Consider the following 120900-nt stretch of genomic DNA (forward strand, 5'->3'; position numbering starts at 1 on the left):
GTGCTTTGCTAGTTCTCAAATCGCTCCTGACATGAAAAAAAAATGGCCAGAACTCACAACCTCTAAGGATGCCCGCCATAGGTGTGGGCAAAATGTCAGGAGAGAATGCTTCTGGAACATGGCCATACAGTCCCGAAAACTCACAGCAATCCAACTGTCATCATGATACCATTTTCAATTATGAATATAATCCAAACATCCAGATCTTTCTGAGCTTCAGTTCCCAGCATATTTTTTTCACCGTAGGCAATGCTTGATAGAAATTATGGGACTTTCAGTCCAACATTTGGGTGTCAACATTATTCCCTCTCCTAGTTCAGAAAGAAAGAAAATTTAATGTCTTGAGCATTAAAACAAGTTAATTACAAAACTCATATGTTCTATTCAGAATGTCCACACTCCAGTTTTTATGGAAAACGTGGTCTGAATTGTATTGTCGAAGGCTTTCATGGCCGGAATCACTGGGTTGTTGTGAGTTTTGTGAGCTGTATGGCCATGTTCCAGAAGCATTCTCTCCTGACATTATGCCTGCATCTATGGCAGGCATCCTCAGAGGTTGTGAGGTCTGTTGGAAACTAGGAAAATGGAGTTAATGTCTAGGGTGGGGGAAAAAACTCTTGTTGGTTGGAGGTAGATGTGAATGTTTCCATGGCCACCTTTATTAGCATTATCTGGCTACCAGTATTAAAAACCTCTAAAATCATAACAGTAAATAAAAAGCAACACTCAAAAACAGGGGAATTCCAGACCAAAAACAATCAGGGCCAGCTAATCACCTCCCAACAAAGGATTTTGCCAGGCAGTAAGAAGTCAGATCTTGAAGCTGCAAGGCCATTCAATGCTAATCAAAGTGGTCAATTGAAACATTCACACCTACCTCAAACAGACAAGAGTTCTTTATCCCACCCTGGACATTCCTCAGAAATATAAAACTTCACTTGTCTTTTTTCCAACAAACCTCACAACCTCTGAGGATGCCTGCCATTGATGCAGGCGAAATGTCAGGAGAGAATGCTTCCGGAACATGGCCCTACAGCCCTGAAAACTCACTGCAACCCATTGATCTGAATTCATACATCTGTTACATGTTGATGGAAATGATTTTGTTTTGTTTTCGTAAAAGCATTTTGACTCAATTTCAGCCAAAAGAGTGGATTTTTTCAAATCCTGCTTCTTCGTAAGAGTTTGGGAAGGGATAATAACAGCTTAAAGCTGTTTGCAATTACCTGCTATTTTAAATTTCTTTTTAAAGAAAAGGACTTCCAAAATAATTATGAGAAAATAGAAATAATGTTGGCTATTAAATATTTTCGCTTAATAATAATAATAATGATAATAATTTTTTACCCACCTTTTCTTGCGGCTATATAATATATTAAAATATACCTAAAATAGGAAAGCCTGCAGTATCTCCAACAAAATTCTACCATCGGCTAGCAAAGAAGACAGTCCTTTGGACAGATATGTTGCCACATACAGAAGGTGAACCGTTTCTGTGGCAAACTGCCTCCTGCCGTGTTCAGTTCATTTCGTCTCACGCTCCCAGCCTCACGCCAGCTGCTCAATTTCTATGCAGTGCCACAATAGCTGCTGAAACACCGTTGGAAAACCTCTAAGCATTGCCTTCTTTCATGAGTTTTCTGTTCCTTATCCTTTTTTGGGAACCATTCACTTGCATGGTACTGTGCTATACAGCTGTGTACCATGAAATATAATAGCAGCATTTTGAAGGTGGACTTTGAAGATGAACTAATAGGCATTTTGCTAGGAGGATGGATGACAGACAAATATGACAGACAGATACAGCGCACCATGATGTCTATATATGCCCATGTGTTTCTGGCATCATATCAGCAACAGAAAGCAATATGAGACTTGGTGCACTGCACAAGGATAGGGCATTTGGCAATTTGGGGTATCAGCTGAGACAGGCATGTAGCCGGGGGGAGGGGGGGGCTCGGGGGGCTTCAGCCCCCCCGAAATTCTCATGGTGGTTCGCGAAAAGGCCTTACTGGTGCATTATTTAAACTGTTATGTTTATTCATATCATGATCTGATCACCATACTCAATATATCCCATATGCATGGGGGTATTCGGGTAATGATACAAAAGGTTTGCTAGGCTAGACCCTCTTTCACTCAGACTCACCCCCCCCTTGAAAAAAATTCACCCCCCCCCCCCGAAACGAAATCTTGGCTATGGGCCTGAGCTGAGAACACCTCCTTATAGTTTCCTCCAACATGATTCCTTCCTTTACCTTTTTAAGCATCCCAATGATACATTGGTTCCCAGCTGGTTTAAAAGGATGTGAGAACTCCTTTTCTCTGACAGTTCACAGGATGATAATTCAAAGCCCGTGTCAGGGTGAATTCCTGACATTTAGCCCAACTTCTGCCAACCTAGCAATTCGAAAACAAAAAAAAAAAATCATAGAATAAAAAAATCAAAGAATTGGAAGAGACCTCATGGGCCATCCAGTCCAACCCCCTGCCAAGAAGCAGGAATATTGCATTCAAAGCACTCCTGACAGATGGCCATCCAGCCTCTGTTTAAAAGCTTCCAAAGAAGGAGCCCCCACCACACTCCGGGGCAGAGAGTTCCACTGCTGAACGGCTCTCACAGTCAGGAAGTTCTTCCTCGTGTTCAGATGGAATCTCCTTTCTTGTATTTGAAGCCATTATTCCATGTCCTAGTCTCCAGGGAAGCAGAAAACAACCTTGCTCACTCCTCCCTGTGACTTCCTCTCACATATTTATACATGGCTATCATATCTCCTCTCAGCCTTCTCTTCTTCAGGCTAAATATGCCCAGCTCCTTAAGCCGCTCCTCATAGGGCTTGTTCTCCAAACCCTTGATCATTTTAGTCGCCCTCCTCTGGACACATTCCAGCTTGTCAATATCTCTCTTCAATTGTGATGCCCAGAGTTGGACATAATATTCCAGGTGTGGTCTAACCAAAGCGGAATAGAGGGGTAGCATTACTTCCCTAGATCTAGACACTATGCTCCTATTGATGCAGACCAAAATCCCATTGGCTTTTTTTGGCGCCACATCACATTGTTGGCTCATGTTTAACTTGTTGTCCACAAGGACTCCAAGATCTTTTTCACACGTACTGAAATGTGAGTAGATAAATAGGAACCACATTAAAAAAAAGTGAAGAGGTATTTTAGGCATGGTGTTTCAATCAGAAAAAAGGGAGAAAGTTTGCGAACAAAGAAAGCTCTTCGGCAAGGAGATGGAGCGACAGCACCCTCCTGTGGCCAGAACTGAGCAAAGCCTCCAAAGATACTGAAAGATGGGAAAAGCCTATATATACCTCTATCTGTTGTCTCTCTTTTCATTGTGTAATGGGCATTGAATGTTTGTTGTATATGTGTTCTATGATCCACCCTGATGAGAAGGATGAGAAGTGTGGAATATAAATACTGTAAATAAATAAATAAAGGCAGCCATATGTATTATACTGTCAGGAGATGCTGCTCTCGTTCCAGCATTTTCTGTGTGAAATATCTATGAAATGAATCTGTTAAAAAGTAACGCATTCTTTTTGAATGCCATAGGCAGCACAGTACTCTTTAAACTGTTAAGAGTATGGCTACAGGGCTTTACTAAGAGGTAAAATGTTTTACTTTTCATCACCTGGCTTTTTAATTGCAGCAGAGTCTCGCTTATCCAACATAAACAGGCTGGCAGATATTGGATAAGTGAAAATGTTGGATAATAAGGAGGGATTCAGGAAATGTCAATTTAATATCAAATTATATTATGATTTTACAAATTAAGCACCAAAACATCATGTTTTGCAACAAACTGACAGAAAAAGCAGTTCGGTACATGGTAACGTTATGTAGTAATTATGGATCCAGGCAGGAGTCAGACTGCATTGGATAATACAGAACATTAGATGAGCAAACATTGGATAAGCGAGACTCTACTGTACATTCACCATGAATAGTTCTGGTTCAGGTCACAGTGTCTGTGTCGATGTATCATTCGTCCATGTCTTGGTGAGGCTGCTTCTATCACTTTCTGTGATGCAAAACAAGATTTGGTGCCAGGTGAATGGGGCATGTTACCTTAGTATTGGATCTGATTTGTATAGTATTGGGGGATGAGGATAAATCTTGGTCTTAGTTAATGAGGACAACCTATCTCTCCCTTTGCAGATTTGGTGAATGACTGAAAATGTGATATCTGAATTGGTTAATGTAAGAAATACCAATGCTTTTTACATACAGCTGCCTTTCCAAACCTGGCACACTCCAGACTACTGTTCCCATGATCCCCAGCCACAATGGTCATGGATTAAAAGGTTTGATATTTTATTCCCACACAGCCAGTTACATTTTTGAATGTTGAAGTCGTTTGAGCAGCATATGGATAAAAACATCGAACCAAACGCTAATGATTTTTTAAATTTCTCAAAAAGAGATAACCAGCTGGAGAAACTGTTGGAGACATAAAAAACTGTGAAAGAAAGGTTGGAGGAGGAAAGGGATGTTGCTAAGAAGTTACAGCTGCTATCTTAAGTATACTTACAGACTTGCAATAATGGCTGTTCCAGCTACTTTGATCCAAAGCATTATGAAAAGCCAGAATTCTTATGTTCTTATAAGTGAGCCTTGCACATGGGCCAAATAGCAATGCTGGTAAAGGAAACAGTATGTCTGGTGTACATTTATGAGTGGAAGAAAAAGTGGATACCATTGGAAATTGATAGGTATTTTCTGAAATATATCTCCTACCCGCCATGACCACAGATCACAATATGGTCGTGCACATAGGTCAGGCACTGGCAAACTTTCTAACTTGGGGGATGCATGGCAGGTCAGAGTGGGGTGGGTGGGTTGGGAGAGAGGGGGTTCTCCCAAGGCCCCTCCCTGCTCTTTCCTCCCCTTCCTCTTCTCTGTCAGAGGCAGAGAGTGAAAGAAAGACAGGAAACATTTGGATCCCAAAATGGTTGGCCTTGGTCAGGATGAGATGGTAGACAGGAGAGAAAATGAATCCTAGAAATGGAAGAGACCCCCAAGGGCCATCCAGTCCAACCTCCTGCCATGCAAGAAAATACAATCAAAGCATTCACAACAGACAGCCTCTGCGGAAAAGCCTCCAGAGAAGGGGACCCCACCACACTCCCAGGGAACCTATGCCACTCTGCAACAGCTCTTACTTGCAGGAAGATCTTCCTATCTTTTCAGTTGAATCTCTTTCCCTACCATTTGAAACTATTGCTCTCTTGTGCCCTGGTCTCTAGAACAGCAAAAAGTCAGTTTTCCCCTCCTCCTCAATGGGACCCTTTAAATCTTGAAACATGGTTCTCATGTTCCCTATCTATCTTCTGTCTCTTAGCTGAACACCCCCAGGTGGAAAGGAGGAAGGAAAAAGAGAAGGAAGGAAGGAAGGAAGGAAGGAAGGAAGGAGATAGAGGGAGAGGGAACAAGGGAAGAGAGGAGGGAAGGAAGGGCGAAAGGGTGAAAGGGAAGGAAGAAGGGAGGGAGAAAAAGGAAGAAAAGGAAAAGAGGAAGGAACGAGAGAAAGAAGGAAGGATGTGATGGTGTGAGAGAGAAGGGCCTGAGAAAAGAGCCCAAGGGGTTACATCCGGCCCCTGGGGCCGGGTTTCTCTATACCTGACATAGGTGCTTCTCTCAATCCCACCATCTTCATTGGCATATTTGGTAGAGTGCAGAAGAGGCTGCCCCCAGTTAAAACCACTATACCATGCTGCAGATTCTCAGTTTAAAATTCTATATAGCAATATATAGCCAACTTGATTAATAGCCACCAATGTCATTCACATCCATACTTCTATCTAATCTCTTTTAACACCCTCCGAGTAAGCAACCATAACTACATTTTGTATCCTACACAACCAAGTATAACAGGTGGCACGGATTGTAGGTTGTAGATCTTTTCCTATAACAGCAGAACCACAGACAGCTATTTTGGTAAATAGCTGTCTGTGACAGTCATGGCTCTTATGATCAGGAATACTCCTGGTCACAGTATTTTATACTGTGTTTATTTTATATTCTGACTTTAGGCACCTTGTGCTGTGTGTAAGCTGCCCCGAGTCGCTTTGTGGAGATCATGGTGGGATGAAAGAATAAAGAAGTTGTTGTTGTTGTTGTTGTTTTCCTGTGAATCCATGCTTGTGCATTTTGAAGGAAATTGCTTTTGGCCAAATTGTAATAAACCTCTGTGGCTTGTCTTCATCATGGTGAGTGGGTTTCTCTGTCCTGGCTTATCTGGTTTAGCCTACGCCCAGACTCTCTATCCATGGTCCTAGCTAAATCACTACAATAAAACTTTGGGTCCCAAACAGTGGAGAAAGTCCTCAAGAGCCATTAACCCAAACAATTCCATGTCAAGGGATTAGCAGGGAAGGTTAATCTAAGAAATGCCCTAAAAGCTTCTATAATGCAGATGCACTGGGTGGAGAGGTAGTTTAGCAAAGAACAAAAGGACTGGTTTGAGGTAAAGAGCACTTCAAAAGGATAGAGAATGTGTCAGGATTAACTAGATAGGATCAAACCCTCAGATTTTGAAAATAATCAAAGTGTCTGAGCCTTCTGAGAGGCCCAAAGGTTTTTTTTATATACTTTAACCATTTTGCTTAGTAAAAACTGATATGGAAGGCTAAACTGAGAATTCATTTACACTGTAGAATGAATGCAGTTTGACACCACTTTAATTGCAATGGCTTAATGCTATGAAATTATGGGATTTTTTAATTTGGGTTTTTTTTTTTGTCATGTTAGGAGCGACTTGAGAAACTGCTTCTGGTGTGAGAGAATTGGCCATCTGCAAGGACGTTGCCCAGGGGACGCCCGGATGATTTGATGTTTTTATCATCCTTGTGGGAGGCTTCTCTCATGTCCCCACATGAGGAGCTGGAGCTGATAGAGGGAGCTCATCCACCTCTCCCCAGATTTGAACCTGCAACCTGGTGTCTCATTTGGTGAGGCACCAGCACTATTTGGCAGAGGAAGACTAAAGACTTTTTAAAATTTCATATTCCATGACTCCAAAGCATTGAGCCACAGCAGTTTAAATGGAGTCAACTGCTTTAATTGTACAATGTAGATATATCCTCTGTGACTTGATCGATGTGAAATGGTTATCTTCAGCACTTGGAACCACTGAGCCTACTATCACTACTACCAACAATAATGATAACGTATCACTTACTTATATTACAATATAATGGTATAGTATAATATAGTAATATATAATACTGATATTGTACTATGCTAATAATATAATATATTATATGTATATATGTCTTGTAAGCCGTTCTGAGTCCCCTTTGGGGTGAGAAGGGCAGCATATAAATGTTGTAAATAAATAAATAATAAATAAACTTACTCATCTCTCTTCCTGGATTTAGGAGGTGTTACAAGTACAGAATGAACAATCAATTAAAAAGAGATGACACACAAACCAGTTACAACATCAGTTTAATGGAACATATAAGATCAATGCAGGTCCAACTGGAATCCTCCTGTGATACATACATAAAGATGTCTTGTTGCTTTGGACATAACTGTGTCACTGCAAGCATCGGCTACTACACCTACGATTTCTTTTGCACCTCAGCTGCAAAAAAGTACTGCTTTTCATCTTCGGATCTTGTAGTGACTTTTACCATTACACACACCTTGCCAACTCTAGTTGGGTTTACAGTGGCATCATATCTAAGGAGCAATGCCAAGGTACCTCCATCAGTGTCTCATCAGGTCTGTCTTTCAACAACGGTTCCAGAAGGATTAGGGTCAAACTTCTCCTCAATACCATCCCTTTGGCTTCTTGTACAGCAGAAAAAAGCCCAGAATAAATCCTTTTTGATAGAGGGCAGGAGTAGATTACTCTGGTTATGTGAAATTCCATAGTTCTAACCTCATCACACTAGAGAATGAATCCACTTTAAATCAGGTTGCTGCTTCCTGCAGAATTCTGGGACTTGTCGTTTAGGAAGGATGCTTTAACAGCCTCGCTAAACTACAAATCCCAAAATTCTGCAGGAGGCGGAAACTGGATTTAAAGTGGATTCATTCTCTAGTGTGATGAAGTTTAGGGATGGAATTCATCGTGCAAGGGCCAAGTAGCTCACAGGCCACAAAGCCAAAAGTGGGAGAGGGAGAAGGAGATGGCTATATATGGACTGACTGGTGGCACAGTGGCTTAAACCACTGAGCTGCTGAACTTCCTGACAGAAAGGTTGGTGGTTAGAATCCAGGGAGCGAGGTGAGCTCCTGCTGTTAGGCCCAGCTTCTGCCAACCTAGCAATTCGAAAACATGCAAATGTGAGTAGATCAATAGGTCCCACTTCTGTTGGAGGTAATGGTACTCCATGCAGTCATGCCGGACACATGACCTTGGAGAAGTCTATGGACAATGCCAGCTCTTCGGCTTAGAAATGGAGATGAGCATCAGCCCCAGAGACAGACACGATTAGACTTAATGTTAGGGGAAACCTTTTCCTTTACTTTTATGTGTGTATGTATATATATTTCCATATAGATATAGATATTATACACATTATATAAACACACACACTTGTGAATATTTGCTTCAACAGGGACGATACTTCACACTTACTCCGAGAAAGCGCAAACACTTCTGCAGCTATTTTTACACCAGCACAATGCTCCTTATACTTTGCATTTGAGGCAAAGGAAAATCTAAACTAAGGCAGTCCAAGGTTAAAATGAAAGATGGATCTGGTTCACACACATAAGTGTACACACTGAATTTTTAAATTTCTTCTTCACCCTGGAAAGCCCTCCCCTCTCTTTGTGTGTGTATGTGATAGAGAAAGACAGAGATGGGGAGAGAGATTAATTGATTTTGACAACTGCGTACTTAGCATCGTTATACATTGAGCCTCAGTAATCTCTGCAATAGGAAGATTATACTTTAAAATGCCAAAAGATTGTTATCTGTAAACCAGCCTGGTCACTACCTAATAATATAGTTATGGTTATTGTTGTTGTGTGCCTTCAAGCTGTTTTTGATTTATGGCAAGCTTGTCAAGAGAAGGGGGGGGGGGCAAGATTTGTTCAGAGCAAGTTTTCCATTGCCTTTTTTTTAAATGGAAAGATCATGCAATGAGTTTCCATGACTAGGGGCTTAACCCTGGTTTTCCAGAGTCCTAGGCTGGCTGTATATTGGAGAATCAATGCCATTTGGCACCACTTTAAATGCCATGGCTCAGTGCTATGGAATACTGGGAGTTGTAGTTTGGCGAGGTAACACCAGCACTCTTTGGCAGAGTCTAAAGAAATTGTAACACTAGACATTCCATAATTACACAGCATTGAGCCATAGCAGTTAAAGTGATGTCAAACTGCATTGATTCTATAGTGTAGTTGCACCCCTAGTCCAACATAAAATCACTCTGGCTTTCCATCAGTATATTCACAATTCAAAATTGTGTGCAACTTTTTTTTCCAATGGGAAGCAGTCAAAAGGGTGCCAGGAAATGAACTCTGTCTGATTTGAGAGGAAGAGCCTTCTCTTGAAGTTAAACAAGCCTTTGAAAGCCATCAGGAGGTAACATCTGGAAAAAGATAATCAGGTGGGAGGATGGATGCTGGTTTCCGTTCAAGTAACTTGAACTCATATGGCTTTGCAAATATATATATATTCTTTATTGTTAAAACATTTTCCGTGGCTCTGAAGTTGCCAAATGTCCAACGCTAAGGGTCTGGAATGGACCTAGCAGCAGCGTCACCCTACAAACTCTATCAATCTAACCATTCAATAAATATATAAATTTGAGATTTTATGTGTAACTTGTGTCTTTTATATATTGTAAAATTAATGCAGATTGACACCATTTTGACTGCCATGGTGCAATTCTATGAAATCCTGAGAGTTGTAGTTTCTCTGCCAAATAGTGTTGAGTCAATCTTCTCCCTAGTGGTAAATATATCCACTAGTATTCATGCAAGGCAATTGGGTTTCTCAGCTGTTAAACTGATATACATACCTAGATATTTCTTTGAAGTGTAGGGACAAAGATATACCAATGCACACACACATATATATAGCAGAGTTTCAGAAGTGTTCTTTCAGTTGCCCAAAAATATCTACTCCCCCTTAAAACATCTTGGTTCAATCATGCTCTCAAGGGACGAAATAAGTAGACTTCTTTAAAAATATCATTGGTGGTTTACTCACAAAACTTCATGTATTTAGCATACAGGTACATTGCTTATCAGTCGAGTTACAGATGGAATTTGAAGTCGTTTCTCTGTGCAGATAACACAAGGTATCTTTCTTAGAATCTTAACAGTACAAAGTCCAAAGCATCTCCCTGTTTTGAGAGTCTAATAGAGTCTCTGTCTAGTCTGAAAGTCCTAGTCTGAAAGTCCAAGTCTGAACTGTACTGTTTCTACTGGCGTCTGAAAACATACAATTTTTAAAACGGAGTCTGAGTCCTCAACAAGCCCAGATCTGATCACATGGTCTGCAGCTCCTCCCACAACATAGAGTTAAGGAAAACTGCACACCAATACACATGTATACAATATAGTAAGCAATCTGAATTATATACATAACAAATAACTAATGGAGGCTTGAAGACGGTTGCTATTTCCAACATCCATAACATTGAGTCATTGCAGGCAAAGTGATGTCAAACTGCATTAATTCAATGGTGTATAATAGATGCACTTGTCATTACTTCTAGGGCTGTGCCTACACTGCAATAAATAATGCAGTTTGACATCATTTTAACTGCCATGGCTCACTGCTATCGAATTCTGGGATTTGTAGTTTGGTGGGTTACTGGGGCTCTTTGACAGAGAAGACTTGTAAATTTAAAAGCATTGAGGCAAAGCGGTGTCAAACTGCATTAATTCTACAATGCAGATGCACTTTAAGTCAATGCACACAACATCACTGTTTGAAAATGCAGAGTTTGGTTGGTGAGGATCAGACTATTTTTCCACCTTGCGTCTTAGTGCATTTGAGAATGGCAGCTTTTTATAACAAAATGTCCTAGGTGCCATGTAAATGGAAAACAGAGAGTGTCCTCTGTCTCTCCCTCCAAAGCTCTTGGAATTCAAGCAGTGCATTCCAAAGGCATGCCAACTTGTCTGTGGCAGCCATTTTCACTAAACAAGCCATCCTGTTTCTATGTTATGGTTCTTAATGGGGCAAAACAGTAAGGCAAAAACATGTTTGGGATTCGTGGGCGCCATCTCTCGGCACAAAGCCTGGCTTGCATATAGTATATGAAGTCACAGCTCATTTCCACAGCACGTGAGGTAAAGAAGAAGGTTAATTGCAAAAGCATGCGGTAAGCATAGCAACAGGATGTTGAAATACTTTGTGTGTGATGAAGAAATCCCTTGAGCCTCATCTCCAGCAAATCCCTGACTTGGATGGACTGTCAGCCCTTGCCTCCCTTTCAAAGCAACCAGTGTCCCCTAGTGTTGTGTTGACACAAAGGCAAGGGGAGTGGATCCCTCCCATCTGTTTATTCTTACACTGACACATCAGATCCCAATCTTGGTTAAAGGAGGGTGCATCTACACTGTGGAATTAATGCACTTTAATGCCATGGCTCAATGCTATGGAAACCCGGGAGTTGTAGTGTTACAAGGTCCTTAGTTTTCTCTGCCAAATGATGCTTTTGCTTCACCAAACTGCAAATCCCAGGATTCCATGGCATTAAGCCATAGCAGTCAAAGTAGTGCATTAATTCTATAATGTAGATATACACACAGTTAGAATCAAATTATTGTTTATGTTGTTGCTGCTGCTGCTCTGCAATAATAATAATAATAATAATAGACACAAAAACACAGTATGACACAAAAAACAAGATATATATGCTGGATTTCGTAATACAAAATCACAAGTCGAACACTTCCCAAGCATTTAGGATTATTATTATTATTATTATTATTATTATTATTATTATTTGATACACAAGATTAGTACACAGCAAACAAGATCACTACGCTGGCAGTTGTCTTAGATCACACGTCGGACACTTCCTAAGAGTCTAGGACTGTATGATGCATTGGTGAAAAATGCGTGCAGATCTGAGTAGGGTGGCCTTTTGCACCTGACATATGGTAATTTTTCCAGCACCAATTGTTTTTGAGTTCAGGCCAAGGTCTTTAGGCACTGCACCCAGTGTGCTGATCACCACTGGGACCACCTTTACTGGCTTGTGCCAGAGTCTTTGAAGCTTGATCTTTAAATCCTCATATCGTGTCAGCTTTCCCAGTTGCTTCTCATTAATCCTGCTGTTGCCTGGGATTGCAACATTGATGATCCATACTTTGTTTTTTTCCACAATCATGAGGTCAGGAGTACTGTGCTCCAAAACTCTATCAGTCTGAATTTGGAAGTTCCGGAGTAGTTTGACATGCTCATTTTCTGTAATTTTTTCTGGCTTGTGATCCCACCAGTTCTTTGTCACAGGCAGATGGTATTTGTGGCACAAGTTCCAATGGATCATCAGAGCAACTGTATTATTATTATTATTATTATTATTATTATTATTACATGGGCTTGGCCTCATATAAGCCGTACCAAGTCCGTTAGGGAGATGGTAGCGGGATACAAATAAAGTTTTATATTATTATTATTATTATTATATTATTATTATTATTATTATTATTTACAGCTTCATTTTTCTTTTTCTACAGATTAAAAGGCAATGATATGCCCAACTGTCCTTGGAGTCAACTCCATTGGACTCACTGGGACTTTCTTTGGAGTACATTGTGCAGCACCTTTACTATCATCTGATGCTGTATTTATTACACGTGTTCCCATATTGCTGTGAGGGGAGGGCATTCTGAATACTTTCTAGGACAGCACCTCTCAAGCTAACTGATGCAAAGCACTGGCTTTTCCCCTCCCAATGTACCTGGGCCTGGTTTTGTATTTGTGTCTGTTGGCCACAATTGTTTGTTTTCCCCTTTGGAAATCTGGTAGGGACCTGCAGCTGATGGCTCATGGATGGGCATTAGTCCAGGGATGACCGCTTTGAATTGTAGTGTCCTAGAAGATCAATAGAAATCAACTTTACAATCCAGCACCAGGCTTATTTAATTAGAAGTAATCCCCGTCCGTTTCAAGAGGCCCTAAATAGAAACATACTCATTGGGATGCCATGATATCTGACAGGTGCAGTGCCAATGGGTCAAATGGAGAGAAAGTGCACAATGAAGAGCAAGATCAATGAAACTGTAGGCACCAATCAAGCTTAGGTGCACCACTTTAGAAGTAACATCAAATGAATTAGTCACCAAGAGTTCATCTACACTAAGGATGTAGCATTGATGGAATTGACAGCACTTTCACTGTCGTGGCTCAATGTTATGGAATCCTCAGAATTGTAGTTTGGTGAGGCACTTCGGCAGAACATCTCTCAGGATCATGTAGCATTGAATTATGGCCATTAAAAGTGGTACCAAACTCCATTAATTCTACAGTGTAGATCAGGCATAGGCAAACTTAGGCCCTCCAGGTGTTTTGGACTCCAACCCCCACCGGCTGTTAGGAATTGTGGGAGTTGAAGTCCAAAACACATGGAGGGCTACAATTTGACCATACATGGTGTAGATGCAGGCTAAATTTTGAAATGAGGTCGATTGCTGTTCAACAGTGGAACCCTCTGCCTTGGAGTGTGGTGGAAGCTCGTTACTTGGAGGCTTTTAAACTGAGGCTAGATGGCCATCTGTGGAGCATGCTTTGATTGTGCTTTTCCTGCATGGCAAGAGGTTGGAGTAGTTGACCCATGTGGTCTCTTCAAACTCTATGATTCTATGGTTCTATGACTCTGATTCTAGGTGTACTCTTAAATTAACAGGCATTTTTTGTACTGTTGAAAGCTTTCATGGTCAGAATCACTGGATTGTGGTGAGTTTTCCGGGCTGTATGGCCATGTTACAGAAGCATTCTCTCCTGAAGTTTCACCTGCATCTATGGCAGGCATTCTCAAAGAGTCTGAGGATGCCCGACATAGATACAGGTGAAAAGTCAGGAGATAATGCTTCTGGAATATTGTACAGCCTGGAAAACAAACAACAACCCAACAGGTATTTTTATTTGTTAAGTATTTAATTATTAAGTAAATTACTAATTATGTAACTAGTAATTGAAGTGTTTATAATATAATTAATAAGAACATTGTGAGTGACCAAACATAATTTAATAGGCCTGTTAACCTGTTTTCTCTGCAGGAACGAGTCAAGGCTGGATTTAGACATGCTATGGTCCTAAATTATGCCATGTTTAACAAGCCCCATTGTATTACCTAAAAGGGTGCATTGTGAAGTTTACAACTCAAATCATGTTCAATTACGTGTAGTTTAATCTGTAGTTTTAAAAGTCTTTAGAAGCTTCTGATAAGTAGTTTAATTACTTTTCTGCATAAATCTATTGGAGTCAATGTAAGAGGCTGCAATAAAAGCCAGGGACTGCCATGGTCTGCTTCCACCAAATTCCAGCCTGACTCTGAAGCCTTGACCCTTTGCTGCCTTTTGCTCTGCCAAAATTAGCCCTGACTCTGTTGTTGCGCCTGAGCCGACTAATCGGGGTTTTCATGCCTGTGCTGCCATGTTTTCTTTTATTTATAGGTCATCTTTCACTGCAAGACATCCAGGGCAGCACGTAAGCATATATATGTACACAGAATACATATATCTGAGGCTTGAATATTGTACTCCATAGGTCTGAGAAACTAGATTGTAATGCACTCTAAAACAAACCAACTAGCCTAAAGAGTTCCACAGGTATCCTTTTTTATTCTCCTTTGTAACAGATAAATAAAATAATAGCAAACCATACCAGAGGGGTCAAACTCATTTTAACTGAGGGCCACATCAGCCTTATGGTTCCCTTCAAAGGGCCGTTGAATCTATGGACAGAAAATCAGTGATACAGAGGGCCAGCTATATATATTTTTAACAGAGTGCTCTTTAGTTTTTACCCATTTTGGGTCCTCAGATGTTATTGAACGACAGCTCACATCACTTTTGATTATCCACTCTGTGGACTGGGGATAATGGGAATTGCAGCCCAACAGCACTTGTGGCTCTGAGGTTGTGGAAAGGTTAAAGGATATTTCAAAGTCAGACATCATATCCACAAGCTTTGTATTGTGTTATTGTATGTTATTTTGTTACTGCATTCATGTGGTTTTTTTCTTTTTTGTTAATGTAATTTGATGCTGTTGCTTATGTTTTGGTTTTAGTTTTGCTGTAATATGTTGCCGGGCTTGACCTCATGTAAGCCGCTCCGAGTCCCCATCGGGGAGATGGTGGCAGATTATAAATAAAGATTATTATTATTATTATTATTATTATTATTATTATTATCTAAACTCAAATCTCACTATTCTGACTAAACAGAACAAACTGCAGCCTTCCAGATGTTACTGTATTACAACTCCCATCTGCTCTAGTCATTATGTCTAATGATGAGGAATAGAGGAGTTGTAATCCAGCATCTAGAGCATGCATGGTCAAACTTTGGCCCTCCCAGTGTTTTGGACTTCAACTCCCACAATTTGACCATGCCTGATCTAGAGAGCCACCTAAAACAACATGGCGGGCCGGATTTGGCCCACAGGTCTTGAGTTTGACACCTGTGCTCTATATTGAGATGGTATATTATGCAATATGAAGAGCATGTTTACCTCAAGCTCTGACCAACCAATTTGACTGCCCAGTGTCCAATAATGTTAAAGATCTCAACCAAGCAATCCTTCTGCTTATTTGTAGGCCTACTTGGATATTTAGAAGAGTACAGTTGTTTTCTTCTGTGAATCCCAGTGTAACAGAGAAGGATTTTTTTTTATTATTAGCAGAAGGGATCATATTGATCTAAACCAGGGGTGCACATGTTCCAAACATAGAGTATACCTTTGGGGGAAATGAGGGCATTGCACCCCTAAATATGAATTTCTGATGCCTCAATGAACATGTGTTTCAGTCTCCAAATTTCGAGCACTGCAGAGAGATACTATCCCCACTTAAGACTTTTTTAGAGCCCTTCCACATAGCCATATAACCCAGACTATCAAGGCAGATAATCCACAATAGCTGCTTTGAACTGGGTTATCTGAGTCCATGCTGCCATATAATCCAGTTCAATGTGGATTTTATACAGCTCTGTAGAAGGGGCTTAGGGTACCTAACCAGCATTTGTAAATGGCCAACTAAAGTCATAAGTTATTGCAATGTGAGAAATCTAGAGCAAAATTTCTTGGGGAGGGTAGAATTCATACTGGGGGGCACTCCCGTGTGGTTATATCGCTCACAGACCCCCTAACATGTGTATTACAACTCCCATCTGAAAATATATCAATCCCTTTGAAAATATATCAATCCCCTTCTAGTGTTGTCTGTTGGTCATGGGAGTTGTGTGTGCCAAGTTTGGTTCAATTCCATCATTGATGGAGTTCAGAGTGCTCTTTGATTGTAGGTGAACTATAAATCCCAGCAATGACAATTCCCAAATGATAAAATAAATTTTTTGAGTGGGGGACATAAATTGGACTGTTAGGTGTCTTGTGTCCAAATTTGGTGTCAATTCATCCAGTGGTTTTTGAGTTCTGTTAATCCCACAAACGAATATTAGATTTTTATTTATATAGATTGTTGTTGTTGTTGTTGTTGTTGTTATTATTATTGTATTGTCGAAGGCTTTCATGGCCGGAATCACTGGGTTGTTTTTTCGGGCTATATGGCCATGGTGTAGAGGCATTCTCTCCTGACGTTTCGCCTGCATCTATGGCAAGCATCCTCAGAGGTAGTGATGTCTGTTGGAACTAGGCAAAAGGGTTTATATATCTGTGGAATGACCAGGGTGAGACAAAGGACTCTTGTCTGCTGGAGCTAGGTGTGAATGTTTCAACTGACCACCTTGATTAGCATACAATGGCCTCACTGTGTCTGGGGCAAACTTTTGTTGAGAGGTAATTAGATGTCCCTGCCTGCTTCCTCTCTGTTGTTGTGCTGTTGCAATTTTAGAGTTTTTTAATTATTGTTGTTGTTGTTGTTGTTGTTGATGAAGACAGATAGTTACGTCACCCCTCGTGGCTCCTCCCACTCCTCGCAGGAAAGAGGGCGGGAGCACGAGCTAGCTCCGCGCCTGCGCAGTAGTGCCCTTGTTTTCCCCTCTTCCTAATCTACCTTCTGTTTCACCGCTTCTAACATTGAGAAGAAGCCTCAGAGTTGTCTGACAAAGGAGAGGAGTATTAGTGGAAATGGACGGCTCCTCTTGGCTTTTGTGAACGTGTGGACGACAAAAAAGAGGCAGGACTTCATTTCCCACAATTCGTGACGGTTAACCAAAATGGCGGAGGCTTCTGGGAAATGAAGTCTAAAAGGGGGAGGAGCTTGCCTCGCTGTAACGGTTATGTCACCCGCTTTTGGCCCCGCCCACTCCTCCCAGGCGGGTGGGCGGGGTGTTGTGAAGTTGGGCACGAGCCAGCCCCGCGCCTGCGCAGGAGCGCGCCTCTGTTTTGCCTCGGCTCCGTTCTCCCTCCACATCCCACCCCCTCCTCCTCCTCCTCCTTCGTGAAGCTTTCAGGGCCGAGGCGAGAAGAAGCAGCAGTCAGACAGCCGGGAGTCTGTGAGGAGATGGAAATGGAGGGTTGAGGGCCTCGTTTGTCGCCTTCCCTGGAGGACGGAGCTGCCCTTTGCCTGAGGAAAAGGAGGAGGAGGAGAAGAAGAAAGGCGTCCCTTTGGTGCCAGCAGTGCCGCGTGGCGGTGAGGGGCGCGTGGCTTGCCTGTGAGGGGAATCCTCCTGAGGGGATGTGGATGGCACCACTTGGGCTGAGTCTGCACTGAGGAAAGGGGTGCATTGCTTTGAACTACCGTGGCTCAAGGTAATAGGATCCTGGGAGTTGTAGTTTGGGAGAAGACCTTATAAAACGACAACTCCCACTATGCCATAGCATTGATACCAATCAGAGATGTAGTTTGTACAAGAAGACCTTGTAAAACTACAGCTCTCACTGTGCCATAGCATTGAGGCCAATCAGAGTTGTAGTTTGGGAGAAGACCTTGTAAAACTACAACTCCCACTGTGCCATAGCATTGAGGCCAATCCTCAGAGTTGTGGTTTGGGAGAAGACCTTGTAAAACTACAACTCCCACTATGCCATTGCATTGAGGCCAATCAGAGTTGTAATTTGGGAGAAGACCTTGTAAAACTACAACTCCCACTGTGCCATAGCATTGAGGCCAATCCTCAGAGTTGTGGTTTGGGAGAAGACCTTGTAAAACTACAGCTCCCACTATGCCATAGCATTGAGACCAATCAGAGTTGTAGTTTGGGAGAAGACCTTGTAAAACTACAACTCTCACTGTGCCATTGCATTGAGGCCAATCCTCAGAGTTGTAGTTTGGGAGAAGACCTTGTAAAACTACAGCTCTCACTATGCCATTGCATTGAGGCCAATCCTGAGATTTGTAGTTTGGGAGAAGACCTGGTAAAACTACAGCTCTCACTATGCCATTGCATTGAGGCCAACCCTGAGAGTTGTAGTTTGGGAGAAGACCTGGTAAAACTACAACTCCCACTATGCCACTGCATTGAGGCCAATCCTCAGAGTTGCAGTTTGGGAGAAGACCTTGTAAAACTACAACTCCCACTGTACCATAGCACTGAGGCCATGGTAGTTCAAAGTGGTGTCAAACAGCACTCATTCTACAGTGTATCAACTTGGGGCCCTCCAGATGTTTTGGACTTCAACTCCCACCATTCCTCACAGCCACTTAAGCAGCTGAGGGGGGAAAGGAAAGGGCCTGAGGCTGTGAGGAATGGTGGGAGTTGAAGTCCAAAACACCTGGAAGGTCCAAGTTGGCCCAGGCCTGGTGTACCCACCTGCTGGTGATGCCACAACCAGACATTTGTTGTGTATTGTGATATGTGCTGGTACTATCCTACAAAGCCCTAAACGGTTCCGGCCCAAAATACCTTGCAGACCGCATCTCGGCCTACGAGCCCACGAGGGCCTTAAGATCATCCGGGGAGGCCCTTCTCTCGGTCCCGCCTGCCTCACAGGCACGTCTGGCGGGGACGAGAGAGCGGGCCTTCTCGGTGGTGGCCCCCCGGCTGTGGAACGCCCTCCCTGTTGAAGTTAGACAGGCGCCCTCCTTGTTGGCCTTTCGGAGAGGCCTGAAAACATGGCTCTTCGAGCAGGCCTTCAACTGAGAGTATCTTGAATGACACTGGAATGGACTAGGATTATGAAATTGGCTATGACCCCAGGACTCGACGAAGCGGATTTTTTAGTATAAGTATATGTTACGTTGTATTGTCTGGTTTGTATTGTCTAGATTTATTGTATGCTGTCTTTTTGTTGTTGTTCACCGCCCCGAGTCGCCCTCGGGCTGAGAGGGGCGGTCAATAAATGCAATAAATAAATAAATAAATAAATAAATATTGTTACATGTGGTGTGGACAGATACTAAAACACTTGTCTAGGAGGAAAAGACGTCCCCAGCGCTGCAGTGGGTTAAAGCGCTGAGCTGCTGAACTTGCTGACCGAAAGGTTGCAGGTTCAAATCCAGGGAGTGGCGTGAGCTCCCACTTTAGCCCCAGCTTTTGCCAACCTAGCAGTTTGAAAACATGCAAATATGAGTAGATCAATAGGCACCGCTCCTACAGGAAGTTAACAGCGCTTCATGCAGTCATGACCTTGGAGGTGTCTATGAACAACTCCGGCTCTTTGTTTTAGAAATGGAGATGAGCACCAACCCCCAGAGTTGGACATGACTGGACTTAATGTTAGGGGAAAACCTTTACCTTTACCTGTCTGGGGAGGATGACCAAAATGGAGAAATGTCTACAAACTAACCTCTGTGGAGGAATATTTGAGATAGCTACGCACATTTAGCCTGGAGATTGACAAAGTGTTAGTATCACCATCTTTAAATATCTCAAGGTCTCTCATGCAGAAGATGGAGTGAATATGACATTATTTCATAATTTCAAGATAATTGCTTTTCTTTATTGATTATTTCTTCTTTATTGATGGACTCTGCCATGAACAACTTTAAAATGTGTTGTCGAAGGCTTTCATGGACAGAATCACTGGGTTGCTGTGAGTTTTCCAGGCTGCATGGCCTTGTTCCAGAAGCATTCTCTCCTGACGTTTTGCCCACATCTTTGGCAGGCATCCTCAGAGGTTGTGAAGTCTGTTGGAAACTAGGCAATGGGGTTTATTTTTCTCTGGAAAGTCCAAGGTGGGAGAAAGAACTCTTGTCTGTTTGAGGCAAGTGTGATAGGTGCCATTGGCCACCTTGATTAGCAAGCACCTCTAAGCGGCAAGGCCATTGAATGCTAATCAAGGTGGCAAATTGCACCATTCATACTTGCATCAAACTTGTTTTTATTTTAATTACTTGTATTGTTGTGATTATTGCTTGTATTGTTGTGTTCGGGCTCGGCCTCATGTAAGCCGCACCGAGTCCCTTGGGGAGATGGTAGCGGGGTACAAATAAAGTGTTGTTGTTGTTGTTGTTGTTGTTATTATTACTAAACAGACAAGAGTTCTTTCTCCCACCCTGGACTTTCCATAGATAGGTAACCCCACTTGCCTAGTTTCCAACAGACCTCATAACCTCTGAGGATGCTTGCCATAGATGTGGGCAAAATGTCAGGAGAGAATGCTTCTGGAACATAGCCATACAGCCCGGAAAACTTACAGCAACCCAGCTGGAGTAAACGTTTTTTAATGTTGTTCAAGAGGATAGGACAATGGAATAAAATTACAACAATTTTATTTAGGATTAAGTATTAGGGATAACTTTCTCTATATAAAAGGTATTAATTACTGAAATAGAGTGCTACAGAAAATAGTGAACACATCTTCATTAAAGCTTTGTAAACAGAGGTTGGATGGACACCTCTTGGGATGCTTTAGCTGTGGATTCATTCCTGCAGGGGCTTGTATTAGATGGCTCTTGGGATCCCTTCCAACTCTCAGACTTCGTGAACGTGGCAAAAACTGTTGTGAACACAATCGCTTGCTGCTGTAATACAAGAAACATATAACACAGACTTGTAATTTGTTTTATTATTGTGTCTGGTGTCTTGAGTGGCATGATGTAGGCCTTACTGTGCTTTAATGCGGAACGTGGCAGTAAGTAGTAGTAGGTAGAAGTGAGAAACTTTTGAAAGATATACTGTTGAGTTGAATCCTATGTGCGAAATAGTATTTCATCTACAACACAGCATATATAATTAGTATTATTATTCTGATAATAGAATTATTTTGTTCAAAATACTGATTAAGAGACACTTAAGAAGACTTGAAGGTTAGGAGTTGTTATAGCATATTGGCATCATTGTTCTCACTTCTAATATGCATAGGAATGATGTCCAGGAAATGATTGGTTCTCAATTTTGCATTTGTGCAAAAATCTGCCTGTTTAATGAAGTTGGCACCATACATACATTTCGCCCAAACTGCAAAAGTAGTGTATATTATCTATGTACATTGTGTACACTGGTTTCCCAAGTAATTATTTTAAATTTGAAGTGTTTCCAGCTCCATCATGAAGTAAGTGCATTGAGGTGTTTGGAACATCTATAGCATTAAAATTACAACATAACTGGAGTTTTCTAACACAAAATAATACATATGGAAGACTAGATAGATAGATAGATAGATAGAATATGCCAGTAGACTGACTGGAAGTGAAGTGTGTTGAATGTTTATAAGATGTATATTTGATACTTAGCTTGTTTGAGCATCTTTGGCTCTCTTCTGTATGAAATAAAACAATGCAGATACCAAAGAAGTAAATGGAAGATTTTCTATTTATCCTTTAGTAAGATATTGCCTGTTATATAACTCGAAGGAGCAAATTTTAATCATCAGTCACAGAAATGCCTTAGAATTGCTGCCTACTGAGATGCAGGATAAGAATGGTAACAAAAAAGCCAGAAGGACAACGATGAATAGTTATACAGAACACAGATTTTAAAGACTTGAGCTTGACTAGAGCCCCTTCCTTACCCACCCACCCACTCTAAAATTGGTGTCATGTCCCTCTGATTTGTTCCTGTTCTGTCAGTGATATAGCTTCATCTCTTCTCTCCCAGCAGTACTTGAATTGTAGCTTGATGGTGGAAGATCGGTTTCCTACCAAGATAATTAATCCATCCAGAGCCCCTTGGGTGTCCTTTAAAAATGGATCAGTAACCACTCACAGTAGTAAAGTGAAATAAACAAAGCTTTTAGGGAAAAAAACTCTTAAAATATGAAGAATCTTGAGAACAATCATTTAGAAAATAATTTGCACTATGAATTACTTACTAGGAGGGAACAATAACCTATCTAGAGGCAGCATAATTTGTATTCCGGAGATCTTTGTCAGGAGCATTTGTTTAAATGTACAAAACTATAGTGCAAGTACCTGTAGTGTTGTAGCCCAGCTGAGAGTGTCTCTTTTATTTGGCATGAACCTATAAAATGTACATTGATGACTAGCTTTGTTTTTCAGTGTGAACACTGAAACACCAAGAAGGTAGCAGATTATCTTTTATCTAGGGAGTAAGCACATTAACATTTGAGCATGTTGTGTAGTGTAGTGATCATTTTAATAACCCCAGAGGGATATAATTTACAGGAAGTAAGAGGAGAAGAGAAGAATTAACCAACTCAATTCACCTGCTGCACAGTATGCTCTTTAGAACTATATAGTAATTTTTTTATTGTGATCACCCTTTTAACATCTGCTTTTATTATGTAGAAAACACTTTAAGCATTAGTCTTAACAAAAGCTACAGTGCATGAGATGGCAAAATACATCTGACTGTTAGACTGATAAAGTGTACATCCTAAGTTACACCAGTGTCTGTGTCCTGCAGTGGCCTCATATGTTCTTTTGCTTGCAAAGGAGTTGTTTCCATGGCTTCTTCAGAATTGAACATCTGCCTTATTTGCAGAATGTGCTCATTGGTCCTAACTGGGACTAACAATATGATCACCCATTCACTTAAACCACAGTATAAATGCTTTTAGGAAGCAATCTAGGCCATTGGCTACAGCTCAGACCTGAAATGTGTTATAATCAGTATGATTTATCTCCATCTGACCATTGTTGACCTACAGCATTATTTTATGCAGCTTTTTTACCATTGTAATAGAGCATGTATTTAAGTGTGCATGTGTTAATGGCAATAGCAATACTGCCATATTATGAGAATTCCATCTGTATACAGTTCTCTTGGATGCAATGCACTTAAATAGTAATGATGTTGTTTCATTTACCTAACAGTGTGGTTTTTTTTTTTTTGTCGTGTCAGGAGCGACTTGAGAAACTGCAAGTCGCTTCTGGTGTGAGAGAATTGGCCGTCTGCAAGGACGTTGCCCAGGGGACGCCTGGATGATTTGATGTTTTTATCAGCCTTGTGGGAGGTTCTCTCATGTCCCCGCATGAGGAGCTGGAGCTGTTAGAGGGAGCTCATCCGCCTCTCCCCAGATTCGAACCTGCAACCTGTCGGTCTTCAGTCCTGCCGGCACAGGGTTTACAGTCCCTACTAATATTGGGCTTCTGCTCTTTTTGCTAAATGGGGTTCAGGGGTTTTGCCTCACAGGCTTTCCTTAACGTGAAAAGGACCATGATAATTCAGTGAAAATAGGTTGCAACAGCTTGTTACGCTCCTCTGTTTAGAAGTAAGAGACCACAAAACCAAAGCAAGTCTTTTTTACTGTCCAAAAATGGCTTGATGTTTTCTGGCTCAATCAGTGAGCACCGAATGAGATGGTCTTCAAAAGAGCATCTAATAGGACAGATTTACTATTGCCCCTTCCCTGAGAACTAGGAAGAAACAGAACTCTTTTCGTCAGTTAGACACAGATGAATCTCCATCACTAAAGATGGCATCTGTAATGTAACAAACCAGTCCATCTAACAGTGTTAGGGAGTTTGGTGCTATTCCTATACATATATATAGAACTACAACTCAAATCTTTGATCATTAGCCATGGTAGTTATACTTCATAGGAGTAGTAACTCAAAGCACATGGAAGGCTGTGGGTTGCCTAACCCTCATGTATGCAGTTGAGAATTAATGGAATCCTTTCTTCAAGAAAAGCTTTATTCCTTTACTTTCTATGTTGCTTTGTGTTTGAAAACAAAGCCTTACTTGATTCTCATTTCAGATATCTCCCTTTTAAATCTAGCCTTTTCTCCTTTATCTTCTAGCTTTCAAGGAATCCTGTTTTGTAATCATCGGTCCTTTTTATCTGGTTTGCTGCATGAGGAACAGCAGTTAGGTCATGGATATGGGGCTGATGGTGTGGGTGGACTGATTGTGATACTGATTCTGGAAACAAACACTGCAGCAGCAGTGGTTGATCCTATTTTGAAAGGAAGAGTGGCAAAATGGGACTAGTGCCTCCCTTCCTCTTGTTTCCTGTCTTTCCAAAAAAAGATGGGAGGCGGGAGTGAGGATGACTGGTTGTGGTATGCTGACCTATTATAATGTGGGTCAGTCCACATGCACACAAAAAAGATGGAAAAAGAAACAGCGGAAATTAATAGAGCAGAAAAACTCTTGGAGAAAGATAGTGGTTCATGGTAAAAGGCTTTCATTGTTGCATATCTGATTTAGGGTGGAGGAACGAAGAAAATGGATTAGTTGCCTTAGTATGGAACAATATTTTGGAATCAAGGAAGGAGAATAATAGACTAAAAGAGGAATAAACCCCATAGAAATGAAAGTGCTTTTCTTTGTGAACTAAAGGTAAAGAGATGCGTACCTCCTTGTTTTCAGATAAATTGAAAAGCTTAAACCTGGAAAGTAATGTTCTTGCATGTCTGTATTGTAGGGATTGTGTTATGGTGCAGGTACAGTAATTAAAAGTCTGTAATGACCAAGCTGTTGCAAATATACCAGACAAAGCTGTTACTGATACTCATTTCTTTATAGAATTTAGAGCAGAGAACCTATTGTTTTGCTAAAGCCTATGCAGCATTCTTCTATCTTTTGTTTCACTGAGCACACTGCCAGCTGTTTGGATAAGAAATGATGAATGGACAGAAATCTCATGAGGATTAGGCTATTCATTCCTCCCAATATAACTACAAGAGCTGTGTTTGGATGTTAATTTTGTAGGTAGATGAATTATAGTACAAAAAGACAGACTGGATGGTGTGAGTGGGCAAAATTCGCATACCCATAACAAAAGACATTGTAGAGTGAATTCAGTTGAGATCCTAGAAGATACAGACAAAGCAGAAATATTTTTGTTTTTTGTTTTTTGTTTTTAAACTAACTCCAGGAATCCCTTGGCAAGCATGGCTGGTTTATGGTTGGTTGGGCAATTCTGAGAGATTTAGTCCAAGTAAGTAACTTTCCTAAGCTCTGGATTTAGGACAGGTAGAGAGGACCTATTGACATAAAGGCTTATTATGCTAAGCATTCTTTTGTTCATTAATCATAGTGAATACAGCCTTGCCATCTGCTTGATTGTTTAGATTTTTGTTTCGTGTGCAATGATGTCATGACATATGATAGGATAGTCTTTGAGTCAGAGAAAGCATGTGTGTTGAAGTTTGCTAGGATTTTATCCTTTCTGAGCCATATCCTTAGAAAAACTAAGAGGGAAAGTGTATTGAGTTTTTCCCTTGATTTAGGATAGTCTTCAAATGCAGGATTTACCATTATCCCTGAGGTGAAAATTATCTCTTTTCCCCACTGTATATGCGGGGGAAAGAGTTAAGATAACTTCATATTGTAGAAGGTTTTCATGGCCTGAATCACTTGGTTGCTGTGAGTTTTCCAGGCTGTATGGCTATGTTCCAGAAGCATTCTCTCCTGATGTTTCACCCATATCTATATCAGGCATCCTTAGAGGTTGTGAGGTTTGTTGGAAACTAGAACTCTTTCAGGAAGCAGCCAGGCTTTGAGGCTGCAAGGCTATTCAGTGCTAATCAAGCTGGCCAATTGCAACATTCACACTTGCCTCAAACAGACAAGAGTTCTTTCTCTTATCCTGGACATTCCACAGATATATAAACCCCACTTGCTTAGTTTCCAACAGACCTCACAACCTCTGAGGATGCCCACCATAGATGTGGACAAAATTGCATGAGAGAATGCTTCAGGAACATGACCATACAGCCCGGAAAACGCACAGCAACCTAAGATAACTTCCTTATCTCATTTGCTCTCAAAATGTTTCTAAAAAGCAACATAGCTGTCATGGGGGTCCCAAATGCTAATATGCACAATATATGCACTGAAATTAAATCCAGACAAGACAGAGGTACTCCTGGTCAGTCGCAAGGCCGAACGGGATATAGGGTTACAGCCTGTGTTGGACGGGGTCGCACTCCCCTTGAAGGCGCAGGTTCGCAGCTTGGGTGTGACCCTGGATTCGTCGCTGAGCCTGGAGCCCCAGGTTTCGGCGGTGACCAGGGGAGCATTTGCACAGCTTAGGCTCGTGCGCCAGCTGCGCCCGTATCTCGGGAAGTCTAACTTGGCCACGGTGGTACACGCTCTTGTCACATCCCGCCTGGACTACTGCAACGCTCTCTACGTGGGGCTGCCCTTGAAGACGGCCCGGAAGCTTCAGCTGGTTCAGCGTGCGGCAGCCATGTTACTAACTGGAGCGGGTGGCAGGGAGCACACAACGCCCCTGTTGTCCCAGCTCCACTGGCTGCCGATTTGCTACCGGACCCAATTCAAGGTGCTGGTTTTGGCCTACAAAGCCCTAAATGGTTCCGGCCCAAAATACCTCTCGGACCGCATCTTGGCCTACGAGCCCACGAGGACCTTGAGATCGTCTGGGGAGGCCCTTCTCTCGATCCCGCCTGCCTCGCAGGCACGGCTGGCGGGGACGAGGGAGAGGGCCTTCTCGGTGGTGGCCCCCCGGCTGTGGAGCACCCTCCCTGCACACATCAGACAGGCGCCCTCCCTCATGTCCTTTCGGAAAAGCCTTAAGACATGGCTGTTCGAGAGGGCATTTAATTAAGTGCTTACATTACGGTAATGAAAAAATCGAAACGGAACAAGGAATATGAGATGGGTTATGATTCCACTATGAGACGAAGCGGATTTTTAGTGTAGTTTGTAAGTGTTGTTAGTTTAGATGTTGTTGAAATTGCCTTTTGTAATTGTCTTTTTATGTGTACTGTACACCGCCATGAGTCGCCCTTACGGGCTGAGAATGGCGGTTAATAAGTGCATCAAATAAATAAATAAATAAATAAATATAGTCGCATTTCCAAAAATATATGGTTCAGTGGATTCATCCATCTTACTGGAGCATCTACCAGTAACGTGATAGCTTCTTATGTAGCCGAAGCATCATATCCTTCCTAATTATCTTTCTCAGCTAATGCAAAATGTAGCAGCTATTTTGCTATCAAGAAAACTTAACGAAACCATATAATACCAGTTCTAAAGAAATTGTGCTAGCTGTCAATACATTTCTGATCTGTATTTAAGGTTTTGGTCATGGCACTAAAAGCCCGAAATAGTTTGGACCCATTGGAAAGAGCTAGTTTCTTGGTTAACTCTGATTATATGAGAACTGAGATTTGGATATAATTATGTCTTGAAAAGGGAGCATAACTGGAAGTCAGACCAAAGGGTTGCTGGTCTAAGGAGTTCTTGTAGTAACTGACATAGGAATTGATGCAGATTGTTGCCAACTGATATAGTAAATAGAATAGCATAGATTTGCTTTAATCCTGAATGTTTCATTCCTTGTCTTACAAATATTCCTGTCTGGTTTCCTCTTTCTGCCTTACACAGAGACCTACTTCTGTGCAAAAATATTCAAAGAGGTACGTTGAAACAATGAAAGGATTATTAATTGGGAAAGGCTCTACATGTTCTGAACCTATACTAGATACAGTTATGGGCTAATAAAATGAAGCTATAGCCTGATAAGCCACAAATCTTGTGAATGGGTGGCCCCCAGATCCAGGAATTGGGTTATTTAACTGTTATTAATGTGATAGTATTCTCTTTTAATGACCAGTTACATAGTTTGGTAATGCTTTCAGATTGATCTCACCCTGTGCTTAGGTGGCCTTAGTGGCGTGTCACGTGAGCTTCCATTACCAATTTTGCATTGTGTGTGTGTGCATGTGTAGTAGTTTTGGTCTGTATGCTAGTGTTCTCAGAATTAGATTACTGTTTTTATGCATAGATTACTGTAGTGTGTTGTATGTGAGACCATCCTTGCATTTGGCTTTGGGACACTGCCTAATGAGTAAGATAGCAGGTTTGTTGCTTGGTGTGACACATGCCTATACTCTTACGACAGCTATGTTAGAAAAATTGCACTGGCTGCTTATTAACTACAGAATTATATTCAAGGTCCTCTCGCTGACATAAAAAGACATTAAGAATGCAAGATAACTGACAGATTGCATTCTTTTATATATACTTCCAATCTACTTCTCAGATTGTCAAAGGAGATCTTATTGGTTATTCTGTGACCAGCAAAATGTCATAACATAACGTGTCAGAAATTAGTCTTCTCTGCATGCACCATCTGAAACACATTCACTATTGAATTGTAGAAAACAGACTGGTTAGTTTCAAATCCTGAAAATGTTTTGTTTACATAGGCCTATCTAATTCATAGTAACTCTGACATTGTACTTGTTATTCTTTGGTGTAAAATTTGTTATATTTATTTTGGTCACAAAGTGAAAGAAGGCAGAAGTTTGTAGGCTCCCCAGACATCTCCTGTACAGTACCATACTATTTTTGGTTTTGGGTTTTTTGGATACCAGGTCCATTGTATCCATGATCACCCACTGGGATTACATGGCCCAGGGGGAATTCAAAGCCATAGCCCATTCCGCAAACCACAACACTGTATTGGCTCATATTTTTACACATGCATAAAAGTTGCACTCTTTTGATTGGCTCACTATCTAAATGCAGAGTTGAGATACAGAGAATTACCATATATGAAAAATAATATTTCCAAATAATTCTATTCCATCTGCTTCTCTAAATGGCAGTTTTTCCAATGGCTTTTAAAGCATTTTCAGTATTCTAAGAAAGTAAGAGAGGAGGTGCCAGCTAGCACTGGGGAATGTGCAACCTCCCCTCAACCCTTTGCCTTCTGTGCTGATCAGACTAGTTCTGGTGTGAACTACCAACAGAAGGACAGAGAAGATTCTTTAAAATGCTTTCTTTAAAAAAAAAATACACTAGTTGTCTCTTTCCAAACATAAATTATATCTGGGTTTCATGAAATAAAATCTGAATTTAATTTTTAAATGTTAAATCTGCTACTTTGAAACACATGCATGTTTGTTTATGTATGTATATGCGTGTGTTTGTTTATATGTATTTAGTAAGACTTAAATATGGGGTTGAGGGAACACAAAGCTCATTGCCTTGGCTTGTGTTTAGGAGAAAGCAGCTAAGGTTCAAAGTAACAGCAGGAATCTACCACAGCCCTTCATCTGTTCCCATTATGGAAGAGTGTTTTGCCTGATCTCAGCTTAGAGAAAAGTAGGCTGCAGGGTTAGTGGGAATAAGACAGTTGGCTGATGAAGTACATTTCAGGGATTATGAAGGACATTCAGAAGATACTTGTTTACATTGTTGTTATTGTATTTTGACTACAATGAGGAGGTGGGCTTGTGGATTTTCTTTGTGATTTGTCAAAATAAATTGCTTAGTTTTAGATTCTTTGTGTATTTTATATTGTTGAGGGATACCATTAGCTTTAGGCAGCTAAATGTTTTTGGTTTGGCCCTGGTAACAGGTGAAATGTGAATGTACATTGATGTTGAGGCCTGAGGGATTATGATGGTGCCTCTGAGTTTGAGATTATGTGCCCCTGTTGTGTGTATGTTCCTACTTTGGGGAAGGATATGCATGCCCTGAAGGGCAGCTCCAAACAGAAAACAATTCATTGGATTTTCTATATTAAGTCCTCCTTGTCTATGTTTATGTGCCTTCAAATTATATATAAGCTAGGAATGCTCAGAAATGGATTGTCTTCTTCTGAAATATAGCACAGAGGATGGATTATTCCTTGGATTGTAGTAGTCCCTCATCCAATTACTCATCAGGCCCGATCCTATTTTACTTTTAATATCAGATGGGATGCAGTGCCTTCAAGATATTGAGATGAAGGTGGTTGAGGCCCACCAGTCACAAAATGATAGTGTAGGACCAATTAATAAAATGGTGCCAGACAGGGATAGCTTGGTATAATTAGTAGCAATTATTGCTACATTTTACAAATATACTTTTTTCACTCTGGAAACTGCTAAAGTATCTGCTGCAGTGATTTTCTTTTATTAGGGAGTGCCATAATTCAGCTTCGTCTCAAGTGAATGACAGTCATTAGTTCTGAAGGTTCATGAAGGCTGAGAAGTGTCTTCTCCCCATTTCTCATCGCTGGCGCACTGCTGGCAAGGAGTCTGCAAGAGCCCATCAAATGAGACAGGGCTACTTCTGATGTGGCTCAATTGGGCTCCATGCTAGCATTGTGCCGGAAGCACAGAGACACCAAACCCTGAGAAGTCGGGCGTACACCTGACTCCTCAGAGAAAAAACCAGGGAGAATGCAGGAGGATGCCGGGACAGTGGGGAAATGTCATGGGAAGGGATCCACAAACAACCACAGTAGGGAGATAAAGCGGTGCACGCACCAATATTTCTCCTGCTGTCCCCTGCCTTCTTTGCCTCCATGTGATAAGGTCCGCAGTCTCCTCGGTTCAGACATAATGTGTTTCCTTCAGATACAGTCTCCTTAGAAGGAAAGAGAGCCTTTGATCCCTGGACTTATTACTTCCAATAACTTTTACTTAGCCCCACCTTTGTCCCCTGATCCCCAATCCCTTCTGTGCAGGCATACACAGGCTGTCCATTTCCTGAAACCACTCCCAAATTGTTCTTCTGGGTTGAAGGAGATAAGTATTGTAGAAATCTGTCAGTGCAATAGAATCCCTACATGCTGCTTCTTCTCCGTTCCCTTCCATTCATGCATTTCATACACATGAATTTTAGGTAAAATTCTCTTCGGAGCATTTTACAACACAAAAAGTAAAATATGAGATACAGTTTACTTTTCATTCTCCTTTTCACCATTCTTTCTCCTTCCTCACTCTGGGCCCTTCCACAAAGTCCTATATCCCAGAATATCAAGGCAGGAAATCCCACAATATCTGCTTTGAACTGGGTTATCTGAGTCCACACTCAGATAATGTGGGATTTTTTGCCTTGATATTCTGGGATATAGGGCTGTATGGAAGGGCCCTCTGTTAACTTGTCAATTCCTGATTCTTGTCCTCTTACTTTGCATGCCACCATCTTTCTTTCTAACTCCTGTTGTTATGTGTTCATGCCCAGTATGCACCTAGAGAGCTCAAAGTTTTGTAAGGTTTGAAGCAAAAGGCTATGGTGAAAGGTTAGTGAGGGAAATGATATACTGAACATATTGCAGTACTGGAACCTGAGAGTACACACAGACTATGGGACCCAGCTCACAGTTTAATACTGTCATAAAATATTCCACTGCTTTTCTGAGGTTTACAAAGTGTATGGACCGTGTCAACATTACTGTCCTGTATGAATAAGTGGATCATTTGTTTTGCACACATACACACAGAGTCTGATATTATCTGGCTTCGTAGACCACTGGAAGGACCGTCGTTAATTTTTCAGTGATCTCTGTTCCCAGGAGCTTATGTAAATAGGGAACACTGGGGAAGCAGATGCCTTCAGGATATATTTGATACAGTTTTATATGTTTAGAAATTGATACAGTACACAGTCAGTGCAAGTTACACAATAAATATTATGCTAATACATTTATTAAAGGGTTTAGCTATGATATAGTTCAGGGTATAGTTGCTGCTGGGTCCTTCCAGAGCCTGGAGTGGCTTGGACATTGTGGAACTTTGAAAGATCGGAAAATGGTTAAAAAATAAAGGAAAAGTCATATCTCTTGCTTGAAGTTTTATTAATATTCACAAATAATTAGTGGGTAGGGTGCCGTGGCTTGACAACACTAAACCAGTTAATGATTTTGGAACACACATACCTAGATGCATGACATCGTTAAATATGTAATTTCAAGGAAGTACCAGTAGTAGTGGTTTGTTATCATTTCTCCACTGACATGTATTTCTGTTTCTATAAGAGTTGGATATCAGCATTATTTTAAAAATATTTTAAGCAAACTAAGTATTCTGAATTTGCGTGGAGCAGAGATGAACACTACAATATTCAAATGGATAGATGCTTTATTCCCAATCTACATGCACTAGGGGGCAGTGTATGTTTCTAATATTGGCTCTTGGCCTTTGATATTTGAGTATTTAGATACCTGCTGTCATTTAAGATAGATTTCATCCTGTCTTGTTTCTTTTGGGGCAAGTTTTGTTTTTTCTCTTCTCTGAAATCCTGTTTGATTTTGACCGAAGCATAATAATAGCAAAAATGCACCACTGCATCCTGGTCACAGTATTCAGAGTAATGGAATGTATTGGTCTTCTGGATAGTAATAGTTCTGTGCTTCTGAAGCACGCAAAGCCCCTCATCTCAGTGATCTGCATATGAAACCCACAAGTGTCGCCATCTATGCATTGCAAATCAAAGTGAAGATAAAGTAGTTGCTTTGGGTCTTTTACCCATCTATCTAAGTTTGTGGCAAAAAGAAGATTTAAAATGAAGATTTTGGAGTTTATTTTGTGCATATTTACTCAGAAGTTCCCTATTATATTCAGTTAGATTGTTTTCAAATGAATTACCATAGGATTAGGATTATATCTTTAGCAGCTAAACTTTTTTGTATTTCCCCCACCTCCACATATTATAGACACTATTGTGATTTACCATAATTGCCTTCTTAACAGAAAAGGAATGTATGGTATTTCCTCAAATATTTTTCATTTTGAAAAATTCAGCTTAGTTGGCTTGGCATACATCTATAATAAATTCTTTCTACCCATGTACCTTATAGGCTAAAGAAAACAGAAACAAGGACTCCACTGAGTCATGTGGGATCTTCAAAGTTGTAGAGTACTGTCAGAAGGAAACTATGTACAGTGGTTTCCTACAGATTCAGCAAAGACCTCTGTCCTGAAGAGAGCACAGTCTTCATCCTGTTTGTGGTTTTCCAACCCCACCTTTTTCTGCAGAGAGTTTCTATCTCTGTCTTGATATGTCTCTTTCTTGCGTTTCTCTATACAGTACAAGTTCATCTATCTCCTTCAAGCTGCAGTTTTCACACTATCATCTTATATCTAGAGCATGAGTACAATTCATCATCTTCATGACCTTAGCATTGTTCTTCTAGATTCCTTGTGCAAGGAGCCCCCGGTGGCGCGGTGGCTTAAACCCTTGTGCCGGCAGGACTGAAGACTGACAGGTTGGAAATTTGAATCTGAGAAAGCACGAATGAGCTTCCTCTGTTAGCTCCAGCTCCCCATGCAGGAACATGAGAGAAGCTTCCCATAAGGATGATAAAACATCAAGGCATCCCCTGGGCAATGTCCTTGCAGACGGCCAATTTTCTCACACCAGAAGCAACTCCTGGCATGAAAAAACAAAACAAAAACTTATTGTTCAAATCTTTGGGTTTAATTTTGAATCGTCTTGGTTTTTTTTTTTCCTTTTTTTTTTTTTTGCTTTATTACTAGTAAGTCTCTTGTGCCTTCACCCCATAATTTCTCTACTATCCAGTCATCCTCTTCCCCTTGGCCCTACTTTGTAATTTTACATAACTCAGGGTGGGGTCATCACAGTCAATGCAGATAGAGACCCCATCTGAGATCAGTAGTTGTTGTGTGTGGCTAATTATGTGCAACAAGAGCTAGGTTAGGGCCAATGTGCTTTAAAGTTATTGTGCCAGTTAGGTGTAGACTTTATTATTTCATTATTTGTACATTGTACGAACAAATAACGAAATGGTTTTGTACACTGTAAGTATGCTCAAACCAGTGCAGTAGTTTGAGCATTGGACTTCAACTGTAGAGACTAGATTTGAATCCCCTCTTGGCCATGAAATCCACTTTGTGACCTTGGGCAAGTCACACACTCTCAACCTCATGGGAAGGCAATGCCAAACTTCTTCTGAATGAATCTTGCTAAGAAAGCCCTATGACAAGTTCATCTTAAGGTTGCCATTTATTGGAAATGACTTGAAGGCAAAATAATATCAAAAACAATGTTAGGGATTCTTCCATCACTGCCTCTTTTCCCATTAAAAATATAATTTTACCTAGAAGGTTTTTGAAATGAATTCACTATTGGGCAAAGATTGGGAGAAATGTTATCTAAATGGTATTTTTTTAAGTAATGAAAGTGATTTATTTGAAAAGAGGAAAAAACTGGAATAAGAATTGTTACATAACAAGAATTGTAGCTGCTGGCCCATCTATAAAAACAAAATAGATCTGTTTTGAAAGGAGTCCAGTTACTTCCATCTCTGTGCTTACCTTATTTGCTCTTTTCTTGTAAAGCAAGAAGAATATATATTCAACTCTTTTTATACTTTGATGGTCTAGTGGTAAAAAACATAAATACTGAATGAATATAAAAAAACTCAATTGTTGTAGACATTTATAATTTATGATTAGTACTGCTTCATCATATTAAATGCACAAAGGATAATAATATGAACAAAGTATATTGACACAATGTAGATAAAGTATATTGACATCTGTTCATCTCTGATTTTCTAGAGACAAGAGTTTGCATATGATCTCATTTCAAGACTATGCTGTTCTCAACGGCGGATGTATCTTTTCAATGTTGGTGGGATCCTTACAGTGAACATAGGTAAGAATAAAGAAAATTTCAGTCATACTTTTCTGCCTTGTTTTGTAACTGGATATATGTACTTAGTTTCTGGATATATGTACTAGCTCTGTCAAAACAGAAATTGAAAGGTCACTGGTTTAAAAGAGAGACATACTGTATCTGTCTTAATATTTGTGCTGACCATATACATGTACAGGGGAAAGTAACATTTTTCACCATACTCTGTCTTATCTAATGATTACTATTTGATGTGAGGGAGTGGCAGTATAAACTTGCACTATATCTGTGCCTATAAGATGCCATACTTTGTTTCCTAGAAATTTGCCAGGGACTGGAAATTCGCCATGGACTTAGGGAATGGAAGCCAACAACTCAGGGAGCCGCACCAGTTGAGGGGTCACCACTTTGAGTACCACTGCTCTAAAAGCTTTCATCAGGCAAACATCAGGGGATGAGGGAGAGAAGTCCACATCTTGCAATCATATGATCTGCAAGGTGGAAATTGTAGATTGAATGGATCAAAGAAATTATCCAAGCAACGTATACCTGAAGCATCAAGAGCTTGTTTTTGTTTCTGAAAGCATAACAGTGGCAGCAACTCAGAGATGGACTCACATGGTAGACCTCATGGTTCTAGTAAAAAGCAAAGTATGGTAGATGTAAGTCTACTTAACATCTGCAATGGAGAGTTCTTGTTTTTTTTTTTTTTTGTGGTAACTAAAAAGAATCTATTAATAAATATAGAAACATCCAGTTCCTTCTGCTGTCTTAAGGAAGGCTTCTTTCAATGTTATTCCTTTTTTAAAACAAACAAACAAAAACACCTTTATTATATAAATTTTCAGAAAGAAATATGATTGAATGCATAAATGGGGCATAAATGTAGGACTGCTTTTAGACAGTTTCCCCAAATCCCCTGCAATTTCAATTTAGAACAATATGTTTCCCATTTTGTTCTTTTCCCCATTTTCTGTGAGTAAAGAATAGCCTTGCTATAGGTTATAGAAACATCAGTTGTTTCCCCTAAATATTTTTTTTATTGTAGAAGACATTTAGGAGTTTCTGATAGAAAGTTTAGGATCTAGGTGGAATGAGATATTTCAGTTAGGGTCAGTTAAATTATTGTTGCTGAAACTTATGATCTTGTTGCTTCCCCAACAGGTTTGAAGGATCCAGAACTAGGTGGTGACTATAAGACGACATGATGATCGTGGTAACTGGTGTCATGTCAGCACCTGAGCTGGGCTCCCCAGACAACATCCCTGTTGCAGCCCCCAATTTATCCTGGATGCCTGAGGATGGCAGACCCACTGCTATGGAACAACCAGTATTCCTAATGACCACAGCTGCCCAGGCTATCTCAGGTTTCTTTGTGTGGACAGCTTTGCTTATCACCTGCCATCAGGTAAACAAAACTTTTGATTATGAATGGCACTTCATAAAGGATGGGTACAGCAACTCTTTACAGAACCTGGCAGAATGACATACAATAGAGATTATGGCATTTTGTGGCCTACAATATCTAGACGTACCACAGTGGATATCCCTGCTATAAAAGTGCTTTCTTTGAAGCACTTCTATAGTGAAGTAGAAGCTTTGGTGGAAAGGAGTGCAATCATTCATGTTCTGGTTTCTTCTGGGTTTTTTTGGCATACTTCACATTCATAACTTTAGAAGGAGTCTTTGGATAACCAGTGTTGCAGAAGTCATTTTGTCAATAGCAAACTTGAAGTCTCAGACATCATTGATTAAGTGGCTTCTTTTAACTGTGACCAAGTTGTCTGCACCATATCATGTTTACTATAGACTTGCCTTCAATGCATTTTGGTAACCTTGCACATGGATGGAGCTTATTACAAAAACAGACTTCTGTTACATCAAGCTAAGGTGCAGTTTCCATTTTATGTGAGGTTAATGGCGTGAAATATATGTGAGTAACTTCCAACTCTATTTTCACATTGCATGCCTGTGGGATCACCATGTGGAACAAGTCTCCAAGTAACTGCATTGAAAGTGTGACGGGCATTAAAATTAATTGCAATATAGAAGTTTATTTTACAGGAAATGTGTATAGCACTTGTTTATCATTCTAAGGTGTCTCTTTTCCCACAGAGTATTGAGTGTAGAAGTAATGTAATTAAAATACATCTAGGCTCTTATAAAATCTACTGTGCTGTTCCATCAAACCTGTTCAGATTGTACCAGTGTGTAGATAAAACTATAGCAGCCAGAAAACTTTCTGTAAATCTGTATACAACCATGCTGTCTAGCCTTTAACACCTATGCTTGGAATGACAATGAGTCTAGGCAGTTTTGTGTAAGAAAAAGGAGGAGAAGGAGAACTCTTAACTCTGGAAGAACATGCTTCAGTCCTTTCCATCTGCTAAAACTATGAGGCAGATTGTCACGACAGGCCCAGGGGGCTTTATTCCAGAATCCTAGATAGTAATCAATCTTCCCTCTCCAGAGATATGTAAGTAGTGCACTTCCATCATAGTAATGTGGCTGGCTTTCATATGCTGTACATTTAATTAAGGGCAGTTAGGAGAAACATATGTAGATTATGATGATGAACCATGATTCATGGATTTAATAATCTTTTGGCTGCATCTCCCAGTTTTGAACTTTTATCAATTCTAAGCACATGGAATAAACATCCATTTATCATTTTAAATTTCTACCTGTTGTGTGTGTTATGTTAATAAACTCTCTCAATAAATGACTTCAGCAAACATGGCTGAACTGTGATGAGTAGGGGATATTTTTTCCTCTTGTTTTCTGCTGCCTCCAGCTTTTCTTCCTTAAGGCTTGGCCAGTATATTTCATCAGGGTGCTGGTTACAAGTAGATCCAAGCCAAATTTAGTATCCTTTGTAATTCTAAGGTAATGCTATCTTGATGGTGACTTATATAGATCTTGTAATTTGTCAACATGATCACCATCTGTGAATTAATGAATGATTATTGATTAGAGAGCTAGATTGCTTGTGTTGAAGCAACTGGTTGAATGAGATGTAAACTTGAATGAGTTACTTGTGAATCAGAATAACTCCATACTTGAGATTTAGTCAGGTAACAGGGATGAATACTGTGAATTCTCTTGCATTAGAATTAATTGTCCCTCTCCTACACATGTACTGAGATTGTTCTACTTGCAATTGGTGCAACCTTTGGTCTCTGTTGCCTAAAGCCAGCAATTCCTATTTGATTATCACCTCATTATGAAAGTCACTACAGCAAAATGTTGACATTGCACTGATTTACATTGCTTTAATATAGAGAGAGGTTACTAGAAGATGGATCAATCTATAGGCAGTAGGTATAAATTGATAATTGAAATACTTTGGGTTCACAGAAGATATGCCTTTTGTATATCACATGTATCATACCATAAGATTCCTGCCCTACTTGTAAGCTTCCTAGAGACCTCTTTTGAAAACTATGAAATATTGATTTGATTTTTTTGTTTACACTGGAGCTGTTCCTATACCATATTTATATAGTAAATGGAAACAACCAAATTAAAGACAAGAAGCTGGGTTAATATAAAATATCACTGCACTCAAGTTAAAACATTTGGCCTTCCTTCCCTCCCTCCCTCCCATTCATGTATAACCAAAGGAAAGCTATTGACATTATTTACCCTAGACCTGTAGTCAACTGAACTAAGATGCCCCAATCTTTGCGAGTATTCTGTGTAGCTGTTTTGGATATAACTGCATCATAAGGCTGTGATTGAAAGGATCTGTGAATGCTACCTAGTTACAGTCCCTTACCCTGAAGCTACTTTCACTTGAAATAGTTTTGAGTGGAATCCAGCTCGAGCACTATATGAAACTAAACATTATTGCACAAGTGATTGTGATTTCTCAGAGGTGGCACTTTCAGACATATTCACCTCTCTCATTTTTGGCTTGGTGGGTGGAAGCTGATGAACCATTGAGTCATGAATGAGCTCAACACCTTGGCACCTGTTGCAAAATCAGTTTCTTAACTGTGAAAACCAGCATAACTATATGCTTATGCTGTGCTGCAAGTGTATAGGCTTCTAGTTTCTGTGTTAACTTGGCAACTCTTTGGAAACATCACTGCTGAAACATTAATTCAGACTTACTATATACAGGCAGTCCCCTAGTTACAAACATCCAACTTACAAATGACTCATAATTAAGACCAGGGGGTAAGACAACAGGAAGTGTGAGGAAAAAGTACCCCTAGGAAGGGAAATTCACCCCTGAAAGAGTTATCATGGGGAAAATGTGTCTCTGCTGAAGATTTATCACCAGTCCTTGTTTCCACCACAACTTAATTTTTTTTCAAAATTCAAGTGTACCCATTCTGACTTAACATACAAATTCAACTTAACAAGAAACCTACAGAACTTATCTTGTTCATAACTCGGGGACTGCCTGTGTATAAAACCAACTTTCTGATGCATCTTCCATTCCCTTTTGCAGTCAGTGAATTCGTTTTTTAACTGGGAAGCAAGGCAGGTTACTCTGTAAAGTAGAATATTTGGAAATGTGATTCAGATCAGTTCCAAAACTGTCAGTTAATGTTTTGTGTATGGAAAAGCATGATGGAGTGATAAGAGTTCTTAATTTAGGAATATTTCCTCCGATCTTACTTCATATTCAAATTGCGCTCCAGGCTAATCCTTGCTTTTGACTTCTGTGGATTTAAAACATTACAAATTTTAAATGCAAAGCATATAACCATATAACAGCATATAAGGCTTTATTTCTACATATTATTTGGAATTTTCACACCATGTGGGCATGAATGTGTAGATATACGTGTTTATCTTTTTTTAAAAAAGTCTTGAAACTGAGACATGGTTATAAAGACTGTGATGGAAAATGGTAGTGTAGGATAAATTTATGCTCATAGTCATTAACTAGGAATGTGTCTAGTGCTAGGCTTCCATTTTACTGGAATTACAAGAAGGCGAATTTGAGAGCAGCTTGTAGATGAGTAAATAGCATATTAAAAATCTCATTCATATACTAATATATTTCCTTGATTTCTAGTTTTGCAACCTTAAAAAGGCAAACTTCTTTACTCTCTCAATGGAATTAATACCAAAGATCATCAAACTCTTAACTGTAGAAATGCTTTTTGCATCACAAAATGTGATGTAGAACATGTTCTTAATTATATTGCAAAAATTATATATTTAAAAGCATTTTACTCCTTAATATTATTCTGCTATATATGAATAATAGATGCAATATAAATACAGAGTGTAGACTTGAAAAATGTTATAACTTCAGAATACATGATCTTATGAGAGCACCACTACACCAAAATATATAAAAATGGTTGCATGTAGTTTGCTATTGCATCTCCCAAATTCCAGATATCTCTTGTTCTTGTTTTTTGTTGTGGTCTTGTTCTTTGTTGTGGTTTGACTCTCATCCCATTCCCCATCTTTTCTCATCCAGATCTATATGCACCTGCGTTGCTACAGTTGCCCCAATGAACAGCGCTATATAGTCCGGATCCTTTTCATTGTGCCCATTTATGCTGTCGACTCATGGCTCAGCCTCCTTTTCTTCACGAATGACCAGTACTATGTGTACTTTGGCACAGTGAGGGATTGCTATGAAGGTAAGTTGTTGGAGGGCTCTGCAGCAATAGTGGGTTTTGGTAAGGGTTGTCAGGCTGTCATAAATAGCTGTTGCTCTCTGGTGCAGAAAAGGAGTCTAGAGCTGAATTGAGAGATAGGATTAGCTTGTATGTTTACTTTTAAAAATTAATTAGGTAAAGTTAATATTTCAAGGTAGCTGTACTATTCCAATGGTAGTTAGTTAATAACTGGTTGGATATCCATGCAATATCTTCTAGAAAGTAGTTCTTTACTTTCTTGTTTCTCAAAAAATAACAAATTGATATTTTTAGTTACCTGCAAACACTATCTTAATACTACAAGGTGTATTCCTCCCATTAACTTGCAACAGAACACAATACATCAGCATGCAGCACAGCACCAGCTGGCACTTCAACCAAGTAATATTTTTATTTATTTTATTTATTTAGAGCTTTTATAACCCGGTCTTCTCGACCTCCGAAGAGGGACTCAGGCCGGCTAACAGCAGAAAATTCATACACACATAGAATAAACAGAATAAACATAATATTTTTCCTATTCCATTTAGTGAGGCCAAAACTCTGTAACTTTAACAAATAACTAAAGTGTCAAATTCTACTGTAAAATGGCTGAAGTTATCCCTTATTAGGTTACGGTTGTAATGCAGTGTATTATACCTTAATTATTGGGAAAAGGAACTCATTAACAGGTTCTTTGTAATTTGTTACTTGTGAGTTCTGAATGAGGCTTGAGCAAAGGCGAGATTAGTTAGCATTTGTGTCTACTTTCTTCTGTGGAATAAGAAAGTATTTTCATCTGAAGTAAAAAAAAAAGTAATATAAAATTACGAAACAGAGCCATGAACATAAAAAAGAATTTGCAGAGAAGCAGGACTCCTTTGGCTATGGTGACTCATAAAATGATGCTATTTTTTTAAATCAGATAGCTGTTTATTTCTGAGTTCCCTTAGTAGGCTATTATGAAATCATAATGAACAGTTCTTTTGGGACCTTGGTAGGACAAGCCAGAAACTGATGGTATAAGGTTGAGAGGGAGAGAGAGTCTGCAGCTGGCCATCAGCGAATCCAATAACTCTGAAATATGCCTTTTCTGGAGTATATCTTTTTTAAAATTATATATTCATATAGATCTTAGAACATTATTCCAGAAAGGCAACTAATAGAACTCTTCACTTCTCATGAGAATCACATTTTTACTATTATCTGTACAGGTAACTCATTCTACAGTATTTATTTATTTATTTACTTTATTTGTATACCGCTCTTCTCAGCCCTTAGGCGACTCAGAGCGGTTTACAACAGGTTAGATATACAGAATACAAAATCATTACACATTTAAAAATAATTACTAGTATTATATTGCATTAGATTACAGTATTATAAATATATATGTATATACAATATATTATATTATAGCATATTATTAGAATAGCACAGGAGACAAGGTGGAACTGTCCCCTAGCCCCTCTTTCTTCGCTCTGGCCCAGAGGGGCAGTTGGTGCTGAGGGGAGGGGTCCCCAATGGATGGCAAATGCAGGAGACAAGATGGTGCTGTCCCCTGGCCTCCCCTCTCTTCGCTCTGGCCCACCAACATTTTCAACATTTTCAACTTTTCCTTTAGAATCTATTCAAAATTATTCCTTATAAAGCTTAAGGGGGATCATCCTCAGCCCACATCTCAAAATTAGAATTAACCTGTTGTAAACTACAGTAAAAGCTGTGTAGGACATGGGCATCTTCTTCAGACTATACCTGGAATACTGTGTCCAATTTTGGGCACTGCAATTGAAGGGAGATGTTGACAAGCTGGAGGAGGGCGACTAAAATGATCAAGGGTCTGGAGAACAAGCCTGATGAGGAGTGGCTTAAAGAGCTGGATATGTTTAGTCTGCAGAAGACAAAGCTGAGAGGAGACATGATAGCCATGTATAAATACATGAGAGGAAGTCATAGGGAGGAGGGAGCAAGCTTGTTTTCTGCTGTCCTGGAGATTAGGATGTGTAACAATGGCTTCAAACTACAGGAAAGAAGATTCTACCTGAACATGAGGAAGAACTTCCTGACTGTGTGAGCTTTTCAGCAGTGGGATTCTCTGCCCCGGAGTGTGGTGGAGGCTCCTTCGTTGGAAGCTTTTAAACAGAGGCTGGATGGTCATCTGTTGTGGGTGCTCTGAATGTGATTTTCCTGCTTTTCGCAGGGGGTTGAACTGGATGGCCCACAAAGTCCCTTCCAGCTCTATGATTCTATGATTGTCTAAAAGCTCTAGGAATCCACTTAGAAGCACTGCTATAATTTCCAGGTGCACATGCACTCTACAGAGCTAAAGCTTGAGCACACTAAACTGAACTTCTTGGCAGCTCTGGAGCCATAGTTGTATAGAGCACTTGTCCACTGGGAAGTTACATAATTAGTGCTTCACAGAATGTTATTAGGCTTCTGGAGATACTGCCATGCCCCTCTTGTTTTATTTTTATTTGCTGTAGAGCTTCTTTAATCTCAGCTAAAGCAAAATGTTCATCTACATCATGGTGATCCTTTTTAAATAAGTGGAAACTGTTCCCCTACTTCTTTTGAGTCTTTTGAATAGAAATTTTCATTCTACACTATATTCTTAGGCCTAAGTAAACACACATTTAGGTCTAAGCATATTTCTCTCCCTTTGAGCCTCGGTTTTTTGCTTTTTATTGCGACATCTTGCATTAAGCCTTCTTGTACAAAAATAGTGCAATACTTGCTGCTAGTGAGAATGTCCTTGGGTGCATGAACCAGCTAATCATCTGGAGCGATCAGTTGGCCTTTCACACCTGTAACAGTGGGCTAGAGTGTAATAACAGATGGTGGGTGCATAGTCCAGAGGCCATCTTTGTTTGGCTTCGTTTTCCCATTTCTCTGCCATCAATGAGTATGTGTGTGTGATGTGTACAGAGGCATTACAGGAAGCCGGCTGCTCCATAACACCCTTCTCCTAGCAACAGTGATTATTTCCATTGTCTCGCCTAGGGAGTTTGCAAACATCGCAACATCTGCATTGAAGGGTCAGCCTACTTTCTAAAGTTTGCCAGTGTGGCCAGCTTGATGGCCCGTCTGTCAGATGATGAGTTATATTGTTATCCCCTTCACACACACAGCATGTGTTCTCAATCTTCAGAAGTGTTTCAAAACTGTAGGAAAAGGAAGAAACAAGAGAGGGAGGGTGGCAATCTGACTTCATTTCTAGAAAGATTTATCCCTTGGGATAATTAGCCTTGGAAAAATGTTAATAAATATATGTATTTAGCTTTAAATCTTATTTTTGTGGCAGCCAGTGCTTCATAATGTATATGCACACAGTACAGTAACTTAGGACATAGTTACCCTATTTTCACTTGGCCATTTAAATGGCCTAATATTGGGATATGAGGCATTCAATTGTTTTAGCATTTTGAAAATCCCAGTTGATATTTTGGCTGTTGCTTCAATGGAAAATGTTGGGAGTAATTTGTCATATAATTCTAACACAATCCTGCACATGTCCACTTAGAAATAAGTTCTATAGTATATTAAATTGGACCTACTCCCAGGTAAATTTTCATATGTTAGTTTCTTTAATGTACTTCAATGAGGATCTTGAGTGAAGTTGGAAAATATGCTTGTCAGTTTTAATTTCAAATTCAACAAGGTTGATTTTTAAGAACTTCATTATGCAAGAACTTAATGTGATGAGGCATGAATAAGATTTACATAAGATAAAAGCAGTGTGTTTGCCATTGTTGCATTGGCAAATCTGCAGCAAAGACCATGGTGGAAACAAACATCATAACAATTCATTGTCTCTGTATTGCCTAGCCCAAATAGAAACCATAGCCTAGAAATTAAGTGTAATGTATTTCATGACATATCCTTTGCCATCTTATGTAGATTGTGTCAAAGGAGACTGTTTTTTAAATTTTAAAAATGCTTTTATTAACTGACCAAAATGAAATAATTTGGATAACTAAGATATAGAACATAGTCACTACATCGGCTAAATTAAACCAGCATCCTTTTGTATGGAACATTAGGTATACAAATTATACCCAAGCATAGAAAATGAATTGAAAGCATACAAAACACATTCACATGTGTTCTATAAGGTGAAATGAAATCTAAATTGTGATAGCATAATACACAAACATGTGAAAACTCACTACTGTTTGTGCGTTTGTTAAATCTCTAATGTTAGATGATATCTTTTTCTATCAAAGTAATATAAAATTCTGCAATTTAAATATATGCTCTATTAAAATAAAATGACTTGTCCGTGCTCTGGTTGGGGTGAGATTTAGATGTAACATGTGATGTTTTGGGCATGCAGAAATCCGTTCTGATTTCCATGTGAACAAAACTTCATGTACACATTATTACTCCATTTTATTTTATTTTTTGATGAAATTGTTAGGGTCAGTACCTAGTGGCTCATACTAGAGAATGTCTGTCTGTTTGCCTGGCCAAGCTTAAAATTAAAGTACCAGTTGATTGTCTCTTACCTGAAATGCTTGGGACCAGAAGTGTTTCAAATTTCAGAGTTGTTTTTTTTTTAAATTGCAATACTTGCATGTACATAATGAAATATATTGGAATTGGGCTGCAAGTCTAAATACAAAAAATATGTTTCATATATAATTTTATACCTGACATTTGAAAAATAATTTTGTGCATGAAACAGAGTTTGTGTACTTTAAACCACCAGAAGGTGTCCCAATCTCAGCCACTCATGTGGACAATTTTAGATTTTATACTATTTCGGATTTCTGAATAAAGGATGCTCAACCTGTAGCTGTTCAATTTTTAAGTACAAAGCCCCTAAAGTTGACAGTGGCACTGAATCATCTAGTACAGCAGCAGTGTCCCAGAATGACACTAGGAAGCACTGTGACTCTGTCAGTGACAAATAAAATATAGTGCAAATGCCATTTCAGCAAGTCATATTTTCCTGTGATCTTATAGTTCTTTCTGAATAATTGTATCAATTAGTTTGGTATAAAAATGCTGAGACATGCTTAAAGATGTATCATGTGGATCTTGGGAGTTTGATCTTAGTAATATTTTGCTTAGATGGTCAGCTGTCCATTAAGTCTGAAATTGCAAACTATTCTCCTTTATAGAAGACTATAATTTTAATATATAGATCATGATCAGAATCTGCATATTTTGGTTTGTGTACTTAAATTGAGCTACCTAGAATAAATGTGGATTATATTTTTACCTGGTGGAAACATTAGTCTGCTGACTTGTTGTATTTTGTAATATGATTTGGAAGATAGGAGTGGAAGCTTCACCAAAGAGCAAAAGGCTGTTCCTCCTTTTACTGCCTCTGCCTCACTTTGCTGCTCAGACTTCTTAGTCCCTATTTTGTACTATTTCGGATTTGGCAGTATGGCAGTAAGAGATCAATTTCACTCTGAAACTCACCTGCAACCGTTCATGTATAGCTGCAAATAGAGACTGATCTGACATCACCCATTACAGGTTTAAATTGGCAAAGGAGCCTGCGACCCTCTGACTGTGGTTAAAATAAAATTCTCATCATACCACACCATTGACCAGAATATCCAGGGCAGATGAACATTATAGTAGTCCAACTACATCTTGAAAGCCAAATGTTCCTCAATTCTATTCTAAATCATTGTAAATATATGGATAAATTTTCAAGGATACCCAAACCATCAAAAAACAGATTATTACAAAAATAAAATAGAAACCATTGCAGAAATTGTGGATGTCGGGGACCATTTTAGAAAAAGAAGTCTTCTTGTCATACTGGGCATGTGTGGCGAAGCACCTACAAATAATGTAACAGGAGTTCATTTATCTTTCACACTATTATTTCATCCATTGAGAGATTTTAATTAAACTCATATAATTAATAGATGGGTCCGCAGTGGCACAGCAAGTTAAACCGCTAAGCTGCAGAACTTGCTGACCGAAAGGTCGGCAATTCAACTCTGCAGGATGGGGTGAGCTCCCGTTGTTAGCCCTAGCTTCGAAAACATGCAAATGTGAGTAGATCAACAGGAACAGCTTTGATGGGAAGGTAACGGTGCTCCATAAAGTCATGCTGGCCACATGACCTTGGAGATGTCTACGGACAAAGCTGTCTCTTCAGCTATAAAACCCCCAGAGTCGGACTTGACTAGACTTAATGTCAAGGGGAAATCTTTACCTTTACCTTAAATAATAGATATTTTTTTAATTTGGTCATGGTCCTATTGCATGCAGTGTTAAATTCTTTTAGAATTGATAGGATGTAGACATTTGGGGAGTGAGCCAGTGTTGTGTTAGTCGGTGTGCTCGGCCATGGGGACTAGGTGACCTTGGGCAAGTCATACTCTCTCAGCCTCAGAGGAAGATAAAAGGATAAAAGCAACCAAATCTTGCCAAGAAAACCCCACAATAGAGTCGCCATAGGGTTATCATAAATCAGAAACTTGATGGTATACAACAAGGAGAAAATGCTTTTTGCGGGGGAAGGGATATTTCCTCCTTTTGTTGTTTCCCCCTCCTGTTTTTTTAAAAAGCACTTATTTTAAAGTACTTCAAATATACTTAGTGATATTTAGCAATTATTTCCATTTTTCTTCTTTTTCTTTTGGCAGCTTTTGTTATCTACAATTTCCTTAGCCTGTGCTATGAATACCTTGGTGGGGAAAGCTCAATCATGTCTGAGATTAGAGGGAAGCCTATTGAGTGAGTATTGCCTATCTCTCTCATTCTGTCATATATGCATATACATAACCATTCTCTTTGGTGGGATGGGAAAGGCGGCTAGGGACATCTATCTGTCAGAGCACTTATTCTACCTCTGCCACTGAAATTTATCTTATATGACAGATGTCCTGATGTTGAATGAGATCACCTGAGTTCCAGTATCTGGACCAAGCTGGCTGGGAACATTTGTTTGCATATGAATTTGGACTTGAAGCCTTTGTGCTCTTATTCTGTCCAAAGCCTTCATTTTAGGCACAATAGTTACTGTAGTTTTATGTTGTTGTCTTGCCCAAGGGCCTAAGGCATTTCAGTCTTGGATGTTGCAGTACACGTTGGTATGCCTAAATGAAGTTAAGTGAGAGGGAGACCTATGAGTCCACACTATGTACCTGGTTTATTTGTTTGTTAGATGCGTTTTTAGCTCTGTTCCCTTTAGAAACTAAAAATGAGATAGTTATAATAAGACATAATAAGAATTATTTGTATTCTGTCCTGCTTTTGTATTTTTTTCCTTTTTTCCCATTTTTCTATTTTTATTTTCTATTTCCTATTACAGCTGTCAAAGTGCCAAAAATAGAGAACCCAGACACTATAAACTTTTGATATGTTTATTTAAATATCAATTTTACATCAAGCTTGATTGTTATGTTGTACTTTATTGAACATCTTGTTGTATTGCTTTTAGGTCCAGCTGTATGTATGGAACTTGTTGCTTATGGGGAAAGACTTACTCTATTGGATTTCTGAGATTTTGCAAACAGGTATGGTTTAACAGAAGCTGATAAGAGGTCAAGAACTTGGCTCTAGTGAGTCTCTTCCAAATAGGTTTTTGGTCAGCTTTGTAAGAGTGGATGTAGGTGTTGGGTAATGTGAAAAGAAAAAATCGTTTCCTTGTCTCAATTGTTACATTTTGCTAAGAAATCTGAGACTTCACATAAAAACATGTCCCATGCCTGACAGTTTTGACACCCTTCTGAGAATTAGAAAGCAGGTTCTAGTTGTAACTAACTATGTAGCCGTGCGGGTATGATGCATGAATTATGGAGCAGAGAAATTTTGGATCAAGGTCTCACTTGGCTTTCTTTATGTAACTTGCCATTTCAGTTTTAATCTAAGTCTTCTGTAATACAGGAGACAACTGCTTATTAGCTCTACATATTGTATCTCTCTTTCTAGTAGTTTAACTAATATGGGGAGAGGAATTTGACAAGAGACTCAAAAATAAATTTGAAACCAGAACTCCCAAATGGTAATGCCAAAGTAAAACTTCAGTACTTAGGTGGGTTATTGATTGTGCATAGTATCATCTTAACTTGGATTGTGGAAAGGTTTTATGGTGTGTTCATATGCAGTAACATTTCACTTCTGATTGTATGGTATGTCTTGATAACTTACTTTCATGATTCCTGTGATCTATTGTCTTTCCCTGTACTGCATTATACACCTGGTTTTACTAACATGCAGTTTGTCTTTTGTTCCTCCTTTTAAATTAGTTCCTCCATGTTATGTTTACTGAAACCCTTTCTGTTTTACCTCATGGATATTTGCACATGATGATCATGTGTTGATTCTCTCCCCTCCTCCCTCCAATTATTCAAATTTTGTACAACCTTTTTGGATTGTTTGAGTATAAAGACTATATTGTAAACTATATTTTCACTCCAACACCTTGGCAAAAATGTGCCTGCATACAAGCATTTCAAAGCCCTTTTAAAAAAGCTTTTGGTAGCAGAGATCGTTAAAGAAAAATTATGTCATTGTAAGTACTATAAAAAGATAACAGAAATGAACTGAGCATATAGAGATCATCATTGTAGTTATAATTTCTGCCATTCCCAAAACTGGGACATTAGTCCACTTACAATTTAAAACAATATAGTACACTAAAGGTACCATATCCTGATTTTAAAAACTAACATCGGCCCTGGTCAGTACTTGGATGAGATATTGACAACAAATACCAGGTGTGGTAGGCTATATTTCAGGGATAGAAACTAGCAAAACTACCTCTGAGCATTCCTTGCCTAAGGAAACCCTGTGAAATTCATGGCCTTGCCATAAATGAACAGGTTCAAATTACAGGAAAGGAGATTCCACCTGAATATTAGGAAGAACTTCCTGACTGTAAGAGCTGTTCAGCAGTGGAACTCTCTGCTCAGAGTGTGGTGGAAGCTCCTTCCCTGGAAACTTTTAAACAGAGACTGGATGGCCATCAGTCAGGGGTACTGTGAATGTGCTTTTCCTGCATGGCAGGGGGTTGGACTCAATGGCCCATGCGGTCTCGTCAAGCTCTATTATTCTATGATTCTAGGTGATGTGAAGACACGCACACACACATACAGCATATAGCTAAAACATACAAAGTATTCCTTCAGTTCAAATTGAATTGAAGAAAAGAGACTAAGTGGGCAAAGAGTCGAGTGTGTGATGAGGGAATACAAGGTGACCTATTAGTTAGGAAGTGTGGGCATGACAGAACTAGGTTACTTTTAATGTATTTGTGGTATCAGGCAATTAGCTTTCAACAAGGCATGTAGATTTCTGACTTGCTTGTGTAGATTGTTTATTTCATACCTCATAATGGCCAATACTTAGTGTAGCTTCTTCTGGGTGATTAAATATCATGTGCTCATCATATGGGACTCTGTGCATAAGATTTGCAGAGGAAGCAGTCCAGCATGAGCCACCAAACTACATCAAGGGAACCTCTCCCATTTTAATTGCAGTGAATAAATTATATTAAATGTTTCAGCCATAAATTGCTGAGATGATGATAAAAATTGTTCTTGGTATAAAGTGCCAGCAGGATTGAGTAGTCAGTACTTTCTGCTCATCCTTCACCCTTCTCAAATAGTTCTTCTAGGATTAAAAAAAATGAGAAAGACTGATCTGTAGTGACCACAGCCACTTTCTGGTTACAGATGCAGGACATGACGTGTCATCTTGCAGGAACAATTTCTCTGTTTTTATTGATGTGTTAATGCTTATGTTTGCAGAGTGATTGTGTGATAGAGAAGTCAGAAAGTTTATGAGCAACAGTTTTGCAGTTGGGATATTTTTCACCATTAGACAGAAACTTGAATGGTGTGAAATTGTAACTCTAGAGAGGACCAACTCCATTTTAGATGCTAACCTTTTGGGGTCCCCCCCCCCTAGACTTCTGCATGATGACACAGCAAATGTCTAGGTTGCCAGCACCCACTATTTTTTCCCATATGTCTTAACACTTTCTTCACCAGGAAGTGTCCAAAAATAAATGCTTGTGGGTTTGGGCTGCAGGAAGATGAATAAACAATCCCTAGAACAGAGAAGAGGAAGTTCAGAAGCACAGTTTAACAATTAGCTTGACCTTTTCCAGTTCACGACTTGGTGATGACTCACCAGTTGGCTTGTGCTGGGATTCTTAATCTCCCCAGTTTGTGATCACCACCCAAGACCATCTTATCAGAAACAATCTTTTTCCCTCTTCTAGCTTTGTCTTTCAGATGCCAGCAGAACCAGGTTCTACTGCGTGTGTGCTTAACACAAAGGAGGAGAAATGAAATATTTTACCGTTTCACCCCATTCTTTCTTTTCTGAATATGATTGCTAGTTCATAGACTGCCTGGAAAAGTAAATGGGTACAACTGACATTCTTTCTGCTGAGAGAGAACTTAAATTTTAAACATGGAGGAGATTTAGTAAGTGATCTCGTCAAGACCCTTGTAAAAAATATAGTCAGTCACATGTCTAAAACATTTCTAATTTATTCCCAGGCATTGGTTATTATTGTTCTCTGAAGTCTGACCTGCTAAGATGATCAAAGCAGTATTACCTTTATAATACTTTGTATGAGCTTCCCTAGATAACTGGTTGGCTACTATATGAACAGAATGTTAAAGAAGATAGATCTTTAACCAGATGCAGCAGAGCTACTATTTGTATGTACTACTAACGTGGCTTTTTGGTCTTTAACATAGCTCACATGAAATATTTTCATTGAGAGATTGAAGAAGCAAGTGGTCATTAGTGGGTTTAAATTAGTTCTATGTAGCAAGAATCCATCTGGTTGAGTTGATGAAGGATGAAGGAGTAATAATAATAATAACAGCAACAACAACTTTATACTTGTAACCCTCCTCCATCTCCCTGAAGGGACTCGGGGCGGCTTACATATGGCATAAAGTTCCTAAAACAACATAAAATAGACATACAGTACAATACAATAAAGAAAAACATTGCATATGAAATAACAATTTAAAACTCAGAACAGCGCCCAATAACTATCGTAAGAAATGGCCAGACTGTAAACAAGACAAGGGAATGGGATAGTGCAAATTGTAGCTGAGAACAAGGGCATGGGATGAAAGTCCAGTGCTATGTCATTGATTGCAGAACATTGGGGCTAGACGTTCTCAAAGGCTTGTTTAAACATCCAAGTCTTCAGATCCCTATGCAAGGAGGACAGAGTGGGGGCTTGCCTAATCTCCCTGGTGTGGGCGTTCCAAAGCCAGGGGGGCACCACCGAGAAGGCCCTCTTCCTCGTCCCCAACAACTGTGCTTGGGACGGTGGTAGGAACGAGAGGAGGGCCTCCCCAACAGATCTTAATGCTCAGGCATGTACACAGGGAGGGTGCAGTCATGAAGCTAGGCAGGGCCCAAACCGTTTAGGGCTTTTTATCATGACCTGCACTTTGAATCATCTTCTCTGCAGCAAAAAATATGTGTGGTTACTAAACTGCAAGATGAAACACGAGATCATATTTAAGACATTTGCTACTTCCCTTTGAGCATTTTTTCAACTTCTACACTTCTGTCTGGAATTTCCCTTTCTTTGGTCAATAACGAGGGGAAATTCTTGCCAGAGATACACACTCAAGAAAAAAGATCATGAATCTTATTGCTAGTTCTAACAAGGGTAGACCCATTGAGTCTGTTGTAGAATAGTGAGTTGGGGATAATGTAAATCTCGTTGATTCAGTGTATTTACTCTAGCTGAGCATACAAATAGAATTCAGGCCAAGTAAGCGGAGAGAAAGGTCTGCAGTGAGAGAAGCCAATGAAGAGCTATTCTAAGAAAAGCAGCTAATAAAAATATACTTAGTCCTGCCCATCATTAGACCAGCCCATTTAACGATGGCTAGATCAGGCATGTCAACTTCTGTGACACTGGAATCCTTTTTCTTGTTGTGAAATAAACACTAGCAAACTTAGGTGTTACAATGATCTGTCGGATTCCTCTGATGATTAATGGGTTATGTACAGAACAGATTGCTAATGTTATCCTGAGTAGACCACTGGGTCTATGAACTATTAAAAATACTCCTCTAAAAACACAATTGTTTTAGTCTCAAGATAGTTGAGAGTGGGCTACTTTTCTATTCTGTCATTAGTTCCCTAAACTTTAAGATGTCCATGGTTCATAAACAAGAATTGGTCTTTAAAACTTTCTTACCACTTTTTCAGAGTATTTTATTATTATGTATTCTGTCATAATACTTACTTACTTAGGCGATCCCTCAATGTCTGAGTAGGATAATCCTCTAGGGTGGGTCTGTAGGTGACTATGGAGCCCTATTCTTGATCTGCATCGTCTCCCACAGTGAGGGCATTGGTTTCCAGGTGTAAGGCAGTCCCGGTCAGGGTTGGCTTGACGCGCCTTTCTCTTGGCACGTTTCTCTCTTTCGCCCTCCATTCTGTCGTAATATCCTTACATTAAGTCAGAGCTGGTACTTAGCAGATAATTTAGCCTTTTTCAATAAAGTTGCAGAGCTACTTTTGCAGTATCTAGTCTTCACTAGTGTTGAAGGCATATCTTTATCCTAAAAATGTGATTAATTAAGAACACATTGTTGGTCTGTGTGAACAGAAATGCTGATTATAATTCTGGGTTTAATGTGCTTAAGTGTTGAAGATGGTTGGAACTGATTGGAGATTAAATACCGAATACATTTTCTAATTTCTTTTCTGTATTTCTTTTGCTTGCCTCTTTACTTTCTACCACTATCAGGCCACTTTGCAGTTCTGTGTTGTGAAGCCTCTTATGGCTATTATTACAGTCGTCCTTCAGGCATTTGGCAAATACCAGGATGGAGACTTTGAGTAAGTAGTTTAATTATAAGGAGATGTCTTTGTCAAGTGATACCAGCTTGGTAGTCCTGTGAAGAAATTTCAAAATGTGTTTAATAAGAAAAAGCTTGCCTGTCCTTAGATCTGAGAGAATGAAATAACATTTTGCCTACAAGAAAATAGGGATTTCCTTATCTTCCCTAAAGAAAGGAACAAATAAGATCTCCATTTTGTACTGGGTTGAATGTTGGACTGGGATTCCGGGAGACGGGGTTTGAATCTCTATTTAATCATGGAAACCCACTAGGTGACCCTGGGCAAGTTGCTCTCTCTCTCAACCTCAGAGGAAACCAATAGCAAACCTTCACTGGAGAATTATTGAGGGTAACTGCAGTGCCTCTCAACCCACCACAGGCACTGGAACAATTTAATCCACTATTTGGTTATAGCTGTGGTAAATCATTTATGTGTGTCTTGGCACTGTTTACTGATAGACCTGGGAAGAAGAATTTGCATAGGTGGGAGGCTTAATCCTGCCTGAAAAACTGAGTATTCATGTTTTCTTTTCTTACAGTGTCTCAAGTGGATATCTCTATGTGACTATCATTTACAATATTTCTGTGAGCTTGGCCCTCTATGCCCTCTTCCTTTTCTACTTTGCCACACGTGAACTGCTCAGTTCCTACAGCCCCGTCCTGAAATTCTTCATGGTTAAGTCTGTCATTTTCCTGTCCTTCTGGCAAGGTGAGATATCAGCATACGCACTTGCAAACGTAACCAAGAAGATTTGGTACCCTGTTAAAATGTTAGCAGGCATGCATCTTTATCTCCTTGGTGTTTAAAACCGCTATCCTAAGACAAACCGCATTTTCTTGTGCTGTTTTTGTATATTATCCTCCTCATTATTTACATTTATTGTACTTCTCGCTTCTCACTGCCCTGCTATCAGTTCCACTTCATTCTAATAATATAACTCATCAAATCTGATGATGGGAGATTTCAGGAACACTTTTGTTTTCTGTTATTTCTCTTGATCAGGATGACAACTATGAAATTTTGTTACATTTTTTAGAAATATAAACCACATCTTTTTATAGTTTCTGCTTTTTATTGTTGTTAACAACACACATGTGAGTGAACATGGCATGTTTCTGTTGTTTGAAAAAGTGTTGTGTATCATTGCAACATCTATATTGTATCACTACCTCAGTGGAATCAACCAGTGGTGGTTCTAGTTCCAGGATGAGGAAAGTATGACCTATGAGTCACAGGATCCATTGAGCTCCCATTTTGCAGGCCCCCAAGATCCTCCAGAAACCTCCTCAATGCCTCTTAAATATGCCTCATTTTTAAAACAAAATTGCAGGCGAATAAACAAAATCACAGGCAAATTTCCATGTGATTTTTCAACAGCACATGTCCGCAAACCACCCATGATTATAGATACTCCTTCAACCCCAAAGCTCCCAATACTTCCAAAAGGCAAGCCCCCCACCACTAACAAACCAGAAAATGTGGGAAATGGCCACCGTAAGTGACATTATATCATTTCCAGTGTACATGGGTGCAGCCTATGGAAAGGACTTGGCTCCCAACCCAAATACAGTAACCAAATCCAGTCTGGTTGGTGTTCATGAGCCATATTAGTCAGATCGCCAAAAAAGTTTTAGGGGAAACTAGCTTTCCTGTTGTAATGTTTGCCTGTTCTGTGTCATGCCCAACAGGAATAATTGCTTTCTGTGATGTATTTGACCATCCTGTTACACCTTAGTTGGACCACCAAATTGATAGGAAATTAATATATCAAAATCTGGGAATAATGAAAAACATTGCAACAGCAAATAGATTAAGAAAAGGAAGTGACAACAAATTCAGAATCACCTATGGATTCTGGACCGGTTGCTGTGCTATAGAACTGAGATCTCTCTCAATTTTTACAATTCAGGGATGTTGCTGGCCATTCTGGAGAAGTGTGGTGCCATTCCTAAGATCGACTCTGCCAGTGTATCTGTGGGTGAAGGAACTGTAGCAGCTGGCTACCAGGACTTCATTATTTGTGTGGAAATGTTCGTTGCAGCAATTGCTCTACGCCATGCATTCACTTATAAGGTCTATGCAGACAAACGTCTTGATGCACAAGGTATGGAGGAAGCTCAGTTTTGAGTCTTGAATGAGAAGGGGATGTTAATATAGTGGAATTTATTCACCTCTAAATTCGCTACATAGGCATTTTAACACTAATTTTATTTTTTTCACATTTGCATACAGATCTGTTATATAATCTAGTTTTCATTTTCTCTTGAAATGCAGTCTGCTGTTGGATTAAGGGGATTACGCTTATGAGTCTCCCCAGATCTGCTTTCTATATACCTATACAAACAGTCCCTTCTATAGATTATAAAGCTCACATTGGGAAATAAACATCATTTTCTTTTTTACCTTGGGTCTATGAAAAATGAGAGCAGAAGTCTTGATATGGAAAGACTAGTGGGTGGGATTGAGGTAAGAGAACAACAACAAAATTTATCTTCAGAGTGACATATACAGCATTTGACAAGTGAAGAAAGGAAAGACATTTCTACTTTCCCTTCGCTTGTTACTAAAAACTGGGATCAGAGCCAAGCTCTTGAACATAGTGATCAAAGTCCATTATATAGATTCTGTTTGTCTTGTTGCCTAGAGAACAGCAGAGCTGAGATGCACAGGTTGACTAAGGAATCCCCCCTTTTTTTTGAGATTGCGAGGGATGGATAACTCTGTACAACTTGAATATCCTTTATCCAAAATGCTTGGGAAGAGAGGTGTTTTGGATTTTGGAATACCTGTATATGAACATACATATATAATGAAATATCTTGGAGATGGTACTCAAGTCTTAATGCAAAATTCATTTGTATTTCATATATTCATATCCTGGAGGTAATTTAATGATATATTTTTAATAATTTTGTGCAGGAAACCAAATTTGTGTACATTGAATCATGAGAAAGAAAAAGCGTTTTATCTCAGCCACCCATGTGGACAATTTTGTAGTATTTTGGTTTCAGAATTCTGGATAAAAGATGTTCAACCTGTAGGATATTTCAGCCTTCTGTAAAATCTTGTATTTAATAGCTAATGCTAGCAAATTAACTATTGTAATAATGTCTTGGTGGAAAACTCTAACTTGCCTTTTCAAACTGCTGTTTCCTATATCTTTCTCTCTTGTTTTTGTTTCCTTCACTCCTTTTTCACTTGCTTTGGGCTTTGGTGTCTGGTGCAGCTGTTCCATCCTATGGGCCATATGGTAGGTGCCAACTCTCTCTGCATTTGTTTCTTTTCTTATTTTCCACCATGCACTGGGTAGATAAGTCACGTGCTGCCCGTTGTTATGTGTAACAAGTATATGCAGGTGTACTTTGGGGAAAACATGAATACAGTGGGAGGTTTCCTTGAGATTTTTGCCTCAACAGCTCTGACAACCAAAGAGAGAGGTGAAAGAGACTTGCTTTTTCAGCAGTAAGCTTGCTTTGATGAAAACATGAAAGAAAAATGTAGTTTCACTCAAGGATGTCTGTTGTACATGTATTTGGCTTCTTTCACTTACTGCCTCGTAATACATTTAATACTCTTTACAATTTCATTGTATTTGGTGTGAGGAGCTGTTTTTATTGAGCATACATTTCTTGAAATTGCCTTCAATCTTCAGCATAGCCATACCTTTCTTTAAAAAAAACCCACATAGAAATGGGATTTATTTAAATGTAAAGTGAATGTAGAGCAATCTAGTCATTTTGGTTGGATTGCATGCTGTAAGCAGTCGTATGTGGTGTATATAGCAAAGTTTTTCAGCAGCTTTGCTTCCCCTTCCTCAAGGTGTACTTTCTGTTATTGACTTCTTTCCTCCTTTCCTTTTCTGTCTCTTATTTTTCTCTTACTTCTGCCTTGGACCTGTCAGTACCAAATATATTTTCTGAATGCATTTCCTAGCACCTTTCTCTTTTATAACTTTTTAAAATAATAGTTGAAATCTAAGTTGTGATCTTATGCTACTTCACAATGATTGTGAGGATTTTGTGCCACCCAATTTGCATTTGGACCCTTCTAGTGTATGGTTACCAGCTCTTCTTAAGTTGCTAAAATTCATGCCCAGCTAATTATTGATCTTCTCAGCTTGCCACTGCTAACAAGTGGTACTGAAGGTGGGTTTCTGCCCAAAGTTAAGAAACATCTAAGTGAGACAAAAGCAGATTTCTACTCTCTGTAATTCCTACTGTGCTTTCTTTTCCCCAGGTCGCTGTGCCCCCATGAAGAGCATTTCTAGCAGCCTTAAAGAGACCATGAATCCCCATGACATTGTGCAGGATGCGATCCACAACTTCTCCCCAGCCTACCAGCAATACACTCAGCAGTCGACCCTAGAACATGGGCCGCCTTGGCGTAACGGCGGACACATCATTTCACGCTCCCATAGCAGCTCCGGTGCCCGTGACCACGAGAAGACACTGCTCCTTAGCTCAGATGATGAGTTCTAAGGTGGCAATGGATCATGCCATAGCCTGAAAATTTCCCTTCATTTATTGAGTGAGAAGTGCAGGTCATATCCCTTTTTTGAAAAAAAAAATGGTGCTCAACTCACGAATGGGTACTTCCTGTTGCCAGTTTTGAGCTGGGACTATTTTGAGTGGGTCCGTGCGGGTGGTTTGAACTGCCTTTTCCTAGAGTCTTCCCTACAGGCTTCACATGAATAAGAACATTCTCCACCAGGCATTACAGCAGAACGGAGATCCTGAAGGTGTAGAATATACTTTCTAGGTGGTTCCCCCCCCCCCCACCACCACCACAATATTTAAGGCGGGGGGGAGACTGGTGGTAGAAGGAGTCAGGCAAGACAATTGAAAGAAATGTGACTATATTTAACCATTTGCAAAGCTTTCTAGAATGTGACTGGCTGATAATATCAGCAACAGAAATCACTTTTCCCTACTACACTCCAAAATTATATTTCCTTATAGCTATGTCTAAATAGTTATTTTGGTTATAGGTTGAACTCCATCCCTAACTGTTGTCTCTGTATTAATTGTGACCAGCTCTGCATTCTGACTAGAATCCCCTTTGTTGTATCTCATGGTGCTGTGGTCACATATGTGATCTGCTTCTGCTAGTGATTAGGATTCAATGCTTCAGAGAAGAGCAAGAATCTGTTTTAGAAGAAGGGAAGTAGATCACCAGGGAATGGTGAAGAGCAACTTCTAGATTGAAAAGAGGAGCAGATTTGAAATCATTTTTTCTTGAGGTGAAGGTTGGATTCTGTGCTAGGTTTCCTACCCGAAGTTTCAAAACAATACTAGTCATTTCATGAAGAAAATGATTTGCTCCATAAGTAGAGGAAACCATATTTGAGAATGGGTATCGTGTAGAGAGGGGTTTGCTCAAAATGCTGAAGGAGGATTCATTCCTATTCCAGTCAAGCTCTCAGGTGGATTAAAATTTACATCTTATCTATCCACTTAGAGTGAATGCCACACTGGATAATTCCCCTTTAGATGTGCATCTTATCTGCACCCATGGTTTCTTATCCAGCAATAAAATCCACATGTAGAAATCTGCTTCTGTACATGGATCCCAGTTGCTAGTTATGTCATGTATATTTATGAACACATGTTTATTTCTAAATTCTGGAAGTACTTCATGATTCTTTAAATCTTCATTTGTATTCTACACAAACTGATACTAAAATGTTTGTTTTTCTGTGCATTCTTGTGTTTTCAATTCAAGAACATCCATTGGAAGCTGCACATCAGTACACATTACTGATGTCAATGTTTTATTTTTCTTACTAGTTAATTTTAAGTGCCAGTGGAATAGTTTGCCAGGGATGGTGAATATTCCCTCTTTTCTTCATCTCCTGTTCTGGGCCCATTTAACCATATTAAGTTATGCACAGGTATTATTTTGCAGTTGCATTATCTATAGGCCAAATGATTGAGAAGCACATATATGTTGGTTTTCTTTCGTCCTGTCCCCTGAATTCTATGAAAGGTTGTCTTTCTAAGTAGAAAATCCCACCAGTCATTGGCTTTACTGGCCATTTTGGCATGTTGATAATTTGAAGTTGGAAATTCAATAGAATTAATTGAAGTGTATTGCACTTCTCTGCTGCTGTTGTGGTTAATTGTGCCTGTATTAACACTGCCCTCAAAAAAGGGGAATAGCATTAGACCTCTTCCTTCCCAGACACCTCTCTCAATTCCTGTTCCTCATCTGCTGCCGGTAATGCTAGTACTTTTCTAAGCTGCTATGTGTCTCCCACACCTTTTTGTGGTCATTGGGCGCCTGCTCGCTTATGATACTTTTAACCCCTTCTTCTGTGGAGAGTTTAGAAGTGATAATCTCTGGGGTTTGATTTCTTTGAGGATCCCTTTTCTCTGTGCCTTACTATTTTCACTTACATTCACATACCCTACATCATGGCCAAATGCAGATCTCAGGGGCTAGAACAGCAGCCTTTGTCCAAGTTGCACTCAATTGGGCAAGAGCATGTTTGTGTAGGGCTAGGCAGGTTTGCTGAGACTTGTGGCTATGCTTCCTGGAGCATTGCTTGTGCTGCCACTGTGGTTAGCACTTCATTTGTTCCAGTTGAAACTGGGTGGGAGGTGGGATGGTGGAGCACAACAGTTCCATTCATATTTCCTGCTCAAAATAGCCAGAGGGGTTGACAGCTCAGGGGATTAAGGAAGTAGAAGAGAGATTTAATAGTAATGTGTTGCTGTATACCGTTTTTTAAAAAAACATCCCTTTTTCCAGTTCCACTGATGTATACTGAGTTGCTTCAAAAATCTTGATGCTGCTTTTAAAACAAGCACCAAGCCCCCAATGTGTTGCCAGCTTATAACTGGCATGCTAATCATTAAGTGGTAGCAAATCAAGCAGTAATGTGCGCAACTGCTGCTGAAGTGTGCATGAAGCTCTGCCAGGAAATCCCAAGCTTTCCTTCTTGCATTAGCTGTAGCTGCATTAAACTGCAATAGACTTTTCCCCCTAAAAAGACCTTGCTACATTTTTGAAGCTGTATAGTTTTGGTCCAGAGTGGTTAAAGCAGGGCTGAAAATCATGTAGCCTTTCTTTGATTGTATGCCAGGGGGTTGGACTGAATGACCATTGTGGTCTCTTCTAATCCTGTGATTCTTTGTTGCTGAACTCCTAGTATCCTTAGCTAGCATAGACATTGATCAGGGATGCTAGGAGTTGCAGTCCAGCAGCATCTATAGGGTTGCAAGATTTCCTATTCCTGGATGAAAGACCAGATCCCTGCACTTTTGGGAAAAGATAGTTGTTATTTTGTGCCAGAGCTAGAAACCTTTTTGTGAAATAGTACAACACAGCCTCATTAAGCAGGTATACATTTCAAATAATACTTCAAAATAACCTTTATTTTTTTCAAATTCCTTTTTCTAGTTTTGGAATAGGATAAGGAGACATTCCTCCATTCATTGCTTCATTTACTCATAACTGTTTTTATGGGGCTGTTTATAACTCTTTTATCTTCTTTCTGCTTCCCAACTATATCTGATACACTGTTATGTTTTACTTCTGATGCGTGTTCAGTGTGAACCCCCTTTTTGTTTGGGATGGGTGAATACGTGGCTGGAGTCTGCTGCTGACTTAGATGGCATTTCAGTGTTGCAAAGAGTTCTGTATTTTAATTATTTTTATGTATTCCACATATAAATATATATATATTGTGCATTATGAGCTGTTTTATTCTTGAACTTTCCTATAAGTAATGGGTTCAAGCCAGTACAACCCCATCAAATCAAATACAGAGACCAGTTATAGCAAAAGACCTTGAGATTATTTTTTTAAAACGAACACAGCAGAACAAAGGTGGTTTGTGTGCCGTGGGGATGTTTCGCTGTCTCTCAAGGCAGAAAAGGGATAGATCCAAAGAGCTTGACCCTGAGTGTAGCAATGATCATGCATTCCAATTAGAGCTTCTCAGAGGCTGATAATTAAATATACATGCATATGCACTAATCCCATTAGAATTGTTTTCTTCCTCACCCTCTCTTTCCCCCTCTTCCTTGGTTCCCCCTGTCCACCATGTAATATACCCCCTAGGATTTTATTTTCACTCTTTTTTCCATGTAGTTTAGATATTTGTATATAAATGACTGGAAAAATAAATATCCTGTATGATAAGACAGAGTTACCTAGTTTTGTACCTATCACGTAATAACTGATGTGAGCTCAGAGACAAGGTGTTGTCTCTGTTTTGGTTTTTGTGATGTTATACTGCTTTGCAGAAACAAAAGATATGGCAAATTAAATATAGAGATAAAATAGATTTACTTAACATGTCTCTGACTGCTGATTTTTAATATGTCTTGTCGTTTTTCCTCTTCCACATATCTTCTGATTATCAATAATATCGGGATACAAAAGGATCTTGTAGCACCTTTGAGACTGAGGAGAATAAGGTTTTAGTATAAGGTTCCATAAACCCAGGTCTGTTTCATCTGATGAAGTACACTGCATTTGATGGTGTCGATTGAGTTTTTGGTTTTCTTTCAGCCTCAAAGGTACTACAAGATCAATTTATATATTTTGACATGAAGCAAGTTAATGATGGCATCAAAGAGGCCAACAAAAACGGGTTACCCTTACTCACTCAAATTCATTTTCCACGCTAAGGTGGTTCTCCTTTCTAATCCCCCAAACCTTTTGAACTTTCATATGTTCTTACATGCCTGTGCTGTCACTCAAGACAGACATTCCTCATAAAACAGATAGCCCACTGTACTGTTCCCATATGTTAGAACAGAGCTTTCCAAAATGTGTCATAACACATTAGTGTGTCAGCTGCAGTGTGCAAGTGTGTCATGTGAATGTAACCAAAAGCCTCTTGAGTTTGTGAAATAAACATTGAGTCCTATATTTTTAAAATTATGAACGAAAGGTTTTCATGAGATAGGTTGTGTCCCCATACATTTCATTGTGATAAGTTATATATCTGTTATAAGGGGTTGGTTTCACCTTTGATTTGCTAGTGTCGCAAAATTTACTGTGCATGTCTAAAAGGTGTGTCACTAGCATGAAATGTCCAGAAAGTTCTGTATTAGGGGGATGGAAATGACCCAATCCAGTCTCTGGAACACTTAAGAGTATTCTTACCCCAACCAGTGAATGAAGACCTCTGAAGGATGGGGAGGATCTATGTAAATATGTCTTTAAGTCGCCTGTAGAGTTATGGTGACCCATGAATTTCCTAGTGTTTTCTTGGGCAAGGAATACTCTGAAGTGGGTTTGCCAATTCTTTCTAAATAAAGCCAACAGCATTGGTCTTTGTTGGTAGTGTCCCATCCAGGTTCTAACTAGGATGTAGAAGACCTAGTGTGGCATTGATGATTGAGAATTGGACTACCACTGGAGACCATGGATTAAATCTCTGCTTGGCCCTGAAACCAGTTGGACAACCTTGCACAAGTCTCATTTTCTCAGCCTCAAAAGGAAAGCAATGGCAAACATCTGAACTAATCTTACCAAGAAAACTCTCTGATACGTTCACTATAGGGTTGCCATAGGTAGGAAATGACCTGAAGCCACACAGCAACATCCATGTTCTATTTCTCCTGTTCATTTCAGTACTTCCTCTGATTCTGAGAACAGCCAGGAAGCCACCCCTAGCCTTTCGGATTCATTTAGGCAGTTGCAACCAAAGTATCAATTTTCCTTCATATTTTCTAAGAGAGCTTTGCTAAGCAGAAAGCCCTGGTGCAACCCATTTCTTTTCTCTGCTGGCTTAGGGAACTTCTGGTACACTTGACTTTCTGCTCCCCACCTCCCACCTTGTTGCCGGGAAGACAGGCCCACCTCTTGCCTTTGTGGTCAACCCCTTAACATGGGGCCCTGTCTCTTAATCTCCTGACCTTCTTATGGTCTGGTTCACTTTCCCTTCCCACACAATATCAGTGAATGAAATTACTTTATATACACTTCCCCATGTCCCTAGAAGGATAACTATTTCTAGAGACTGCCAGCTAATAGTGAGACTTCACTTTCACTTCCCTAAGAGCCTGATGTCAGTGGCTGGCTTGTGCTCTAGTACTACAGGCTGGAGGAAGATACAAATGTAAATGCTGTTTCAAAGTGCTTTCTGGATTTTTAAAAATTGGTGGTAAATATCACAAAAAAATGAGATTCAACTTGGTTTAGATCGAAGTATTGCAGTACCGACACAAACAGCTCTGCAGAAACATGCTCTATGCTTCGTAAAAGCTGCTCTGAAACACATCTTAATGTAAAGGAAGTGCAATGGAGATTTCGCAACAGGTGGTACTTTACCCCTGGAAAACGTTAGATAAGACAAAAGTGGTAAACCTCAATCTCTGGATCCAAATCTTACTCTCCTGCTGCCTGGCATGACCCTCTGAAGTCTCTTAGATATCTACATCCCTTTCTCTGTTACACATTTGTTTGGTGGGCTCCCAATTTTTGTACAGTATTTTCCCCACTTAAAAAAAATTAAAGTCTTTCCTAGGCTTTACTTGCAGGTGGTAAGAGCTGCAAGCTTACATATTCTGGTATATTTATTCCTCCCTTTTGCCTTGTTCCCTACTGCAAAATGCCCCCCCCCCCCCCCCGAATTTATATGAAATTGAATTAATCCCTCAGGGTTTTGAGTTAAGGCATTCAAAGTACAGTCAGTATTGTTGGCAGTGCTGTGGTCCTATTTCTTTTTACTTCAATTCCTTGTGTGAATATTCAGCAGTACAGAAGTTCTGAGACAAAGTTGCTGATTCCTATCTGGAATGAGTCCAAACTAAATCATGGATCATTTTTACTGCTATATGCCTCCCATCATTTTTAAATGTAATGACCTTGGAATTTCACATGAAGACTTTAAGAAACTACACAGCATCAAAGTCATACATAATCAGTAAGTGGTAATATCCAAAACAGACAGCAGCAGATTGATAACATTTGAGAGTCCAAGGCTAAATGCTGCTATGAATTGGTCAAGATTACCTCCAGCTTCCCTTCCAACACTACATTCTTGCTTTCACGTTTTAGCATTTTAGACCTATTGATCAGTGTTGATGCCAGAGGACAAACCTTGCAACAATGCGACACTAGACAGTAGATGCCCAGTTGGTTTGTGTGTTTTAATGCGCTGGGATGAAGGTACACATGATGGGTGGAGATGACTCACCTTTTGCTCTTTGTTCCTTAAAGAATGCTAATCTGGATGGAGACACGCCAACTAGTCTCATCTGTCACATAGTCTGTACCGGAACTGTAGAAAGGGAACTAACTAGGCTCTGCAGAAAATCTTGAAAATGTGTGTTTCTCTGGGCATCTAATGGGTGATCATGAACATGTTGGACTGTTCATGCTGTGTAGACCCTCATGTCATGGTCAGAACACATTAACCCTTTTCCCCTGCCCTGGGACTGAGCCAAATCCATTACACTATTCCTCACCTTTAGCTGTGCTGCCTAGACTGATAGGAGTTGCAGTACCTGGAAGGCTGTGCAATTTTCAACCCTGGCTTATAACAAGGGTAGGAACACAGTCTTTGAGATGTTGGAGCACATACTTTCAGTCTAAGCTATTTGGTGTGGTTGGTAGGTGCTGCAATTCCAATAACAACTAGAGTAGTGGTTTTCAACCTGTGGGTCCCCAGATATTTTGGCTTTCAACTCCCAGAAAATCTTAACAGCTGGTAAACTGGTTGGGATTTCTGAGAGTTGTAGACCAAAACATCTGGGGACCCACAGGTTGAGAACGACTGATCTAGAGAGACATATTTTGTTGTCGTATGCCTTCAAGTTACTTCCAACTAATGGTGACCTTGAGGCAATCATATCATGGGTTTTTCTTGGTAAGACAGGATCAGAGGGGGCTTGCCATTGTATTCCTCTCACATCAAGAATGTGGCTATCCAGTGACGTTCCATGACTGAGCAAGGATTCAAAATCATTACCCAGCACTTAGCATTTAAGACCTAGTTTTCACACTATTTCTATTTTATTGTTGAATAAACACATCCTGAGCCAACCACATAAGCAGAACATAGAATATACATGTTGAGTGGAGGCGGTAAGCATCCTTCTCAAGGCAGTGCATTAATCAGGCCTAGTGTTCCTTCGAGAAAGAAAGTATAATGTCTCATCTGGACAATCCCAAGTTCAAGGTGAAGCCCAATTGTGGGTTCCGAGAAACACCTGAATGGACCAAGTAAACTTGCAAAGTTTGCACTGCTGATTGCTACCCAATTTCCCCTCTGGATCCCCTCCTGCTAACGTGGGTATTTGCTTGTTTTCTCGTGTATATGAAGAGGATCCTTGTTTCACAGTGATGGCAATGTTGTGGAATGTGGAATGGGTGAGGCCACTTGCCAAACTTTTTGACCTCCAGGTAACATTCCTGGGATTTTTTCACATGCTTGCTTCAGCTGTCCTGCTCAGTGTGCCTTTCATTTTTAGCATAGCTTTTCTCTGGCACACATTACACATTTACACCACTTTTTATGCCAGAGTCTCCATTTAAAGTGCTTTCTATAATCCAAATAGAAAACACTTCCACTTGTGGAAATGGCAGCGGTTGTTTGTATTTTGCTGGTGTGCTGGTTAGATGTGGCGAGAGGCTGCCATTGCGGTTTTGTTCAAAGTCAAACAACATAATACCAGAATCCATAAACAGTTTAGTCTTCATTAGTCTTCTTCCACATTGCTGACTTTGTGTTCAGTCTGTGAAACTACGTATATTTACAAGTTGGAAACAATTCCAAAATCATTACATTCAGCCACTCTTCCTTTGGGGAAAGATCCTCCAAGGTCTGCAGACACACAATTTAAATAATATGTGCAAATTGCAGAGAGGATTTGAACGGCATAAATAAAGGCAATGGACCTCTAGATTATGTTGAATTCCAATTCCTATCAGCCTTAACCTACCTAGCCAATTGTGAAATATGATGAGGATAGTTCACTACCAATTGAGGGAAAGTTTCCTCATCTCGGGTGTAAAATACTTTGCCTCAAGTTTTTAATGCTGATTTTGTGCACTGTGGCCTAGTTCATATTTCATAAAACTCATACGCATTACTATGCACACATTTTTTTCAGTGTACTGAAAGTGTCCTGTGTCTAGGAGAAATCAGAAATGTAACCTTTTGGAACTACCACTCCCAAAATCCACCAATGCTATTCTGGGTGGAATCTGTAGTCCAAAAAAGTAATATTTCCAAAATCTGCTAATTGCCCATTGCTGAATAACCAACACAAGATAGGTTACAAGCAAGTACTAAAATGGTGTTGTCGAAGGCTTTCATGGCCGGAATCACTGGGTTGCTCTGAGTTTTCTGGGCTGTATGGCCTTGTTCCAGAAGCATTCTCTCCTGATGTTTCGCCCACATCTATGACAGGCATCCTCAGAGGTTGTGAGGTATATTAGAAACTAAAATTGCTGAACATTAGCTTAATGTACCACTTTTTGAAAAAACCCTAAAGTTGCTTCAAGTTAGTATTTTTTATATGAAGTCAGATCTTTGGTTTGTCTGTCTCAGTTGTTATCTCCATTGACAGCTAAGACATTTTAAATGAGAATGTGCCTGAGATCTACCTGGGGATGCTAGGAATTCAACATGCAAAGCATGTGCCCTAACACTGAACTATGTGACCTCCGATAGTTTGCAGTGTAATCAGCAGAGAAAGAAAATGAGATGTATGTGCTGATAAGAAGCACAAACAGGAATCAAAGCCAAACAGTCTGTATCAAGCCTAAATTACATTTTTTCCATGTTACCATGGATTTAATCTTTTGTAAGAGTCTTGTAAACCACAGTTCTGAATTTTAATCACTGAATTCAATGTTTACTTTGACGGAATTGCTCACTGGAACTTGGTCAGTGGCCTACTTTTTTTTGTAAATTAACCTTTAAGAATAACCTAAGATTTCAGCATTCTCTTGATTTCCACAGATAATGGTGTGCTCAAGCTGTTCCCCATTTGAACCGAAAGGACTAATATTTGTCATTGGTTTGATCATGCTTCAGCATTTTTTCCAAGTTAATTTTTCATCTCTGCAGTTGAGACAGAGCTGCAGTCAGTAGCAGCAACAGCAAGTTCACCCCTTTCCCTGAACAATCCCTCATATTGGCTGATAGATCTTTAGCTTTGCACATTTCACTGGCTTGAAAAGAGTACAATAAAAGGACAAACCACTTGTTTTCAGCTTTTCCATTTTGGAAAAAAAATCTGGCTTTATTTGTAAAGTCTACAAAATACAGAGGAGTCTTGCAGGACACTTACTGTAAGTCAGAAAATAAATAAGTACTTTTTTTCTTGCTCTATAGAAGATAAAATGTGATTTGCATATATAAAATATAAAGTACGGCTCTGTACCAACATCCTGGCCGTGCCACAAGGCGGAATGGCATAAAGGACGTGAAAATAACTTATATTCGTGCAATAAATAAGTCACAGGGTAGGAACAAGGAGAAACAAGGGTGGGAAATGCGGAGGGATGGGACCCTCCCCCATAAGAATCATCAAAGAGTGGGAGAGGGAGGGGGGACGGACAGACGGACGGACAACACTGGTTTAAAAGCTGATTCCATCACAGGGGTGGTTGTCGTGGTAAGCTGCAGGATGGGTGAACCCAACCATATGTCTAAAAAAATTAAGAGGGTTAATCATTTGTCACTTGAAGAAGTCACTGTGGCACATGCCTGGAAGTGACTGCCCACAAATACTCACTGGTTCATATGTTAGCATAAACATGTAAGAGCAGAAGGTATCTCCAAGACCCATCTATAATTACAGTCTATCCTCCCTCATTCCTATTTGTTCAGGGGCAACCTGCACACAAACCATTCCCGACACAGTCGCTGCAACCTCTTAATATTATCCAAGAGGTGTGTGTGCCAATCTCCCTCAGCAGATGTTCTTCCTTTCCTTACGATCCCTGCTGGGACCAAAATGGTAGGCACAATTTCAAACCTGATGGCAGATGGAACATAATTTTTAATATCAGAAACAATTTATTTTCATATACGTTGATCTAAGTTAATTAACACTTTCCTACTAGACTGAATTTTTTTCTGATTGGAGAAATTGTTCTTTTTGTTGTTCCCGCTCTGGTGGGAAGGCAACGACGCTCCATGCAGTCATGCCGGCCACATGACCTTGGAGGTGTCTACGGACAATGCTGGCTCTTAGAAATTGAGATGAGCATCAATCCCCAGAGTTGGGTACAACTGGACTTAATGTCAGGGGGAAACTATTACCTTTATCTACCTTACTCATTGCCATATTACGTATTATATGAATACTGTAAAACTGCATGAAAGACGACCACGGCTACTGCTCATCCCACAAACTACCCATATTAGAACTGAAAAGGCTTCCTTAAAATTTCAGACACAATCCAGCTGCCCATCCTCTCTCCACCAGTCTCACTTGCTTGATCCATCCTTATCCTGCCTCTCCTCTCCTCTCTATACTTTCTCCACATTCTTTTCCCTCTTTAGAAAGCTGTTCCCATTCCATGCCAAAGAACTTGTAACCTCAGTTTAACAACACTGTTAAAAATAAAAGTGTACACAAACTAAGATGATGCATACACACTTCGGCAGACAACAATTGTCCCTTCTAATCATGGTGTTGTGCAGTGTTTTATCATTGTCATCAGACAGGATGACAGCAACTGTCATCTTGTCTTGGCATGCACATCCATAACCCTTTCCTCTCACCACCCTTATGACCACATAGCAATAATTCCCTTTCTCGCCTCTTCCTACAACTAATTTCCCCTTTCTTTTGTTGCTGTTAAGGATGCTCACTCATCAACAGCACAGCATGGCAGGAGTTTGCTCATGTGAACAGTTCAGTTTATATGAAGGTAAAATATAAACTGGATCAATCTGAAGGTCAATCTAGCCCAGCATTCAGTTCACACAGGAGTCAAACCAGTTGCTTATTGAAAGCCTAACAGCAGGACAGGAGCGTCAGAGGGGCCAAACAACTCCAGTTCCACATAGAAGAAATCATGGGTTTCTGAGCCAAGGCGAGCACAGTGATTGGAAAGCATAAGGAAAGGCAGAGCCTGCAACATTGGCACACATTGGGCTGTGTCACAGCAGGACCGTTGGGGAAATTGAGCTAGTTTCTGTTGACCTCTTAAAAGGATAGTATATCCCCCCAGCTCCTGTTGACTTTTGCATCCCTTTCACTTCCTCACAGGGAGATTCTTTCCCTTTCACTACCCTTGCAACCAAGGGTCCTCTCAAAGCACATCCTACTACATTAACTTAACTTAAAGTGTGCCGAAGGAGCAAGAGAATAAACCCTGACAAATATAACATGGAAGATAGAAATAGGTTTTTTTTCTGAGGAGGGGGGAGGACAAAAAAACTGGCCACTGCATTCCAATCAACAGGTAACATTAACAGGTTAAATTACACAATTCAGACACCACTTTCCCACCCTCTGCCATGAACATGGTGGGCAGAGGGGGAAGTTAAATATCCAGGAATTTTGTCTTCAAGTCGATTCTGTCTCTTTCCGACGGCAGAAGAAAGGAGGAGGGAACCAGTGCATCTACAGCCGTTCTAGGTGAGAGCTGGGCAGAGGCATGGCAACAGGACTCAGTTCGCGACCTGGCTTGTAGACACTAGGAGTATGTGGCCTGGTTGGAGCCGGATTTGACAATAGTAATGACGCTGGCAGTAGCCACCTTGGCGGTAGCGCCGTGAGCGGTGACCGTGCGGGCAAAGCCCTGCAGCGCCTCGTACTTGCCACGGAGGGCATCCAGCTCCAGGCGCATGGCGGCATTCTCACGCGCTAGCTTATCGACTTCCCTTTCCAACTCCGTCTTCTGCTTCTGCAGCTCTTCCTTCTGACACACTCGCTTGACCCGGCAGCTGGCTGCATAGCCTCGGTTCTTCAGCGTGCGCCGGCGTTGCTTCAACCGCGCCACCTCCTCCTTGGAGAGGCCTCGCAGGTGGTGGTTGAGCTCCCGCACTGACAAACCCATTAGCTCTTCGTCGGAGAGGTGCGGCGTGTTCTCTCCCATCTCCCGTTTGATCTAGATAAGGGAAGAAGCCGAGACTGTGAGTACTGCAGGAAGGAAGAGCTTGGAGAGAATGCAAGAAAAGGAAAACAGCCCCTGGAAAACAGCTCAGGAAAAAAGAGGCCTAGGGAAAGGCTGAACAAATCTGGTAATTTTTTGCACCAAAGAACCCAAATTCTGCGACAAACTCGTGGCTTATAAAATGCATAATTACGCTAGTTGTCCATTATATCTTACAAATTGTTAGATGTTTAACAGCATCCAAAGACTGAATAATTTAGGCTTCCAAAAGTAGTTGATTTATGCAACTACTATTAGTTGCATAAATCAACTACTACTAGCCCTTCAAATCTATTTATAAATAGATTTGAAGGGTTAGATCCAGACTAAAGCTGACATCTCATATCAACTTCCCTAGGAGTAAACCAAAATGCACCTAATATATGAGCAGGTATGTATATGACTTTACGCTTATCACAATTCAGTTCTAATGGAAATTCGGCGTTAACGTAGATATCACCAACTCAGCCAATTTACTTCAATGAGACTAAAATGTGATTTTTTTTAAAAAAAACCAATTTAAATCAGTTAAAATCAACCTAGAACAGTGGTTCCCTATCTTTTTTTTTTTTTTTTTTTTTTTGACCAGGGATCACTTTGACTAGGGACCACTCTCCAACATTAGTACCAAAAGGGTTACAAATCAGTTTTTGGTCAACTTTAGATTTGGTTTGGTTATTTGGAGTGCTAATTCAGAAAATTGCACTGGACAAACCACACCAGCTCTAGTTTCTGATACAGAACATATGCCATCCAGTAGTTGCCATCTGCTCACCCACAGAAAATGATATTTAATAATCTAGAGCTGATGTGGTAATTGTAATCTTTTGTGGGAAGTCAGCCTCTCCCCTCCCAACATCCCTGTTGCCTCGGCACTATAAGATGGTTTCGTGAGACCAGTTGCTCTCATTGCCATGTGGTTTTGAGGCAACAGTGTAGTAATGGTGAGGCCACGGACCATATTTTCGTTCTTGTGGACCATTAGTGGAAAACTGGTGTAAATTGGCACTTCTAAAGTAAAATAAGCCCTGTAACTATGCATGAAAGGGTGTTACTGTATCTGACCACATTGATTCTACCAACATTATAGTTCTTGCATTTCATTAAATGTTGCTGAATTGTCTTTAAGGGGGGGAAATCACACTGAATCTGTACTTTCCCCCTCTGATCCCAGCTATTTCAGAATGAGAAGGAACTCCTCTGCACCCCTAACCAGCACAGGTGCAGATATAAGGGAGGCAAAACAAAGACATCGCTCCCCAAGAGGGATTCAGCCCTTCCAATGAAATTTTACTTCAGCCCCCAAATTTGTACTAATGCAGCAATTTAAAACTTCAAGGAAGGCAGAGAAACATCCTTCCTCTTTTGGCTCCGGTCTGGCTAGAGGGGTTTTTTTTGCAGACAACGCCTCTATTTTCAAACTTGTTTCTTGTGCGACCATGAGGATTAGAAACTTTCTTTTCTCAAAAAATTTTTTTTCCAGGAATTTCAAATGTTCACGGCTATTCCAGCAAAGCAGTAATTGGAAAATATCTAAGCCATACAAGCATGCTTTTGTATTCTTAAAATAAGGGAGTGGCAAAAGAAAAGGTGAACAGTAACCTAGGCAGGAAGAACAGTTGTGAAATAAGAAATGGAGGGAGCAGAGAATGAGGAAGCGATAGCACAGAGCAGAGGGAAACATGAAAGTCAGTGAGTGAAAGTAATAATAAATAATATAATAATATATAATATTTAATAATGTAATTTATATATAATATAAATAACATTATAATGTAATGCAATATAATACTAATAATATTACAATATAATAATTGTATACAGAGCCCTTGGTGGCACAGTGGGTTAAAGCGCTGAGCTGCTGAACTTGCTGACCAAAAGGTCGCAGGTTCATATCCAGGGAGCAGTGTGAGCTCCTGCTGTTAGCCCCAGCTTCTGCCAACCTAGCAGTTCGAAAACATGTAATTTTGAGTAGATCAATAAGTACTGCTCCGGCGGGAAGGTAACAGCGCTTCATGCAGTCATGCCAGCTGCATTACCTTGGAGGTGTCTACAAACAATGGGATATCTAAGGATGGATCTAGAATAAATGCAGTTTGACACTACTGTAACTCCCATGGCTCATAGGAACTGTAGTCTTAGAGGGTCTTTAGCCTTTTTTCACCCAAGATGACTGGTGCCTCACCAAACTATGAATCCTAGGATTCCATAGAATGCAGCTATGTCACTTGAGATGGTTTCAACCTGCATTCATTCTACAGTGTATATCAGGCATGGGCAAATTTTGGTCCTCCAGGTGTTTTGGACTTCAACTCCCACATTTCCTGGACTTCAACTTCCATAATTCCTGGCTGAGGGGGGAAAGGAAGAAGCCTGAGGCCAGGAATTGTGTGAGCTGAAGTTCAAAACATCTGGAGGATCAAACTTTGCCCATGCCTGGTGTACATGTACCCTGAGACTTCCAGAAACATGAGCCTGTCTTGATTGCGACCAACTTCTCCCACTAGTGTGCGTGTTTAGCTCATGTTTTATGCCAGAGATGAACAGCTCTTCTGAAAGAACCTTTATCGTGGTCCCAAATCTGTTGACCCATGGAATATCCATTGGGCAAAGCTAGTTCTTCAGGGCTGACTAGCTCTTACCTTTAGGGCTTTGCTTGACAAACTGTCAGCTGACATATTTGCCTCTTGCTCCTGCTGGTGTCCAGGAAAGAGCCTGTAACTGGGCAGGACAAAACAAAAACAAAGACCAGCGATCAGTATTCACCCCTTAGCATATGTGTATTTTCTGGGGGAAAGAGGAAATGTATTCCACACGAAATGCATCCCCTCCTATGACCCTGTCTGTCCCTTCCCGTCCCATTCTCCACGAGCCATCCCACCAAAGAGAAAGGCGCAAAGAGAATCGTCCTTGTGTGGGTGGAGGTGTGCTTGACTGTTCCACAGCGCTTTGGTCCAGCTGAGCAAGAGAGATAGTCACTGACCCAACATCAGAATGAGTCACGCTTTTAGGTTTGTTTGGCTTTTAGCAAACACCCAATTTTTTAAAAAAATTCCAACATGTGATGCAGCAAGAGCTTGTGGTCTCTTCTACAAGTTCAGCTACCTGCCCACCCACCCCCCTCTAAAAAAAAAGCTTATAGAAAGATAAAAGCTATTCATCTCCCCCCTTACTATCTCTCCGCTGGACATGCCCTACAGCTACCGGAAACTGCACAAGGGCAAACATTTCCTGAGAGCAAGGAAACTAGAACAGTGTGGAGCCAGCTATAGCGGGTGTGCCTTTGAAATGCCACATTTTTTAAAAAAATAAAGAAAGACCAGGGAGAGAAGAAAAACAGTATTTTTATAAGCTCAAAAAGGGAACTAAAGGGTGCATCCAGACTGGCTGCAAAGTCCCCGATTCTATTCCTGCCCTTTCCAATTTTACACGGGTATAAAATTAACCAACTTACGGAATTGGCCTGAAAAGCCTTTGATTGTACCACAAAATATTCTGGGATAAACAAAACTTGTATGGTTCTCAAAAATAAAATCAGAAGGAACAGGATCAAAATCTGGGACTTTTTAATCTTTTCATGTACTCTCACGCTACCAGGAAAATTTGGTGTTCAGCAAGGCAGAATCCTTTCACATCTCCTCGCAAGGCAACTGGAGACCTTGGAAATGTTATTGCAAATACAAGACATTAATTACTGTATATAGGATGGCTTTTTATTGTATTAATGTAATGTTTTTAACTGTTTATAATTATTGTTATTATGTATTTTATTGTGTTGAATTGTAGGCATCAAACGTATGCCGGTTGGAAGCCGCCCTGAGTCCCCCTTAGGGGGTTGAGAAGGGCGGGGTAGAAGGACCCAAAATAAATAAAATAAAATAAATAAATATACCGCAGTATAAACCTAGTTTTTCAGTCCTTTTTTAGGCTGACAAAGTCCCCCTTGGCTTATACTCGAGTCAAGGTTATTTATTATTTTACTCTGTTGTTGTTACTGTTATTATTATTACATTAATTATATTACTATATTTATTATTATTATTATTATTATTATTACATTTATCATTTTACTCAATTATTAATATTACATTTATTATTTTACTTTAATACTGTTATTATTACAGTTATTATTTTACTCTATTTATTATTATTTGAAACACAACAAGATGAGTCCACAGCAAACAAGATCACTCTGCTGGCTGTTATATTGGATCACATGTCGGACACTTCCCAAGTGCCTAGGACTGTGTGATGTATCAGCGAATAATGTGTGCAGATCTCAGTAAGGTGGCCTTTTGCAGCTGACAGATGGTAATTTTGTCAGTGGCGATTGTGTTTAAGTGCTGGCCAAGGTCTTTAGGCACTGCACCCAGTGTGCCGATCACCAATAATAATAATAATAATTATTAATAATAATAATTTTTTTGGTCGTGTCAGGAATGACTTGAGAAGCTGCAAGTCGCTTCTGTTGTGAGAGAATTGGCCATCTGCAAGGATGTTGCCCAGGGGACGCCCGGATGATTTTTGATGTTTTTATCATCCTTGTGGGAGGCTTCTCTCATGTCCCTGCATGAGGAGCTGGAGCTGATAGAGGGAGCTCATCTGCCTCTGCCCAGATTCAAACCTGCGACCTGTTGCTCTTCAGTCCTCCGGCACAGAGGTTTAACCCACTGCGCCACCGGGGACTCCATAATAATAACAATAATAATAATAATAATAACAACATTTATAATAATAATATTTATTATTTTACTCTATTTGTTATTGTTATTATTACATTTATCATTTTACTCTATAATTATTATTACATTTATCATTTTGCTTTATTGCTGTTATTATTACATTTATGTTTTTATCTTATTACTGTTATTATAACATTTCCATTATTTTTCTCTATTATTATTATTATTATTATTATTATTACATTTATAATTTCACTCTCTTTATTATTATTGGCAGAATACATAAACACATTTACACTGAAGGCGGTTAGAATAATGGTTTAATCAGAGTTGGGCAGTCCTATCCTAAATTACAGTTTTATGTAAATATTCAAAAACATTTCACCTACTGATGCCTCAATTAATGTAATTTTATTGGTACCTATTTTTATTTGAAATTTACCAATAGTTGCTGCATTTCCCACCCTTGGCTTATACTCAAGTCAATCTATTTTCCCAGTTTTTTATGGTAAAATTAGGTGCTTTGGCTTATATTTGGGGTGGCTTATACTTGAGTATCTATGGCACTTAAAAGTAACTTGGTGTTTACTACCCAGGAGTGGCATATAACATTATTGATAGTGCAGGGTCACCGATACCTTCCTTTCCAGGTATTTAAAAACCCTTTCAAATGCATAAAATGAGAAAACAATTTCAAAAATCCTCCAGTAACTTTTTAAAAATCAAATCACAACACAAATTGATCTACAAACTATTATAATCCATCCTGTTATTTCTGAAAGTAACAGCATTACACCTATTCGTTAGCTCAAAAAAAGAGAAAAGAAATGGATTACAAACACTGTCAGTACTCCTAAGGCATTGCTTCCAAACGCTGGGTAGCAATGCACAATTGCTAATAGAGATATCTTCTCTATTAGGCCTTTGACGTAGCTCTGTCCTCAGTCAGATATCTGTGGAATTTGGGAGTCAGCTGATTTACTGAAGGACAAGATTCTTTCATTTATTTCCGCTGCTAGAAGCCCAGGCAGGCCTCAGTGACATCCAAATATACTAATATAGAATGGTATGCTGCCAAAGGGTTTGAGCAATTACAGTATGACCCCAGTATCCACAGAGGAAATGTTTCAATACTCCCATGGATACCTATTATTGTTGTATTTGTTGTTGTTGTTGTTGTTTATACCCTGCTTTTTCTCTCCACAAAGGAGACTAAACCCGTGGACAATATTTTCACAACAGTTGCCAAAGAATAGCACTAGAGGACTTAGACAGGTGCACAAACACTTCTGGGCGAAATGTATTATGGGGGCGTAGAAAAGTGAAACCATGGATATAGAGTCTACAGATATGGGGTCACATGTACCCCATATTCCAATAGGGCAGCATTAGCCACTTCTTTCACCTACTATACCCCCTCTTATTATCCAGGGGCTTAGAAGTCAACATTATTTTAATTATATACAATATTCCTTACTTAGAATCACTCGGAGACACATGAGAAATTAACGAGGGAATGTGGAACACCGCCATGTAAACTTATTGAAAGAAAAGGATGCTCATCAGAAACTGCCCAGAACATCTCCAAATCTGGGGCTGGCACTGTGTCCATATCATTAAATACAACACATAAATAGGTTTGTGTAGGGAGATCGGACCTATACCACAGTGTCACTGAATGGTCTAAATCTCTGCAGTTAACCCCAATACATTTCCATTTTGGGATCCAACCTAAGATACTTGGATTTCAACCACTTGGTACTCTCAAGATTTGTTGTGCTAGTGCCATCAGCTCTTACTTGTGGGGGTTGGTAAATGTAAATAAACAGAAGCATTACTACAGTTTCTGAACCATTATACTATATCCTGCAGTATAATAAAGTGTCGCTTGGCCTTGTGTAACAAGTAATGGTATCTTTACTTCAGTTCAAAAGATCAAACAGGGCAACAATATATACAGCAGTCTCTCTGAATTCAAACAGAGAACAGAGGGAATGAACAGTCCTTTTTAAACAGCCTTTAAAATATGCTTCATGCCTCAAAAATGATCAGGCTTCAGAGAGCTGGCAGTCATTTCCTTCCTGACTTTTCCAGTCAGCACTCTCTTCACTCTCCGAAGTGAAAATGACAGTTAAAATGCTGTTTCTGCTGCAAGCCAGATACAGCAGCCAATCAGAACACCACCCCCTGGCAATCTCAGCCAATCAGCTGCCAACACATGTCTTTCCAGTCAACCCACCACATCATGGCATCTCTTTCAAATCCTCACAATACTCACAGGATGAGGGATGACGGAGCCTAAGGATTCAAGTCTAAATCCTTTAGAGCAGAGCTTTCCAAACTGTATGTTAGTGTGTCATCTGCAATGTGTAGGTGTGTTGCATGGACATAAGGAGAAACCTTTGAGTCCATGTGAAAATAAGCAATAAATCATATATTTTTAAAATATTAATTAAAACTTTTAATGAGATATGTTGTGCCCCCCAAAATGTTGTTTTTGCAATGTATGCATGTGTCCATATTTCTTCTTATAAGGAATAGGTTTAATTTCTGGTTGTTAGTAAAACTGAATTACTGTGTCGCGAAATGATGCATGTCTAAAAATTGTGTCATCCGCATGAAATGTTTGGAAAGTTCTGCTTCCGACTAGACCAGGTTAAGAAAGACTGGTGTAGAGGACTGGCAAGCTGGCATAACCAGCAACCCAATCATTGCCCATAAAAAGGGAAAGTCTTAAGCTGCTGTATATTAGGGAACCTCAGCACGACATTATACTAAATTTATATTATACTAAATGTCTGTTCAGGACATTCCATGTCCCGTGAACTTCAGCATGAAGGTCAAGGTGGAGAATCTTCAGTTCTCCAAATGTCGGTGAACTCCTACTATGTCTCACCATTGGTTAAATTGCATACTGCTGATGGGAACTGGAGACCACCCTATGAAGATCCATAGAAGCCCCAAATCCTGGTATTGGGTTTTGACAGGGCACTTGTCTTTTCCTCAATGCAACAAGTCCCAAAGCTTCAAGACTATGCCAGAATCCAGTTGTACCTTTTGTGCAGCAAAATGATGGCAAAGATCATATAATCATTGGTCGTATAAGCTGTGGCAAAGATAAGTACCGTATATATTCGAATATAAGTCGACCCGAATATAAGCCGACGTACCTAATCTACCACAAAAAACTGGGAAAATTAATTGACTCAAGTATAAGCCGAGGGTGGGAAATGCAGCAGCTACTGGTAAATTTCAAAATAAAAATAGATACCAATAAAATTACATTAATTGAGCTATCTGTAGGTTAAATGTTTTTGAATACTTATTCTTTTTCAAAGAAAAACAGTAAACTAGCTCTGTAAGTGGAAATGTAGGATTAACAAAATATATGGTATCAAAAATAACGTAATAATAATATTAATAATAATATTAATAATAATAATAATAATAGTAATACTTCATTTGTATCCCACCCTAACTCCCCATGGGGACTCAGGCCGGTTTCCAACATAGTAGCAGGCAAACATTCAATGCCTATATAACCAATGCAGAGCTAGATATTGATCTATAATTATATATACTAATTTCACATATGCATTTCTCCCTGAAATGTTTCCAAATCCTCTCTCTATAGATGTGCATTTCTCTCCTGCAATATTTAGAAGCCCTATATATATATATATATATATATATATATATATATATAATATCTATCTAGACATCTCTCTCTCTGTTTATATATGTGTGTGTGTGTGTGCATTTCCCCTGCAATATTTGCAAGCCCTATATATCTATATTCATATGTATATATGTATGTATGTGTATATATATATATATATATATATATATATATATATATATATGAATGACATCTCTCTATATATAGATAATTATATCTATATAGGATTTGCAAAGACTTGCAAACATGTGAGGTGTGTGTGTGTGTGTGTGTGTGTGTGTGTATATATATATATATATGATTTGCAAAGACTTCAGGAGAAACATGCATATATAGAAACATATTTATAGATCTATAACGCTTGCAAAGGCAAGGGAACAAAAATGCACATATAAAGTTAATACATTTAGATACATAAAAAGCTAGGAAGTTGGGTGTGTTTGAAAGAAAGCCATACAGACAAGGAGGACATGAAATATATCTCCTTCCCTCCCTTTTGATTGGAAAAGAAAACACACTGTTAAGCAGTTTCTCAAGTCCCTCCTGACACGAACAAAGGGAGGGAAAGAGGAGAGAGAAATATATCATATATTGCAAGCAATGGCCTCCAGGCTCCACTGCCCGGCTTGACCCCATTATAAGCCGAGGGTGGCTTCTTTAGCTCAAAAAAAGGGTTGAAAAACTCGGTTTATCTCTGAGTATATACGGCATTCTATAAATATAAACTGAAATTTATAAAGGCACGCAAACTATTTTTCCTCACCCTATTGTGTGCAAATGTTGCACTTCAATTGGAGAAAAGAATTCAAATCCTTATGCTGATCTGGGTAAAGATGAATCTAATTCAGGCAAACCTACTTCACAGAATTGCTGTGAGGGTAAATGGGCAAATTATTTTGAAAAAAGACAGGCTATAATGTAATAAAACAGCCTAAATTCCATTTCCCGCTCCAAGTAAAGAAGTTCCACTGAATCAGTTGCTAGTGATAAGTAAACACATAAATCCTACTGCGTGAACTGGTTGTAATTCCAGGGACTTACAATGTGATTTAGGACAATATAATATGAGGCTGGAGACAAACATGGAGTTCAGATCCATGGGGCAGTTCACTTTTTCTTAATGAGTTGCCCTCAAAAATTATTGTCATGCATTTTGAGTCTATGGGGGCAAAGTGAGTTAGATTCAAACAAATAACACTATGCAACATGATTTTTGTTCCTGGGTTATAAATGCCATTTCCTAATTGGTTCTATCATAAAAACATGCAAAAAGTTTATTAAACTGCAAAAGCTTTGTTTTTGAGGGACATACTGCAGTACATTTTTGCTATAGTTTTTCAATGAATATATCGCATTGAGTCTCAACCAATTCAACAGTTTGTGGCCGCCACAAAAACAAAGTTTCTGGAGTATAACAACTACTTTCAAAGTAAGTACCTCACAATGAAACAGGACAACACTTTCAAACCAGGAACAGAAAAGTGTTCAAATTTTGTTACATAGTGTAAATAACGTTCCCATTTTTCCTAGTGCTCACAGAGCCCAGTCCCCATAGAAACAGAAAGACATGGGGAATTAATTATCACAAGAATGTTTATTACAAGGATGTGTGATGCTCTCTTTCTATCCAAAGTGGGATTTTGGGCTCAGTTTAGTGACTGCTTCCAGTGATATTTTTGGGACTGGTTTCAGCTGTTCTATTGTTTTCCTGTATTGTGCCTCTTTTCTCCTTACTGGGGTTTATGGAATTGTAATGGGACTTTATTGTGGGCATTTTATGGTATTACTAGCTGTACCCGCCACGTGTTGCTGTGGCCACCCTTCCCTCCCTCTTTCTTTTCTTCTTTCCCTCCTTCCTTCACTCCCACTTTCCTTCTTTCCCTTTCCTTCTTTCCTCCTCTCCTTCCTTCCTTCTCTACCTCTTTCCTTCCTTCCTTCCTTCCTTTGCTTTTTGATTCCATCCTTCCTACTCTCTTCCTTCCTTCCTTCCTTCCTTCCTTCCTTCCTTCCTTCCTTCCCACTTTCCCTCCTTCCTTCACTCCTTCTTTCCTTCTCTACCTCTTTTCTTCCTTCCCCCTTTTTCTTTTCCTTCTGCTTTCTCTTTCTTCCTTACCTCTTTCCTTCCTTCCTTCTTTCACACTTTGCTTTTTTTCTCTCCCTCCCTCCCTCCCTCCGCCTTCCTTCCTTCCTTCCTTCCTTCCTTCCTTCCTTCCTTCCTTCCTTCCCTCTTTCCCTCCTTCCTTCACTCCTTCTTTCCTTCTCTACCTCTTTTCTTCCTTCCCCCTTTTTCTTTTCCTTCTGCTTTCTCTTTCTTCCTTACCTCTTTCCTTCCTTCCTTCTTTCATACTTTGCTTTTTTTCTCTCCCTCCCTCCCTCCCTCCCTCCCTCCCTCCGCCTTCCTTCCTTCCTTCCTTCCTTCCTTCCTTCCTTCCTTCCTTCCTTCCTTCCTTCCTTCCTTCCTTCCTTCCCTCCCTCCCTCCCTCCCCCTTTTTTAGCTTTTCATCATTTAGCTTTTTTGGGTTTTTAAGTCCTTTCTGCTGGTTTTTTTTTGGGGGGGGGGGTCTGTTAGGGGTATAGTGTCCACTTTCGTGTCAATTCGTCCAGTGGTTTTTGAGTTATGTTAATCCTACAAACGAACATTACATTTTTATTTATATAGATATTGGTAACTGCTGTGCTTTGTAAGCTACTCCAGGAGAACTTTTTAGATTTGAAAGGCAGCCTAAGAATCCTATAAATAACTAGCTAGTTTATTCTGAGTGTGGAATGGGGAAAGTTGGAAACAGAAAAGCTCACACTACATAAGAATAGCTTTGGTGGAAGTGATTGTTATGGGAGATTTAGCTCTTTGATATCCTCAAAAGAGAAAAGCTTATGGTAATGAGTTTTGTTTATGTTGCCAGGCTGGGATTCACATTTTGTGCATTCACAGACTCTCCAAGTGGATGCATAGCTTCCATCATTTTGCATAGAAAACCTGGGACATACAGCAGAGTCTTGCTTATCCAACATAGGTCGGCAGAACGTTGAATAAGAGAAAATGTTGGGTAATAAGGAGAGATTAAGAAAAAGCCTATTAAATGTCAAATTACATTATCACTTTACAAATTAAGCACCAAAACAAAATGTTTTATAACAAATCAACAGAAAAGGCAGTTCAATACATGGTAACGTTATGTAGTAATTACTGTATTTACGAATATAGCACCAAAACATCGCATTATATTGAAACAGTTGTGGATCCGGGCAGGAGACAGACTGCATTGGATAATACAAAATGTTGGATGAGCAAAGGTTGGATAGGTGAGACTCTACTGTATGTGGCTGAGCAACATCAATGTAAGGTTAAGGCAGCAAAAACACACAAACTATGAGAAATTGCAGCTATTTGCTTTTGTCTGAACCTACCGAAAAGGGCAAGATTTGTCCTTGTTCTCCTCTCTCATAGTCATGAGTTAATTGCAAGCAAACTATTTCTGAGTTTTGAACTCATTTTGCAGCAATAGAAATAACCTGAGAACAAAGGGGGAAATAGAAGGAGAAACTGGGGCTTTTAAAAAGTTTTTGAAAAAAGTGGGATGGCAAAAATAAGAAGGGACTAAGACAGTTGGGGGAGTATGGGAATAAAAATAGAAAATTAGGTATTGTTAAGACTAAATTCACTGTGAGACCAAAGTGTTATTTTGATGGGAATAATGGACAACCATACAGAAAGAAAAATTGAAAGATTGCTGCAATATACTGTATTACAACTGCTTCAAGAGCTGTAATTGCTCTGAGATGGAGAATAGATTACTGCAATGCACTCTATGCGGGGTTGCCTTTGAAGACTGTTCAGAAGCTTCAAATGGTCCAACGGGCAGTAGCCAGATTACTCACTGGAGTGGTGTACAACTCCCGATACACCAGCTCCACTAACTGATTCTGAGCACAATTTAAAGTGCTGGCTTTAGCCTATAAAGCCCTAAAAGGGTCTGGCCCAGCTTACCTATCCAAACATATCTCCCTCTGTGACCCACCTCAGACGTTAAGATCATTGGGGGAGGCCCTGCTGTCGGTCCCACTCACCTCGCAAGCATGACTGGTAAGGTTGAAAGACAGGGCCTTCTTAGTGGTGGCCCCTCACCTATGGAATAGATCTGCCCCATTCCTCCTGACCGTCAGGAAAAAACTGAAAACATGGCTCTGGGATCAGGCTTTCAGCCAGTAACAGGAGTAGTGCAATATGAGACTACAAATTGATATGACAACTCGGATAGGGCCTGGAATACGATTTGGATCATGCAATTTTAATTGATGTGTTATTGCTATGTTTTTAATGGGTTTGGTTTTAATGTTTTTGTTTATTTATCAATGAATTAATATATGACATTGAATTTTTGCCTTTGTAAGGCCGCCCTGAGTCCTCTTCAGGGTTGAGAAGGGCGGAATATAAATGTGTTAAATAATATTGGAAGAAAGGAGCATGGACAAAGTGACTATGCTGATCAAGGAGAAATCTTTGGTTAACTTTAAGAAAGACTGGCACTTGTTCATCACCTTTTTACAACAGCAATGGGAGCATTTGTCAACTATAGGATTCATGAATTAGTAGAATTTTGCCGAAAATAGAAGTATTTCTGTATAATATTATTTAAAGGGAGAGCTAAAAACCATCAAATGAGAGTAAAAAGTTTAAAAATCAAAAAAGAAACTGAAGATTATGGATGGAGTTCTCTAAAACCCAATTTGGGGTTGGAGAGAGATGGAGAATATAAAATAGACAAATCATCCATCTGAATATGTGGAAGGACCCTGTTCTCAGGATCAGAGTGATGCTATATTCTGCTAAAAATGGAAAAAACTTTACGACAGGGAAAATGTCCGTATAGTCTGTTTGTTATGCTCACATTGAGACATGCCTAGACAGGAGACTGGGACAAACACAACTTCGATGGGCACTGGTCCAAGACTTAGAGAAACAACCGGTTGTTGTGTCGTAGAGAACAAACACAGCAACTTACACGAGAAAGGGAACCTCACAGGGCCAACTTAGAAAGTTTGGCTGCCACCTTGCTCTCACAGTTTCTATGAATGGATGCTAGTTAAAGGCTTTGCCAGGCAACAAATGCAATTCAGCCATTTCTGCCCAGCAAACTGCAATACTTTGTTTTTGCTCCATTTGCCAAAACTGACTCAGTCACCATTTTCAACCTGGAGGGCAGCTGGTTTCAGTGGGAGGACGAACAGTACCTGTCTGCACAGTCAGATGACATTTGAGAGGAGAGGCATATGCGAACTATGAACTAATCGTCTTCCAGACAGAAAGCTCAGCAAACAGCAGACTCAACCATAACTGAAGAAGCCTGATGATGCTATTCATAAGTTGGTCAGCTGGTTGGTAAACAGTCAGGACAATGATTCTATAAACAATCTAATCAAGGCATTATGTTTAATCACAATAAAGTCACATTTCTTTTTGGATTTCCATTCACCTTTTCTCTTTTTTTTTTCATCGAGTGGGGAGCTGTAATTCTTTGAGCTTAATCTGAAACATATTGTCACTTACAACACTTTTTGTAACCATAGGCATCTTTTGTCAATTAGTTTTATGCCATCTGGCATTCACTTATTGACCTAAGGATCATGGATTGTGTACAATTCCCTATTTCAGACTTAACTGAATTTTTTAAAAATCATTATGTATTCTTTAGAGCTAATATGTGTCACTTCGTGACATGGACAGCCAAGGTTACTCCTTTTCTCTCCTGATTCTCTATCATTTTGAGAACTTTCTCCTTTCTTCCCTTTACCATTTGTAGGAAGACCTGTTGCTGTTATCTGCTTTTGAGTCAACTCCAACTCACAGCAACCCTATCATAAGGTTTTCTCATCAAGATTTAATCAAAGCAGGTTTGCCACAGCTTTCTTCTGAGGCTGAGAATATGATTTTCCAAATGTTATTCAGTGGGTTTCATCGCCTCGGTGACAATCCAGATCTTCTAAAATCATAGAATGATAGAGTTGGAAGAGACCTCATGGGCTATCCAGTCCCAACTCCCTGCCAAGAAACAGGTAAATCGCATTCAAAGCACCCCTGACAGATGCTCATCTGTTCCACCCCAAATATCAATCCACTACTCTACATTGGCACTCTGTAGGAAGACCTCTTAACTGTAACCCAGAATATGGTATCACACTACTAAAATATACATCCATAGTACAATAGAATCTCACTTATCCAACCTTCGCTCATCCATCGTTCTGTATTATCCAATGCAATCTGCCTCCTGCCCGGATCCACAGCTGTTTCAATACATTGTGATGTTTTGGTGCTAAATTCATAAATACAGTAATTACTACAAAACGTTACCATGTATTGAACTGCTTTTTCTGTTGATTTGTTGTAAAACATGATGTTTTGGTGCTTGATTTGTAAAATCATAACGTAAGCTGATGTTTAATAGGTTTTTCTTTAATTCCTCCTTATTATCCAACATTTTCACTTATCCAACATTCTGCCAGCCTATTTATGTTGGATAAGCAAGACTTTATTGTATGTACAAGCTGTCTTCTGGATCAAGGGATCTCAAAGCATCTTATGGGCAAAACAATAATCCTCCAAAACAATTTAACATGAGCAAACAAATGCAGAAATGGATCTAATATACAGCCAGCCAAAACAAATCCATTTTTTGCCACTCGACTTAAAACAAGCAGGCTTCTCTTGGGTAGATATATTATAGTTTAACTGCTATGGCAAAAAGATGTGCTTTTTCCTCTGGAAAGGATCACAAGTTGTGCAATACTAGCTGCAAAGCAAGTTATACAAATAGTTGCTAACGCACCCTTGGACTTCTCTTTGCTTCTCTGATCACAAACCTTCACTAGTCCAAGAATCAAAGATCCAGACATTACATTGATTGCTGGAGGCAGAGATGTACAGAGTAACCACCCAGCTTTAGAAAAGTTCTCCCCTCTGCCATCTTAATGCAAGCCATGTGTCTCAGACCACTTTGCTGCTGTGCTAAAAAGCAAAGTAATCAGTGTTCTGTTGAGCAACTTCTTTAAAGTGTTCCATTAAAAGCCAAACACAACAGCATCCAGACACCTTAAAGATTAACAGATTTATTTTGCCATAAGCATTTCTAGGATGTCTACAAAATCTTATACCATATTAAAACTGGAGTTCTTTAAGGTGCCACAACTTCTTTGTTTCTGCCATAAAGGATTAAAACGGTATAGGACCAGCTGACCTGATATCTCGTCCCAATGCTTTTGACTGACCATTTAACCTCTGAACACTTAGTGACACTAGTCAACTCTGACTTATGTCATCTTCTAATAAAGTTTTTTTTTCCTGCAAGAGCTATTCAGAGGAGGCTTGCCTCTGTCTGCTCATGAGGCCAAGAGAGTGCAACAGTAGTTTCTATAACTAAATTTGGGATTTGAACCGTAGTCTCCCAGAGTGTCAGCCCAATTCTCAAACTTCTACATCAGTGGTTCTCAACCTTCCTAATACCACGGCCCCTTAATACAGTTCCTCATGTTGTAGTGACCCCCAACCATAAAATTATTTTCATTGCTACTTCACAACTGTCATGAATCATAATGTAAATATCTAATATGCACGATGTATTTTCATTCACTGAACCAAATTTGACACAAATACCCAATATGCCCAAATTTGAATATTAGTGGGGTTGGGGGGGGGGGGTTGATTTTGTCATTTGGGAGTTGTAATTGCTGGGACTTATAGTTAACCTACAATCGAAGAGCATTCTGAACACCACCAATGATGGAACTGAACCAAATTTGGCACACAGAACTCCCATGAACAACAGAAAATACTGGAAAGGTTTGGTGGGAATTGACCTTGAGTTTTTGGAGTTGTAGTTTACCTACATCAAGAGAGCATTCTGGACTCAAACAATGATCGATCGCACCAAACTTGGAACGAATACTCAATATGTCCAAATGTGAAAATTGGCGGAGTTTGGGGAAAATAGAACTTAACATTTGAGAGTTGTAGTTTCTGGGATTTGTAGTTCACCTACAATCAAAGAGAATTCTGAACCCCACCAATGATAGAATTGGGCCAAACTTCCCACACCGAACCCCCAAGCGTTGAAGGGACTTGCTGGCGTGAGCCTCGCTCCCATCTCGCATGCTCTCCTTTGCCCACACATGTGCACCATTCCTATCATGCACCAAACATGCCTGCTATCCCTCCTCACTTGGGAGTCTCAAAAACAGCCTTCCCTTTGGCTGAGACGCCAGCTGGTCAATCACAAGGGAGTAGGGCTTTTGGTAGGAGGATTCACCATCTGTTTCTAAAAAGGAAGAGACGAACAGGTAGAGAGATCTTCAGCCTTCTCTGATGAAGGGGTTCGTAAGACCATCAGAAATATATGTTTTCTGATGGTCTTTGGTGACCTCTCTGAAACCCCCCTCGTAACCCTCCCAGGAGTTCCGACTCCTGGGTTGAGAAACACTGTTCTACCTCATGGTGGCCTGCAAAACATGGCATGAATAAATAAACACTATTTTTTAAATTATGGTAACCTTTCTAGGCTAAGAAAGTTAGGTGTCCCAGTTGTTTACTGGATACAAAATGCTTATGCTAAACTAAGCATGTCAGCAGACTCTTCTTCATTTCCCACTGCTTCCTCTGAAATTGACTAAGGGATTTTGCTTTATTAAAAACAATAATGTTTGCAAATAGAGAGGATTTGGGACAGTTGTCTGCCCCACTGTATTCCCTAGCTTCTGACAACCCAAGCATCCTGCTGAAATGTTTTGAAACCAGCTTTCATGGTTGGTTAAGTCACAGCAGACAGATAGGGAATTGGTAATGTTATTTTTTTACCCCTCCCTGAGATGATTTAATCCTATCTGCTCCTTGTTTTGTTTCAATCATTATCTGCTCCCAGCCTTCAGGATAGGATGGGCTATCCATCTCGATAAATAGCTTTCGGATGAGAAAGAGGGATGATGGGGCAGAGACTGTAGGAGGGAGAGAAGCCATCTCACTGTGAATCAGCAGAAAGAGAAAACAGTTGCCAAAGCCCAATACACAACTCTCTATTGGGTGCTTTCCTCAATAAGGAAAGGTTTGAACCAGACGACTGTGAAGCAGCCAGGCAGGTGAATGAACACACAAACACAAGCTCACAAAGGCAAGGCGTCCTCCACAACCCTCCAGGCTGCATGGGCTGATAGAGTCCAGATAAAGAGAGACAGGAGGACTGACAAGAGGTGGAAGTGGAAGACGTGGACAGCAAGCTGAAGGCTTGAGATTTGCTCAGAGGAGAATCCAAGGCCAATTACAGCTTGCTGGAACAGCAAGCAGCACAAACACACAGACGTTGCGACACGTAGAAAGAACATTGCTGAAGGTGGCTAGCTTTTTATCCTGTGCTTTTCACCTGAAGTCCCACAGGTTGGATCTCCCAGAGTTTAGGAAGAATAAAGGATTTTTTTCCAGGCTCCAAAAGTCATACATTCCAATATACCCTCAGCCCTCCACATCTGCTGAAATTAGGGGCACAGGACCCATTTGAAAGTGAAGAACTGTGAATAAAGATATGGCTAGGAGAATACATCTTTGGGAAATATTAGCATGACTTTATGGTCAACTTCAGCTCAAACAGACCATAGAATCACATTGTAGGACCTAGAGATTTTCTGAAGGGTCTCTAGGTCCTCCAACAGTCATGCTAGAATACCTAGAGATTTATTTTATTTATTTATTTTCAACATTTCTACCCCACCCTTCTCAACCCCTGAGGGGGAACTCAGACCGGCTAACACTGGCAACAAATCGATGCCACAATATCATAATATAACAACAATATAAAAGCATAACTACACAATAGATTAAAAACAATAACATTAATTATACAGTCACATAGCCATTTCCATTATCATAACAATCATATGGTCCAGTTCAGCTTCCAAAGTGCCGTTGTGCCTACTAGCCGAAAGCCTGGTTCCAAAACCACAATTTCAGTTTTTTCCTAAAGGAAAGGAGGGAAGATGCCAATATAATATCACTGGGGAGCGAATTCCACAAGTGGGAGTCACTACCAAGAAGGCCCTGTCCCTTGTCCTCACCAGATGCGTTTGCAAAGCCGGTGGGATCGAGAGCAGGGCCTCCCTGGTGGATCTTAAATAACGAGGTGGAATGTAGAGGGAGATATGTTCGGACAAGTAATCTGGGCCAGAGCCATATAGGATTTTAGGCCAAGACCAGCACTTTGAATTGTGCTCGTAAATGGACCGGCACCCAGTGGGGCTGACATAGCAGGGGGGTGGTGTGCTCCCTGTATGGCACCCCGGTGAGCAATCTGGCTGCCGCCCGTTGGACTAGTTGAAGTTTCCAAACAGTCTTCAAAGGCAACCCCACGTAGAGTGCATTGCTGTAATCTATTCGGGATGTAACAGGAGCAAGGACCACCGTGGCCAGATCAGACTTCGCAAGGTACGGGCGCAGCTGGCGCACAAGCTTCCTAGTCAGAACACTGTTAATCAAATGCATGACTAATAAAATCTGCCAAAGTCAAAACTGCAAATGTGAAGGAATGACTGTAGATTGTGTGATAAAAGGGAGGCCAGAAAACAGCGTAGATGGCTTCCAACTACAACACTTCTACAAGTTTAATATGCAATCCAGGAAAAAAATGACAGACAATGAAGTAGTTCTTCAGTACTAAAACCCTATGTGGATGCTAAGGATTATTTTCCTAACATTTCTTCTGTAATCACTAAGAGTCAGGGCTTTCCTCTTTCAATGCCATTTCAACCATACTGAAACATATAGTGCTGATCTACTGCAAGAGCCTACTATGCAATCCCTGTGGCTAAATGAAGGAAACTGTTGACTCCGACCTTATGTCAAGGCCATATCGGACCCTCAGGATGTTGCTGAACTCTGACTCACGTCAACTTTAGCCAGCAATGAGGAATGCTGGGAGTTATAATCCAACAGCATTTGAATGGCTGCAACTGGTTCATCTTGCTCTGGGTGAGATTTTTTTTTTTTTTGCATGTGGAACAGCCTCTTTCTTGTTGCTTCCTGACTATTTTTAAATGGAAATGAATATATCTTGCACTGCAGACGATAATGATGAGGAAAATGTTACCTCTATTTTTGCTGCTTTTGTGAACTGTCATTTAAAGTTCTATGAAAGGAAGGGACAGAGCAGAGTGGTAGACTAGTTTAATTTTTAAGGATTGAAAAACACCCAATTACTGTATCTGTAATAAATGATTTTGAAAAATAAAGCAATTTTCTATATATATCTGGTTTGGGTCCAGGCTATTTGTCTAATTGCATCTCTCTATATAGATCTCGTGCATTGCGGTCTACAGAGGAGACCCTCCTCTCAGTCTCACCCCTGTCACAAGCTCGGTTGGTGGGAACGAGAGAAAAGGCCTCCTCTGTGATCGCTCCCCATCTCTGGAACTCCTTCCTTACAGAAACAAAAGTGGCCTTTATCCTCCTCTCCTTTAAGAAACTTCTAAAAATGCACCTATGCACTTTAGCGTATGGAGAGGAGGAGGATTAGGACTGCTGGCTAATCTACGTGTATTAGATAGTTGTTATTATATATCTTAAACGAAACACCGTTATCAGCCATTTTAATGTAATATCTAATAATTTGTTTTTAGGGTGTACATTGTGATTTATTTATGTTTTATGTCTTAATGCAGTGCTTCTCAACCTGGGGGTCGAGACCCCTGGGAGGGTTGTGAGAGGGTGTCAGAGGGGTCGCCAAAGACCATCAGAAAACACAGTATTTTCTGTTGCTCATGCAAGTTCTGTGTGGAAAGTTTACCCCAATTCTATCCTTGGTGGGGTTCAGAATGCTCTTTCATTGTAGGTGAACTATAAATCCCAGCAACTACAACTCCCAAATATCAATGTCTATTTTCCCCAAACTCCACCATTATTCACATTTGGGCATATTCATGCCCAGTTTGGTTCAGCTCCATCATTGAGTTCACATTGCTCTCTGAATGTAGGTGAACTACAACTCCCAAATTCAAGGTCAATGCCCACCAAACTCTTCCAGTATTTTTTATTGGTCAAGGGAGTTCTGTGTGCCAAGGTGGTTTAATTCCATCATTGGTGGAGTTCAGAATGCTCTTTGATTGTAGGTGAACTATAAATCCTGCCCAACCCCACCTGTAATCAAATTTGGGCATATCGGGTATTTGTGCCAAATTTGGTCCAGTGAATAAAGACACATCCTGAGTATCAGATATTTACATCATGATTCATAAAAGTAGCAAAATTATAGTATTAGTAGCAACAGAAATAATTTTATGGTTGGGGGTCACCACAACATGAGGAACTGCATTAAAGGGTCGCGGAATTAGGGAGGTTGAGAAACACTGTCTTAATGGATTGTTCTTGTTTTTATTTTATTTTGATACTTAATTCCTTTGTTGTAAGTTTTCTGTTGTTGCTTCCCATTATTTTGATGTGGATGGCCATTTGTCAGGGGTGATTTGAATGCAATATTCCTGCTTCTTGGCAGGGGGTTGGACTGGATGGCCCATGAGGTCTCTTCCAACTCTTTGATTCTATGATTCTATGATTCTATTTTGAGGAACTGAATGTTTGCCTTTTCGTGTGTAAACTGCCCTGAGCGGTTCTGGAGAGAGAGGGCAGTCTAAAAATAAAGTTGTTGTTGTTATTATTGTTGTTCTTCTTCTTATTATTATTATTATTAACACAAAAACACAGTATGACACAGCAAATGAGATATATATGCTGGATTTCGTTTCACAAAATCACAAGCTGAACACTTCCCAAGCATTTAGTACTGTGTGATCCAAGTAAGGTGGCCTTTTGCAGTTGACAGATTGTGATTTTGTCAATGTTTACTGTTTTCAATTGCTGGCTGAGATCTTTTGGCACGGCACCCAGTGTACCGATTACCACTGGGACCACCTGTACTAGTTTATGCCAGAGCCTTTGCAGTTCAATTTAGACAACATACGTTATTATTATTATTATTATTATTATTATTATTATTATTATTATTATGTTTGTTTGCCACCTCGTTCCTAGAGCAGGACCCAAGGAGGCTTACAAAAAATTATATACAGGCAGTACCTGAGTTTCCCCTGAGAAAAGGTGTCTCAACTGAAGCTTACTCACCAATCCTTGTTTCCACAACAAGCCAGACTTTTCCAAACTCTAATGATCACAGGGACAGAAAGTGAGGCAACATCTTCTGAACAGAGACACAGACTTCAAAACAAACAGCACAAGGGTGTTAGCCCTTCCCTATGATATCCAAAGCTAGCTAGCTACCGCTACACACACACACACATATTTGGCTGGAGTTATTCTTATGTAATTTACCTGTTCTGACTTAGATACACATTAAACTTAGGAACAAACCTACAGAACCTATCTTGTTCATAACTTGGGGACTGCCTGTACACCGTCTTACCCGTCTGGGAACCCTTTTAGAATAAAAATTAAAAGGAAGTTCATAGAGTGCTGGTGGTGGTTCAATTTGGTGTCAGACATCACAAATTGCATCACTGGGAATGTCCAACTAATCTCCATGACACTTGTATGACTGCATTCCACAAAGTAAGCAGAAGACCATTGAACGTGCTGCTAGAGGGAATGGCTGCATCCCTTCACTCGCACACTTCTAATATTGCGCTGCTTAGTAAGTAAGATTTCTATAATAGGGTATAGTCTTGACAAAAGATGGGCACATTACATGCAGTAGATTGGCAATACTGATGGTCTTATTAACGTATGTTTTATCATGTCAGACGTAACTTGAGAAACTGCAAGTTGCTTCTGGTGTGAGAGAATTGGTCGTCTGCAAGGATTTGCCCAGGAGACACCCAGATATTTTACCATTCGGTGAGAGGGTTCTCTCATGTCCCCGCATGGGAAGCTGGAGCTGACAGATAGGAGCTCACCCCGCTCCCCGGATTTAGACCATCGACCTTTTGGTCAGCCGTCCTGCCAGCACAAGGGTTTAACCCATTGCGCTCTTTAGAAAATTTAGTCTTGCTTATACTAAGTGGAACCTCAAGATCCCAAGAACAAGATATTTTAAGACAAGAGGTACCTATTAGAAGATGCAAATATTGTACTGCTAATTTTGTGACAGAGATAGCCTGACAACAGAATCGCTTGGTGGTCTCTCATTCATAAAGTCTCTATAAGTCAATGTCAGTTAACAACAACCACTGCTACTTTGTGTCCATTCCCCTGCTATTATATTGGGTATTTCTTGTGCAGCTTCTTTTCATTCTGCTTTCTGTTTGAGGCGGTGGATTCAAAAAGAGTAAGGAAAAGAAAAAAAAGATTACTGAGGATGAAGACAAGGTTGGGCTTCAATTCTCACCTGACTACTGGAAATGCAAACTGTGAGGTATTACAGGAGTTGAAGTCCAATAAGATCATAATGGCCTATCCCCGCCCTGTTTGAATTTTCTAACAACATTTTCGAAGATTTCTCCTTTGCCTTGAAAATGTAGTTCAAGCACAATGGAGGACCTTATTGCGGCAGCACCAGAGGCACTCCAAGTGGCCAGATACTGGTCAAAGGATATTTACTCAACTACCAAGCTTGGAAATTTTGTGTTTTGTTTGTTTGTTTGTTTGTTTTGTTCTGTTAGAAATGTAATACAATGGTCTGGTTGCCCCTGACATGATAAATAAAATATACTGAAGAACTAAGTAAAGATAAAGATTTCCCCTTAACATTAAGTATAGTTGTGTCCAACTCGGGGGGGGGGGGGGCTGCTCATCTCCATTGCTAAGCCAAAGAACCAGCTTTGTCCATAGACACCTCCAAGGTCATGTGGTCAGCATGACTGCATGGAACGCTGTTACTTTCCTGCTGAAGTGATCTACTCACATTTGCATGTTTTTGAACTGCTAGGTTGGCAGAAGCTGGGGCTAATGACAGGAGCTCACCCCGTCCCACGGATTCGAACCACCGATCTTCCGATCAGCAAGTTCTGCAGCTTAGCGGTTTAACCTGCTGCACCACCGCAGCCCGTTTATCTAGAAGAACTAGGTAGACAATAATCCCCACATTCAACAATTCTAAGAAGACAGATTTTTGAAACCATCCATATACTGGTACATACTGGTGTTATTTATATGGCATATAAAAAACACCAGTATATACTGGTGTTATTTACATAGCATATAAATAACACCATACATTATACACACACACATATACTGGCTATGTAAGTACGCCACCTAACATCTAATGCAACATAATTATGTCACTAGTGAATTCCAAGTTTGGAATCAGGAGTTGTTTATCTACATTGGGTGTTTTTTTCCTGAGAGCAAAGGTGTATGTTTCCACATGTGTATACATCTCTGGATACAATTGTACTCTCACACATTGTATCAAACATTCAAAATATTTCCTTGTGTTTCCTAAGCAGAGAAGAAGCAAGAGGGTGGGTTTACAAGACTACTTTCCCCACCAAGTGGTGACTTGTTTGCAGTCTTTTCATAACAGAAAGCCATGTGAAATCGATTTTCTGCCTTCAGATTAAAATCCTGCAAAATTAAAGAATTGTGTGTGTGTCAAGGAACTGATGGAGAAGGCAGGACAAAACACGTTGAATGAATACATTCCTAAAGCTTGGATTTCACATCGAAGCACTGCTAGAAATCAGCACAAGGTAGAAAAAACATTGGTGTGCATTATGCATATAGGACACTCATTAATTCAATGCCCATCATTCTTTAAGATCAATTTATCTATACACATAATAAAAGTGAAAAAATGTGTGTATGTGTGTGTGTGTGTGGCTGGGATGTCCATTTGCATAGAGAAGCCCTTGCCTCCAAAAACAGCTATAACTCCCACTATTCCGGAGACACCAATGGGCCTCACTTTAATGACTTTGCAAGTTATAGTGAGCGCCATGAACATGTACATGAGCCCTGCCAATGTCTTCCATAAACACAATACTGGCCACCACCCAAGTGAAGGCTTCTATATGGGTACAATTTCATCCTAGATTTTATGTGTTTCCTCCACCCACAGATACCCCAGTGTTTCTTACTCTCTCCATAGGCATGGAATTTGCATGACTCCGCCCACTGCCTCTCCCTTAACCCTTTCCTATTCTCTTCTATAGCACACAGCAAACAGAAGAATTGATCAGCAACTGAACATACTAAAAAGGATTGAGAATTCAGCATGATTTATAGGAGTTGTAGGTCCTGGGATGTATAGTTCACCTGCAATCTAAGAACCACGCTGAACTCCACCAATGATGGACCTGGAACTAACTTGGCACACAGGAGCCCATGACCAACAAAACATACTGGAGGTTTCTGGAGGGATTTATAGGAGTTGTACTGTAGTTCACCTACATCCAAACCCAAACAATGATGGATCTAGAGAAAACTTGGCATACACACCCAATATATCCAAATTTGAATACTGATGGGTTTTGAGGGGAAATGGCCTAGATGTTTGGAGTTCCAGGTACTGGGATTTATAGTTCACTTTCAATCAATGAACACTTTGAACTCCACCGAAGATGGAGTTGGACCAAATGTGGCACACAGAGCTCCCATGACCAGCAAATACTGGAATTATTTGGGGGGAAATTCACTTTGATTTGGGGGGATTGTAGTTCACCTACATCCAGAGAGCACAGTGAACACTGATGGATCTGGACCAAACTTGGCATATATACCTGATATGCCAAAATTTGATTACCAGAGGGGTTTGGGGAGGAACATTTCAGCAAAGGAGGAAATAGAGGTAAAGGAGATGAGAAGTAACCACTTTTTGATTCAAAGCAGAGAGAAAGGAGACAGAAGGTATTTGTGCCATATATGGGTGTATGTTTGATATCACCCTGTTATTTTACAATATAAAACGGAACTGTTGCTAGCATGATATCAGTTCAACCTAACTATACCCGATTTTAGGAGAGTAAAAACCAGGTGATTCCTCATCTAGGAATCCTAAATTTAAAAATAGAAAGACTCCAGATCTTCATGTACTACTGCAGGATTGCCTCAGGTAAGTAGGTGCTATTGCATAATTTATGGCCTATGAATCAAAATGTTTTCATGCATTTTATGATCTATGAAGCAAATCTGTGTGCAATTAAAAAACTCACCATGTGTGATTCAGGGATATCATTGCATGCATAAGCTGTGGCTAATATTTGCTTCATTTCTGGTCTCTAAATGAACAAAGCCAGCCAGTCGTTAAATGTCAACATTGGAGGATTTGGAGCTTTGACCTCCCATAGTGAGGGAATCCAAGGCTGTTTCAATAATCTCATGTACTAGATCTCAGGTGGGATCTCCCTGCATACCTCACAACTGGCTATTTTAACCAGTGTAATGGGAAATTACAGATTTTTTTCTTAACTATTTTGCTTTTGTTTTAGTAAAGTTAAGCAACAAGAACCATAATCTTTATACAACACTTATGCAACCATAGTAAATGAAGCTGGGGAAAAGATTAATGGAAATATCTGCAAGAACTGAAGTTTCACTTAGCCCCTGTCAGATCCAGATTATTTGGTTTGAACTGTATTATATGGCAGTGTAGACACATATAATCAGTTTCAAAACAGATAATGTGGATTATCTGCTTTCATAACCTGGATTATATGGCAATGTAGAAGGGGCATAAGTGTAATTATAACATCATAGACTGAGGTGGGCAAGGGAGAGCCTATGATTTCATGTGCTCCCCCAGTCCTGGTTTGGTGAACCCTGACCCTGCTAGACACCTCAGATCACTCCTTTTTCTGAGAATGAAAACTTTTTAGAAGGCAATTCGCCTTCTAAAAAGATTGCAGGATGTCCTTGAACCGTTCAGCCGTTAATTTAGTTTCGAGCAGCTAAATAATCAGAAACTAATTATTATTGTTCATTGGTTGGTTTGATGCTTGCTTTTATATTTTGTTATAATGTGGGCATGGCTGACAGGGAGCTCTGGCATGGGCTGGTCCGTGAGGTCACGAAGAGTTGGAAGTGACTGAATGAATGAAGAACATGTTGTTTTATTTTGTTTTATGCTGTTGTTGTGTATTTTAATGTGTTATCTTTCAATTATGTTGATCCGATTTGTCCCCATGTAAGCCACCCCAAGTCCCTTCGGGGGGAGGGAGGCAGGCTACAAAAATAAAGTTATTATTATTATTATTATTATTATTATTATTATTAATAATAATAATAATTCCTTCTGGCTGCTTCCAGACATGGGTTTTGGGGGGGGGGTAGCCTCAACTTCAGAAGAAAGCCAAGGCAAACCCACTCTGAACAAATCTTGCTCACCTTGCAAACCCTGTGATAAATTTGTCTTTGTTACTGTTGTGTGTCTTTAAGTCATTTCAGGCTGAAGAGAATCCTATTGTGGTGTTTCCTTGGCAAGATTTATTTCTGTGCTTTCCTTTGCCTTTCTCTGAGGCTGAGAAACTGCGACTTTCCTAAAGTGTGTCAGTGGGCTTCTCTGGCCAAGGAGACATTTGGACCTGGTTCCCTGCTAATTGTAAATGCTGATAACCTCCACTGGGGAGCTACATCTTAGTTAACCCGAACCCTTTGCATGTACATCAGCATGCAAAGAGGTTTCAATAAATCCAATAATTAAACAAAATTTAGAAGCTACAATTAATGCAAAATGTAATAGCTAGACCAATGGTTCCCAACTGTGGTCTGTGGACCACTAGTGGACTGCAAGAACTAAAATATGGTCCACGGTCTCACTGTGGCTACACCATTGCAAGAAGAGCAACTGGTCTAGTAAGACCCTCTTATAATGCTGACGCTTATTAAATAGGGTTTTCTTTGGGGAAGCAGATGACGACTACTGGCTGGCATATGTTCTGTATCAGAAACTAGAGCTGATGTGATCTATCCAATGCAAACCGAATCTAAAGTTGGCCAAAAACTGTTTCGTAACCCTTTTGGTACTGATGCTGGAGAGTGGCCCCTGCTCAAAGTGGTACCTGTTTAAGTGTTCCCTGGTCAAAAAATGGTTGGGAACCACTAGGTTAGATGCTTGATAGTTGTGTGCATTAGATACCAAGCATCATCGGTCTTGTACCAACTGGATTCAAGTTTGCTTCCAAATTCAAAATCTTGGTTTTGATGTTCTGGTTCCTGTGTACCCTCAAGTCATTTCTGACCTATGGCAGCCCTAAGGTGAACCTGACACGGGGATCAACAAAAACCTAAATTGCTTAGGGTCAAGATATCTGAAAGACTACCTCCTATGAGCCTATTCCAAATTTGAAAGGGTTCTGTTGTGGTGCAACTGCTGTGCACCTCCCTCTTGGGGGATGTCAAAGTGTCTCTATTATGTGTAAGTTCCAACGGTTCCAATAGAAAGCTGTAACTGTAACATTTCATATGGCATTTTATTCTTAAAACCTGAGGTACTGCTCTAGCTCTTTTACAGATGTGCGTTTTATATGCTATTTTTGGAGACACTATTTTAGTTTGTTTTTAAGCAACAACTCATTTTCATCTACTGTACTACTTCAAGGGCTTTGATGAGGTGAGAGTTGAAAAAATCAGTGCTTTAAATAGAAATAAATAAAATGCTAACAACGTGAGAACTTTTAAAAATCTCCTGTTCTTTAAATTCTTAGACTTAAAACTGAGGCTACATCTAATCTGGCTCCAACTGTCTTGACCCACACTAATGTTTAAAGGGGTGGAAAGTCTATTAACTCTTATATCACAATTGCTCTTTGACTAAACTCATGCTGATTGCAAAGGAGTTCATATCTGCAATCCAGTGCTATATATACACATTTATTGAGACACCAAATTGCACTGGGACTGCAGCCATAAGCAACATATTTATGATCAAGGCTGTGGTTTATTAGAAAGGCTTCTACAGTAATTTACAAAAAAATAAAGACGTCATCAATTCCTTTTGTCTTTTTCTCTAACCTTCTTGTACATTGTGTATTTTTATTTCTACCATAAATATGGTTTTAAGTCTCTCCCTTCTGGAAATGCTGATTAGTGTATTGTATTTATGTCACTTAAAAATATTATTTTATCTTTGTGTGCCACCCAGGAAACAATGCTCCTGGGAAGCTGAAATAGCACTCTTAAACCATGTGCAGCTTTAAAAGTAAGCCTATGCAATCCTTATTCACATTATTAAGGCAAGAGCACATCATCTTATTATTATTAAGGCAAGAGCACAACAGGTATGATGTCAGAGCAGTGTGCTGAAATATGTCCATAGTTATATGTTCTTGTAACCTTGAGGGTTTGTAGGTATGAAAATAATTACCTTAATAGGCTTCTGCATTCAATGACACCACACAATAATTGCCTCGGCAGAGGAGCCACAGCTCAAAGACAAAGCACCTGTTTCCTATTCCAAAAGTTTCAGTCCTAAAATCCCCCACTCAAAAACGCCAAAACAAAACAAAACAAAGGGTTTGGGAACCATGTACATTCCAGATGCTCTTGAACTGCAACTCCTAGGATTACTTAGGATTTGTTATGTTGGTTACATCTCTTGGGAATTCATGTTCAAGCTCATCTGGAGGACCATGTAACGTCTGGAAGATGACATAATGTCAACATCTGTTTTTAAAAACTCTCACAGAATGTTTGACTTTTGCCCAAAAGATGATGTGGCTCGGTAGGGAAGCAATACTGAGCTAAACAAATAGTCTTGATGTATTGTTTTGAAGTTTTGAATTCCATGCTTGGCCATGAAAGCCACTGTATGATCTTGGGCAAGTTACACTCTCTCAGCCTCAGGAGAAGGAAATGGCAAACTTCTGAACAAATCTTGCCAAGAAAACCCCATAAAGGGGTCGCCTTTGATCAGAAATGGCTTGAGGACACATAACAACAACAACAAATGCTCATATAGTGGTCTAAATCCACTGCTACTCCCAACTCATTGAATCAGCTCTGAACATTAAATCAATATCTCATTGATTAAATGGGTTTCTTGTAGCTGATATTAAGAATTACATTTTGACTAGCTGGCTAGGACTCTGGGAAAGTAGGTTTCAAATCCCTACACAGACATAGAAACCTGCTAAATAACCTTAGGCAAGTCATATCTTTCAGCTTTAAAGGAAGGCAATGACTAACCTCTTCTGAATAAATTTTGCCAAAAGCCCTGTGAAATAATAAAAAGCCAGTAAAGGTGGTCCCAGAGGTGATCAGCACACTGGGTGCAGTGCGTAAAGACCTTGGCCTGCACTTAAACACAATCGGTGCTGACAAAATTACCACCTGCTAGCTGCAGAAGGCCACCTTACTGGGATCTGCACACATTATTTGCCAATACATCACAAGTCCTAGACACTTGGGAAGTGTCTGACATGTGATCTAATACAACAGCCAGCAGAGTGATCTTATCTACTGTGGACTCATCTTGTGTTTCAAATAATAATAATAATAATAATAATAATAATAATATCCCACAAAAATACTGTGGGACTTTAAAATCCAAACTGACAAATTTTTGGAACACAATACACTAGACATCACGGTTGTAAAAAAGAAAAAAGTTTGGATTATTGATGTCGCCATACCAGGTGACAGTCGCATTGAGGAAAAACAACAGGAAAAACTCAGCCATTATCAAAACCTCAAAATCAAACTGCAAAGGCTCTGGCATAAACCAGTACATGTGGTCCCAGTGGTCATCGGCACACTGGGTGCCATACCAAAAGCTCTTAGCCAGCATTTGGAAACAATAAACATTGACAAAATCATGATCTGTCAACTGCAAAAGGCCACCTTACTTGGATTTGCGCACATCATTCAAAAATATATCACACAGTCCTAAACACTTGGGAAGTGTTCAACTTGTGATTTTTTTTAAATATTTTTTATTGAGTTTTCACCATAATAAACATAAGCATAAAAGCAGAAAAATAGAAGATAGCATAATCGTATATTGATAACCCACCACCATACTACTAAAAACCCCGAAATACCCAAGAAAAGGAAAAGAAGAAAAGATTAAAAGAAAAACAATAAACATCCTACTCTACACCCTAGTGTGACTTCCTTTCGTCTTACTTTCCTCTAATACATATTCCAATGTCTCCTTCCCTTCTTTACTTTACTTCCAATATCACCAGTTAGTATATACAGGGAGGATTTTGTACATTTCTTTCCCACTCTCTTATTTAGATTATTTTTAAACATTCTCTCTTTTCGATATATTCTTCCACAGGGTTCCAATCTGTTTGTTTCATCCCTTGACCGTTACATTGTCTTAACCAAAATGTTAATTCATCCATATCCTTGATATCAATAATTTTTTTTATCCAATCTATTCTTTGGGGGATTTTCTCCTGTTTCCACACTTTGGCTAATACCATTCTCGCTGCTGTGGCTAAGAAGGTAAATAACTTCTCAGTATTCTTATCTTTAAAAATATCCGAGTCAAACATGCCCAGCAGATACATTTCCGGTCTAAACGGAAATTCCTTTTTTAATATTATTTTGCATTCTTTATGGATCATTTTCCAATATTCAGTAATTTTTCCACACGACCACCAAAGGTGGTAGAAAGTACCTTCTTGGGTTTTACATTTCCAACACTTATTATCTATCTGTTTATTCATGATATTCAATTTTTGGGGAGTCATGTACCACCTATGCAGCATCTTCAACCAGTTTTCCTGGAGGTCCGATGCATAGGTGTATTTCAGTCTCTTTGTCCATATAATTTCCCATTCTTCGAGTCGGATTGCCCTGCCAATATTTTTGGCCCAGCGTATCATGGACTCTTTTATGACTTCTCTTTCTGTTGCCCATTCTAGCAGTTTTTTATATATTTTTGTAATTACCTTTTTCCCCCCTTTCTGTAATTTATCCCAAAAATCTTCTTTAGATCCAAAACCTTTTTCTTTATCTCGTTTAAATATTTCCTGCACTTGCCTATAATGCAGCCATGAAACATTTTTAAATTTATTCCTAATTTCTTCCAGTGGCTTCAACACATACGTGTCCCCACTTTTAGTTAATAAATCACTATAGATCGGCCAATTTGTCCAACCTAGAAGTCGTCTTTGGTTTGCTTCTAGGGGCGAGACCCATTGAGGAGTTTTCTCAAAGAAGTAGTTCTTGTAGTGTTCCCAGATTTTCAATAGTGCTGACCGAATAAAATGATTCCCAAAGTTTTTTTCCTTGTGTTTTCCTTCATACCATATGTATGAATGCCATCCTTTTCTAAGGTCAAAACCTTCTAGTGTTAAGATTTTCGTGTTAACTAATTTACTCCATTCTAAAGTCCACATTAGAGCGGCTGCTTCATAATATAATTTCAAATTGGGTAAACCAAATCCTCCTTTTTCCTTTATCGTGTTCATAATCGTTACATTGATCCTAGGTTTTTTGTTTTTCCAAACAAATTTCGTAATATCATTATTCCATTCTTTAAAGTAATTGTTGTTCCTTATAATTGGCAGATTTTGAAAAAGATATAACATTTTAGGCAAAATATTCATTTTAACCGCTGCAATTCTCCCCAACATAGATAAGTTCAATTTTTCCCAATTTGACATTTCTTGTTTAATCTCTTTCCATTTATTTATATAATTATTTTCAAACAATTGGAGATTTCTGGCTGTTACCCAAATCCCTAAATATTTGATTTTGGGTACTACCTTAATTCCCGCCAATTCTTCTAGGATTTTTTGATTTGCCTGTGTGATATTTTTCGTAAGTAACATTGTTTTTGATTTATTTATTTTTAGGCCTGCTACTTCCCCATATTCTTCTAATTTATTTATCCACTTTGTAATATTTTCTCTCGGGTTTTCAATTATCCCTATGAGGTCATCGGCAAACGCCCTGATCTTGTATTCTTGTTTATCCAATTTTATACCTTTCAGAGTGGCATCCTTTCTAATATCTTTTAACAAGATTTCCAGGGCAAATATAAATATTAGGGGTGACAGGGGGCAACCCTGTCGTGTTCCTTTTCCAATTTTTATATTCTCTGTTAGAGTCCCGTTGATTAACAATTTTGCTTTTTGATCCTCATAGATCGCTTCGATGACATTTTGAAAATGGAGGCCAATGTCTATCTCACGAAGTAGGAATTTGAAAAAGTCCCAGTTCATATTGTCGAACGCTTTCTCAGCGTCGACAGACAATAGTGCCATTTCCTTTTGGTGGTGTGTTTCATAGTATTCTAAAACATCTATCACAGTCCTAACGTTGTCCTTTATGTTTCTATTGGGAAGGAAACCACTTTGCTCCTCTCCAATCCAGTCTTTTAAGAAGTCTTTGAATCTGTTGGCTAATATACTTGTAAAGATTTTGTAATCTGTGTTCAATAATGAAATAGGCCTATAATTTTCCATTTTTTCCTTTACTGTTCCCTCCTTGTGGATCAAAATGATATCTGCCTCCTTCCATGAATTTGGAATCTCCTGATTTTCCAAGGCATTATTTAGTACTTTTTGTAAAGGTATTAAAATTTCTTCTTGCATTGTTTTATAAAAACAAGCAGAATATCCATCAGGACCCGGAGCCTTATTATTTTTTAAATTTTGGATAGCTTTTTTAATTTCATCCAATGTAATTGGTTTATTCAATTTTTCCCTTTGTTCTTCTGAAATTCGGTCTATTTTTTGTTTACCCAGATATTGCATAATTTTTTCTTTATCTATATTCCCCTTGGTGTATAGATCTTGGTAGAATTTAGTAAATTCTCTCAGTATCTCTTTTTCGGTAACTACCACCTTTTCCCCTAATCTTATTTTATTAACTATTTGAGTTTGTTTCTTTTTCCTTAATTTTCTTGCCAACCACCTCCCTATCTTATTTGCATTTTCAAAGGAGGATTGTTTAATAAATTTCAATTGCTTTGCCAATTCTTCTATCTCCAAATTGTATTTCTTTTTCTTGAGTAGTTCCAACTCTTTAATAATTTCTTGGTTCTCTGGATCATTTTTTAGCTCCGTTTCTTTTCTACTAATTCCGTCTTTCAACTCATTCATTTTCGAATTTTTGATTCTTTTCCTTATCGTATTGTGCTGAATGAAGTGCCCTCTCATAACTGTTTTGTATGCATCCCACACTATTGTTATCTTAGTGTCTTCATTGTCATTTATTTCAAAATACTCTCTCGATTTCTCCTTGTATCTATCTATATCTCCTTGTAATTTTAATAAATTATCGTTAAGCTTCCATCTTCTACTTGGTTTCCTGTAGTTAATATTCATTATTATCGGGCCATGGTCCGAAATGTCTCTTGGGAGAATTTTTATCTTATCTACTTTTAACGTTAGAGATCTTGTAGTCCATACCATATCTATTCTAGACCAGACCGCGTGTCTGCTAGAATAGAATGTAAAGTCTTTTTCTTGAGGATTATGCACTCTCCAAGTATCATCAAGGTCAAATTCCGCTTTTAACGTAAGAAAACCCTTAGGTAGACTACTTTGGTTTCCTTTATTATATCTTCCCTGCCGTCTTGTTCTATCCTTCTGTGTATCTATTATGCCATTGAAATCTCCCATTATTATCAGATGATCAATTTGTAAATTTAACAGATTTTCTTTTAAGGTTTTAATGAATTTTGTTTTCGGACCGTTGGGGGCGTATATATTGCATATTATCAATGCTTCCGTGCCTAATGTTATTTTCACTATTACAATTCTGCCATCTTGGTCCTGGTAGACCAATTCTGATTGGAATTGTTCATTAATGTATAAAGCAACCCCTTTTTTCTTTTCTACTGCCGAGGAGTGATAAAGTTTTCCCAACTGTTTTTGTTCTAAATAAGATATATGTTTTTGCGATATATGTGTTTCCTGTAGTGCGATAATACTATAATTACCACACTTTAATTGTTTGAATAGCTTTTTCCTTTTATTAGGGGAATTTAATCCATTTACGTTGTTAGAAAAACAATTTATTTGGTACATAAATTCTGTCATTTCATTCATCTGTTGGTACCACTTCTGATTCCTCTCCTTCTTCCTCGTCATCTCCATCATCATTGGTCGACTGCATCTCTGCTGTGGCTCCTTTTAGTTCTGGGGACTTTGATCTTTTCCTCTTAGGCTTCTTTCCTCTTTCCGCTGATTTTGGTGTTGTTTTTATTACTTTCTCTTTCTCCAACCTTTTGTAGAAATCCTTAGCCTTTTCCTCTGATGTAATCCAGTATTTTTCTCCCTTGTATGTTGTCATGATTCCCTCACTTTTTTCCCACCTAAATCTTATATTGAGCTTTTTAAGCTCATCTGTCAGGAAAAAATATTTCTTGCGCTTGTTCAGGACCGTTAGGGGGTATTCTTTGAGAATCAGGATTTTTGTATCTTTGTAAAAGAGTGGTTTTTGCGTGTTTTGTTTCAAGATGTCATCTCGAGTCTTTTTTCTCACAAATTTTACAATAATATCCCTAGGGACTTTATGTTTCTTTGCATAACTAGTTTGGATTCTAAAGACTCTGTCAATTTCATTATTCATTTCTTGTTCCGGGCATTCCAATATTTTTGCTGTTATCTTTATCATTATTTCTCTTATGTCTTCATTTTCAGTTTCCATAACATTTCTAAATCTTAATTGATATTCCGTCTCATTTTGTTCTAATTTCTCCTGCAATTTTTCTAGTTTTGCATTCTTATTATCCAATTGTTCCACCTTTTTCTGTATTTTAACTTGATTTTTTTCAATTTTTACCTTGTCCTTTTTTAGCTCACTGATTTCTTTGTTCATTTTCCCTAATTCTTCTCTCAGATCTTTTTTGATTTCCGCCATTTCTTCCCGTATCAATTTCTGTTGTTCTTCATGTCTTATTGCTCTCTTTTCAAAATCCTTTTGCAACACATCCTGTTTTTCAGACAATTTCTGTATTTCTTTTAAAATATCCTTCCAGCCCGTCGGTCCAGTAGTTCCTGATGTCCCTGCTATAATTGCTGTGCTTGTATCTTCTTGTCCTGAGCCCCTTCTCAATACTCCTTTGATGTCCTTCGATTCTGTTTTCTGTTTAGGGGTTGTCATTTTGTAGTTTTATTTATCTTTATTTATCCTAGCAGAATTTATTAATTCTATTAATTTGCTTCAAATTGTTGTTCTCAAAATTCCCAACTTTCTTTATGATGATTTCCTTTGTTTAGTCCCCTTTTCTCTGGGGGAACTGAAATAATACTAATACAAAATGTATTTGGTAATTTAATTGATTTATCACAATTAATAATATAATTATTATTCTCAATATATTTTTAATTCAATTAATTCTATTTAATTATTTGATTATTAAATTTGATCAATTAATTACTTGTAAATTAATTTTTAACACTAGTAATTCCCCACTAAATTAATTAGTATTAATGTTGCTTAATTTAATCCTTTGAATTTTATGTATATATATATCTATATTTAGTTTTGTGATAAGGCACTTCAATATTATCTAAAGTTCGTGATTTTGTGATACGAAATCCAACATATATATCTTGTTTGCTGTGTCATACTATGTTTTTGTGTCAGTAAAATAAATAATAGTAATAATAATACTAATAAAAAATTATTTTTCGGCCAACCTATTTCCCCAAGGGAACTCTGGGCAACTTCCATACAAAAAAGAAAGGCAAACATTTGATGCCTTGGTAAAAAACATACACATGGTCACCATACGTCAAAAATGACTTGACAACACACAACAAGAATAGCAGACTGTATTTTAAATGCAGAATGAAATGGTGTAGTAGTGTACGGTTAAAAGAGGTAGCCCTTAGACTGGTACTGATCCTTAAGCCATACATTTATGCGAAAGAGACAAAAATTTCTAGCCAGCAGGCATAAATATAATGACAATCCTCAACCAATTGGAAAATATACTTACTGCTCTCCCATACAAGAAAAGTACTGGTATAGTGGTTTGAGTGTTGTAGTAGGACGCTGGAAGACCAGGGTTCAAATCCTCAATCAGCCATAAAAAACCACTTGGTGATCTTGGGCAAGTCACACTCTCTCAACCTTAGAAGAAGGCAAAGGGAAAGCTCCACTGACTAAACCTTGCCAAGAAAACCCTATTATATGGTCATCATCACTCAGAGTAGAGAGCATTCAAAAAGATAGCAGCAAAGGATAGCTATCTATTTAGCTATCTATCTATCTATCTATAATGATAATGATAATAATAATTTATTTATAACCTGCCCTCTCTCCCCGAAGGGACTCTTATCGATCTACCTACCTATCTATGGATAGCATAGGGAAGGGTTAACACCCCTGTGTTGTTTATTTTGCTGTCTGTGCGAAGAAACAAGGATTGGCAATAAAGCTTCAGTGGAGACACCTTTTTCCCCATGATAAACTCTTTCAGGAGTGAATTTCCCATCCTAGGGGTAGCTTTCTCTCACTTCCTCTCGTCTCACCTCTGTTCTTAACTAGGAATAGTTGGCAAGTCAGATGTTTGTAACACAGGGACTGCCTGTACAAGTTTAGCAAGTTGATTATAATTTTTTAAAGCCTTTCACCAAAGATATTATTTTCCTTCCACTGCTGCAAATATGGAAACCAAGGGGGGCGATGATAGGAGAAAGGTACATTCTGTCCTTTCTCCACCAACACACACACTTGGTTTGCATGGAGTTCTTCATTACGTAGGGTGCCCAGGCAAATAGTTAAATACAAAACTGTGTTTGTTTGTGTGCGTGTATACACACACACACACACACACACACACACATATATTATAAAATATAGTAAGTTGCTATGGCTACAAATCTATATATTTAGACTGAATTAATCCTACTGAATTTAGTGGCACTTATTTAGAACGAATACATGCTAGACTACGAAAACTCTCTCTGAAATTTTTTTTAGAAGAAATACAGGCAGGTGCCTGGTGTATGTATGTATGTATGTATGTGTGTGTATATATATATATATATACACAGTGGGGGGAAAGTATTTAGTCAGATACCAATTGTACAAGTTCTCCCACTTAAAAACATGAGAGATGCCTGTAATTGACATCATAGATAGACCTCAACTATGAGAGACAACATGAGAAAAAACATCCAGAAAATCACACTGTCTGATTTTAAACAAATTTATTTGCAATTATGATGGAAAATAAGTGGGAGAACTTGTACAATTGGTATCTGACTAAATACGTTCCCCCCACTGTGTGTGTGTGTGTGTGTGTGTGTGTGTGTGTGTGTGTGCGCGCACACACACGCGCACACACACACACAAACACAGTTTTGTATTTAGCTATTTGCCTGGGCACCTTACATAATGAATTCCATGCAAACAAATTGTGGGAGTTGAAGTCCAAAATACCTGGAGGGGCCAAGTTTGCCCATGCCTGATATATACGCATAGTCAAAATTTCAAAAATACCTATAGCTCTGTGTAAAGTATCACTAAATCTAGTCTAAAAAGAAAGCATTTTGTCACCAGGGTTATTTAACTAGCTGATGGAACAAACCACTAGTTTTAGAACTGCATTCCTTGGAAGCCATAAACATGCATTAGGCACTTTATAACAGGCTAGGAGCTGAACCGCAAAATAAAGTATCTGTGTGTGGCAAAAGTTCCTGCAAAAACTACGAAACTATGAATTGTGCCCTCAAAAATATACCCTTGCAGATATTTGTTTTACTGTGTAGTCATCTGTAAACAAACATTGTTGTTGTTGTTCATTCGTTCAGTCGTCTCCGACTCTTCGTGACCTCATGGACCAGCCTACGCCATAGCTCCCTGTCGGCCGTTACCACCCCCAGCTCCCTCAAGGTCAGTCCAGTCACTTCAAGGATGCCATCCATCCATCTTGCCCTTGGTCGGCCCCTCTTCCTTTTGCCTTCCACTTTCCCCAGCATAATTGTCTTCTCTAGGCTTTCCTGTCTCCTCATGATGTGGCCAAAGTACTTCAACTTTGTCTCTAGTATCTTTCCCTCCAGTGAGCAGTCGGGCTTTATTTCCTGGAGGATGGACTGGTTGGATCTTCTCGCAGTCCAAGGCACTCTCAGCACTTTCCTCCAACACCACAGCTCAAAAGCATCGATCTTCCTTCACTCAGCCTTCCTTAAGGTCCAGCTCTCACATCCGTAGGTGACTACAGGGAATACCATGGCTTTGACTAGGCGGATCTTTGTTGCCAGTCTGATGTCTCTACTCTTCACTATTTTATCGAGACTGGACATTGCTCTCCTCCCAAGAAGTAAGCGTCTTCTGATTTCCTGGCTACAGTTTGCATCTGCAGTAATCTTTGCACCTAGAAATACAAAGTCTGTCACGGCCTCCACGGTTTCTCCCTCTATTTTCCAGTTGTCAATCATTCTTGTTGCCATAATCTTGGTTTTTTTGACGTTTAGCTGCAACCCGGCTTTTGCGCTTTCTTCTTTCACCTTGATTAGAAGGCTCCTCAGCTCCTCCTCGCTTTCGGCCATTAGATAACTAATATATATGTGTGTGTGTGTGTGTATACACACACACATATATATATACACACACACATACACACACACACATATGAAATAAATATAACTTTCCAATCAATATTTCACAGAGTTTGTTTAGAGTAGACCACATTTTAAAAATTTCCAGGGGAAAGGAGTGGTGGTGTTACATCGTATCTTTTTTAAAAAGTTAGTGCCACCATAAAATGGATAAAATGGACCTCACTACCTCTGAGGATGCTTGCCATAGATGCAGGCGAAACGTCAGGAGAAATGCCTCTAGAACATGGCTCTATAGCCCAAAAAAACCCACAAGAACCTAGTGATTCCAGTCATGAAAGCCTTCGACAATACAATGGATAAAACGTTTCCAAGTACTATAAAACATTTTGTAATTTTTGAAATAAATAAATAAATTACAGCACTAGGATTTCATAACAACAACTATTATTATTATTTAAAGGCCACACTATATCCCCGAGCGGACTAATCTCACAGCTAATCTCAGGATACATCTACACTGTCAAATTAATGCAGTTTGACACTGCTTTAATTGGCATGGCTCAATGACATGGAATAATGAGAGTTGTAGTTTTATAAGGTTTTATAAGCCACCTCTGCCAGAATACTATGCCTTAGCAAAAGTGTAAAACTGTGTTAATTCAACAGTGTAGATGCACCCCCAGTGTTTGCCATTTTACATCTGTGTTGATTTAGCATTTAGAAACTGATTAAATGTTTCTGCTTCAGATGGAACTAGATGCGAGACCAGGCATGGACAAACTGGCCCTCCAGGTGTTTTGGACTTCAACTCCTACAATTTGTTCACGTGGAATTCTAATACAAAACTCTCTCTCTCTCTCTCTCTCTCTGTGTGTGTGTGTGTGTGTGTAGAGAGAGAGAGAGACCAGGCACCTGCCTGTATTTTTTATTTTTTAGAGAGAGTTTTTGTAGTCTAGCTCTACATGTATTCATTCTAAACAAGTGCCACCAGCCTAAGTATATAGGTTGTAGCCATAGCAACTTATTATATTTCTATCTATCTATCTATCTATTTTATTTATTTATTGAATGTATACCCTGTTTTACTCCTAGAATGTTATCCAAGGTGGTTAGCATAAGTGGTTGAGGGGAGAAAGGAAAAGGCCTGAGACTGTTAGGAATTGTGGGAGTTGAAGTCCAAAACACCTGGAGGACCGAAGTATGCCCATGCCTGTGCTAAACTTATATTTGTACCCAATTCCTTGCTATTTTTTTAAAAAAGCTTTCTATTTTTTAAAAAACGCAAATATACTTTGTGTGAATCAAAGTGAGGCCTATGTAAGTCTATCAATAGCTATTACATTTTTTGTTATCTGTGGAAAGCAGCAGGTTCTGCGCACCATTGAATACAAGCTCAAGAAACATTGTCAGAGAGGTCTTACGTCTTCATGTTTTGCCCACATATACCTATGCATCTCGGAGATCCTCCCCTTCTTTTCCTTCTCCTTCAATTAAGTAATTTTCCTAATTATGTTATCAGTTGGGCAACACTTGCCTTTTTACCTAGAATTTCTCTCTGCCTCTCACTCTCTCGTGAGTCACCAGTCAGGTTACTTATACAGAAACCACCTGGCTCAGGTGAAACACAGCCATTTCAGGGAGACTGGCACGGCAGGCCTGCTTAGCCATGCGATACATGAGGCTAAACCAAAATAATAATAATAAAAAATAGCGTAGAATGCGTAATGAGAATTGCAGAGAGTAGTAGACAGTTGTTAGAGGTTCCCAGTATAATACAGAAATAATTTCCATCACCTTGGAATGCAAATCGCAGCACCTAGGTCTGAAAGTTTTTAAGTTTCGTTTTCCTAAGGCATTAAAACTCCATGCAACAAATGGAACTGACTTTTGCTAAGGTAGGAGGTTGTTTTTAGTTATTCCAGTCTCAAAGGTAGGACTTTTCACTAGCTGCTGACTGCAGATCAAAACACCCATAACATAGACCTCACCTGGCAGCATACCATAAATAAACAGGTGCTTTGTATTTGTCTCGGACACATTGGACCTAGTCTCACTACATAATTATGGTGTTATGATTCCACTTTAACTGCATCTGTTTGAATCCAGGAACACTCAGAATTGCCAGACAAACAACTCAGGATTCAACAGGGTGAAGTTGACAATTAAAGAGGAATCGTACTGTGATAAACATTCAGTATGAACGGGACACATAAATTTTCTGTGTCGTGCTTGTACAGGTGAAAGGTCCTCCCCAGACATATCCATTAGCTGCTTACTTGCATGGGGATGAGAGACTTGTAGCTTTGCATTTTAACTACTTCTTGACAATTAACATTTTGGCTCTGTTTTTCATCGTTTTTATTTATTTCCACTTGTTATTGGATATTAAGCAACAGTATTTGTGTAAGGCTTTTAGAATTAGTTTTATACCAAGATGAAAAAAATGAATTATCCTGACATGACTTAGAACAGGCATGGGCAAACTTCTGCCCTCCAAGTGTGTTGGACTTCAACTCCCACAATTCCTAACAGGCTACCCACCTGTTAGGAATTGTGGGAGTTGAAGTCCAACACACTTGGAGGGCAGAAGTTTGCCCATGGCTGCCTTAGAAGATCAACATTCTCCCTCTAGGGGTTTCTGTACTATATCTCCCACCTTCCCCTAGCTAACATGCTCAGTGCTGGCAACTGCAGCTCTTGCTAAAGTCCAAAACATCTTGAAAGGCACTAGGTCAATGCGTAAACAACACAATGACTTAAATAGCAGGTGCTATTGCAGAAGAAGCACCTCTGGGTGACCTGGACAGGTGATACATGTATTACACATGAAACAGGCAAAAACAACCAAATGCTCCAAGATTTCCAGCACGTTTTGGCCTAAAGGGATTATTTTTGTTGTTGCTGTTCATGCCTTCTAGTCATTTGCAATTTATAGTGACCCAAAGGCACCCTATCACAGTTTTATTGGCAAGATTGGTTTAGAAGGGTTTGCTGTCTCCGTCCTGTTGAGGCTGCATCTCGCTCTGGCACCACGAGATGCAGAGCTCACCTTAAAAAATGGGGCTACAACGTGGAGTCCGTGACATGCGAGTGTGGAGAAGAGCAAAGCACAGACCACCTACTACAATGCAACCTGAGCCCTGCCACATGCACAATGGAGGACCTTCTCACAGCGACACCAGAGGCACTCCAAGTGACCAGTTTCTGGTCAAAGGACATTTAGTATGATGCCAAATTTTTAACTTTGTGGTTTTTCTACACAGTGTACCATCAATCTGCTTCTGATACAATAAATAAAAATCTATACTGGCGTCAATGCAGTTTCACACCTTGTTAACTGTCATAGCTCAAACTACAGACCCTGGGATGCACAACAGAAGTTGGCTGTGTGTAGCTACAAGTCCCAGGATTCCATAGCATTTCACCATGGCAGTTAATGTAGTGTCAAACTGCATTAATTCTACAGTGTAGAGGCGCCCTAAGACTCAACAAAATGGGTTTCTACACGCTACTAGGGATTTGAATCCTGGTCTCCAACTAAACCACAATATCATGCTGGATTCCTTCCTGAACCCCAACTATGACAATTAGTTATGACTCCAAAACAAAGAAACTAGTGGCCCATCCAATTTGCTTCCAGAGAGAAAAATTTGGACCCCCAGGACTTTAGACATTAAGTGTGGCTTTTTAAAACACAGTAGACTCTCGGTTAACCAAAATTCAAGTAACCAGAGATCTTAAACAACTGGCAAAAAAATCAAAGAAATAATAAATTTAATATGTATATATTTTTGCCTGAAATTTTATTTTTAGTTGAGATAAATTTGCTTTAAATTGCTGCATTTCATTAATAATATCAGGTCAAGACAAGGGTTTATGGTATAGTACGTATTATTTTTATTTATAATAGCAAATCCCAAGCAACTAGAGAATCCATTTATCCGGCTTCTATCAATCCCCGTAAGCACCTGTTAACTGAGGATGCATCTATATATTGTACAATTAGTGCAGTTTGATACCTTTTTATCTGCCATGGCTTAATGTTATGTAATAATAATAATAATAATAATAATAATATACATCACACAGTCCTAGACGCTTGGGAAGTTTGACTTGTGATTTTGTGATACGAAATCCAGCATATAGATCTCGTTTGCTGTGCCATACTGTGATTTTGTGTCAGTAAAATAATAATAATAATAATAATAATAATAATAAATACTTTCTTTATGAAATAAAGGGATCTGAAGCTGTTAGGAATGGTGGGAGTTGGAGTCCAAAACACCTGGAGGGCCCAAGTTGGCCTATGTATGTGCTATCTCGACCTACTAATTTGCATATGGTTTCTGATTGGCCAGTCTCAAAATTCTAACATTTTTAAGCAGCTGAAGGGGAAAATAAAGTGTTCTGAGGCTGCTAGGATTGCTGGAAGTTGTAGTCCAAAACACCTTGAGGACCCAAGTTGACCCATGCATAAGCTACCTCGACCTACTAATTTGTATATAGTTTCTGATTGGCCAGTCTCAACATTCTGACATTCTTAAGCGGCTGAAGGGGAAAATAAAGGGGTCTGAGTCTGTTAGGAATAGTGGGAGTTGTAGTCCAAAACACCTGGAGGGCCCAAGTTGGCTCATGCATGAGCTATTTCGACCTACTAATTTGTATATGGTTTCTGATTGGCCAGTCTCAACATTCTGACATTCTTAAGCGGCTGAAGGGGAAAATAATGGGGTCTGAGGCTGTTAGGAATAGTGGGAGTTGGTAGTCCAAAACACCTGGAGGGCCCAAATTTGTTTGGGCCTGATATAGATCCATTCTTTGGGCAGAAATAGATCCTGTGTGAAGGCATTTCCCTATTGGGTTCCCCCTCCCATTAAAGGAGGGATGGATGTCAGAACCCAAGAGAGGGAAGGAAGGGAAACCCAAATGCCATAATCAAAGCCCTCCTGACAGATGCTCGTCTGAGAATCCTTTAGACCAGTGGTTCTCAACCTGTGGGTCCCCAGATGTTTTGGCCTTCAACTCCCAGAAATCCTAACAGCCTGTAAACTGGCTGGGATTTCTGGGAGTTGAAGGCCAAAACATCTGGGGACCCACAGATTGAGAACCACTGCTTTAGACCAGGCATGGGCAAACGGTGTTTTGGACTCCAACTCCCACCATTCCTCACAGCCTCAGGCCCTTTCCTTTCCCCCCTCAGCCGCTAACCTTATAAGCCCCCCCATTAAACCCCAGTTTGAAACTGGAGCCAGCTAGGACTCCATGTGACCCAGGCCTCAACACGTGCACCCACATGGTGAACAGGAGCCATGAGTAACTCCTCTGTTATTATGCGATTTCCTGCTCTATTTTTATGTTTGTTTGTGAATGCAGCACCCTCGAGACACCAGTGGGGAAAGGCTGGAGGGAAAGGGAACCGAGTGGATTTTGGGAAGATCCAAGGAAACAACAATAAGCAACAACAATCTAAATAAATACATCTTATTTCAAAACGCCCCGGATTGGAACAAGGGAAGGAAACCACCCCCAGCCACTCCTCAAAACACAAGACATTTTCTCGCCTCTCTCTGCCATCCTGATCCAACCAAAGGGCAGAAATATTATTTTTAGATATTTTCCAGGCTCTCTCTTGCTCTCCTCATGGTCTAGCAAAAGGCATTGGGGTTAAAAGTCCCTCCTGCTGTAACTTTCCTTCCCTTCCAGAGTGACAAACCAATCTACTCACTTCTTTTGTTGACTTGTCCTCCTCCTCCTTCCTCGTTGCCCTCCTCTGCCTCCTTTTCCCCCTTCTGGGCTCTCCTGGTTTGTTTCTGTAAATAAATAACAACCAAAAAACCCCAAAAATCGCGAAGTGGATGTTTTCCCCGCGACGAGAAAGGGCTGAGCTGGGCTGCGCGCTGAGCGATCTGCTGAGTTGTAATATGAGTTTCCTGGAATTACTCACTCACAGGATTCTTTTCATTCATAAAAACACAGTCATGCGATGACATCATTCTTTCCCCTCCCTCCCCATCTTAGTGAAGGGCACGGGCGGAGCAGAGGGCAAAGGCAGGCGCCATCTTGGAGCCGGGCATGGGGGTTCTTAAAGGGACACGCACCTCGAGGTTGTGCGGCTGGGGCTGGTATTGCTTCCCATCTTCAGCACCATCCACACAACTGAATAAAATCCCACATTATCTGCTTTGAACTGGGATATAAGGCAGTGTGGACAGTTTGACACTACTTCAATCGCTATGGCTCATGAGGATTGTAGCTTGGTAAAGGAATGGCACTTTTTTGGCAGAGACAGCTTAAAACCTTGTAAAACTACAGCTTCCATGCTTTTGTAGCATTGAGGCATGGTTGTTAAAGTGGTGACAAATTGGGTTAATTCTACAGCTTAAGGAGCTGGGCACGTTTAGCCTGAAGAAGAGAAGGCTGAGAGGGGATATGATAGCCATGTATAAATATGTGAGAGGAAGCCACAGGGAGGAGGGAGCAAGCTTGTTTTCTGCTTCCTTGGAGACTAGGACGCGGAACAATGGCTTCAAACTACAAGAGAGGAGATTCCATCTGAACATTAGGAAGAACTTCCTGACTGTGAGAGCCGTTCAGCAGTGGAACTCTCTGCCCCGGAGTGTGGTGGAGGCTCCTTCTTTGGAAGCTTTTAAGCAGAGGCTGGATGGCCATCTGTCAGGGGTGATTTGAATGCAATATTCCTGCTTCTTGGCAGGGGGTTGGACTGGATGGCCCTTGAGGTCTCTTCCAACTCTTTGATTCTATGATTCTACAGTGTAGATGCACCCAGAGACGGCCCTAGGTAATTTTCAACAGGAAGCAAACAGTATTTTGCCCCCCCCCCCCCCCCCAACCAATCACTGATATATATTTTCTGTTCGTCGTGGGAGTTCTGTGTGCCATATTTGGTTCAATTCCATCATTGGTGGAGTTCAGAATGCTCTTTGATTGTAGGTGAACTATACATCCCAGTAACTACAACTCGCATATGTCAAGGTCTATTTTCCCCCAAGAGCACCTCAAGAGCGCCCCTGGGCAAAATCAGCTATGCTGCAAATGCTTACTTTGCATAATGGGTTGAGCCGCCCCTGGATGCACCTTCAATCTTAAACTGCTGTACTTGCAACAACAGTTTAAAAACGTAGTTTGGTGAGTCACCAAACTCTTCAGTAGAGAAGCCTAAGGCCCTTGTGAAACTACATTTCTCAGGATTCCGTAGCATTGAACCATGGCAGTTAAAGTGGTGTCAAACTGTATTAATTCTACAATGGAGATGCATCCATAGTTCAAAATGACACACATAATATAAATAAAAGGCATGTTTAATGTAAGTTCTAGGCATGTAATTCTGGTTACTGGGCACTGACCCAAAATGGCATGTGGATGTTGCTCTTCTGGAACATTTACATGCCCAAGCTTTGATAAGCAATAAGGAAAAGGAAGTTTAAGTCCCATGTTCTTGCTGTTCCCAAGAACTTGGTATATGAATTATATTGTCAAGATTGAAGTGGCATGTAAACAGTACATCAAAGGAAGGGCGAAAGAAACTGCATATTTGCATAAAATTTGCACATTCAAAAGCATAAATATTTACATAGGTGGACCACAGTGGGGAGAAATGGTGAGTAGGTGACTTATGTACTTGCTGTCCAGATGTTAGTTGCCGGTGCGCAATTTCGGGGCTCTGCTGGCTGCCCCTGGCTAACAAATGCACACCTTGTAGCTGGACTGCATCTGCTCTGTAGAATTAATGCAGCCTGACACTACTTTACAAGGCCTTTAGCCTTCTCTGCAAAATAATGTCACCAAATCCCAGGACTCCATAGCATTGAGCTCTGATAGTTAAGTGGTGTCTACCTGCATTAGCTCTATAGCAGGCATGGACAAACTTCGGCCCTCCAGGTGTTTTGGAAATAAGTATTTTTATCCACACACACACACACACGTAATTTTATTATAATAAATATGTACTACAAACACATTTACTAACAATTACAATTGAGACATACTTAATTTTGCAGTATTTACAATGTTTGCAATATTTACATTTTCAAAATCATTTGTTACAAAACCAGTTACAATATTTCTTCACATTTTTTCTTTCTTCTTTGGTTTCAATTACAAATACAGTTATAGTTACAAACACAATTGCAAATTCACACATATATATCTCAATTAATATATATCAAACTTTTCAAAAATGTTGAAGTCCAGATGTGTTGGACTTCAACTCCCACAATTCCTTACAGCTGGTCCAAAACACCCGGAGGGCCGAAGTTTGCCCATGCCTGCTCTGTAGTATAAAGACACTCTTGTGTGTGTCATATATATATATATATATATATATATTCAACATATCCTAGATGTTTTGGATTCCAGGTCCCAAAACCTCTAACCACCGTGCAAAGCAATAAGGATGATAGGCACTGTAGTCCCAAACACCTCCAGGGCCAATCGTTCCACACCCGTAAAATAAAGAGCACCTTCAAAGGGAAGAGTATTCATTGTCTTCCATAAAGTAGGACACATAACTACCATCATCAAAATAAAGACGTCATTCACAGTGCATGTATTTATTTACTTTTCATATTTATGTCCCAGATTATGTGTGGGCAATCCCATCACTTTCATGAACTTTTCTTAGGCAAGGAATACTCAGAGATGGTTTTGCCACTTCCTTCCTGAAATATCGCATACAGCACCTAGTATTAGTTAATGGTCTCCCATCCAAGTACTAACCAGGACTAAGCCTGCTTAGCTTCCAAGATCAGATGGGATCCGGCACCTTTAGGGTTGTAGATGATATGTCTGAGGAGGAAACTAACAAAGCCACCTCCAAGTATTCCTTGCTTAGGAAAATCCTATAAAATGCATGGGGTTGCCAGAAATCTACAGGTGACACAAAGTGTCCAAGGACATATTAGGGTGCATCTAAACTAGACATGGGCAAACGTGGGCCCTTCAGGTGTTTTGGACTTCAACTCCCACAATTCCTAACAGCCAGTAGTCTGTTAGGAAATGTGGGAGTTGAAGTCCAAAACACCTGGAGGGCCCAAGTTTGCCTATGTCTGATCTACCTATAGAATTAATGCAGTTTGACCCCACTTTACTTGCCATGATTCAATGCTGTGGAATCCTGGGTTTTGTAGTTTGGTGAAGCTCCAGCGCTATTCCTCAGGAAAGGCTGAAAGACCACGTAAAACTACAACTCCTAGTGCTCCATAACATTTAAAGTGTTGTCAAAGTGGATTAATTATACAGTGTAGATGTACCCCAATATAGTTCTCAGAGACTCCTTGAGCAACAGTCCACTATTTAGATTCAAGAATGGCATCAGTGGCAATCTTGGTAGACATCTAGTCTCCCATACTTTTGCACCCAGGTCTGGACAGCCCTAGAAAATACCTGGTTTGAAACTGGCCTAGCTGGTTCTCTTGACTGATACTAAGCAGGCCAGGTAGTGTGTGTGTGTGTGTGTGTGTGTGTGTGTGTGTATATATATATATATATATATATATATATATATATATATATCCTCAAAGCTCAGCTTCCCTCTTACACAATAGCAACATGCCTTCTCAAATGGGACTGCAGTGTGGAAATGAGTAGTAGCTTAACTAGCTGGTCTAAAAAGAGCCACAGTTACAGCCCTGCTGAGCTTTACCTGCTGCCTGAGGCAGGTGCATTAAAAACAGAAGCTATAATCTGAGCCCTAATGACTATGGTTATTAGGATTAAAATAGTCGTGCCACTTGTAAACACAAGTTTTTTAAAAAAAAGAACGAGGCTGATACAGGTGTAAACAGATGGCTGACGTATATTGTGTTTCCGTGTTCAAGTTGCCTATTTTTCTTAGGAAAGCAATATTCAGGGACGGTTTTGCCAGTTCCTTCCTCTGAAATATAGCCCATAGCAACTGGTACTTGTTGGTGGTCTCCCATGCAAATACTATCCAGGGCTGGCCCTGATTAGCTTCTAAGATCAGATCCAATCTGATATTTTTTATTGTATCTAGAGTGAACCAAGGGTACAGTTGTAATGTATTTTAAAAAACACAAATTTTAAAAACTTGGCATTATATTAAATGTCCTTTGACCAGTAGCTGGTGTTGCTATAAGATGGTCCTCCATTGTGCATGTGGCAGGGCTCAAGTTGCATTGTAGTAGGTTTGCCCCTTCCACACTTGCATGTTGTGGACTCCGCTTTGTGGCCTAATTTCTTAAGGTTGGCTCTGCATGTCATGGTACTGGAGCACAATCTGTTCAGCACCTTCCAAGTCGCCCAGTCTTCCATGTGCCCAGGGAGGAGTCTTTCATTTGGTATCAGCCATGGATTGAGGTTCTGGGTTTTAGGCTGCCACTTTTGGATTCTTGCTTGCTGAGGTGTTCTTGCGAGTGTCTCTGTAGATCTTAGAAATCTATTACTTGATTTAGCGCATTGGCGTGCTGGCATTTTAGCCTGCCACTTTTAGACTATCGCTTCCAGATCAAACTTTGTACAATCCAATCTGGTGCCTTTAGGGGTATTTCGTGTGTTAAGGGCAATCTAGTGGTACACCTACTCTGTCAAATTAATGCAGTTTGATACTACTTTAACTGCCTTGGCTCAATGCTATGGACTTGGGAGTCTTGGGAGTTGTAGCTGGGCAAGGTCTTTAGTCACCTCCGCCGATCAGTGCTGCTGCTTCACTCAAACTACGACTTCCAGGAATCCATAGAACTTAAGGTGGTGTCAAACTCCTTGGCAGAGAAGATCGACGGCCCTTCCACACAGCCCTATATCCCAGACTATCAAAGCAGGAAATTCCACATTGTCTGAATGTGGACTTAGGACCCTTCCACACAGCTGAATAAAATCCCACATTTTCTGCTTTGAACCAGGATTATTTATTTATTTATTTGGTAGTTTTGTATACTGGTCTTCTCACCTCCATTTGAGGGATTCGGGCCGGTTTCCAACATCAATATTACAGACCGTCATTAAAATATCATATTTCTAAATCACATTAAAACATTGAAACAATTAAAATGGCAAAAATACAATCATATGATTACAGTGGTCAGTCATCATCAAAGTCATTATTCGTCGTCATCCATCCATATCACGGGATCATGGTTCATTCGTTGAAAGCCAATTCCCAAAGCCAAGTTTTTGCATGTTTCCTGAACGTTAAGATCGAAAGGGCAGTTCTGATCTCCAGTGGAAGGGAGTTCCAGAGTCGAGGGGCCACCACCGAGAAGGCCCTGTCTCTCGTCCCCACCAGCTGCGCCTGTGAGGCCGGTGGGATCGAGAGCAGGGCCCCTCCAGACGATCTTAGTAATTTTGATGGCTCATAGGGGAGGATACGTTCGGACAGGTAAATTGGGCTGGAGTTGTTTAGGGCTTTATAGGTTAAGCCCAGCACTTTGAATTGTGCTCAGAAGCTGACTGGCAGCCAGTGGAGCTGGCGCACCAGAGGAGTAGTATGCTCCCTGTACCCCGCTCCCGTTAGTAGTCTGGCTGCCGCACGTTGGACTAATTGAAGCTTCCGGGCAGTCTTCAGAGGCAACCCCACGTAGAGAGCGTTGCAGTAATCTAAACGGGATGTAACCAAAGCGTGGACCACCGTGGCCAAGTCAGACTTCCCAAGGTACGGGCAGTGTGGACTCAAATATATGGCAGTATGGACTCAAATAACCCAGTTCAAAGCATATGGAATTTTCTGCTTTGATATTCTGGGATATAGGCCTGTGTGGAAGGGACCCTTGTGAAACTACAACTCCCAAATTCGATTAGCATTGAACATTGGCAATTAAAGTGATGTCAAACTGCATTAATTCAACAGTGTAGATGGACCCCATATTCTTTGCCTGAGGAAACCTTAGAAGTATGCCAACAGGTTACTTAAAA

General features: G+C 39.7%; 2 protein-coding genes across 4 annotated transcripts; one reads left to right on the forward strand and one right to left on the reverse strand.

Moving 5' to 3' along the window:
• Nucleotides 1-17465: 17465 nt before the first annotated feature.
• TMEM184B (transmembrane protein 184B) lies at nt 17466-61474 on the forward strand. 2 transcript variants are annotated; one of them, XM_060777040.2, is made up of 11 exons: nt 17466-17748; nt 34678-34774; nt 35918-36161; nt 40200-40365; nt 46980-47070; nt 47777-47852; nt 53081-53172; nt 53714-53883; nt 55085-55279; nt 56402-56425; nt 57412-61474. In XM_060777040.2, exons 3-11 carry the CDS (start codon nt 35958-35960, stop codon nt 57651-57653), a joined length of 1260 nt encoding a protein of 419 aa, XP_060633023.2. In that variant the 5' UTR covers nt 17466-17748; nt 34678-34774; nt 35918-35957; the 3' UTR covers nt 57654-61474. The 2 variants fall into 2 exon arrangements, with proteins under 2 accessions (XP_060633023.2, XP_060633024.2); XM_060777041.2 differs by lacking the exon at nt 56402-56425.
• Nucleotides 61475-67346: 5872 nt separating this feature from the next.
• Nucleotides 67347-114823, reverse strand: MAFF (MAF bZIP transcription factor F). Of its 2 annotated transcripts, XM_060777037.2 has the most exons (3): nt 114740-114823; nt 72897-72975; nt 67347-70209 (listed from the first exon to the last, which is right to left on the reverse strand). In XM_060777037.2, exons 2-3 carry the CDS (start codon nt 72930-72932, stop codon nt 69796-69798), a joined length of 450 nt encoding a protein of 149 aa, XP_060633020.1. In that variant the 5' UTR covers nt 72933-72975; nt 114740-114823; the 3' UTR covers nt 67347-69795. The 2 variants fall into 2 exon arrangements, with proteins under 2 accessions (XP_060633020.1, XP_060633022.1); XM_060777039.2 differs by lacking the exon at nt 72897-72975.
• Between the last annotated feature and the right edge of the window lie 6077 nt (nt 114824-120900).

This window comes from Anolis sagrei, chromosome 5 (assembly GCF_037176765.1).
Source record: "Anolis sagrei isolate rAnoSag1 chromosome 5, rAnoSag1.mat, whole genome shotgun sequence".
Lineage (NCBI taxonomy): Eukaryota > Metazoa > Chordata > Lepidosauria > Squamata > Dactyloidae > Anolis > Anolis sagrei.

Coding starts and splice junctions, on each gene's coding strand:
- TMEM184B (XM_060777040.2), top strand. CDS start 35,958: ATGATGATCGTGGTAACTGGTGTCATGTCAGCACCTGAGCTGGGCTCC. Junction 53,884..55,084: donor TTTCCTGTCCTTCTGGCAAG/GTGAGATATCAG, acceptor TTTACAATTCAG/GGATGTTGCTGGCCATTCTG. Junction 55,280..56,401: donor CAAACGTCTTGATGCACAAG/GTATGGAGGAAG, acceptor TGTCTGGTGCAG/CTGTTCCATCCTATGGGCCA.
- MAFF (XM_060777037.2), bottom strand. CDS start 72,932: ATGTCAGCTGACAGTTTGTCAAGCAAAGCCCTAAAG. Junction 70,210..72,896: donor TGTCAAGCAAAGCCCTAAAG/GTAAGAGCTAGT, acceptor TCCCTTATCTAG/ATCAAACGGGAGATGGGAGA.